The sequence below is a fragment of the Chlorocebus sabaeus genome, chromosome 15, assembly GCF_047675955.1.
Source record: "Chlorocebus sabaeus isolate Y175 chromosome 15, mChlSab1.0.hap1, whole genome shotgun sequence".
Lineage (NCBI taxonomy): Eukaryota > Metazoa > Chordata > Mammalia > Primates > Cercopithecidae > Chlorocebus > Chlorocebus sabaeus.
In genome coordinates this window covers 56,353,227-56,497,405 of record NC_132918.1, presented here as the reverse complement: position 1 = coordinate 56,497,405, position 144,179 = coordinate 56,353,227, and the positions used below count along the sequence as shown (strand labels likewise).

At 40.0% G+C, this 144,179-nt stretch overlaps 2 protein-coding genes and 1 pseudogene across 23 annotated transcripts; 1 reads left to right on the top strand and 2 right to left on the bottom strand.

Moving 5' to 3' along the window:
* Positions 1–31,950: 31,950 nt before the first annotated feature.
* On the bottom strand, positions 31,951–40,793 carry ANAPC13 (anaphase promoting complex subunit 13). Of its 4 annotated transcripts, none has more exons than XM_008009052.3 (4): positions 40,687–40,739; positions 39,782–39,958; positions 37,047–37,172; positions 31,951–32,985 (listed from the first exon to the last, which is right to left on the bottom strand). In XM_008009052.3, exons 3-4 carry the CDS (start codon positions 37,143–37,145, stop codon positions 32,860–32,862), a joined length of 225 nt encoding a protein of 74 aa, XP_008007243.1. In that variant the 5' UTR covers positions 37,146–37,172; positions 39,782–39,958; positions 40,687–40,739; the 3' UTR covers positions 31,951–32,859. The 4 variants fall into 4 exon arrangements, with proteins under 4 accessions (XP_008007243.1, XP_037858799.1, XP_008007242.1 ...); XM_038002871.2 differs by lacking the exon at positions 40,687–40,739 and adding an exon at positions 40,065–40,280; XM_008009051.3 differs by lacking the exon at positions 39,782–39,958 and having other exon boundaries at positions 40,687–40,793.
* CEP63 (centrosomal protein 63) lies at positions 40,483–112,266 on the top strand. Of its 19 annotated transcripts, XM_038002852.2 has the most exons (17): positions 41,242–41,294; positions 44,524–44,561; positions 50,451–50,519; positions 62,633–62,810; positions 83,820–83,915; positions 84,750–84,872; positions 84,979–85,002; positions 89,671–89,784; positions 98,068–98,301; positions 98,606–98,745; positions 99,787–99,924; positions 101,520–101,634; positions 102,518–102,715; positions 104,638–104,724; positions 108,504–108,709; positions 109,511–109,790; positions 111,738–112,266. In XM_038002852.2, exons 2-17 carry the CDS (start codon positions 44,533–44,535, stop codon positions 111,894–111,896), a joined length of 2,190 nt encoding a protein of 729 aa, XP_037858780.2. In that variant the 5' UTR covers positions 41,242–41,294; positions 44,524–44,532; the 3' UTR covers positions 111,897–112,266. The 19 variants fall into 19 exon arrangements, with proteins under 19 accessions (XP_037858776.2, XP_037858777.2, XP_037858779.2 ...); XM_038002848.2 differs by lacking the exons at positions 41,242–41,294; positions 44,524–44,561 and adding an exon at positions 40,483–40,774 and having other exon boundaries at positions 50,451–50,515; XM_038002850.2 differs by lacking the exons at positions 41,242–41,294; positions 44,524–44,561 and adding an exon at positions 40,672–40,774.
* Positions 64,658–68,102, bottom strand: LOC140713490 (developmental pluripotency-associated protein 4 pseudogene; annotated as a pseudogene).
* Positions 112,267–144,179: the final 31,913 nt, after the last annotated feature.

Genomic DNA, 144,179 nt, shown 5'->3' with positions numbered 1-144,179 from the left:
TCAAGGAGACCCCTATGCAGATTCTAGGCTCGTTCTCTGCATAGTTCTCTCTGTTCCAGTGCTCTGCCCCATAAATTCCAGCTGCTTTAGCCTCCCTTAACCCTGATCTCTGCTTGCTTAACTTGGCAAGACAGCAGTGTTATGCTTGTGTTCCTTCCCCTGCACCACTGTCTGGAAAAGTGACTCTTGGCGGAGAGCCAGGGAAATTGTAGGGCTTGCTTGTTTGTTTCACGGCTCTTGTTGATCATAGTTCTGCACTTCTTGTTGTCTAGGATTTGGAAATAGCTGTTTCATGAATTTGTCCAACTTTCTTATTGTTTTCAGTGGGAGGACAACTCTGGTACCAGTTACTCTGTCATAACTATAAGATAGAGATGAGTTTTTAAAAAGACCACATTCACAGCAGTAGTAACTACAAGTTTTTTTTTCATACAATCTCACATGAAGGAGCTTTGGGAACTGAAAAGGACTATGGAGAATCTGAGCTCTGGAGATTTGACAGTGGTAGCAGAAGTCCAAGATGCCAGGGAAGATAGCTTAGCAGAAAATCTGACAGCCAGGCTAGAACAATCAGGATTTCTGATGTGTAAGCTCAGAATAGAATAGATTTCAGTACTTTCTCTCTAAACATGATTTGCTTGTTATTGAAGCAGAGGATCCAATATGAGATAGACAAAGGACTCTTCTTCTGATAATCAGATCTCAACCTTGGCTACATACTCGAATTATCGAGGGAGCTTTTACAAATCCTGGTTCTCAAGTTGTACTGAAAAAATAAATCAGTCTGTGGGATGAGTCTAGGCATGTGTATCTTTTAAAGCTCCTTGGGTAATTTCAGTGTGCTGCCAAAGCTGGGGACCACTGCTCCAAGGTGTTCCACTGCCAGCATGTAGGGTTAGGGTTAGGGTTAGTATTAGGGTTTCTCTCCAGGGAGCTCTATTAGGTGTCTGCATATCTGATCTCTTTACTATCCCCTTCCTTTCCTTTTCTGAACATTTTCTCAGCTGCTCTCGTTCTACTCAGAAGAAGAGGCCCAGGTGATGAGACAGTGGGGAAGGCCAGCCACGAGGCGTTGCAGTGGGGAGGAGAGAAGTGTGGACCCAAGAGGGGGTACAGGAAAGGACCCAGGAAGGGACCCAGGAAGGAGGAGGCAGAGAGCAGATGCTGCGGAAGCCAGGGTGTGTGGAGGTCCCCATTTCCCCTTCCCCTCCTTCTGCTGTCACACTTCCTTCCCCTGCTCCAGGCCCAAACAAGTCTGGAGCTAGCCAGCTCAGTTGGTGACTGTCCAAGATCTTCTGCCCACACTTCCTGGCCACAATCCTCCTTTGGGGTGATGAAAAGGCCCTGGAAGTCCCTTGCTATTTACTGAGGAAGCGTGGGCTTCTCTCCTGGGAACAGAAGCCGCAGACTTTCTGTGATGGAAAGTGCCCTGGGTCAGAGCTCATGCCCTGCCACTGACTTGCAGAGTGACCCTGGATGAGTTGCTTCTCCTCTCTGCACCTCAGTTTCCCCACTTCTAAAGCTAGAAGATCCAACTGTATGGTTTCCTTGATCCTTCATCTCTTTTTGAATGTGTGCAGGCAGCCTGTACTCCTTTGGGAAGACTCCAGAAGTTGACTTTAAGGACCCTTTTCTCCCTAGAGGTGTGTGAGGTATGGTGAATGTTGGCTCTGGCCTCCACCCCTGAAGTGTGGCCAACTCTGAGGGACAGCCTGGAAATAAAGATGGTTTTAGTAGCTGAGAGGACAGCAGGTGGATTGTTGGATGTGTAATGGATCATTAAGTGAAACTGGACCTTAGCATGATGGCCTCTTCTTTTCCTTTAAAGCTAAGAAAAATGACATTTCAAAAGGGTCATGCTGGGGGCAGACAACATGTTTGTTTTGAAAAGGACCACTCAGCACTCCCACTGATGACGTGGGAAGGGAATACCTGCTCTCTGGGCTGGGGGTGTGCCATGGAGATTCCTGGAGATTGGGTGGGGTGAGGGTAGACAGCCAGATGGAGGGTGAGAGGAGAGAGCCCTGTCCTTGGAGGACGTTTGGGAGCTGGGTGAAAGCCAGTGCAACAGGGACTCCGAAGACAAGGTTGGGCCTGGGGCTGTCTCAGGATGTGCTTGGAGCAGCAGTGCAGGAGGGATTTCTGAGCATCGAGGAAGGGGACAAAGTGGGAGCCAGGTCCCCAACCTAGGCCACGCAGCAATGCTCTGGTGGGGCTCAGCCACACCCAGCAGCAGACATGCCCTCACAAGGACATTGGGCAGAAGGGGCAGCAGTGCTGGGGCCAATGGTGCGCAGGGAGACTGGAATCATGTCTGTAACTTTGCTTCAGAGCCCATGTGGGATGGCACCCAGGAACCCCCAGAAACATCTGGAGAGCAGACCGTCAGAGAATGCAGAGTCTCTGCACTGGAGGGGCAGGAACTCCCAGTGCTTGGCCCACAGCTCTCTGAGGCACCACACAGAACAAGGCAAAGGCTGATTACGAGAGCAAAATGTGTAGCGCCCAGTGTCCACAGGTGTGTTTACAGAACTGCTGCTGTGATTACCGTCATTGTTAATGAGCTATCATGGGAATGTTTGTTTTCATGAACTGTGGCACAGTTTACATCGAACTTTTTGTTGACTTCTGCTTGGTTACCAGAGTGCCACTGTCCAGGCCTGTCATTTGTGGGGCCTACATCAAGAATGCAAATAGAGGCCCACATACTTTAACATCATAAATTCAGCCCACCACCAATTTTAGGAGCAATGTGAATTATTTAATTTGAAAATCTTCCTCACACCGTGTACAACTGTTATGAACACAGCACTATATAATGAGGGCCTTTGGAGGCACACACTGGAACATGAAGAGAAGTTGGGAAGCGAGTGCTCAGCGTGACTGGGAAAGTACATTCTGTTACGTCATGCAGGCCACCTATTGCATTCATGCTGAGAGGAAGGACTGGGCAAATTACTTTGTCTTTTCTTGATCTAAGCACTTCCAACTCCAACTACGCACACTGTTCCTCTCCAATGCTACGCCTTCACAGCATTCAGACAGCTGGCTTTGTTGTGAGGACACAGAGCAAAAAAGCTCCAGAGATGAGTTTTCCTGGTCCCTAACTGGTGCAGATTGAGATAATGAATGTAAGGTTTTGTGTTTGTAATATGCGGGGTGCTTGAAAGCACGGGCCCTGCTTGCTGGGTCAGCATTGTTTTATTTCATCTGATTTTAGCTTTGGACCTTAGAAATAGACATTTTAGTTGAGTGTACTCCTCAGTGCATGACACAATATAATCTTCAGTGTGTCCAAGGGCCTTTTAACATCAGACATAACTTCAGGTTGAGTTTTTCAAGAGATGAAGGGAAATATCGCATTAGGCTAAATGAATTGCTAAGATGATGATTCTCCTCTAGAGAAATACAACTTAAAATTAATTTAAGATAGTTCAGCTTAACTCTTGAATTTCTGATCAAAAACAATTTTCAAGTTTTTCTTCAAAATTAGTTAATAACCTATCAAGGGTCAGAAGGACCAGCCCCACTGGACATACGTATTTTTAGAGGTGGGTGTTTGGATTTCATGGGAGGAGAATACAGGGAAGCAAAGAAGGGGCGCCAAGCTTGCAGGCTGGTTGCCTATATGTGAGAAACAGGTGGTACAGCTTGTCTTATGTCCCTGTCACTGGCTTGTCCACTGTGGCCTTCCCCAGCCGTCAGCCACTTCTCTTCCTCCTGGCCAGGATTCTCTGAGTTAGGCTTGCTGGCCTTCCAATCGCTGTGTTTCCTGCCCCCTGCTGTCCATTCAGCTGGCATTGGAGCCTCGACAATGTTTCTGGTGTCTCTTCCAGCCCCAGGGGCCTGCCTGTGCTCTGTTGTGCCTATGTCTTTATCTCACCCCTACTGTACCACCTGAAGTCAAAGCTGTGCTTGTGGAGACTCTCACCTTGGTTATCAATCACGGAATGGAACACTGGGAGTGAGCACGCCCACATAAACCTGCCATGTTGGAACACTGGGAGTGAGCACGCCCACATAAGCCTGCCATGTTGGAACACTGGGAGTGAGCACACCCACATAAGCCTGCCGTGTTGGAACACTGGGAGTGAGCACGCCTGCATGTTCAACATGAGCACGTGCCATGTTGGCAGCCAGTGGAGGGTGCCACTCAGCTCTCCCTCCAAGGGAACCTTTTGACGAGAGTGTAGTGAGCTGATGGCCACCAGCTGTGGCACCTTCAGTGTCTGTTGCTGTGTTCGAGCAGAGGCGACACCCTCCTGGGCAGCAATGGCCAATGACTGTGCACAGCAGAGGCACTAGGGCCTTGATAATTTCTGTGCAATGCAGGATTTCTCTAATGGGTGATCTTGGTTCTAGAACTCCCTCTTGGGATGGCTGAGATTTTCTGGGGGCTGTACTGCTCTGAGGCGCTCCGTACCCACATACACCTCCTTCCTTCCCCCTTTCCTTTTGCAAGGATCAGGGCTGCATTGCAGTTTGAAGGCTCTTCCTGCCTCCTCCTGCTCCTTCTTCCCCTTCGATCTTCACAGTCATTTCCCCTAATAAATCTCTACGTTTCTAACTCCATCCTGCCATCTGCTTCCCGGAGGACCTGAATTGACCCGACTTGTAAGGCAGTCTGTGTTAGAAGAGCCATGTGTGGCTTTTCAATTGCTGGCAGAGAGGGAAAGAGTGGTTTGAGGGTAGGGTGGATCAGCAGTGGCCCGTCCAGAGCCACTTTCCTGTAAGAGCACGGCTTGTGCAGGAAGTGAAATGGGGCAAAGTGTAATGGGGCCCCTTGCTTGCTATATTCCCCTAGGTTTACCCCCTTTTCTATAAATAATATAGAGAGCCTGGGATCTCGGTCTGGTGCTCATCTCCTCCTTTGGCCATTATTCACCCCCAAGCTCCATTGCTTTTATAGGATCTTGCAACAGGTGGAGTGCAACTGGGAAGACACTGGCAGTGAGGCCCTATCTTCATTTGGCTAACTTTCCTACACTGAATTCATATCTGTTGCTACTTACTTGTGCAAATATCTTGTCAATGTCCATCTTCACCCTCAGAATATAAGCCCCATGATTAGGGGAACCCTGACTGTTCTATTCAGAGTTGATTCCCTGGAACCAAAAGGGTGTCTAAAACATAACAGGTACTCAAAAATATTGCTTGATGAATAAATGAGTGGGTGAATGCGAGGTAGACCATATTCTTATTCTTCCAGCAGCTATAAAAACAAACCAAGAGTTATATTTTGGTTTATCCCAATAGTTGGGATGCTAATTATCCCAACAGTTGAGTATTCTAGCCAAAAAATGTATGTCCCACATGTATATTTTTGTAAATGTAATGGGCACAATCCGTGTGGTTCCTGTTTTAGAGCTGTCATCTTGTCTTCAAGATCGTTTTCTATTTTCCCCATGTGAAGCCTGTTTCCACAACCCCTGTACCCAGACTTCCCCCAGAAGCTAAAGCCAGCTGTATCTCAGAAGCTAAAGCCAGCTCTATCTGTGTTGGGTAACTTATTTAGGGTGTCTGAGATTACTCATAACTCCAGGGAAGCCTGCGAGATGACATTCCAAAGAGCACTCCCCCACTGTCTTCTTTCATATAAATAATTACAAGCTCTTCTTCCCAAGGTTCCAAAAAAACTTCCCCATGGGCCAGAGTCCCTTGGAAAGTGGTCCAAGTCCAGTGTCAGTGAGGTACAGTCACACATTAAAAACCATCCTCTATCACTTTTCGCAGGCACGGGGCAAGCCCACAAGTAATCATTTATCAATATTGAGAAGAAAAACAATGGTCAAACGCAAGAGTTAAGTCCATTCAAGACTTGCTGGGTGATATGGTTTAGGTTTATGTACCCCGCCAAATCTCATGTTGAATTGTAATCCCCAGTGTTGGAGGAGGGACCTGGTGGGAGGTGTTTGGATCATGGGGCGGATTTCCCCCTTGCTGTTCTCATTATAGTGAGTGAGTTCTCATGAGATCTCGTTGTTTACAAGTATATAGCACTTCCCACTTCACTCTCTCTCTCCTGCCAGCCATGTGAAGATGTACTTGCTTCCCCTTTGCCTTCTGCCATGATTGTAAGTTTCCTGAGGCCTCCCAAGAAGCACAAGCCTGTACAGCCCACAGAACCTTAAGCCAATTAAACTTTTCTTTATAAATTACCTGGTCTCAGGTATGTCTTCATAGTAGTGCAAGAAGGTACTAACACACTGGGCTTACACAGAGTGGAGGAGGGAGGACTTTTCTACTCTTATATCTTCACCAAGGACCAAAACTGAAACTGCGTGCTGAAAAGGCAGTAAGCTGGGATGGTTATTACTGAGCCATGGCTTCTTTGAAAAATAGGGTTAGTTGGCTCATGCAGAATGTATTATATGTGCTTACAAAGGGGGCTGGGCTTTGGATAAAGTCCTGTGCTTCCCTCCCACCTGGTTACCTCAGGACACTGAGACAACTAAAGGGCAAGTTACCATACCAGGGATGAGTCCTTTCAACAAAAGAGTCTCTCTATCTGAGTCTCGCTCACTTGTGTACTCTCTCTGTCTTCCAGAAAACATTATATAGAAGGAAAGTTCTCCAAGATCAAGGTAGGAAATAGTATATTCATTCAACAAACATTCATGATATGTATTCCATGTGCCAGGAATTGCTCTAAGAGCTGAGGATGCAGCAGTAAAAACAAACACATGACCCTTGTTCTTATAGAGCTTGTGCTTTAATGTAGAGGAAAGACAAAGAAATAAACCAGCAGTAAATAAAAGGAAAAAGCAATTTCTGATAGCAATGAGTTCCAGGAAGACAATAAGACAAGACAATGTGATGGAGAGGATGGGATGGGTTCTCTTTGGCTAGAGACATGGGTTAGTGAGGAGTTTCCTAATTTGGACTGGTAGTCAGGAAAGAACTCACCAAGCAGGTGCCATTTGAGCTAATACCTGAACAACCCCCAAAAGCTAGCCACACAAATGCATAGGGATGGTGCTTTCCTGGTAGAGGGAAGAGCAAAAGCTGAGGTAAGAATGAGCTACATGTGTTTGAGGAATCAAAGGAAGGTCCAGGTGATTGAAGGGCAATGGACTTGGGGAGAGGACAGGACAGAGAAGTAGAAGAGGCCAGATTACATGATAATAACCAAACTTACGAACTAATGAAAACATCATTAGCTCCATGCCTCTCTCAATCTCTAGGCACTTAACACCAGGGGCCTGTTTGTGTAGAAATTGCTGATTGACGATAGGCTGTGGGATCTGAGACAGTGTTGGTCACTTCCACAGTCACACATATATGCAGGTATATCTAGAATTCTTCATTTCTGCCAAGCTTCTGGCTGGTCCCTTCCATAATATTTCATTATCATGGTGGCTGAGTGGTTTTGCAAACTTGGCATTCCACCACAGCTACAGAATCCCCATTTAAACAGTTCATGTTATACGAGAGGGAAGTGTTTAGCCCTTTACTCTTCTCATTGATGCCTCTGACTTCCACGTTAACTCTCTTGCTAATCAACAGGAGGCTATAGATAAGTCAGATTCAAAAAACTATACCAGAGCTTCTCATTGGGTAAGCCAAGGCTTTGCAGAGTTTTGTAGCACTTCCACTTATTTTCCCCAGTGATGTTTTTCTCCTACTTTTTGTTAACTGTTTGTGTCAAAAGAGTCATTTGAAATTCATGCTTCCCATCCAGTGAATGAATCTCAGTGCCAATGTCCTTGTCAGGTGGTTGTCCCTACTTGTCTGGGGAGGTCCTCTCCTTCTGAAGAAGGTGGTTCCTTTGTTGGACAACTTTAGTTCTTAGAAAACTCATCTACCTATTGAGTTTATCTTCCAGTAACATTCATTAGCATAATATTTGAGGAGAGTTAGCTTGCAGTCTTAGAGTCTTCTCTACCCCAGGATAACATCACCTCAGCTGTTCTCCCTGGTGAACTTTCCAGATCCTTAGAAGCCTCGGATACACTTATATCCATTAGGATTTTTTCACTAAGAAATGACTGAAAATCCAAATCAAATTGGTTTAAGCCAACAAGCAAACTTAAGGGCTCATCTAACTGAAAAGTCCATGCATCAGCACAGTCGAAGTTCAGAGGCTGGTTCTCCCAGTCTTTGGCTCAGCCTTCTTTTGTGTTGGATTCATTCTAGCCTCCCACTTGGTTGTTCCGGGAGCACGAGGCTCACATCAGAGTTTAAACGCCATGCTTTGATTGGCCAGTCCAGATTACATTCCTGTGGTAGAGCAGGGGGAAGGGAACAACTGCTTCAGGAACAGAGTGGTACTGAGCATGAAGGAGAGGGGGTCCCCTGGAGGAGAAATGGGGTATAGCTAACTGGGGATAAAAGTGAATAGACACCTTGGGGATAAAACAACAGCACTTCAACTGAGCCACAGATTTAAAAGTAACCAATATTTACCACTTTGTCAGCTTGGTTACAATTAAGATTATATTTCTTCATGCAGTATTCCAATGGAAGACTTCAAGTCTCCAATCTCAACTCATCTTTTCTTCCTTCCTGGGGTCTACCCTGCTGGGATAAACCAAGAAGTGTCCAAGCTGTTAACTTATGTTTACTGTGTTTCGTCTTTGGTAGAAACACTGCGTGGTGTTTGGCGTGAAAGTAGAACTCCGACCTATTTCAGAAACCAGAGATCAAGCATCACATCCAATGCTTCTGAGATGCATGAAGTTTCCATGCTGTCACTTTTGCTGCTTCTGCTGCCACCCTCACCACAGAAGGGTGTCACACCACTGGTCAAATTTAAAAACTTGACCAGCTGAGACTGAGCCTCCTGTTCAGGGGGCTGCCTATGGCAGCAGCAGGGGTTCCTCTGCTTAGGATGGAGATGGATTTTCCACTCCTCTCCTTCCCCACATCCTGCTGCAATTCAGTCAATGGTGTCCTTAACAAAGTATGGCCATATCTGGCCTCCAAGCATGTGCATAAACAAGTCTTTAACGTTTGAAGGCTTTTGAGGTTGATGAAGAATTACTACTCTTGTACTCTATGTAATGATTTATTCATGTTCCAAATTTATCAAATAATTAGCATTCCATTAACTAAATGCTGCATATTTCTCAACATGTTCACACAATATTCACACAATTATAAATCAAAACTTATTTATTTGATTAAAAGTTTCCAATTGATTGCAAAGTATTTAATCTTCTAGATATTTATCATATTCTAAAATTATAAATCCATTATATCAGATTTTCTTAAATGCTTCAGATACTTTTAAAAACAACTCAAATATCACAGTGACTATAAAACTAATTATTAAACTTACGTTGAAACCATTTATTAAAGTGCTGGTACCTAGATTTATTTATTTTATCTGCTTGTATCCTTATTCTTTCTTATATTCTAATTTCTCATTTAAGTTCTTTTCCCAGGATTTCCACCCCCAAAGGAAAAAAGCAATCAATCATTTAGAGTAGCCAAGAGTGTGGGATGTGAGGTGTAAATTATTGAGCAGGACCAGGAACTTGTACTTTAAATCCCAGCCTCTGGGGGTCAGGCTGAGGCTGAAGCCCTCTGGTAATTTAGCTTAACTTTTAGTTTCCTGGAATTGGTGTAGATTTTAATTTTCAGAAGGAAGGTGTCTTTCCAGAAATGATTGACCCCTAACGTTTGCACACTGGCTCCCTGACCCTCTGCCCTGCCACTGTGGTTCTTGGGCTTGGTTAGGATCCCTGCAGGTGTATCTTTATGAGTAGCTTGAGGTCGGATGGGGCCAGTCAGCATCATCTTTGGGACATTTGATTCCTTTGTTTTCTTGGAACCCACACTTGCCTTCTTTTAACTGGCTACTGTGAGTGACCACCCTGGCTGGCCAGTTTTGGGCCTCTTCCCACGAGACTCTGTCTGTGGCCTCTGGTCCCGGTCAGTGGGTCTTGTTCTTGGAACAGCAACTTACTTTTCCGGCTTTCCTTGGCTTAGTCACAATTTCTGTTTTCTAAAAAATTTACACTTGAAGAACTTATTTTTACTTTATAAATATCTGTTTAACAGAAGAAATAAAATAACCCTACATATGTGCACACAGGTGTGTGGATATGTGTATGTGTGTATATAGGCATACACACAAAGTCTCTCTCATATCTATCAAAATTACTTTAAAAAGAATCTATTGTATCATGTTCATTTTTTTTTTCCTTATTTTCTACCAGGTCATTTGTAGTCTCGATATTAACTTTTTCGTGAGTATTATTGTCCTCTGGCTTTTCATAAGCCGGAAGTGTTTGAACCAGTTACATTTATGATTCCCCATTTGATGCTCAGAGTCCCAGCTCAGCCTGTGGGAGGCCCAACAAGCCAGCTCCTTGTTCTATCGGCACTGCCTCAAACATCCCAGAAAACATCCTTGCCTTCTGGCAACAACTAGAGGGTGTTCCAAACCCTCCCCAATTTTTCCTTATTATTAGGGACCAAAATCTAGGCACTCTGAATGCACAGGGAAGTTGGAGTAGAACAAAATCATGTCTGTTGTTTCAGTTTTGGAAAAAGAAATTAATTTTTTTTTTTGAGGAATGTGTTCGTCCTTGCTTTCCCGGTGTAACATGTCACGGTACCTGCTTTTCATGGTTGGTGTTCTCTTTCATAGTCTGGTCCAGGAGCCACTCCAGCTTTTCCTACCTTCACAAGATATGGCTCCTTTGATTCACTCTGCCAGCCTCTCCACCACCTAGAAAGGCTGGGCCAGGACGTGCTCCAGCACCCCTTATACCATAAACCTCTAATCCTTTTCCTCTTTGGTCATTTAACTCAGCACAGCATCCTGGCCAGAGGTCCCATCCCTACCTACCTACACTTGTGGTAGTTTTGTTTTGGGAGGTTCACTATAACTCTCAATTCTGCTTCATTAGAAACCTGCCTCATAGAAATGTCATCCTTTATTTATTGTTAGAAAAACAATGTATTTATTGAAGGTAGTTTAGGAAAGTCATTAAGTTACAGTGAAAAAAATTAGAATTAGGCTGGGTGTGGTGGCTCATGTCTGTAATCCCAGCACTTTGGGAGGCTGAGGCTGGCAGATGGCTTTAGGCTCATGACTTCGAGACCAGCATGGGCCACATGGCGAAACCCCATCTCTACTAAAAATACAAAAGAATTAGCCAGCTGTGGTGGCGCACCCCTGTGGTCCCAACTATGTGGGAGGCTGAGGTGGGAGGATGGTTTGAGCTTGGGAGGTGGAGGTTGCAGTGAGCTGTGATCGTGCCGCAGCACTCTAGCCTGGGTGACGGAGCCAGATCCCGTCTCAAAAAAACCAAACCAAAACAAAACAAAAAAACTACTGCTACTACTACTAATAAGAACTAACTATGTCTCTAGCTTCTCTTTGCAGACTGCCTAAAATAAAGGAGGTTTTTAGGAAATTCAGCTTCATACCTGGTGAAATGTTATTTATTTCACAATGTTAATAGAGGCTGTTGAGTGGCCATGGAAGTGAGAGGAGAAAGTTTAATTTTTACTTTTTGTACTTGTGCATGATTGGAATTTCTAATCCAACACTTACTGCCTTTGTAATCATACATACAATTTTAAGTGTTTCAACTAATAAAAAATAAGTCACCCATGGTTAACATTGCTAATACTTTTTGTGCCTCCTAGTCTTTTTTCTCTCTCAGGCATGTATTTCTCTTAGCAACCTTTGAACCATAATCCATATTTAATTTCTCCCCCTACTTTTTATTTTAATTTAACTTGATGTAGCAAGCACTTTCTCAGGTTATCAATTATTCTTGGGAAACATAGGACTTATAATAGCTGCCTGATATTCTATCATTGAGGATGCACCATAGTTTATTGTTATCCCCCTACTGTTGGCAAATAATTGTTTTTAATTTGGGAAGTACTTGAAAAATCACCCATTTGAGGTTCTCACTTTCCAGATGAGAAAACTGCAGTCCAGGGAAGTCTGTCATTTGTCCAAGCATGCCCAGTCGATCCGAGGCTTGCTGGGATGGGATCTGGCAGTCCTGAGGCCTGGGCCTCAGCTCTTGCTGCCATCACAGGCCGCCTCCTGAGCCTCCACAGGGCACTTCTGGAACTTCACTGTAGGGCACTGCCTACATTCTTTCTAAATTACATTTTGCCATTTGGGACACATTATTTCTGCCTGTCAAGATCATTTTTTATCTTCTGTCATATAACCATTAGCTAATGAGGGACAGTATAGCCAACGTCAGAAATTATGGCTTTTTCCTCTATCAAGATGTGCTTCCTAAATCATCTCTATGCCCAGGAAGGGGAAATACTGTCATAGCTCTGATCAGATAATTCCAATAGTCACCAGCAATTATAGGGAAGGGTGCTCATTAGCAGATCTCAGGCTGTGTTTCTCAGGGATCCCCTGGGTTCTGACATTCTGTAATCAGCATTCCGGCAGGATGCCTGGGCTCTGCCCTGGGGCTAGTGCTCACAGGATGGAAAAGGGATAATTATTGGGTGGGGAAAAGAAGGAGAGGAGGCAACTAACATCTGAGGCTGACACTGTGCCCAGCGCAGGGTGCCCTGGCAAAGATGACAGAAGCGTTATAGGGAGGGGATCCTGCAGGATAGGACTGGTATGGTTTCAGGCGAAAGCAAGTAGATCAGAAGAATCTCCCATTTCCTCAAATTAAGGAATACTGTCCCACCCCACAGCTGTATTATTAAACTCTAATCAGACATGAAGGAATTCATGGTGATAGAGAAGATTATTCTTAGAGACCTGAGGCTTATTCTGATTTTTTTTCCTTCAAATTTTATGAAACACATTTTATCCAAACTTTACAAATGAATCTTTGACATCAGTGTCTGTCATTACTAGAACCAATTTTTGCGTCATCTGGTATAGTTTTTTTCCAGACTCTATAATGTTCTCTCCCACCTAAGTTATTTGACTTATAACCTCTTCAAAATCTCTCTTTAAAAATATTGTGGCTTGAGTTTATTCTGCACGGACATTTTTCATGTATTGCTTTTCAGAAAATGCTTAATTCAAATGATGCAGGGACCAGGGAATGTGATGGTTTCTAGTTATGGTTCATGTTAATCCATTGACCATATGTTAGTATAAATTTCTCGTGCAAATTCCTTTTGCATGGTGTTATAGCACATTCCCGAACTGTTATAATTATGTAATTTATCAATGTGAAAAATGGACTTCGAGATGTAGTAGTCCAGAGCTAATAGAGTGAGCAGTAAGGGAATGCAGTGTGTTTAGCGAGGAGCTGTTTCCATGGGAACTAAATCTTTTAAGAAAGACTCCTGGATCCCTGGGCTTCACTGTGAGCTGTACATCCAGGTGATAAGACCTGGGTCCCAAGTTCAGCTCTGACATGAATCGCCAGATGCCACAGACAAGTCCCTTAACCTCTTTGAGACTTAGCATTCTTATCTGTGAATTGAAGTCAGACTAGTTGCATGGTTACTGGACTTTGGAATATCAGTGACCAGTAAGATATTTAAAATTTTGGAATAATTTTAGGTTCACAGGAAAGTAACAAAGATAGATGACTTCCCCTAATATTATCCTTCACCCAGATTTTCTCAATGTTAGCATCTTAAGTGAGGACAGTGCATTTGCTAAAACTAAAAAATTAACACAGATGCAGTACTACTAACTAAATTACAGACTTTATTTGGATTTTCCAAGTTTTTTTCATTGAAATCCTTTTTCTGTTCCAGGATCCAATCCGAGATTGCATTTAGTTATCATGGCTTCTGAGTCTCCTTCATTTTGTGACAATTTCTCAGTCTTTCTTTAGTATGACCTCAATAGTTTTAAAGAGTACCGGTCAGATATATTATAGTATGTCCCAGACAGTAATTTTTAAAAAGGAAAAAAAAAACATTGGAGTCTAGGGTTGGCAATTTTTAACTTTGACATATAAGGTGTAGGAATAAATTCTCAGGGTTCCTAGTGACAGAAAGTCTGGTCAAATAGAGAATTTATTGGCCCATGTAACTAAAAAGTCCAGGGGCATGTGTGGGTTCAATAGGACATTCATATCCAGTTCCATCTTGTCTCTTGGTTTGGTTCTTCTCTCCTTTGAACGGTTGGGTCATTCTCAAGTATGCACTCACCACATAGTTCTGAAATGGCTGCTGGCAGCCTTCATGGCCATATCCATCCAGGTTGTGTGCACGCGTGTGTGTGTGTGTGTAAGTGAGCATGCGTGTGCATGTAGTGGGGGTGGGATGCTTGCCTCTGTGTCACTTTTCCCACTGAGCTATCTTTGGCTCTGATTTGGCCATCTGCTTATCCCTGAACCAGAGGGAAAAGATAATCTGCTCTGATATGAGGATATATTATCCAAAGATGTGGTCACCATCTCATAATCCTAAGGGGAGCAAGCTGAGAGCTGCGGAGTACACAACAATCTTAAACAGGGACAAGAACCTGAGTTCTGGGTGATGTTGTTTAGTTGCTGAAAATTAACCAACCCTAGAGCTGGGTTGCTCGTATAAAATAAGAAATCTTCCTATTGTTTGAGCTCCTTTTAGTTGGGTTTCAGGTCACTTGCAACCAAAAGCATCTTAATACAATGATATTACATCATACCTATTTCCTTGATATGAGTTTCTTAACTGAGCATCTGTAGTTGATTGCCCAATAAAAAGTGGAGCTCAATATATTCTGGTTCACAGTATTCATCAGAATTATTGTTGAAAACTCCAGCTGCACACAGGCATTTTGGCAAAAACAGAAGTGATACTTTTTTATTTTATTTATTTATTTTATCGAGACAGACTTTCGCTCTGTCGCCCAGGCTAGAATGCAATGGCACGATCTCAGCTCACTGCAACTTCCACCTCTCAGGTTCAAGTGATTCTCCTGCCTCAGCCTCTCGAGTAGCTGGGACTGCAGGTGCCTGCCACCATGCCCGGCTAATTTTTGTGTTTTTAGTAGAGATGGGGATTTTGCCATGTTGGCCAGACTGGTCTCGAACTCCTGACCTTAGGTGATCTGCCCACCTCAGCCTCCCAAAGTGCTAGGATTACAAGCGTGAGCCACCACACCTGGCCAGAAGAGATACTCTTAAATTTCACACAATATTGAACGTTAGAGCAATAGCTCCGACGTTTCTTCTCATGAAAGCTGGAAGAAAACCATGGGGACAGACCAGTGAGGGGATAGGAGAGGTCTGCAGGGTGCTCCTCACCCAGAACATGTCTGGACTCAGGCTTCTGCTCATCCAATGGCTATGATCTGGAATTGGTCAGAAAGAAACACTTCTGCCTAGAGGACGCTTCTCATGACAAACCTCTGGGCACCCTGGATTGAGATGCCCTTTTCCAAGGCCCTTTTCAACTCAGGCTGGTATTGCTGGATGTACAGGTGTGGAGACCAACAGCAACGGGGACCTTTCTCTCAGCGTAATGATCAGCCCATGGCTTCTCCTGAAGGACCTTTAGTCCCTTTCAAGGACTAGCGGGGTTACAACTTGGAAAGGCACTGGCTCCTTTCCTCTTTTTTCCCTATAAACTCACTCCTTTAGTGATGTCTATGAATACTTTTCTGTTTGCCCCTCTGGCTTTTTTTAAATGAAAACAGTTTCTACTCCTTCCTTCCCTCCCACACACACTTTCTCACGAGCAGATACATACTGACATGAAACTCTCAGACCTCTTGTGGATCCACATATTTTGGGCATGTACATGAAGCCATTTATAGGGGTTAATCCATGAATCATAGACAGAAGATTCTCATTAGGAATGGGCAGTGGCCTCTTTAGGCTTGCATAGTACTTAACCGTATTAGGAGGTAGAAAACTCAACATTTTATGGGAGGCTGACAGGGTCACAGGAGACTTTACATTTTAATATTAAAAACTCAGATATTGTATTAAGCCCAAGGGGCAATAATCAGAAATGATAGCAGCACTTTGTTCAGGGCCTGGCATCTAGTAAGTTGTCAAAAACATTTACTGAGAAAGTGAATGGCCCTCTCCTCCTTCCCTCACCCCTTAGGGTTTTCAAGATAAAAAGTTACAAAACAGAGCTTTAGGGAAAATCAATTATTTCAGGATAAATAGCAAGTATTCCTGGAATGCTAAAAGCTGAAACAAATTTTATTTTTATTTATCTTTTTAAAAAGTCAATTTTTGGCCGGGTGTGATGGCCAAATCCCAGCACTTTGGGAGGCCAAAGAGGATGGATCATGAGGTCAAGAGCTTGAGACCAGCCTGGTCAACATAGTGAAACCCCATCTCTACTAAAAATACAAAAATTAGCCAGGCGTGGTGGTCTGCGACTGTAATCCCAGCTACTCGGGAGGCTGAGGCAAGAGAATCGCTTGAACCCGGGAGGTGGAGGTTGCAGTGAGCCAAGATCATGCCACTCAGTCCAGCCTGGCAACAGAGCGAGATCCTGTCTCAAAAACAAACAAACAAACAAAAAGTCCATTTTTATTTCAGATTTGGGAGGTGCACGTGCAGGTTTGTTACAAGGGTGTATTGCATAATGCTGAGGTTTCAGCTTCTGTTTGATCCCATCACACCAGACAGTGAACATGGTACCCAATAGGAAGTTTTTCAGCCCTTGCCCCACTCTCTCCCTCCCTCCTTTTAGAGTCCCCGGTGTCTTGTTCTTATCCTTATGTCCATATGTACCCAATATTTAGCTTCCACTTATAAGTGAGCACATGTGATATTTGGTTTTCTGTGAAACAATTTTTAAATGTCTCTGCAGCTGGACTCCAACAGGGCTACGGAAAATCTCATGCAGATTTGCTGTGTTTCAGTGAATGAAGTTTTGTCTTTGGTGTAAAATTGGCTCCCTTGCTTGAGCCCGTGTTAGGGGGCTGCTGTTGGTTTGCAGCAGTGCACACAAAGGCCTTAGGGCCTGGGCACTCACTTCATTGCTGAGAGTCTCACACTTTCCCTTTTGGTCTCAAATTAGTTTTACTGAAACCCTATCTTTATGTGGGTCAGGGCTTCCGTCTTCCTTAAAAAGTTTTTTTTTTTTTTTTTTTCTTGAAAAACAAAAAAACACCCTTCCATTTCCAGAAATTCCTGCACTTCTTATTTCCTGTTGGCTTATTTAGGGGCATTTTTTGCTAATGAAGTTTCAAGAGGATTTCTTGAAACAAAGTTATGTAACTTTGCTGATTTCAAACTATCTTTCTTGCTAAATTCTTAACTGTTGAGTCTCTCTGTTTAGAACGGAGGCTTCTTCTTAACTACAGATGGTCATAACAGTGAAACTGGATCTCGGTTTTGAAGAATGTCACTGCTTTATGCATTTTTTTTTTCCTTTTCTGATTTCAGACAAAATGATCCTCTTCTCCAAAACAGTTGTTTCGGCCTCCTATTTTAACCCTGCCAATCAGACTCCGAGACATAGACCCACGGGCTTGTTTCTGGGCTCCCTCCTGGGACATCCTGTCAAGAAAAGTACCTCATGCCTCTAGCCAGGACTGCAGTTTCTGATTGCAAGATTTTTCTTTTTCTTTTTTTTTTTTTCTTTCTTTTTGAGACAAGTTTGTGCTCTGTCACCCGGGCAGGAGTGCAGTGGCATGAACCTTGAACTCCTGGGCTCAAATAATCTTTTTTCCTCAGCTTCTGGGTAGCTGGGACTACAGGCACATGCCACCACACCCCACTAAGTTATTTTATTTTCTTCTTCATTTTTTTTTTTTTTTTTTTTGAGATGGAGTCTCGCTCTGTCGCCCAGGCTGGAGTACAGTGGCCGGATCTCAGCTCACTGCAAGCTCCGCCTCCCGGGTTTACGCCATTCTCCTGCCTCAGCCTCCCGAGTAGCTGGGACTACAGGCGCCCGCCACCTCACCCGGCTAGTTTTTTGTATTTTTTAGTAGAGACGGGGTTTCACCATGTTCGCCAGGATGGTCTCGATCTCCTGACCTCGTGATCCGCCCCTCTCAGCCTCTCAAAGTGCTGGGATTACAGGCGTGAGCCACCGCGCCCGGCCTCTTCTTCATTTTTTAAAGTAGAGGCAGGGTCTTGCCGTGTTGCTCAGGCTGGTCCCAAACCCCTGACCTCAAGCAATCATTCCACCTTGGTCTCCCAAAGTCCTGGGATTGCAGGCATGAGCCACTGTGCTCAGCCTCCAGTTCCAATTCTGTCTTGGTTTCCCCATCTGCAAAGGAAGGATTCTGTAGTGGATGTTTTTATGCTTCTTTCAATCTCAGGCTCTGATTTGTTCTGGCATCTAAACGGATGTCAGCTATTCCTCTTCCCAAAACCTCAGAGAAGAAAATTCTCAAGCCCATGATTTCTTTTCTTTAATTTTTATGCCTAATAACTCTGTAAAAATTTCTTCCTCCCATCGCATAAATCCTTTCCCATTCAATCAAATGTCCTTGAAGCAGAAACACATGCCTACTTCTGCAGCCACACAGATAGTTGACCTTCGCACACTGGTTGATGTAGGGTTTTGCTCCTCTTCTTCATAAATGTTGGCTACCATAACTATTCAAATTTCCCCAGAATAAAGATTATAGGTGTAGTGATGGTGTGAGGAGGCTGGGCTTCAGCTGGGGCAGCTGGCCCCTCACTTTCAGGGTGATCTTGGCTCTCTGAGTTTCCTTTTCCCCAGAGGTAAGGTGGGGACCTGCCCTCCTGGGCCGCAGGACTGTTGTGAGGATGAACTGAGATGCACCAGCAGAGTGGCTGTCTTCACAATATGTGATTATGTTGCATCCTGTCACCTGCTGGCCCAAGGACAGGGATCTAATTGTGTACTGAGACCCCTTGGGAAGTGCTTTTAGATCCCTATGGAATCCTTAGTGGAATGAGATGGGCTATAAATACATGAAGAAAATAGGTAGAGTGAAAATAGAGACTTCTGGAGAATCTGGTTTCCTGTGACTCCACTAGGGTGCTGGGTGGGAGCGCTTTTTCAGAGCACGGAGACTTTCCTTGTACCTCCCCTCATTCCCTCATTCCCCTATTCCCCAGGGTTAAAAAAAAAAAAAAAAAAAAAGAACTTTCCCCAAACTTTCCCATTCCTCTGCCCTGGCTGCTAATGCTGAAATTCCATCTTGTGTTTGTTGTCACCCGCAGGTCTGTTTCTATGGTTACCCAAATTCCAGGCACTGGCCCCAGGCCCACCACAACGCATCCCTCAAAGTCTCTTTGGCAGAGGAAAAACATTTCTCCTTGCTGCGGCAAGTCAGAGCCAGAATCTCGGGCTCTCCTGTTTCCAAAGCCCCCACTACACCCTCATTCGTGTGTGATTTGCATGTTTAGGTGGTTCTGCTCAGCGTCGCTTTTTTGGCAGGGGGGTGAGTAAGCACAATATAAGAGTTTCCTTCATTTCTCTTCTCATTTGAGCTAAGGAATTACTTTCTTGTACCAAACATTACACCCTTGGAAAACACTCCAGATGGTTCTCATTAAAATTCCAATTCCTTTTTTTTGCAATTCATTTTTCCCCATTCTCCCCAAACTACTATCTCAAAAATAAACACCAGCTTGAGGAGCAAGTGAGGGGTCTGTGAATAGCAGCTCCGGCGAATGGACTCTGTCAGAGACCCGTGGTGTGGCCCTGAAGGGGCCTGCAGCTTCTCTTCTTGCCAAGGGTCACTTGGCCCTTCATAGGGATGCCAGGGGTAGCAGCCCCGTGGCTTCATCACCGGAGAGAATCCAAACACACATGGGGGGCATGTTTATAGGGATGAACATGAACACACAGGGATGCTGAGTGTAGTAACCCTGGGCACTGTCACCAGGGAGTGTCCAAACACATGTAGGGGGGCATGTTCCATGGCAAAGGTGCCTTAAAGGGGCCATGGGCTCTGCTGCCTCTGCAGGAAGAGGGGCAGAGGGCTAGCTAGGCCTCTGTTCCCCAACAGGCTGGGCCCAGACCATGCCTTGCAGAGGGGCTGTCCACCTTGTTTAGTGTACAGGGAGGCCTCTGCAGATTTCTAAAGACACTGGCCACAGGAGCGAGGCGATACTTACTCTGACAAGCATACAAGGAGAGATTGCCAATGCCTTTTGGCCATAATTGAAGCTGAGCAAGTCACAGGCTTTGCTCCCACATCTGGAAAAATCTGCATGCACAGGAAAAGAATGTGTGTGTCCAATGATGTGTATTTGATGTGTTTTTATTTCTAACTTTGTTACGAAAAATTTTAAAAGTACAGAAAAGTTGTAAGAATGGTACAATAAACAGCCATATCACTCCACTTAGATCCAACGAATGTTCCATTTTGTCATTTTTCCTTTCCCTCTCTCTCTTTCCAGATACACAGAGAGATAAATACATACCCTTTGCTTAGACATTTGAAAGTTGGGATCTTGTCCCTATAGCATTTTATAACCTAGTAATCTATGCATTAATGAAATCATATAATGCAGTCATGCACTGCATGACAACGTTTTGGAAAACGATAGACTACATATACAATGGTGGTCCCGTAAGATTATAATACCAGGCCAGGTGTGGTGGCTCATGCCTGTCATCCCAGCATTTTGGGATGCCAAGGTGGGCATATCACCTGAGGTCAGGAGTTCAAGACCAGCCTGGCCAACATGATGAAACTCTGTCTCAACTAAAAAAAAAAAAAATACAAAAATTAGCTGGATGCAATGGTGTGTGCCTGTAATCCCAGCTACTTGGGAGGCTGAGGCATGAGAATCACTTGAACCTGGGAGGTGGAGGTTGCACTGAGCCGAGATCACACCACTGCACTCCAGCCTGGGCGACAGAGTGAGACTAAGTCTCCAAAAAAAAAAAAAAAAAAAAAAATTAGAATACCATGTTTTTACTGTATCTTTTTATGTTTAGATATATTTAGGTACACAAGTAATTACCACTGTGCTACAATTGCCTACAGTATTCAGTACAGTAACATGCTGTGCAGGTTTGTGGCCTCGGAGCAAGAGGCTATCCCATAGAGCCTAGGTGTGCAGTAGGCTCTAGCACCTGGGTTTATGTAACTGTGCTGTGTGATGTTTGCACAACAACAAAATCACTTAATAATGCAAATGCATTTCTCAGAACATATCCATGTCCTTAAGTGACACATGACTGTATATGAATATATTTTTATTGTAAAATATTCAGACATCTGAATAGTACAGACACACAGAGTATAAGCAAAACCCAGGCATGAACCCCTCCTCATCTCACCTTCCCCACTCCCCAGGGTTGCTTGGCTTGTGTCTCTCATGAACTGTGAGTTTATTTAGACATACGTGTGTTTAGACAGAAATATATATTTTTGTGACATGTGTTTTAAACATAAATGATATAATACTATGCGTGCTGTTTTGCAGCTTATTTTTCACTTGGAAATGTGTCTGGGATCTTTCCATATTAGTATTTGGAGCTCTGCCTCATTCTTTGACTACTGCAGAACATGCCAAAGCATGGTTGTATAATAATTTCTTAAATATTCCCTCTTGATGGGCATTTCAGCTACTTAGTATTATTTTTCCATTACTCACAATGATGCATTTAATATCCTTGAGAAATGTTGCCTTGAGGACATGTACCAATATGTCTCTTTGACAGATACCTAGAGGTGGGATTACTGGGTTGGATGAGAGGCACATTTTACACTTGGATAGATACTGCCAAACCACCTTCAAAATGGTTCTCCAGGCTGAGCACGGTAGCTCACGCCTGTAATCCTAGCACTTTGGGAGGTCGAGGCAGGTGGGTTGCTTGAGCTCAGGAGTTTGAGACCAGCCTGGGCAACATGGGGAAACTCTTCCTTTACCAAAAATACAAAAAAAAGGTTAGTCCGGCTTGGTGGCTTGTGCCTGTAGTCCCAGCTACTTGGAAGGCTGAGGTGGGAGGATCACTTGAACCCGGGTAGTCAAGGGTGCAGTCAGCTGTGATAGAACCACTGCACTCCAGCCTGGGCGACAGAGCAAGACCCTGTCTCAAAAATAAAAACAAAAACAAAAACAAAAAAGGCTTTCTGAGGTAGCCCATTTCCATTTCCCCACATCCTCACCAATGTAGAATTTTGTCAGTCTTTTTAAGTGTTGACTTTGTAATGAATGAGAAATAATAAACATTGCTGGTTTAGTTTGAATTTCTTTGATTATTAGGAAGGTGTCAGAGTTCAGCTAGAAATGACAGAAGCCACTCCCTTAGTTTATGTAGAAAGTGATTTAACATAGGGAATTGAGTGTTTAACATTTTGTCAGATAAGGTAGAATGGTAAGTTCAGGATGAGCTTCAAGGACTGACTCTCAGAACTCCAGCTCAGCAAGGACCCACCAAGGGAGCTTTCCCTTCCCTCATGACCTGGAAGCTGGGGATTTGGGAAGCTGGGCCCCAACTGCTGGCTCGGCAATCTGGAAACCAGGAAGCCTCAGCCATACCTGGTCTCCAGAACCATATTGCCTCAGTTGTATGGTAGATGTTGTATGTCCTGGCCATGACACCCACAAAGCTGGAGACTGGATCTAGACACTGAGGTCTTTGCTGTTGTTAATGCAGGAAAAAAACCAAAACCAAACAAACAAAAAACCCAAAATAACCCCAATCAAAACACAAAAAACAAGGACATTCTCAACTCTGTCTGCCAGTGGCGTTAGTAGGTCTCTTGAGGGTACATCCAATCAAGAGAAGCCAGGTCACAGGCAGAGGCTCAGCTCTTAGGGAGCCAGGACGCTGCCGGCTATAGCTTTCCAGGCTCCAGCATGCAGTGAGGCAAGCTGCAAGGTGGCAGCATGGGAAGTAGGGAAAGTCCGCCTGAAATATCCGCCATCATCATGTTTTCAGGTCTTCCATCTTTTTTCTATGAATTGCCTGATGGCACTCATTGCCTATTTTTCTATTGGGGTTATATTTTCTTATTAATTTATAGAAGTTTTATGGGTTATCTGGAACTTTTTTTGTCTTTTATATGTGTTATGAATACCTTCTGTTCTTTTAAATTTGTATTTTTTGTCATGTCGAAATTTTGTTGCTCTATTTTTGTACTTTCTGCTTCCTGGCTTTTGTAACTTACTTAAGAAGGCTTCTCCTACCTTGGATATCCTAAAGTATTCAACTACATTTCCTTCTAACACCTTTAACAACTTTTTCTTGTTTAATTATTGAAATCCTAACTTGGGTTGTTGTTTTTTTCCTAAATGGAAAACCACTGTCTCAGCATAATTTGTTGAATAATTTGTCTTTCAAATTATTATTTTATAAATTAAATTTTACAAAATTTAAAGGAGAATTTAAAAAAATATAGAATGAACTCTTTCTGCTTTCTGAAGCAAAGCCAAGATGAAGCTCTAAAAAATAAACTTGTTGTCACTTCACATTTTGGCTGCACAACAGGCTCAAAAATTAGAGGTTTGATATTCCCTGAAGGACCGATGTGACAAGATTATTCCCCTAATTACAAGCCGTGATTGGACCCCCTTTTCCTGAAGACCAAAGTTCAGTCTCCATAGACTAGTCCTCTGTCTGCTCAGCACTGCTCCCCGCCCCATCGTGGGCCTTTGCAATCTTACTTCCCTACTCCTTTGCCTAGACGGGAGATCACATCAACTGAACTGGCCGACAAAAGCAGAAAACTTGTAAAGATATCTATGTCAGCGATGTTTTTAAATGACATTGTAATCATCTGTTTATGATGCTTCTCTCACTTACTGGTATTTCTCAATGTGGTCACTATCAGAGTTTTGGATAGAACAATTCTTCTTTGCAGTATATTTACTAACCCTGGCCAACATCTCACTAAATGTAGCAGTATTCTCTGGTACCTCCCCCCACCATCCCAGACGTTGTGACAACAAAAAAAAAAAAAAAAAAAAAAAAATGCTCCCATATGTTTCCAAACACACCAGCCCTACCCCTTAGTTGAAAAGAAGAGAGAGAGGGAGAAAGAAAATCAGAAATGACAGAATGTCATCACCATAAGGTACTGTCCTAACTCGTCTTCTAATCTCCAGATGTTCAAATTTGGCCTTTGTTTCAAAAGGCCACCTTCTCCACAAAGCTTTCCTAAATTCCCTCAACTGCAAGAGATCTATTTCTTTTCTGACTCCCCTCTTCCATGGTACTGCCAACATCCATCCACCCACCCACCCATCCATCCATCTATCCATCCATCCACCCACCCACCCATCCATCCATCCATCCATCCATCCATCCATCCATCCATCCACCCATCCACCCACCCATCCATCCATCCATCCATCCATCCATCCATCCATCCATCCATCCATCCATCCATCTCTGTGCCTACTTGCACCACTGCACTATCTATCTAGTAAGTATTTCTTTAGCATTTATTGTGCACTGGGCACACTGATCACTTTCTTCTTATATTTTGACTTTTTATATGGTGTCTTATCTGGTCTAACACAGTGTAATGTCAGGCACAATTCACATCTGACTTATGAATGCTTCTCTCAGGGTGCTTTGCACAGAGCTGGTGCTCACTGCTGAACGTTAGAGGAATGAAAAGTTACTGATTGCAGACAAAAGTTTTAACATAAATTTCAAATATTTATTCAAAGGCAGTAAGAGTAGTTTTTTTTCAAATAATGCTTTTCTGGCTGGGCGTGGTGGCTCACTCCTGTAATCTCAGCACTTTGGGAGGCCGAGGCAGGTGGATCACTTGAGGTCAGGAGTTTGAGACCAGCCTGGCCAACATGGCAAAACCTCATCTCTATTAAAAATACAAAAATTAGCCGGGCGTGGTGGCACATGCCTGTAATCCCAGCTACTCAGGAGGCTGAGACAGGAAAATTGCTTGAACCTGGAAGTCGGAGGTTGCAGTAAGCTGAGATCGTGCCACTGCACCAGCCTGAGCGACACAGCAAGACTGTCTAAAAAAAAAAAACAAAAAAACAGCTTTTCTGACTTTCACAATTCAACATTATTACTTGAAAAAATTATCCCAAACCTCATTGCCTTTTCAGAAGGATGTAAAGTAAGATGGGATAATTTACTTCCTTACCAGTTTAATCTTGTCCCTAGAAGTAACTCCTGCTAATAGCTTCTTTTCTTCTCTTCCAGACTTTATAAAAGATGTTTATGCAGATTCAGATACAGATATGCCCATATGTACATTTATTAGGTTTAAGTTAGCACATATATTAAAACGCTACATGAAACATGCATTTAAGAATGAAATTACACAGTTATGAAGTAAATAAATCATGTTTCACTTAAATGTGTATAGTTCTTTATAACTACAAAACAGTTTTCCATATGTTTTTACTCTCCAGCCCTAGGAAGTAGGCTCAGTGAAGTTAACAATCAGGCTCCTGGTCACACAGTCAGCAAATGGTGGAGCCAGAACCTGAACCCGGGTCTTCTGTCTCCTAATTCATTGCTGTTTCTACTGTGTAAAATAATCCCTAAGGATTATCTGCAAGTTATTATTTATATAATAAAATTATTCTTTGCTTGACTTCAGAGCGTCAATGTAAACTTTTTTGAAATACTTATTGTATGACATTAAAAACAACGGCTAATATTTACCAAGTGCTACTACATGCCAGAAACTTCTCTAAGCACTTTACTTGCATTGTCTCATTTACTCATTCAAGAAACCTTTCATGTAAGCAGTATTATCAACCCTATTTTCAATGAGGAAACTGAGGTTCAGAAAGGCAAATAACCTGCTTGGGGATGGACTGGTGTGTTGCTTGGCTGGGTTTTGAACCTAGGTCCTTCTTGCCTCAGAAGTGTGTACTCTTAGCCACTGTACTTTGAGGCAGCCTATATATATTTTACTTATATATAATTTTAAGTAAATATTATGTAAAACAGAATGAGATATGAATTTGATATAAGTTCTACTTTAGAGATAATTGCAATTTGAATGACATAAGAAAGACAAGTCCAATGTATAGACTAGGATGTTTAGATAAATGCTTGAATAAAAGCAAAAGCAAGAGAGAGGGCCAGTCGCGGTGGCTCATGCCTGTAATCCCAGCACTTTGGGAGGCCGAGGAGGGCAGATCACAATGTCAGGAGATCAAGACCATCCTGGCTAACATGGTGAAACTCCGTCTCTACTAAAAATACAAAAAATTAGCCAGGCGTGGTGGTGGGTGCCTGTAGTCCCAGCTACTCAGGAGGCTGAGGCAGGAGAATGGTGTGAACCTGGGAGGTGGAGCTTGCAGTGAGTTGAGATTTGTCTCTACTAAAAAAAAAATTAAAAAAAAATTAGCCGGGCATGGCGGCGGGCACCTGTAGTCCCAGCTACTCAGGAGGCTGAGGCAGGAGAATGGTATGAACCTGGGAGGCGGAGCTTGCAGTGAGCCGAGATTGTGCCACTGCACTCCAGCCTAGGGACAGAGCAAGATTCCGTCTCAAAAAAAAAAAAAAAAAAAAAAAAAACAATAAAAGAGCAAGGGAGAAAACACAGAAGCAAGAGAGAAATAGGAACAAACATGGAGACTGATTCATTGAAAGAGGCAGGCTGCAGAGTCAATACGAGGGAGAGAGACTAGAGCTCCAGCCATCTCCACTTCTGCCTCGAGCCCATCTGAGACTCTACAAGCCAGCCTGGGACTCATTTTTCTTGCACTCCTGGAGCCCTTGCTGTATGATGCCTGTATGCCTGGACTAAGATCTCAAACTAAAAAATAGGCACCTAATCTCCTGGCCCAGAGGGGAGCTGTAGGGTAAGTGGAGAGAATATCCTTAAAATCTACCCACCCCTGAGAGTAGGGGCTGGAAGGCAAGAGTGGTGACAATGAGGCCAGGAAGAACAGCCTCATCAGGCAGACCCATGCCTCCTGTCTGTCTGGGCTGAGTAAAGGGAGGCTGTATCAGATGTTAGTCAATGACAGGTGTCAGGCATCCTCACCGGCCAAGAGGCAGGGATGCATCCACCTCACTCTCTCTCCAAAAGCCCTGTGCCATTAGACTGTGTACCACTTCGAGTGAGTACCACTCTGTGGGCATGGTGGAGGGGAACAGGGGAACTGCTGGAGACTAAGATGACAGGTGAGGAGGAAGCATGGGCAGAGATGCCAAGAAGGTAGAGGAGATCATGCATGGGCAGAGGAAAACCCCTTTTGCCTTTGGGTGGTGGCAGCATGATAAAGGGGATCTGAGTCACAGGGAAGGCGTGGAATAACTGGGATGGGTCTGTACGTCAGCCTCTCCCCTACTTCCTTTGGAGTCATTTGGTTGTTTTCAAATACTCCACCCTTTGCCTGTCCCCCCTGCCCCATCAAATCCGGTTTGTGTGTGCTGTGTGTTTGTATACACACACAATTGGCTCTTGGTAATAATACTAGCTGAAAACATAGGAAATTGCAATTATCTGACTATTTTTGATTTATAAAAACAGCTTTTTCATATGGTTCAGCCCAGTTGGTAAACTAAAATAAAAATCTAGGTGGAAATCCTTACAGTAATGAGCAGAACTAATGAAGGAATGCCTTTTTGAGTGCAGGCCCAGGGCGACTGCCTTGCTTGCATGCCTGAGCAGCTGGTCCAGGCTGGTTCGGTGTAGAAGCCAGGACCATCCATCATCTGGGCCAGGAAGGCCACAAGATATGAAGTCCCTTTAGGAGACCACCCAGCTGCCTTTTCAGGCCTGCCACTACCCACTGTTTTCTTGAGAGCTCACTGATGGGGTATGGCACAGTGAGAGTGAGAAACTGGGGAACAAATTTAATTGTGGGTAAAGCAGGAACAAATCAAGAAAGGAAGCTTTGAAAAACAGTCTTTTCATGGAATCAACCTAAATGCCCACCAACAGCAGACTGAATAAAGAAAATGTGGTACACAATCACCATGGAACGCTATGTAACCATTAAAAAGGAGATCAGGTCCTTTGCAGGAATGTGGATGGAGCTGAAGGCCATTATCCTTAGCAAACTAACGCAGAAACAGAAAGCCAAACACTGCATGTTTTCATAAGTGGGGGCTAAATAATGAGAGCCAATAGGCACAAAGAGGGGAAAAGCAGACACTGGGGCCTACTTCAGGGAGGAGGGTGACGGAGGGAGGGGATCAGGAGAAATAACTATTGGGTACTAGGCTTAGTACCTGAGTGATGAAATGATCTGTACACCAAACTCCTGTGACAACAGTGTCCCTCTATTAACAAACCTGCACATGAACTCCTGAACCTAAGAGTTTTTGTTTTTTTTTTTAAAAGAAAAACAGTCTTTCTAGAGCCTAATGTAGATTATTCCTGGATGATGCCTAAATTATTCAAACGATTTCATGCAAAGATCTGGGAAATAGCTTAATGAAAGAGCCCCAGGCCTGACATAAGCTGGCGACACAGGTGAGCAAAATTCCTGGCTCCAGACCTCTTTTTCTTTAACCAAAAGTTCTGAACTGCCCTCACCTTTTGGGTGCTCTCACTTTGCCACTGACAAAGCATGAGTGAGGAGCCCACTAGGTGAGCTGTTCAGTTCAAGCCTGGCTGGCCAGAATCCCAGGGAGGCTGTGTTTTCCTCACATAAACTGCTACCTAGCACTTTGGGCAGCCCAGGTATGCAGAATCACTTTCAAGCAAAAGATCACATGTTGAGAATCTTCAGCGTTCAGAGCTAACAATCAGCCAGTGATTCAAACTTTCTAAAAGGAATTGAGCGCCCCCTGCTGGGTATTGTAGCATTGACATTAAACCATCCTCTCAAAATGCACCAAAATCTGAAAACTACAGAGCTTTAATCTCGTATAAAATCCGGTGACAACAGGACTCATGGTGACAACATTATATATGAGTTTGATAAAAGGTTGAACCTTTAAATGTTTCATGACTCCCATGCTCCTATTAAAAATGCTTCTAGCTCTTTGTCTCAATTTTAGAAACAAGGTACATACTTTAAAGTTCTAAGTATTCTGGTAGGATTTTCCTCCCATGTTGCAGAAAGTTTTACAGGAAACGTAACAGGTCCAGGGAGAGGACATGGGTTTTGGGATCAGACATCCTAGGTTGGAATCCATTTACTATTTGAATGACTTGGAATAAGTCTTTTTTTTTTTTTTCAGACGGAGTCTCACTCTGTCGCCCAGGCTGGAGTGCAGTGGCACTGTGTCAGCTCACTGCAACCTCTGTTTCCTGGGTTCAAGCAAATCTCCTGCCTCAGCGTCCCAAGTAACTGGGATTACGGGTGCCCACCACCATGCCCAGCCAGTTTTTTGTTTTTGTTTTTAATATACCTTTAGTAGAGATGGGGTTTCATCATGTTGGCAAGGCTGGTCTCAAACTCCTGACCTCAGGTGATCTGCCCACCTCGGCCTCCCAAAGTGTTAAGATTAGAGGCGTGAGCCACCACGTCCAGCCTGGAATAAGTCTTCTAACGTTAACTTGGAACAAGTCATTTAAGTCACCATCTCCTGATCAACGAGGACAATGCTATCCATTTAAAACGTGAATGTCAGGGCTGGAACTCATGTGTTTAAAGTGCATAGAAGTGCTTGATTAACCATCGTGTCATTGTTACGATACTATTACCATGTGAGTCTAAGTTGGGCTTCAAAGGATGGGTAGCCCCTGGACTCAGACCCTGTTTCCAGAGAATAGGGCCTGTACCTTTAGTCCTGTGTCTAGCTCAGAGATCTAACCCCTGGGTCATGAGGGTAGTGCTCACACTGTGCAAGTCTGGACAATTCCACCTCGAACAAACATTTCAAGTCCTTCTACTTCTACCTGTCTTGCCAATCCAAACTACCATCATCTCTCACTTGAGCCAATGCAAAGCTCTTCTAATTTGTCTTTCTACTTCTATTCTTACCTCCAAAGGGATATATACACATACACACACACACACATATATATATTTAAATCCAATCTGATCAGGCCACTCTCTCTAGTTAGAACCTTTCAATGACTTAGAAAAACTTTTTTTAACCAGACATCTGCCTACCCACCTTGCTTATAATGCCAGTTCTACCTCCTGGCTTTATGCAGTTAGCTATCTCTGTAAGCAATCCTCATCTCCCAATTCTTTCTCTTATTACTACTACTCATCCTTCAGGTGTTGGCTCACAGGCTCAGGGAGGGTACAAGAGATAGCACTTTCTTTTCTTCAGAGCAGATTAAGTCCATTTGGCCTCACTGTGCTGCACTGCAAACAGAAATCAATTCTGTGGTCACTGGGGTGTCCCTTCCCCTTCTTAGGGTCTTGCAAGCATTTAGGACACTCATGAATGACCTAGAAAAATGGGTAAAGACCTCTACTCTTCAGTCTATCTGGATCATTGCTATTATCTTCACTGCCAAGTCTGAGGGGGCCCTTGTAGGAGGGGTCTCCAAGCTTGGAGGTTTTGGCCTCGTCTGGAAGACTCAGTGTTGAGGTGCAGGTTTCCTTTGGAGCACCCAACAAACCATGAAACTCTGAAGTTCACCATCTCACTGTGGTACCGAGTGGCACACAGCTTTCCACTCCCCCTTAGAGGCTCCTGTCTGCAGACCCTCTTCTCTCCTACCCTCCCCTGCTTCCCAAACAAGTGCTAGGGTTACTGTTAAGCATGTCTGCTTCCTGCTGTGCAACAGGAAGCACACAGGACCTGGTTACTTCCTTGGAGAGTGGAAAAAAAAATCAGAGACAAAATTAGTATTTCAAATTATGTGCTAAAACAGCTGCTAATCACAAGGTCTCCCCTGGATTATTCAATATAAATCAGATCCCCTCCAGTCACATTCTCCTATACTGCAGTAGCACTGTCGGTACCCATTCCCCCAGCTACTGTATATTGGCCGTCAAAGGCTCACAGCTGTAGTATACTCTGGAGAGGCGTGTCGCCTGGCAATGCCTGGGAGGTTACGCTGTCACTGGGGGATTGTGGGAGGGGTCAAGCCAATGACTGACCAATTCATACTCAGTACAAGGGCCTAACCCCTTGCCTCAAGGTGAGAAAACTCTTGGCGTCATCATGGTCCAGAAATCCCATCGAATCAGACTGAAGCTACACTTCAGTTCAAACCACATCTTGGCTCAGCTTCTTTCCCTGCCCTATCCTGTTTACCTCACAGGACTCTTCTGAAAGCACCTCAATAAATCATTTGCACAAGAAATCTCTGCCTCAGGCTTGGTTTCTGGGAACCCAACCTAAGTCACCTTTTATTTTTCCTTCCTAGCATATGCCCCAAATTGAAATTATGTATTTGTATGGCTAATGATTTAATGCCTGTCTCCCCAACTAAAGGCTCCATGAAGGGAGAGGCCATACTTAATTCACTGCTATATTCCCAGTGCCAGGCATGGTGCCTCCCATAGAGAAAAGCAATATGCAGACTCTAAACTGGAAAGCTGGCAGGAACCAATAGGCCACACAGCCTCTCGGCCTCCCTCTCCAGATACTTCCCTTTTTGGGGGTTTTGGTAGAGACAATTGAAGAAAGCTACCCTGTAACAGCAACTTAGCATTTCTTGTGCCCATCATCCTCAAGCCAGTCCTAGATAAAGATTTTGAAGCCCTGGTTGACAAAAATCTGACTAGCCCAGATTAGGTCACCTAATTCCTGATACAATGAGTTTATGAACTTGCCCAGAGGCTATTCCTGGGGGTGGGGGCAGTTCTCAGATGAGTGTCATAGACACAAACCAACAGCTGTATTCCAGACATCATATTCTGGTTCAGCAGAAATCAAGAATAGCTTTCATATTTTACTGGACTACTAATATTCCAGGGAAAGGCTAGGCAGGATTCACATGAACATCTGTCAAGTTCTTAGATGTTAGTGTCTCAGAGATTACATACCACAAGAAAGCTGTAAAATCCTCATTTAACAAGAATGTGAAAGAACTGTGACATTTTAGGTACTTTAATTTTTTGAAAAGCTTTTTCTCTTGTATAATTTTTTTGAAATATTGTAATTCTCTTTTCTATTAGGTTGTCTTTCTTTGCTTATTGAAGGGACTGGGGTCTTTATTCTGAAGATCAATGATTTCGAGGTAGAACTACTGATGCAAAGAGAAGAAATCAGCCTGGATGTTTGGATTATGTTTGTGATTGAAAATTACAATTATGTTTCTGATTGAAAACCTAAAATAAGCTAATTTGTTTTTTCATGTACCTCTTCCTCCTAAAAGCTAAGTAAATAAAAAGACTCAGCATAAAAAGGATGAGAAGAGATTTTAGTTATTCAGTGTTTTCAGAGTTTCAACAAGGGATACAGATACAGGCAGCCAGGGCTGCTTCTTACAGCGTTTACCATCTGGGGAGAGCACACGAAAGACACTGTTTAACAGGCAAATAATTCCAGGAAATATACACAAATGTGTTTTTCAAAATACAGGTTCTTATACAAATGTGTAACTAAATACTGATTCCATAGTGGGGTGGTTATAACTGAAAGGACTTTGAGAAAACAAGAAATGTCACTACTGAATAAAACTAGTGGTCCACCTAGCCAAAGATCCTTTCTAGCAGCACAAAAGGAAGTTGTAGGGAGAACAGAGGTAACTATCAGATATCTTTCTAATCTGTAAATTTATCCAAAGTTTGAAAATACCATGAAGAATCTTAGGAATGCCAGTAACCAGGGAATGGGATATTTGCATATCACAACATCTACAGGCTAAATACACTCTGAACACTTCTCAATGTGGGGAAGTATGAGAAGTTAGTAACTCTCCCAGTGTCTGGCTTCCTTTTTCCTTTGCCTTTTCCTCTCACACGTTCAATCCCCTGTGTTACAGGACACACATAAGTAGTTGGAAGGTGTTAAACTTTGACAGTAAAGCAAAATCAGAGGTAAAGGCAAATGTTTAATCAGTCTTGTTCAAATACAAGCTACTCAATGAAGAGTTTTAGGTTTAAAGAGCCAAATATTCACCATTACTGAGAAATCTCAGTTTCTCATTCTGGTGAACATTTTCACAACGCACTTTGCTACCACAAACTAAATGGGTATACATTTTTGAGTGCTGATTTATTACTCAAAGATTTGATTTAGGAAACTGAAACAAAACATGCTTTATCTGTGTGCTTTTAGAAAATCCATATACAAGAAAGGAGCCAAGTGTCAGTTTCCAATGGGGGGAACATTCTCATGGAGGTACTGTAAGGCTAAGTCTGTCCACTTCATTTCTTGTTCTTTGACAGATTCTGTGGTGCCACCATTGTCTTGTTCAGGTTCAGGAAGCTCATTCTGAAAAGGTACAATAGAAATTCAGAACAGTAATATATTCTGCATCTTCTTGGAACTCAAGAACACTTAAAGCTTGTGAGTTCCTAGGAGCAGGCAACATAACTGATACGTGTATTCTAAAAAAGCTAAAATCATACACGGGAGGAAACGATCAGAAGTATCACTCAAACATGGCCTGGGCCTTCTTCAGTAGGGAGTGATGGGCATTTTGACTCTGACATTTGTGAAGGAGGAACTGTGGCAGAAGGGTTAAGGGTAGAGGCTTTTGGAAGCCAACTAGGATCCAAGACCACAACTCTCCCATTTGCTGGGTTACTTGGGCAAGGTATGCAAACCCTTGGGGCCTTTATTTCCTCCTTGGCAAATGGGAGGAAAAAAGAGCCATCACCTCACAAGACTACTGTAAGGATTAGGTGAGGTTAGATCAAGTGCTGAGCACTGTGTGGGGTATCTGGTGCTCAAGGAATATTTGCTATTATTATTAGCGGTTAGGAACACCAAGATGAGCCAATCCTAAATCTTCTTTTGGGGGAGCGTGCTTTAAAAGAATACTAGTTTGCTGGCATATTTCTTAGACACAAGAAATGTATCCAAAAAATGACCTTGGACCCAACATATATATATATATTTTTTGAGATGGAGTTTCGCTTTTGTTGCCCGGGCTGGAGTGCAATGGCGTGATCTTGGCTCACCACAACTTCTGCCTCCCGGGTTCAAGTGATTCTCCTGCCTCAGCCTCCCAAGTAGCTGGGATTACAGGCATGCACTACCACTCCCAGCTAATTTTGTATCTTTTTTTTTTTTTTTAGTAGAGATGGGGTTTCTCCATGTTGGTCAGGCTGCTCTCGAACTCTCGACTTCAGGTGATCCACCCGCCTCGGCCTCCCAAAGTGCTGGGATTACAGGCGCAAGCCACTGCGCCTGGCCCAACATGTCTATATTATAATAGAAATGGAGGTAGGGCAGGAAACACTGAAAATGTAACTAGTAGATGATACCTCCCCCTAGTGGTGGAGCAGGGCAACAAAAACCCCAACAAACGACCAATTCACACCCCACCAGCAATTTTCATAAAATGGTAAGTCATGGGCCACACTTAGTGTAGGATCTGGGATCATTTACTTGTATTTTAAATTTAAATGTATTACTACTGAAACTCTGCTTTGTACCAGAGTTCACAGATACCAACATACTTCTTTTCGATTATCTTAATTTATGTTTTGTTTTATGCTTAGCAAACTGTTATGCAATATCCAGACTTAAAATTTTCCACTGGATTCTAATTTGTAGTATGTGAATATGTTTTCCCCTCTAAAATTATGCTCAATATATATTAAATGATATTTACTTATCTATATTTGAATCACATACATCTTGTTCTACAAGACAGATTCAAACATACTTGAACAGATTGAAAAGAGCTATCATTTACTGTAAAGCAATCAGTCCTAATAATTACTTATAGATGACAAAGAATAAATAGTATCCTTAGTTAATGAATTATTTAATTCAGAAGCAGACAACTTTGCTTAATTTCATCCTATCTGTGGTATGCTTTCTAAAATAATGTGTCTTTCGTTTGGTATCTATCGTCCCGTTCAATACATGCCAACACATCAAATCGCATATATGCCTGGAAAACAAAAACAAAAGTGTCATAAACCCAGCCATCCATTATGGTGTACTGTAAAATGCCCTTAGTTCTTTGCAGCTACTCTTATCAAAAGGTGAAACTGATTTCCCCAATCTTGGATTTGGATTGGCCCTGGGAGTTATTTTGGCCAACAGAATGAAGCTGTCATGCCAGTGGGCTAGTTCTTGGCCTAAGCTCCACGAAGCTCTGTGGTTTCCTCTCAGGTTGCTCTTGGAACCCTGAGACTGAGAAGTCCGGGCTAGCCTGCTGGATACCAGAGACCATGGCATAGTCACCCCATCACTCAGTGGACAGCTTGCTAACTGCCAGACATGTGAGACAGTCCTAGATTACCCAGCCTCCAGACAGTCTGTTGGCTGACTGCACAACACAAGCAAGCCTGGCAGGGATCAGCTGAGCTAGCACAGACTAGAAGTCCCTCCCAGCTGAGCTACAAAATCATGAAATAAACAGTTGCTCTTTTAAGTCACTAAGCTTTGGGGTGATTTGTTATGCAGCAAAACCTAACTGGCATACACACTGCCTTAGAATCACAGGACAAGCAAAGGGTATGGATTAGCAGCAGGGCCAAGCCAACGTCGCCTAGAAGTCAGCAGGGAAACTTCCCTCTCCTTCATCCCCTGCCACACAAATGTTCTCCAATCTGAGCCATAACATTCTCCAGAAGTGGACGTCTCCTTTATTTTCTTGACTTTTTTCAGGCCCTCCTCCCTTGCCTAGACCACCACAATAGCTTGCTAATTTGTCTCATTTGCCCCTTTTTCCATGTCACACCATCTCTAACAATGCTGCTAAACCAATTTTCCAAAAGCCAAATCTGAGCATAGCAGTCTTGCTTTTAAGATCATTCATTCCTGGATCTCCTGAGGATGAGGTCTAAGTGTGGTATCAAATACCTCTCTCAGTCTGATCCAAGCCCAACTTTTCAGCCTACTTACGTGACAAACGTATTCTTCATCCACATTGAATGACTCATCATGTCCCAAAACCTTTCAAACCTCTGGGCCTTTACACATCTGTCCCCTCTGCAGCAGTACCCTTGTCTATCTCCACTAAACTTCTGGTCCTGCCTTATGACCCAGCTTAAACATGACATTCTCTCAGAAGCCTTTTTGATGCCCACCAGGCAGTCAGTCACTTCCTATATGATGTGGCTGTTTATGTCCCCACCTAGAATATTATCACAATTACTTATCTATAAGTGTTGCCTTTCTAGACCCCTTAAGGAGCAGGAACTGTATCTTATGTTCACATAGTCTTATGGCACACAGTAGGCTTCAAAAAATGCTTGTGGAATGAATGAAAAAAAGTTCACCAGACAGGATCTGGAACTTCACAGACCTAAGTATATGTTATATGAAGCCCTACTTATCTGCTACCAGACTTTGGGCAAGTTCCCCTTTCTGATCCTATTCTTTTCCTATAAAACAGGACTAAAAGCACCTCCCTCACAGGGTTGTTTAAGAATTAGAGATAATGTATATTTTCAACCTCAGTCCATGGCATAAAACTGGTATTCAATAAATGACATCTATAATTCTTATTATGCTCTCTGACTATTTTCCTAAGCTTGAACTAAGCTATGACTTGTTATTTGATATGTATATTATTCACTGAACATATTACTATCTCTTATTCGTAAATGAAAATACAGATGAACTATTTTATTTCTTTGTAAACAGCAGCAACAGATATTCTAACTATAAATTATATTTTATTTCATACTAACTACTCTTCTCAGGGCAGCTGGCATGCTTTAAAGAAAAATAGTCCCATTTTCCCTTTTTTAGGTCTCTATGACATAAATAGGATTGTAAATAAACATTTATATAAGCAAACCTTTTGGATCACTTATTACATGAGGTTTAACAAACTCCCTGCAGCAGAGTTTTCCACAGATAGGGAAGAAAAGAGTATTCTAGAAGGCCGCTGGCCTAAACGCAAAAGAATACCCAGGTATATTCTGAATATTTTCCAGGGAACCCAAGATAGGTGTATGCTCCAAGAATGTGAGTTTCTAAAAATGCCAAAAGACTGATGAGCCAGAGGCAGGGAAGTAAGAAACAGAGCTCATATGCTGCTGCTTCTCGTTCCTCCCCATCTTGTGCATTAAACTCTCATTATTTGGTTTTTCTGGTTTTCATGTGGTGGACAGAAAATGGCTCAGAAAATCTGGGCTCTAGTCCTGGCATGACTCCTAACTGACCTGGCCATGCTAGCTCCCTGAACCACATTTTTCTTCAAATAAAACATACAACTAGATGCTCTCCAGAGGCTTCTAGAGTTAGAGAATTCCACAGCTTTGATTTCTTTGCCACACTAGTTTATCTTCCATTGATATCCCTCCTCCACTAGTTACTGCCAGATCAATACCTTTAACCCATCCTCAGCTCAAATCATAACCTACCAGTGGTATTGCGACATCTTCATAAGGCAGCTTGTCTTCTCGCCAAGCATCATCAATCAAATCCAAGATCCTTCCATCTCTCTGAACCTCACTGTCCATTTTCCTGCAGCTTTGATCTTATCAAATCTGTAAGCCAAAGAGGTTATTTCTTAAACACAATGACTGAAGCAATGGTATAATCCACTATAAGGATTCTCCAGGCTTTATAGTCTGGGGCTACCTTTTGGGAAAAGGTTCATTTTCTCATATGGGCTGGGTGACTACTTTGGTCATACTTCCTCTCTACAACCCCAGCTGATACATATTTTATAGTGTATACTGGATAGGCATAGCCAGTTGACAGACCAGTGTCACAGAGTGTGACACGAGAGAAACACGTTCTTAAATGAGGCCCTCAAATATTAGTATGTTGCATCTCAATGTAGCTCTTCTCTTCTAACTTGAACATTCACCTTTTCCTGTCTGTGATGCCTTTGATGAGTCCCTGATTCATAATGGCCTGCTAAGTTCCCTTTCTAGCCCCTGGCTCAAACCTCAGCATTCTTAGGCACAGGAGTCACATGAACATACTGTAAAGGAAACGGCTTCCTTCCCTAACATAGTACCCAGGCTGCGATCTGAACAAAGCACTTCTAGGTGAACACCAGTGGTAGAACCTCATACTGCTGGTTTCTCCAGTTTCTGCTTCCCTTTGGGATAGCTCCTTCCTTGGAGGTTCCTTCCTCTAATTCTTAATGCTGCACTCCCTTTAATTTCTGGCCCAAATGGCCAGGATACTTATTTAGCTCCTTGACCATGGCTGATTCCCCATTTTTCTCTGAAGCTGCTATAAAAACCCCAACAAATGACCAATTCACACCCTACCAGCAATTTTCTTAAAATGGTAAGTCATGGGCCACACTTAGTGTAGGATCTGGGATCATTTACTTGTATTTTAAATTTAAATGTATTACTACTGAAACTCTGCTTTGTACCAGAGTTCACAGATACCAACATATTTCTTTTCAATTATCTTAATTTATGTTTTGTTTTATGCTTAGCAAACTGTTATGCAATATCCAGACTTAAAATTTTCCACTGGATTCTAATTCGTAGTATGTGAATATGTTTTCCCCTCTAAAATTATGCTCAATATATATTAAATGATATTTACTTATCTATATTTGAATCACATACATCTTGTTCTACAAGACAGATTCAAACATACTTGAACAGATTGAAAAGAGCTATCATTTACTGTAAAGCAATAATATATTATCTTAAACTTAAAAAGAAAGTTCAGTCTTAATAATTGCTTATAGATGACAAAGAATAAATAGGTCCTTAGTTAATGAATTATTTAATTCAGAAGCAGACAACTTTGCTTAATTTCATCCTATCTGTGGTATGCTTTCTAATCCAAAAGGCTGGCTAGCTTGGAGGATACTTTTGGATTCCGTTTCCAAGGTTGGGCCCTGACTCATCATAGGCGTCATCCTATGGGTGCTCCCTGCTACAAAGTGACAATCTAAATAGCCCAGAAGCCACTGGCATCAAAGGTACTCTCAGTTATTCTCAGTTTCTGAGACTATGGAGACTCACACAATAAGCAGTTTTGGCGGGGGCGGGGTAGAACCCACCATCTCGAGGTGCTTTTTTCAGAGCTCAGCCTGGGTGCTATTTTAAGGAAGGAAGCCTTTTCCTCTACAAGCTCAACTTCAGACATCGTCTTGCCTTGAGGATTTGTGTCAGGTCTGTAGTTGGTCCCTTCCCATAGTCCAGTTTAGTGTTATCTCAGCATGTTCATGAGCTCCTGTGCCTATGCTGAGGTTTGGGCCAAGGCAGGTGGAACTTTTTGTAAAAATGGCTCACATGGCCGGGCGCGGTGGCTCACGCCTGTAATCCCAGCACTTTGGGAGGCCGAGGTGGGCGGATCACGAGGTCAGGAGATTGAGGCTATCCTGGCTAACACGGTGAAACCCCGTCTCTACTAAAAACACAAAAAATTAGCCGGGCGTGGTGGCAGGCACCTGTAGTCCCAGCTATTCGGGAGGCTGAGGCAGGAGAATGGCGTGAACCTGGGAGGCAGAGCTTGCAGTAAGCCGAGATAGCGCCACTGCACTCCAGTCGAGGCGACAGGGCAAGCAAGACTTGGTCTCAAAAAAAAAAAAAAAAAAAGGCTCACAGATGTCCCCCATAGGATAACTGCAAGATATCCCCAACACTTGGCAAAAATTATAGAGATTGGTGTGTAGGAAAGGGTTTAAAAGATCTGGGCAAAACTTAAGCAAAACGCGCCCTGCTACTTCTGTCACTGGTGAGCCAGGTGAGGGCTTAACTAATCCAGTACTCAATAATTAACCCCCTACTACCCAGTGGATAACTCAAAGCAAGACGAAGTTTTGGTTATACTTTTGAAGTCCCTGTCTTATAAGAGCTCCCCACTTTTCTGCTGCTACTCCTTTGTCCTTGCTGCTGTGTCTCCTGGGATGCCCTTTTCACTTTCCTCAGCTGATCCAAACCTGACTTTCCCAGGCCCATATAGCTTTTCCACCTTTTAGTAAGGTTTTCTCAAATCACTCGAGCTTCAGTAGGCCTTCTATCCTTGAACTCTTGCTTCTTGTCCTAACTTAAATCTACTAAACAAGCTTTGTGATCAATTGCTCAGGTATTATGGTCTCCAACTGTTATGTGTACATTTTGTACCCAGGATTCCTTAGTAGATCTTTCTACAATTTGGCCTCAATCTTTTTCACCTGTCCCTTCTCCAAACACCTCCAACCCTGTCACATTTTCCAGCCTTAACAGTTAAAACCCCCTTTTCCACATCACTAATGCCACTCTTCCTTTCAAGATCAACGCAGGTGTCAGCTCTTGGAGGTCAACATCCCATTTCCGGGGTTAGGCGTGAAGGTGCCTTCACTCTTAAGGGGCTGGAAGGATGGAAAGCAACAAGATAATCAATGCCCAGGGCACAGCCACCGTCCCAAGTACTCGTAACACAATACGACCACTGTTTCCTGAACAAACTTTTCTTACACATGTGACAGTCCCGATGCCTGCAATGCTGTTTGTTTCTTCCTTTTTATTCCAGCGAACCCATAGTCAGTCTAAAAATCTTAGGTCTCAAGTCGCTTCCTATAGGAGGCCGCCTCCAAACCTCAGACTGAGCGCGGTCCCAGTACCCACCGGGGATCTCATAGTTCCCTAAGCACAGAGCATGGCACCAACTAGGGAGCCTGTCAAACAGCCCAGATGTATGTCTTTCCAGACACGCAGTGCCTGCGTTTCCCGGGACAGGGACATGTCTTATCCATTTCTATACATTATAGCTTTGTAAACATGTATCTGTAAGGTCAAAGCGGGAAAACCTTGTTCCTTGCTAGAAATGAGCCTCGCAGGCCACCACACCGTACGAGAGGCCGCCCCTCAGCCGCGGCTTCCGGCCTGAGGCCGGATGTACCAAACGTGGAAGCGGAGACGGGGAGGTCTGGGGTGCCACGCAAGTCCCTTTCCTCCCGACACAGCGTGCAGTAAAGAAAACGGTTATGAGCGTAAAGTGACAGCCTCGGCCGATGGAAATAGGGGGAAGTCCGACACTGAGCCACGAACGCATTCCCGCGCCTCCAAAACTTAAGCCGGGGGCGCTGCAAACCCTTACCGGTACGCGGCCCACCGCGGCAGATGCTTCCTCCTGCCACGCCCCGCATCACGTGTCTGCACGCTCTTTCTCGGATTCCCGGATGTGGGTGAGTCCATTTGCTCGCGTGCAGGGGAAGTCTGGAGAAGACATTGATTCAATTATTAAAAGTGTGGGGGCAGTGGGCGGAACGAGCGCGCCGACTGCTGAGGCTGGACGTAAGCTTAGTGGTGGCGCGCGTGCGCAGTGCCCGCCCGAGGTAACGGCGGGAAGGCTGAGGGGTGCGCTTGCGGCAACCGTGTAACCGCCCGTGCGCAAGTCGGAAGGGCAAGGGGCGAGCGCGTCCTGGTCTGGAGGCGGCCCAGGCTGGAGGCGGCCCAGGCTGCCTTGGTGACTCTGGCTTCGCGGCCTCATGGCTTGCGGCCGGTTCGCGCAACAGTCTGCGAACCACCAGGCGCGTCCCCGCCGGCTCGGGTCCGCCCCGGAGCCCAGTCCCTCGGCCTGGCCCGCTATGCCCTGCACACCGGCGTAGTCCGGCATGGCGCAGCCCGGCACGCGGTTCGGCCCCGCCAGGTGGTCAGCGTTTCCTCGGAGGCCGGGTGGCTGGGGGCGCTTCGGAGAGTGGCCAGGTGGGCGGGCGAGCTGCGCCCAGTACTCACCTTTCCCGGCGGACCCACCTTTCTTTTCAGCGGAGGGACCCCAGTGCGGGCTCCCTGCCAGGGCTGCTGTCTAGCTAGCGCTGTTAGGACTACTTCATTCACGGCACAACGGGACCCGCTCATTTAGGGTGGCATGTTAAGGTTGGCAGCTTTTAAAATAGTGAGTTAGTGTAAACGGTTATGTTTAGTACAGCAGGTACGGAAATATGGCAGAAATCGTGGACTGAAATTGGAGAACCCTGAGCTAACTGCTCCATGCACACAGATCAGGGATAGAAAGAAATAAGGACGATTTCTTAGGAACACTTTAATCATGGAGATACTTGAAGACAGTACATTTAGGCTTATAATGTGGTTTTTTTAATGTCGTTTACGACATCAGGAGAGTAAAGATGTGTATGATGTCAGAGACTAGTCATCTTTTATAGTTTAAGCACCGTACACTATTATGCACAAAGTAGTTTTCCCTGAGCTTTATGTCCGGTTAAACTTATTAAAAGAATTTATTCTTCTATAAAGCAGTATTGTAGGGTAGATGCTCTGTATTTACACAGTTCCTCACGTGCTTGCGTTTATTTTTTAGATAAGAGAAAATCATAAGGATCGTTGATTAGATTTCTGTTAGCTGTAGCTTAATAGTAAAACAAAGTATATATATATATATTTGGAATGCAGTACCATTTTTAGATTAATTTTTGAGTTTGCCTTTTGACTGGCATGATCAGTGATCAGGGTAGTAAAAAAGGCTCTGAAACTAAAATGGGGTAGAGATTTATAAACAGGCACACTGCCTTTTAAAATATATGTAGATGCAACTCTAAAAGTTGTTTGTAAAAATTGTATATGTTGATTGTACTGATGCCATTTTCTCTCATTAAAAGGTGGAATGCCTTTGCTTAGTCCTTTCTGTTCTAATTTACGTTGTGCTGGCAGATGGTGACAGCATCAGTAGTCCACTCTGTCACTGCTTCCTGCTTTCAAAAAATGTCAGCTTAACTTGGAATTCAGCTAAAGCCAACATTGACATAAGGTTTCAGGAACTGAATTTCCGATCTTTATGTTATTTTAGTCCCCTGCCCGCCCCCGTCAGGAGCTAGGTTTTTCAGTTTTGCAAAGCCACACTACTGTCATTACACATACACAAATTAATAAAAATTCTCTAATGTCAATGTCCAGTCAGATTACGATTTCTTCACCTCTCTCTTAAATGTCTTTTTTGCAGTTAGCTTGTTTGAACCAAAATCCCACAGGGATCTGCCTGTTGTGTTTGGGTGATGCACATTTGACATCTTTTAATCTATAGCAGTTCCCTCATAGCTATAGCTATGGGATTAGCCCCTATTTTTCCTTACAGTTCTAAATTTAGCAGATTACATTGCACAGTATCCTTTAACAGGTATCTCTGTTGCCTTTATGTCCTCTAAACCAGGGGCCCCCAAACCCGGGGCTGCAGAGCACTACCAGTCCGTGGCCTGTTAGGAACCAGGTTACAGAGCAGGACGTGAGTGACAGGCGAGTGAGCGTTACCTACCACCTGAGCTCTGCCTCCTGTCAGATCAGCTGTGAGGTTAGATTCTCCTAGGAGCATGAACCCTAATGTGAACTGCGCATGCAAGGGATCTAGGTTGCATGCTTATGAGAATCTGACTAATGACTCATGATCTGAGGTGGAACAGTTTCATCGTGAAACCATGCCCCTAACCCTCGCCATGCGTATTATTCATATTACTGAAGAAGTGGTTGGCCGGGTGCGGTGGCTCACGCCTGTAATCCCAGCACTTTGGGAGGCCGAGGCGGGCAGATCACGAGGTAAGGAGTTCCAGACCAGTCTGGCCAACATAGTGAAACACCGTCTCTACTAAAAATGCAAAAAAATTAGCCGGGTGTGGTGGTGTGCGCCTGTAATCCCAGCTACTCGGGAGGCTGAGGCAGGAGAATCACGTGCATCCGGAGGTGGAGGTTGCAGTGAGCTGAGATCACACCATTGCTCTCCAGACCAAGCTACAGTGTGAGACTGGATCTCAAAAAAAAGAAAATAAATAAATATTTAAAAAGTGGTTTGGCCATTCCTCCCCCAAAACATTTCATATGAATGTTAACAAAAAGATATTTACAAAATTTTTTATTTCCACCCTGTCCGTGTTGAAAAATTGTCTTCCGTGAAACAGGTCCCTGGTGCCAAAAAGGCAGGGGACCACTGCTCTAAACCAGTAGTTAGATGTAGAATTGCACTGTCCAGTATTGTAGCCACCAGCCAGCTGTGGGTAATAAAAGTGAAATAAAATTAAAAATTCAGTTCCTTGGCTGGGCGCGGTGGCTCATGCCTGTAATCCCAGCACTTTGGGAAACCGAGGCGGGCAGATCACGAGGTCAGGAGTTTCGAGACAAGCCTGACCAACATGACGAAACCCCGTCTCTACTAAAAATACAAAAATTAGCCGGGCGTGGTGGCAAGCGCCTGTAATCTCAGCTACTCAGGAAACTGAGGCAGAAGAATGGCTTGAACCCAGGAGGCGGAGGTTGCAGTGAGCTGAGATCACACCACTGCATTCCAACCCGGGCAATGGAGTGAGGCTCTTGTCTCAAAAAAAAAAAAAAAAAAAAAAAAATCAGTTCCTAACTTGCATTAGCCGCGTTTAAAGTGCTCAGTAACTACAGATTGCCTAGTGGCTACTTTTTGAACAGTGCAGTTATAAAATATTTTCATAACGGCAGAAAGTTCTCTCGAGCACACTGCTTTAGAAGCCTGATCAGATTTCACCTTTATATTTGTTTTTGTTTTGTTTTTTGGTGGGGTAGTTGGAGGGTTGGGCAGAAAATTTCATAGGTAATGCAATATACTTCCTATTTCATTATCAGGGAAGCAGTGTCTGAGTTTTTTTTTTTTTTTTTTTTTTTTATGATGTTAATATTAAACATTATTTTGAGTTTAGGTGTAGTTAGCTCCATCCACCCATAATGAAATTCCCCAAGATTCTTTCACTTAATGGTGAAGTTCTTTTGTGGGGTTATATTGCCTGTATCCGTTACTGCATTAGAGATGCAACGTGGTGATTATCTAATTCTGTTGTTTCTTCAATATTTGTTAGCTGAGAGTCTTTTATGAAGAACCTTCCCTTACCAGCTGTTTGACTACCCTGAAATACAATTTGCACAGGAAAGGCAAGAAAAATGCTTAATTCTTTCCCTCTATTTTCAGACCACAGTAATGAGTTGGTGGCCTAGCAACCTCCAAAGGTAACCATGAGGGTTTTTGCCTTTTTGTATCATCATGAACTTACAGACTTTATAATATATTTAAACTGTTTCAACATATGGCAATTGTGTTTTTAATGCTCAAATGGTTTCATCTTTGGCCAGTGGGAGCTCCTTAAAGTTGGCTCCTATTCCATTTGATATGACCAATAGCTTTGTTAATTTCCTTGCTTTCTGATAAATAATTTTCCTGGCTCATTTATAGATTTCTGGTCTCCAAAGAACCCTGGTTCTTTTGAGTCTGAGATAGTATTTGGAGACCACAGTCTGTCTAGGTAGGAGAAGTGTTCTTGCTACTATGTTAATCATTGGTTCTAGGATTTATATTGGCCAGAGTTAGGAAATATACATTTAAAAAACCACAAATATGCAGAGTTCACATTGTTTCCAACATTTAACATTTAAATTTCCAAACTTTAAATTTAATTTTTCAGTTTTTTCACGTTTGATTTATGTTTGTATCTTTTTTGCTGAATCTTGGTACCTAGTGCCATTAATAGAATTAGTTTTTTTCCTCATCCTATGTTATATATAATGGTTTCAAGTTAACAGCCTATTTTGTTATCAATATGATTCCTGAACAGTGCTTAGGATTTCTTCGCAGTTCTCTTTTATCTTTATTTTATATGTCTCTAGGGAAGTGTATAGTAAAATTATTGTATTTTAAAGGCATATGAAGTAATTTATTGTATAGTTAGCCTGTCAAATTGATATCTAGTTGGTAGTTGATTTATTTTATTTTGTTTCCAATTTTTCAGTACTGCTTTTTCCCCCATTTTGATTTGTTTTATTATATACAAAACCTAGCATAATTCCTATAAAACAAGTACCCATAAAACAAGAACTCATAAAACAATTTAGCTTTCATCTCTGTTTCTTCCACTCTGCTTATTTTCCTTCCTTACAGATACTGTTTTTACTAGTTTTGGGTCTATCCTTCCATTAAAAAAACACATACCTAAAAGCAAATATACATGAACAAACACACCTTTCTTTCTTAGGTAAAATGTGCTATTATGTATACTGTTTTCCATCTTGGGTTTTTCACCTAGTAATATATGTCCTGTAGATCCCCTCCGTAGGAGTATGTAGAGATTGTTATTCCTTTTTACAGTTTCATAGTACTCCATTGGTGGATGAATATTTAACTTGTCCCCTCTTGATAGACACTTGTGTTATTTTCTGCTATTACAAATAGCCCTGCAGTGAATATCCCTGTGGATATGTTGTTTTGCATTTTTGCCAGTGAACCCATGGGATAGATTCTTAAAGGTAGCGTTGTTGGATAAAAGGGTAAATGCCTACATCAGTTGTTAGGTGTTACCAAAGTCTCCTCTATAGCAGTTGTATTCATTTTGCATTCTTACCTGTAATGTATATGAGTGCCTGTTGTCCCAAAGTCTTGTCATCAGAGTATATTATCAAACATTGAATTTTTGGTTAATCTGGTACAGAAGAAAGGGTAACTTAGTGTAGTTTTAATTTGTATTTCTCTTATGAGCAAGGTTGATTACCTTTTCATGTTTTTACTGTCATTTGTATTTTTCTGTGCATTGCTTCTTTATACCTCTTGCCCATGTTTCTGTAGATTTTTTTCCCTAGTCTTTTATAAGCTCCTTATATATTTGGGTAATTAACCCTTTGTGGTAAAACTTTCAGGTACTGTTGTCATTTGTCAGCTTTGCTTATGGCGTTTTTTCATATAAAAGTTTGTTTTTATGTACTCCTATTTCTCAGACTTTCATTGTTCTTCCTGGATTTTGAACTATAGTTTGGACAGTTTTTTAAAAACGTTAATATTTTGAAAAGTTCCTCTAGTATCTTTTTACTGGTATCAGTTTAATTAGCACCCTTTCTGGAAAATGCTTAGTAATACTAATTGTTCATTGGGAACAGCCATAGTTTATCGGCCATGGTATATTTGACACAACCATAGAGCTTTGTAATTAAAATGACACCAAGGCAGGTAAAGGGACAGAGAGCATTGTTATCCTCCTTTAGACTTGGAGGTTAGGCTTATCCCTTCTCTTAGTATGTACGCATTTATTCATAATTCTGTCTGGAGTTTTTATTTTCTTCCTGTGTCCCATTTTGTGAATAATTTGGTCTTGGGCATATACTCTAATATTTTTCCTGATCTGTAAAATAAGGTTAAATTAGAGGCCTGAAGTGCTTTCTAGCTCATAAAGTCGATGTTAATGAATTTCAGAGATTTGCCTATAAGACATTCTATTTGTATTCTTTTTCCCTTAAATTTAAAGTGTGTTTTCTTTGCTCCCCAAACTTGATGTAAAAGCTTATATTTCCTTTCACCATCCAATTCCAGGTTTCATTGATTTAAAACAGCCTTCATTCCAAAGGAGAGTTATAATTAATAAGTTTTGTTTGTTCATGTTTTGTTCTAACTGCAGAAATGAATAAGATTGTACCAATGGTAGAGGTATACATTTTCCATTTAATCACATTAGCTTTGCATGTTAGTGGCAAGGAGTAGCAGATTATCAAACATTGTTTTAATTTGTATTTAAAATTTTACAAAGAATATCTAATTTTATGTAATTATGTGGCACATGCAAAGAAGAAATCAAAGTGACATAGTGCATAGAGTTGAATGAGGGTCAGATTGGTTAGGAAAAGAATCCGTGATATAACTATGAGCAACTCAGATGACAAACATCCAGATAAAATCAGCCCTTACTATTTGCCTGATCCTGAGGATTGGTGGTGTTTGGCACTAAGGCAGATGGTGAAGGAATTACAGAAACACATTGCACATTAGTAAGTTTACTGTATTTCTCACAGAGGATATTACTGGTCCACTTCTCTCCTTTTTTTTTTTTTTTTAAACAGGAATCTCTCTTAGACCATTTTGATTTCTAAAATAGCAATATTTATTATGTGACTATTTCATTATTGTGCTGCTGCCACCTGGTGGCTATAGTAGTGATGTCATACTTCAGTTTAATTTCTTTTTTTATTGCAAAGACACTATTAAGCCAAAAGATACGCTGATATATTTTAAGATATAGAATACTGTAAAATACATAAAGGTTGCACGTTGATTGTGACTCGATAGTCACACTGTCTAGATTGAATCCAGGACTATAATTTGTAGTTTATCATAGTCAAGTTATTTAACTCTCTAAGCCTCAGTTTTCTCAAAGTAATAGTATCTGTCTTTTTTTTTTTTTTTTTTTTTTTTTGAGACGGAGTCTTGCTCTGTCGCCCAGGCTGGAGTGCAGTGGCTGGATCTCAGCTCATTGCAAGCTCCGCCTCTCGGGTTTTTACGCCATTCTCCTGCCTCAACCTCCGGCGTAGCTGAGACTACAGGCGCCCGCCACCTCGCCCGGCTAGTTTTTTGTGTTTTTTAGTAGAGACGGGGTTTCACTGTGTTAGCCAGGATGGTCTCGATCTCCTGACCTCATGATCCACCTGTCTTGGCCTCCCAAAGTGCTGGGATTACAGGCTTGAGCCACTGCGCCTGGCTAGTATCTGTCTTTTATGAGTGTTGTGAAGATTGATTTAGACAATGTGTACAAGACAGCTATTGAACATTCAGTAACTTCTATTATAAATATATTATTAAATAATAGTCATATAGAAAATATATTCGTATATATTACTAAATATACTGTTTGAGAATAACATGACCTAAGTAAGTATAATTTTACTAACGATAATTTTGAATAACTGTGATAGCACTGTCAATAAGAATAGCACTTTCCTACATGTTAATAAGTGTCCGTGTATGGTGGTCAGGAGCTTGCTACTTACAGTGGACACTTAATTGGCTATTAGAACCCATGAAAAAGCTGGAAGAAACCTTAGAAAATATTGTTCGTGCCCCTCATTTTACAGATGTTAAAACAAGTCCAAGAATATAAAGCTAGTTAGTTGCAGAGTAGGACTGTATCCTGGGTCTCCATCTAGTGCGGTGTGGACCATGTACTGCCTCTCAGTTCTCCTAGAGTGGACCAAAACATGGAATCTTGGTTGCATTGTAATTTGACTGTATTGTGATTTGAAAGTGGAGTAAAACATGGGAACCTTTTTCTTTAGGTTTTTATTTTTGCAATTTTGGTGTAATATGTAGGATAAACCAACTAGAAAAAAAAATCCTCCCTGTCATGTTTGTGCATGAATAGTTTAATACTCAGTTTGTTAGTATCTTTAGAAATAGATGCAAATAAGATGCAGTGGTTCTATTTTCCAGTCTTCTCATTCTCCTCTGTGTCTCTGGAACACCCTGGGCATGCCTCTCACTATATCACACTGGGAAAGCCTTTTTGTCTCATTTTTTTCTGTCCCATACTAGACTATTACTACCTTGAAAAGGGCCATATTATTCATCACTATATATCTAGTTGTTAGTACAACACTGAATTATGTGTCGAGTAAAATAATCTACTTCTTACAGCAGTATAATTTTTAGATGAGGATTAGCCCAGGGGCAGAATGTCCACACCACAATCTTTGGTTATTGTCTAAAGGTTTAAGGAAAAAGCGTTTTGGAATGAAAAGTGGTTTGACATTGAACATTTTGAAGATTTATCATAAAAGATGAGAAGCATACAGCACATATTAACACTTCTGAGTTTAAGGGTCTTCTTTCCTTTCTCACTGTCACCTTTCTTCATGGTATATCTTACCCTTTATTTTATTTATTTATTTATTTATTTATTTATTTATTTATTTATTTGAGATGGAATCTCTCTCTGTCGCCCAGGCTGTAGTGCAATGGTATGATCTCGGATCACTGCAACCTCCGCCTCCTGGCTTCAAGCAATTCTCCTGCCTCAGCCTCCCGATAGCTGGAACTACAGGTGCACACCACCATGCCCGGCTAATTTTTTTTTTTTTTTTTTTTTGGTAGAGTCGGGGTTTTACCATGTTGGCCAGGCTGGTCTCAAACTGCTGACCTCAAGTGATCCGCCCACCTCAGCCTCCCAAGTTCTAGGATTGCAGGCATGAGCCACCGCACCTGACTGTATCTTGCCGTTTATATGGCAGTCTTCTATCTCCTTTTCCCTCTTTCTCTGCTAGACTCTTCCTGTAGTCCCCTAGCTATGACCAGTTTGCATGGGGAAGAGGGTAGGTAAAAGACAGAGGGGAGTTAAGTTCAGCCAAAAGAATCTGCCACATACCATGTTGAAATGCTACATTGAGCTCTGGAGCTGCAGAGATGAATAAAATTGGGTTTCTGCCCTGGAGGGATGAATAGTCTAGTAAGGAAAAATAGTGTGTAAAAAACTCACTTCCAGTGTGGTGTAACTGCTATGAAAGAACCTGTTAAGCACTGGGAGCAAATGAAGTGCAGAGGCAGGAGGGCCCTGTGGCTGCCTTTCGGTGAAGAGAGGATGTTGCATGCAGGAAGCTCTATGAGCCTGTCTTCAGGGGTGAGTAGGCTTTCCCATGATAGACTAAAGAGTTTAATCTCAGTGCACTTCACATTTTTTATACTATCTCTTTATTTAAAAAAAAGCTATGCTTTCCCTCTGACATGTGTGAACCCAATTTCTTTCTCATTTTGTAAGGGGGTTTGTGTACTATCCCTCTGCTAGAGAGATCCCAACTCCACCCCCGCCCACCTGACATTAGGAACTAAACAAAGAACAATGAGGTATTTGATAGTTACATGGAGAGAGTATCAACAGCAATTCAGATATTTTTAAGTTATTCTGTTTTAATCTGAAATATGTTTGTTCCTAGTTTTCCTGAAGTGATGTTCTTTGACTGCTTCTACAGTCATCCTAAGAAGTGCTGCATTTTTTCCTTGTTATGTATGCTTTCATTCACATTCTTAAGTTGTAAGTTAGAATGTTAGAACTGAAGAAATGAATTTTCTCATGACTGATATTTTTTCTTTGTCAGTTTCCAGAACAAAGGGGATTTGGTGATGGAGGCTTTGTTAGAAAGAATGCAAAATCGAGGGCATGGTGGGTAAGTTTGCTTTTATAAAAATTAATTGTTTGGTTAATACATAATAATTATACATATTTATAGAGTCCACGTGATACCTTCATACATACATATAATGTGTAATGATCAAATAAGGGAATTTAATATACCCATCAGCTCAAGCATTTATCATTTTTTGTGTTGGGAACATTTCAATTCTTCTAGCTACTTTGAAATATATAGTAAATTTTTAAGGTTTAAGGGACCTTACTGTGCTAGTCACCCTACTGTCCTAGTTACTTAACTAGTCACATACTAGTTACTTACTAGTCACCTTACTGTGCTATTTAACGCTATAGCTTACTCTTCTACCTAACTGTATGGTTTGTACCCATTAACCAAACATTCTTCACCCCCAACCCCTTCCCAGCCTCTGGTCACCATCGTTCTACTCTCTACGTCTGTGAGGTGAACTTTTTTAGACCCCACACATGAATGAGAACATGAGATATTTGTCTTTCTGTGCCTATTATTTCACTTAATGACCTCCAGTTTTATCCATGTTGCTGCAAATGACAGGGCTTCATTCTGTTTTGTGACTGAATAGTACTCCATGATGGATATATATCTGACATTTTCTTTGTTCATTAATCTGCTGTTGGACACTTAAGTCATTTCTATATCTTGGTTATTGTGAATAATGCTGCAGTAAACATGGGGGTACAAGTATCCCTTTCACATATTGATTTCCTTTCATTTGGATATGTTACCCAATAGTGTGCTTTCTGGATCATATGTGTTATGAGTGGTACAAAGTCAGACATAACCAGGTCCATACATGTTTGTGTCTTTCTACAAGAGCAAACTTTTAGTGATGTTATTTCAGTCATAAAAACCACAATCTACATGGAGTTCCCAAGGAGGCAGTTCCCCCTAGTACTACCAGTTCACTTGATAGTCAGAGCCATGGGCATACAGGCTCAAGCCTCTCCACAAGTCAGTCAATATTGCAAACCACACATAATAGCGTATTTAATTAATATGTGTAAATGTTACAGCGTAAACATTCCACATCAAACAGAGTAACAATTAACAGGAGAAAAGGACAGAAAAAAAAAGGGGGGGTGCTAAAGAACTAGTCCAAAGAGAGCAACTGAACTAAGAGCGTATTCTGGCCTGATCTGGACGGTTGTCAACATCTTGCAAGGAAGAGCCTTTGGCGACAGATGCCAGGTGCTGATCACAGATGACAGCAAGACAGGGTCTTATCAAGACAGCTGTTTTGAGCTGGCAAAGTCTTGCTCTTTTTGTGGCCACAGAGTCTTCTGGTGAGAACTGACAGTGAAACATTTTGCCTGTTTATGTCATTATGTGATTGGGTGCAGTCTTTATTGATTAAGTCCCTGTGGGCATGATGTCTTTTGAAATGTGAGATGCAGTCTCTTTCTAAAATGGAGTTACTTATGTTAAGGATGCTATATACAATATGGTAGTTCTATTTGTAGTTTTTTAGAAAACTCCATTTAGTTTTCCACAATGGCTGTACTAATTTTACGTTCTCACCAACAGCATGTAAGAGTTCCCTTTTGTCCACATCCTCCCCAGCATTTGTTATTTTTTGTCTTTTTGAAAATCATTCTAACTGGGGTGAGATGATATTGTGGTTTTCACTTGCATTTCCCTGGTGATTTAGTGGTGTCAAGCATTTTTTCATATACCTTTTGGCCATGTGTATGTCTTCTTTTGAGAAATGTCTATTCAAGTCCTTTGCCCACATTTTAATAGGGTTTTTTGTTTTTTTGCTGTTGAGTTGTTTTTCTTGTATATTCTGGATGTTTAATCCCTTGCTGAATAGTTTGCAAATATTTTCTCCCATTCTACAAGTTGTCTTTGGCTCTGTTGATTGTTTCCTTTGCTGTGCAAAAACTTCTTAGTTTAACTAAGTCCCAATTGTCAGTTTTTGTTTTTGCTGCCTGTGCTTTTGAAGTCTAAGCCATAAAATCTTTGCCTTGACCAATGTCCTGAAGCATTTCCTCTATATTTTCTTTTTTTTTTTTTTTTTTTTTTTGTAGAGACGGGCGTCTCATTCTGTTGCCCAGGCTGGAGTACAGCAGCACAGTTGTAGCTCACTGTAGCCTCAAACTCCTAGGTTCAGGTGATCCTCCTGCTTCAGTGTCCCAAGTATCTGGGACCATAGACATGTCATCTGGCTAATTTAAGAACAGTTTTTTTTGTTTTTTTGTTTTTTTGTTTTTTTTTAGAGATGATATCTCACTGTGTTGCTCAAGCTGATCTTGAACTCCTGGCCTCAAGTGATCCTCCTGCCTCAGCCTACTGAGTAGTTGGGATCACAGGCATCAGCCACCGTACCCAGTCCGTTTGTTTTCTTCTAGTAGTTTTATAGTTTTGGGTCTTACATGTAAGTCTTTAGTCCATTTTGAGTTGATTTTTTTTTAATATGGTGAGAGGAGTCTAGTTTCATTTTTCTGCATGTGAATATCCATTTTTTCCAGCACCATTTATTGAATAGGGCATCCTTTTCCCATTGTATGTTATTGGCACCTTTGTTGGAAATCAGTTGGCTGTAAGCACGTGGATTTATTTCTAGGTTGTTTATTTTGTTCCATTGGTGTATGTGTCTGCCTTTATACCAATACCATGCTGTTTTGGTTATTATAGCTTGGTAGTATATTTTGAAGTTAGGCAGGTAGTGTGATACCTCCAGTTTTGTTCCTTTTGATCAGGATTCCTTTGGCTATTCAGGGCCTTTTATGGTTCAGTGTGAATTTTAGGATTATTTTTTCTATTACTGTGAAGCATGTCATAGGTATTTGATAGAGATTGCATTGAATCTGTATTTGAATATATTAATTCTTCTGATCCATGGGCATGGATGTCTTTTCATTTGTTTGTATCCTCTTCAATTTCTTTCATCAGTGTTTCATAGTTTTCTTTGTAGAGGTCTTTTATGTCCTTGGTTAAATTTAGTCCTAGGTATTATTTTTTTTCTTGTAGCTTTTGTAAATGGGATTGCTGTTTTGATTTCTCTTTCAGCTAGTTCGTTATTGGTGTATTGAAACAATACTGATTTTTGCATGTTGATTTTGTATTCTGCAACTTTACTGAATTTTTTTTATCAGTTCTAAGACTTTTTTGGTGGAGTCTTCAGGTTTTTCTGTATGTCAGATCATGTTGTACACAAAGAGTAACAATTTGACTTCCTCCTTTCCAATTTGGGTGCCTGTATTTGTTTTTCTTGCCTGATTGCTCTGACTAGGACTTTCAGTTATGTGTTGAATGGGAGTGGTGGAAGTGGGCATCCTTGTTGTGTTCAAGTTCTTAGAGGAAGGGCTTTCAGCTTTTCCCCATCCAATATAATGATAGCTGGGGGTTTGTCATATATGGCCTTTATTATGTTGAGGTATGTTCTTTCTATGCTTGATTGAGAGTTTTTATCAGGGAGAGATGTTGAATTTTATCGAGTGCTTTTCCTGTATTTGTTGAGATGATGATATGGTTTTTGTCTTTCATTCTGTTGATGTGATGTATCACTTTTATTGATCTGTGTATGTTGAATCATTCTTGCATACCTGGGATAAATCCCACTTGATCATGCTGTATTATCTTTTTGTTTTGTTGTTGGATTTGGTTGGCTAGTATTTTGTTGAGGATTTTTGCATCTGTGTACATCAGGGATATTGGCCTGTAGTTGTCTTCTTTTGTTGTGTCCTTGTCTGCTTTTGTCATCAGAGTAAAGGTGGCCTTGTAGAATAAGTTAGGAAAATTTTTCTCTTCTTCAATTTTTTTGGAATACTTTGAGAAGAATTGATGTTTTTCTTTATGAAGTTGGTAGAATTCAGCAGTAATGCCATCAGGTCCTGGGCTTTTCTCTCTTGGGAGACTTTTTATTCCTGGTTCAGTCATGTCACTCATTATTGGTCTTCCTGGTTCAGTCTTTGTAGGTTATGTGTGTCCAGGAGTTTATTTCCTCTAGGTGTTCCAATTTGTTAGCATATAGTTGTTTGTAATAATCTCTAATGTTCCTTTGTACTTTTGTGGTATCAGTTGTCATGTTGCCTTTTCTCTTTCTGATTTTATTTATTTGGGTCTTCTCTTTTTTCTTGGTTAGTCTAGCTAATAGTTTATCGATTTTATCTTTTTAAAAAACCAACTTTTTGTTTCATTGATTCTTTGTATTGTTTTTTAGTCTCTTTTGTTTATTTCTGATCTGATCTTTGTTTTTTTTTCCTTCTACTAATTGGGTTTTGTTTGTTGTTGCTTTGGTACTTGAAGTACATCGTTAGGTTCTTTGTTTGAAGTCTTTGTACTGTTTTTATTTTTTAAATTCAGGGGTACATGTGCTGGTTTGTTACATGGATATATTGTGTGATGCTGAAGCTTGGGCTTCTATGTATCCTATCACCCTATGTATTACATCTTTGTAATTCTTTTTGTAGAGATCTTTCACCTCTGTGGTTAGATGTATTCTTAGATTTTTTTTTTTTAAATGTGTGGCTATTGTAAATGGGATTGTGTTCTTGATTCAGTACTCAGCTTGAACATTATTGGTGTATAGAAATGCTACTGATTTTTGTACCTTGATTTTGCATTCTGAAACTTTACCAAAGCTTGTTTATCAGGTCTAGGAACATTTTGGTAGGATTTTCAGGTTTTCTAGATAAAGAATCATATCATCAGCAAAGATAGATATTGCTTATTCAGTATGATATTGGCTGTGGGTTTGTCATAGATGGCTCTTACTATTTTGAGGTCGGTTCCTTCGATGCCTAGTTTGTTGAGGGCTTTTAACATGAAGGAATATTAGATTTTATTGAATGTTTTTCTGCATCTATTGAGATTATCATATGGTTTTTGTTTTTAATTCTATTTATGTGACGAATCACATTTATTGAACATAGTACGCAAAAGGATAGTTTTTCATCCTTTGCCCGCCCTCTGCCCTTGCTTTCTTTTGGAGTCTCCAGTGTCTAATTTTTTTTGTATTTTTGGTAGAGATGAGATTTCGCCGTGTTGGCCAGGCTGGTCTCGAGCTCCTGACCTCAGGTGATCCCCCTGCCTCAGCCTCCCAAAGTGCTGGGATTACAAGTGTGAGCCACCGTGCCTGGCTTATTATTCCCATCTTTATGTCTGTGTGTAGTCAGTGTTTAGCTTCCACTTGTAAATGAAAGCATGCAGTATTTGGTTCTCTGCTTCTGTGTTAATTTGCTTAGGATAATAGCCTGCAGCTGCATCCACATTGCTGCAAATAACATTTTGTTTTTCTTTTATGGCTGTCTAGTATTCCATGGTGTATATGTACCACATTTTCTTTATCCAATCCACCATCAACATAGGTTGGTTCCGTGTCTGCTATTGTGATTGGTGTTGCGATGAACATGTGAGCGCATGTGTCTTTTTGGTAGCATTATTTATTTTCCTTTGAGTATATACCTAGTAATGGGATTGCTGAATCAATTGGTAGTTCTAATTCTAGTTTTAGTTCTTTGAGAAATCTCCAAACTGCTTTCCACAGGGGTTAAACTAACTTACATTCTCACCAACAGTGTTACCTTTTCTCCAATGCCTCACCAACATCTGTTATGTTTTGATTTTTTTATAATGGCCATTCTGACTGGTGTGAGGTGGTATCTCATTGTGGTTTGATTTGCATTTCTCTGATGATTAGTGATGTTGAACATTTTTCAAGTTTGTTGTAGTTTATGGATATTAGCCCTTTGTTGGATGCATAGTTTGCAAATATGTTCTCTCATTCTGTAGGTTGTCAGTTCACTCTGTTGGTAGTTTGTTTGTTTGTTTGTTTTTTCTGTGCCGAAGCTCTTTAATTAGGTCCCAGTTGTCAATTTTTGTTTTTGTTGCATTTGCTTTTGAGGACATAACTTTTTGAGTCATAAATTCTCTGCCTAGGCCAGTGTCCAGAAGAGTATTTCCTAGATTTTTCTCCTAGGATTCTTACAGTTTGAGATCTTACATTTAAATCTTTAATCCATCTTGAATTAATTTTTGCATATGGTGAGGAGGTGTAGGGGTTGAGTTGCATTCTTCATACAATTAGCCAGTTTTCCCAGCACCATTTATTGAATAGTGTATCCTTTCTACATTGTTTATTTTTGTCAACTTTGTTGAAGATCAGTTCGTTGTAGGTGTGTAGCTTTATTTCTGGTTCTCTGTTTTGTTCCATTGGTCTGTGTGTCCATTTTTGTACCAGTGTCATGCTGTTTTGATTACTATAGCATTATAGTATAAGGTAAGGTAATATGGTGCCTCTAGCTTTGTCCTTTTTGGGTAGGATTGCTTTGGCTATTTGGGCTCTTTTTTGGTTCCATATAAATTTTAAAATAGTTTTTTTCTAGTTCTTTGAAGAATGACAATAATTTGGTAGGAATTGCATTGAATCCATAGATTGCTTTGGGCAGGATGGCCATTTTAATTGTATAGATTCTTCCAATCCATGAGCATGGAATATTTTTCCATTTGTTTATGTCATCTGTGATTTCTTTCAGCAGTGTTTTGTAATTCTTTTTGTAGAGATCTTTCACCTCTGTGGTTAGATGTATTCTTAGGATTTTTTTTTTTTTTTTTTTTTTTTTTAAATGTGTGGCTATTGTAAATGGGATTGTGTTCTTGATTCAGTACTCAGCTTGAACATTATTGGTGTATGGAAATGCTACTGATTTTTGTACCTTGATTTTGCATTCTGAAACTTTACCAAAGCTTGTTTATCAGGTCTAGGAACATTTTGGTAGAATTTTCAGGGTTTTCTAGGTAAAGAATCATATCATCAGCAAAGATAGATAATTTGCCTTCTTCTTTTCCTATTTGAATGCCTTTTATTTCTTTCTCTTGCCTGGTTGCTCTGGCTAGGACATCAAGTACTAGGTTGAGTAGGAGTGGCAAGAGAGGACATCCTTGTCATGTTCCAGGTCTCGGGGGAGTGCTTTTTGACTTTTGCTTATTCAGTATGATATTGGCTGTGGGTTTGTCATAGATGGCTCTTACTATTTTGAGGTCAGTTCCTTCGATGCCTAGTTTGTTGAGGGCTTTTAACATGAAGGGATATTAGATTTTATTGAATGTTTTTTCTGCATCTATTGAGATTATCATATGGTTTTTGTTTTAAATTCTGTTTATGTGATGAATCACATTTATTGATTTTTGCCTATGTTGAACCATCCTTGCATCCCAGGAATAAAGCCCACTTGATTGTGATGGATTATCTTTTTGATGTGCTGCTGGATTCAGTTGGTATTTTGTTGAGGATTTTTACTTCTATGTTCATTAGGGATATTGGTCTGTAGTTTTCTTTTTTTGTTGTTGTATCTTTGCCAGATTTTGGTAGCGGGGTGATGTTGGTTTCATAGAATGAGTTAGAGAGGGATCCCTCTTCCTCAATGTTTTGGAATAGTTTCAGTAGAGTTGGTACTACCTCTTCTTTATATGTCTAGTAGAATTTGGCTGTGAATCCGTCTGGTCTGGGGCTGTTTTTGGTTGGTAGGCTTTTTATTACTGATTCAATTTTGTAACTCATTAATCTGTTGAGGATTTCTCTTTCTTTCTGGTTCAATTCTGGGAGGTTGTGTTTTCCAGGAATTTTTCCATTTCCTCTAGATTTTCTAGCCTGTGTGCATAGGGATGTTCATAGTAGTCTGTGAGGATCTTTTGTGCTTCTGTGGGATTGGTTGTAATGTCACCTTTGTCATTTCTGATTGTATTTATTTGGATCTTTTTTTCTGTTAATTTAGCTAGCAATTCATCAATCTTATCAACTGTTTATTTCATTTGTTTTGGTCTCAATTTTGTTTATTTCTGCTCTGATTTTAGTTACTACTTTTTTTCTGCTAGCTTTGGGTTTAGTTCTTATTTTTCTAGTTCCTTTAGGTGTGACATTACATTGTTTTAGGTTGTTGACTTGAGATCTTAATGTAGGTGTTTAGAGCTGTAAACTTTCCTCTTAACACTGTGAAGAATTTTTTGATATCTGCCTTTGTTTACCCAAAAGTCATTCAGAAGCAAGTTGTTTAGTTTCCATGTATTTTTGTGGTTTTGAGAATTCCTCTTGGTATTCTTATTTTTATATTTTTATTCCACTGTGGTCTGAAAAGATGCTTGGTGTGATTTCGATCTTTTTTTTTTTTGTCCTTGTACTGTTTTGATGTAGGCATCTATTGCTATAAACATCTCTCTTAGCACTGCCTATGCTGTATCCCATAGGTTTTAGTATGTTGTATTTTCATTTTCATTTGTTTCAAGACATTTTTGCATTTCTTTTTTAATTTCTTCACTGACCCAGTGGTCATTCAGGAGCATGTTGTTTAATTTCCGCGTATTTGTACAATTTCCAAAGTTTCTCTTAATCTTGATTTTTAGCTTTTTTCCATTATGGTTTAAGATACTTGATATGATTTTGATTTTAAAAAATTCGTTGAAACTTGTTTTGTGGCCTAACCTATGATCTATCGTGGAGAATGTTCTATGTGCTAAAGAATGTATATTCTGCAGCTGTTAGATGAAATGTTCTATAAATGTCTTTAGGTCTGTTTGGTCTATAGTGTAGAACAAACTGGATGTTTGTTGATTTTCTGTCTAAATCACTTGTCCGGTGCTCAAAGTAGGGTATTGAAGTCCCCAATTATTATTGTATTGGAGTCTGTCTCTCACTCTTTAGCTCTGATAATATTTGCTTTGTATGTCCGTGTGCTCTGGTGTTGGATGTATGTATATTTACAGCCTGTAGTATCTTGTTGCTGAATTGATCCCTTTTCATTATATAATTACCTTCTTTGTCACTTTTTATGTTTATTTGACTTAAAGTCTATTTTGTCTGATATAGGAATAACTACTCCTGCATGCTTTTGGTTTTCATTTGTGTAGGATATTTTTTCCCATTTCTTCATTTTCAGTTTATGCGTGTCTTTACGGATGAAGTAAGTTTCTTTTAGGTAGCACATAATTCCGTCTTGCTTTTTATCTATTCACCATTCTGTATCTTTTAATTGGGGAATTTAAACCATTTACATTCAGGGTTGTTATAGATGGGTAGGGACTTAACTCCTGTAATTTTGTTAACTGCTTTCTGGTGCTCTTGTATATCCTTTATTCCTTTCTTCTTCCTTTATTGTTTACCTGTATAATTTGGTCTCTCTCTCTCTGGTTGTTTTTTTTTTTTTTTTTTTTTTGTGATAATGTTTGATGCCTTTCTCTTTCTCATTTGTGTTTCTGCTTCACCAGTGAGTCTTACACTTTTTGTGTGTTTTCACGATAGCAGATATCATCCTCTTGCCTTATGATGTAGGACTCCCATATGCATTTTTTGTAGAGCTGGTCTAGTGATGATGAATTATCTCAGTTTTTTGCTTGTCTGGGAAAAACTTTATTTTTCCTTCATTTCTGAAGGATGGCTCTGTTGCGTATAGTATTCTTAGATGCCAGTTTTTTTTGTTTGTTTTTTCTTTTAGCACTTTGAATATATCACCCCATTCTCTCCTGGCCTGTAAGGTTTTTGCTGAGAAATCTGCTGTTAGTCTGATGGCAATATCCTTATATGTGAGGAACTCACAGAACATTTGATATTTTTCTCTTGCTGTTTTTAGAATTCTGTGTCTTTGACTTTTGACAGTTTGACTATAATGTGCCTTAGAGAAGACCTTTTTAGGTTGAATCTATTTGAGGATATTTGAGCTGTCTTTATTTGGATATCTATATCTTTTGCAATAATTGGGAAGTTTTCAGCTATTATTTTGTTAAATTGGTTTTTTGTTCCTATGCCCATCTTTTCTCTTTCTGGTTTTGCAAGAATTTGAATATTTGGTCACTTTATGCCATGTAGGCTTTCTTTATTCTTTTTTATACTTTATTCTTTTGTTGTTGTTGTCTGATGGGGTTATTTCAAAAGGTCCATCTTCAAGTTCAGAAATTCTTCTACTTGTTCTACTCTGTTGTTGAAACTCAATTGTATTTTTAAATTTCATTTGTAGAATTCTTCAGTTTCAGGATTTCTGTTTGGTTCTTTTTAATGATATCCATCTCTTTGTTGAATTTCTTTTTCAGAACATACATTGTTTTCCTGATTTGTTTTTATTATCTGTGTTTTCTTGTATCTCACTGAGTTTATTTAATAACATTGTTTTGAATTATTTTTAGGAATTTCATACATTTCCTTTTCTTTGGGATCTGTTACCAGAGAATTATTGTGTTCCTTTGAGGTGTTATTTTTCTTTCCTTTTTCATTTTTCTTGTGTCCTTATATTGATTTCTGTGTATCTGGTGTAATAGTCACTTCTTCCAGTTATATGGATTGGCTTTCATAGGGAAAATTTTTTTCCTGTAGGTGTATCTATAATGTTGGTCAGGTAGGGTGCTTTGGATTTGATTCTCAGTGGGTGCAGGAGTGTAGTTTATATGATTTTTCCAGCCATAATCAGTATCAGTGTTTTCTATGAGTTCTTCAGTGACTTGGACCGTGGTGGTTAGTGGAGGCTATGGCAAGGCTCTGCTGGGGATAGGGACACCAGGCAGACTGGTCATCACATACCAGTCAGTGATGGCAGTGGCAGGCGGGATGGGCCTGTCCTCAGGCTTCCCAGATGGCACGCACAGGCACCGGTGGTAGCAGGCAGGGCAGATCAATCCCCAGGCCCCTGGATGACATGCACAGGCACCAGTGGTGGCAGTAGTGAGTGAGGCAGGCCTTTCCAAGGTCCCTGGATGATGTGCATAGGTGCTGGCAGTGGTCAAGGTGGGTTTTTTCCAGGGCACCTACTGGTGGAAGGAGGGGCCAGGCTGATCACCAGTGCCTCGGACAATGTGTGTGGTAGTAGTGGTGGGCCCCTAAGTGGTGTGTGTGGACTCCCAGTGGTAAGTTTTCTTTTGACCTTAAGCTTCTCACTGCAGTTTAAAAAGCTTATCTGAGTTATGTCTCTGACCATATTGTGCTTTGGGTACAGAAGCAAAAGTGTTGAGCAAAAGCTAAGTTGATCCATGTCATGGTCACAGTATTTTGGGGGGACTTTGTTTGGGTTGTTTGCCTCATCACAGCAGTGTGAAGCTAGGTGTTTGCCTACATCCTATCTTGATTTTTCTACTCTTAAGAAGCAAAAGTACAAAGGTTCTGTCACACTAAGAAAAGGTGGTTTTTGAAAGTATTTAAGCCTTACTGATAGCTGTCTGTGGCCATTTCTGGAAACCTCTTTGAATCTAGTATGTCCGTGTCCAGTTCTGTTTCTCAGCAACATCTGGCATCTCCTGAAATGCCAGGATATCAGTAAGTTTACAATAGTAAGGTAGACTACTACAATAAGTTTCTGACAAAAAGATGGGCAGAAATAGTTGAAATAAATCTGACTGAAGGATGAATTTCTTGAAGCAGCTCTTAAAATTGTATTATCACTTTCCTGCATGATAGTCTACTTTCTTCCAAGGCTTTTTCCTTTAGCTAGATGAAAATGTGACATATAGGCTTGTCTGGATCCTTCCTGAAAGCTTCCCTAATATATTACAGAGGCGCTTGTTAGCTGTGGCAGCCTGGCTCCACAAACCAGACTTAAAACATCAGTCTTGTGCCTAACCAAACAACTTGGGCTTTAGGTTGGCTATGAGGGGAAGACAAGATATTCTGTGAAATAAGTAATCATCTTAATATGAGCATTAAAAGTAAAAGCTTAGGCTGGGCACGGTGGCTCACACCTGTAATCCCAGCACTTTGGGAGGCTGAGGCCGGGCGGATCACCTGAGGTCAGGAGTTCAAAACCAGCCTGGCCTACATGGCAAACCCCATTTCTACTAAAAACAAAAATTAGCTGGGCATGGTGGCGCATGCCTGTAATTCCAGCTACTCGGGAGGCTGAGGCAGGAGAATTGCTTGAACCCGAGAGGTGGAGGTTGCAGTGAACTGTGATCGTGCCACTGCACTCCAGCCTGGGCAACAAGAATGAAACTCTGTTTCCAAATAAATAAATAAATAAATAAATGGCAAAAGCTCAGAAATCCTATTATTTGCTTCTGGTAATTTATTAATTGACATTATTAATGTCATTTATTTACTTCAGGTAGATTTACATCTGCTATATGTTTACAGGAAAAAGATGAAAAGCCACTTGAACATATCTTCTGTTTTCTTAATGATCTGTTCTTCTTTATAGGGGATTTTTGACATCGTGTGAAGCAGAACTACAGGAGCTCATGAAACAGATTGACATAATGGTGGCTCATAAAAAATCTGAATGGGAAGGACGGACACATGCTCTAGAAACTTGCTTGAAAATCCGTGAACAGGAACTTAAGACTCTTAGGGGTCAGTTGGATGTGACACATAAAGAGGTAAAGCAATTTATTTGTTCTTCTTTTTGATATTTTTATGTTGTCTTTTATATTAAATGTGTTTCTTAAATATTTGTTGAAGAAATAATTTGTATACCAAGTTAGTTTCTTTATTGTTTTTTATTATACTTTTGCTGTTTTCTTTTAGAAGAAACATTCATTGTGAAAATGTGTAAGAATATTAGCATTTATTTCAAGGATCATTTTACCTTGGTTACATGTAATACATACATAACTTCTTTCTTTTTTTTTTTTTTTTTTTTTTTTGAGACAGAGTCTCACTATGTCGCCCAGGCTGGAGTGCAGTGGCCGGATCTCAGCTCACTGCAAGCTCCGCCTCCCGGGTTTATGCCATTCTCCTGCCTCAGCCTCCCGAGCAGCTAGGACTACATTAGCTGGGACTACAGGCGCCCGCCACCTCGCCCGGCTAGTTTTTTTTTTTTTTGTATTTTTTAGTAGAGACGGGGTTTCACCGTGTTAGCCAGGATAGTCTTGATCTCCTGACCTCGTGATCCGCCCGTCTCGGCCTCACAAAGTGCTGGGATTACAGGTTTGAGCCACCGCGCCCGGCCCATAACTTCTTTAAGAAAGTGTAGAAGGGTAGCACACATTGTTTGTCTAACCTTCATCATATTACATGTTCATATTAACATTCACTGAGTTTCATGAAACTTGCTTTTGGCTTCACTGTGTGGCTGGTATTACACAATAAGTTCCAGATTAAAGAATCTGCCTCTTTTGGTTAGATTTGAAGTAAAATTAAGAGAACCCTTTAAAAAAAACAAACCATGTTTACCCATGTTGAAAATTAGGGGAGAAGAAAGAAAAGAAGAAAATAAAAATTACCTGCAGTCCCACCACTCATTGATATTGGTAATTTGGGGGAAAAGTTTAATAATATTTTCTGGTTGCCTTCTCATAAATTTAGCTGGTAAATTAGGAGGAGTACTCTGAATATTGGAAGGGAAGTAGAAAGCATTTATGTGTGAGGGTTGCCTCTTAATTTTTGGCGTGGATGTCAATCTCAGAAGGATTGGAAGAGTTAGAGTTATAGGGGAGCACTGGTCCCATTTCTCACTCTGAAGACCTTTCCTACCAGTAGGATCACCATTCATTAAGGCTGTCATCAGCTTATTCAGGTACACTTCTGTGAATGGTACACACTGAGATTGTGATTTTGTTGAGAAAACTTATTAAGAATACTTTAGAAATGTTTCCCGTAACAAGGAAAGAGTTTGACTTGATAAAAATGTTATTACGCTTACCCAGAAAATTTCTCCTTGGTTGGCCATTTGTACTTTGGGTCAAAGTAGTACATGGTAACACTGACTGTATCAAAGTTTTCTGCTTATGCTGTTTACTAAATTGCAATTAATTTAAAATTTGAGTAGACCTTTGAGAATATATTTTAAAATTACACACGATGCAAAAATACAGGTGATGCAAAAGTACAGTGAATAATCATGTTTGATTTTTAAAAAATCATAATTTAGGCAGGGTCAGTGTTCCTTTTATGGTAGGCTACTTAGCTAGCACTTTGTTTCTCCTAGGGCAAAACAAAATTCTGTTTAGCAAGTTGAAATGAAAGTGGTTTTCTGATTGATAAATAGATTGTTTATTTTGTTAGAAACTCATTAAAGAATTGTGATTATGATAATATTTAGTCACTGTGATGCTAAATTTGAACTTATTCCTGTGGCTTAGTTTTAATGTCATGGGCATTATTGCCATTACTTAATGCCCTCGACATCAAAATTTCTCTCAAAGAGAAATTCAGAGAGATTAAGGGATTAAATGGATAGATTCCATGGTAAGGATTTGAAGATTTTAAGTTTGGCCTGGGGACATACAAGAAATTTAGAATTGCAGCTGTCTGGTCAATTTGCTACTTCATTGATTGGGCTGCTGAAAGTTGATTAAGTTTCTAGAAGTAGGTTTCTGAAGATAATCTAGTAATGGGAATCTATTCCATAGAATTCGTCTGGGAGATTGTGTTGCATTACAACACTTTTTTCTTTCTTTCTTTTTTTTTTAAGGAACAAATGTGTTTATTATAGTGCTGAAAAATTATGACCACCAACAACCAGTGAAGGGCAGGAAGGAACAACTATGAGATCATGAAAATGTCTTGCTTCTTGTATTAGTCTGTTCATATTGTGATAAAGAAATATCTGAGGCTGGGTAATTTATAAAGGAAAGAGGTTTAATTGGCTTATAGTTCTGTAGAAGCATAGTGGCTTCTGAGGAGGCCCCAGGAAACTTTCAATTATGGTGGAAGGCAAAGGGGAAGCAGGCCTGTCTTCACATGGTGGAGCAGGAGAGAGAGCGTGAAGGGGGAGGTGCTACACACTTCTAAACAACCAGATCTCAGGAAAACTCACTATCACGAGAACAGCACCAATGAGGAAATCTGCCCCCATGATCCAGTCACCTCCCACTAGGCCCCACTTCTAACATTGGGGGGTTACAGTTCCACATGTTATTTGGGCAGGGACACAGACCCAAACCATATCACTTGTCAACAAACTTTCTTCTCTTGCTTTAACATTTTTGGGATTCTTTCCCAAACCTTTTAAGTAATCATGATGGTTACAAATTTTCCAGTTCTACCACTCTTTCCAGTGCATTATTTTTATATCTTCATTAAAGGGGCAAAGCAAATCCCCTACTTGTAATAATAAGACAATATTGGAGACTGCCATTAAAACACAGGACAAGTAAAAAACAAATCTGTTCCAAGACACATGGGACTATCAATTTAGGAAATACACAGAAAATTAAAAGTTAAACTCAGTTGGATACATTATATATGTGCCGCTTTTTGTATGTCAATCATACCTAAATAAAGTGATTTTAAAAACAAATGATTCAACCTGTACCACCAACAGGTTTTGAGTGTATATACATTTAATATGTATTTATGAGTGGAGAACAACCTTAAACATTTTAAACAGCAGAGATACACAAAACAATTTTAGGTGGAAGTAATACAAAGTGCCTTGTGTTTCTGTCTTAGAATCAAATCATAGAAGTCTCAGGTTATTAATAAAACAAATATTGTTTTGAATATTAAAAATCATGTGTTTTGGGGAGGGAGAGAATTAACAGCCTTTCTCTGCCTTAAAATACTTTGCATTTTATGAAATTTACAATTGGAATGGAGGCACTCCTAGAGTTGTTAGTATGCTAGGGAGGGAAATTGAGCACAGGAGCAAACTACTGTTTCTTAGTGCTCAGCTGAATAAGTTTTCACTTAAAAGAGCTGTTGAAGTCATTTCTATTTTAGAAGTCTAGTATAAATGACTTTTTCTATGTATTAACTAGAATCAATGGTAATTTGTGAAATGTTTTATCATTTTTAAAAATTAGAATCTATATCTCAGCCAGTGAAGCAGCAGACACTGCTGCGTGTCATAATCTAACACCTGTAGTCCACCAGTCTGCATGGACTGTAAGCAGGTGTGGAGAGAACCGGAGTTCACTTATCAGCAACATGACCATGGAATTGACTGTTGAGTCTTTCTACTATTAATTACCATATATGTGCCTTTTTTCTGGTATTTTATTCCCACTGGATGCTTTTTATTAAGACCTTATACCTGTGAACACATTTGGAGCACAACTTACTGTCTTTAAGGTGCAGGTGGAAAATTGGGAGGCAGTAAGCAAGAAGAGTGCACTCACTCTCTGTTCTTACTCTTCTGGAGCCCAGGCTTGTCTAACATGAAACTGGAGGTGAACCCAACCATCTGTATCTACAGGGAGACTTCTCCCATGGTCTTCTCTTGTGGAGATTCCTCTGCCTCTGGTGTCCCACCCTGGCTGCAGTTCTGGCCCTGGAGGCCAGCAAAGCACCTGGGGTAGAAGTTGTCTTACAGCTGTATTAACTCCTTCAAGGAGAGCAGCAGACTCTTCCACGGCAGGCAGCACCCCACAAGGAGGAAGAGCCACCTCAGGAGGATGTGTCTCCTGAGAACTTTTCAGGGATGTTTACCCCTTGTCCACCTTTGGTTTTTTTTTTTTTTTTGGTAATGATTTCCGAATTCTGGCCTCTTTTGCTGTGCTAGGAATGTCCTTTTGTTTTGGGTAGGCGAAGGCACACGGGTGCTTATGTGCATCTAATTTCTGGCCTTTGGTGCTCAGCTTTAATTGTTGGCACCAGGGACTCAGAATGTCCTGGCAAATCAGGTTAACGGGTAGCAGTTTAGAGGGTAATGGAGTGATTGGTATCTTCTGAGGTTTTAGGTTGTTGTCACTGAACTCTGCCTTCCTCTTTGGGCAGAGCACTTTGTCACCTTTGACAGGTATTTTCATTTGGTCCCCTTTGCTGATGTTCCTGGCAAAGCAATTGTGCTTGGTTAATTAGAAGTTTGCTGATCTTCTTCCCTTGACTTCTCTGTGGAGTTCCACTCTTTGCCTTTTTGGCTTCTCCATACTCAGAAAAGAGGTGGAGATTGATAAAATTTTTCCAGAATCAAAACACTTCTTTCAAGTATGTGTTATAACACATTCATACTCCGATTTGAGCAGTATATGATATAGGAACTAGAAAATAGGGCTTTATGTTTTTGTCATTGTATTAGTTCATTCTCTCATTGCAATAAGGAACTACCTGAGACTGGGTAAGTTATGAAGAAAAGAGGTTTAATTGACTCTCAGTTCCACAGGCTGCACAGGAAACATGGCTGGTGAGGCCTCAGGAAACTTAATCGTGGCCTAAAGTGAAGAGGAAACAGGCACATTTTCACATGTCGGAGGAGGAGACAGAGCAAAGGGGGAAGTGCTACATACCTTTAAACAACCAGATCTCGTAAGAACTCACTATCACAAGAACAACAAGGGGGAAGTCTGCCCCCTGATCCAATCATCTCCCACCAGGCCCCTCCAGCACTGAAGACTACAGTTCAACATGAGATTTGGGTGGGGACATAGTCAAACCACATCAGTCATTCTTATTTGTTTGAAAGGTACAGACCTAGAAGCAGTTAGTCCTACGGTGTAAATCACTGCTAATCAAATGACAGGTCCATGATGAGATTAAAAGCTTGCACCGGAATGTAAATCAGTGTATATCCATCTTTCGCTGAGAAAATTTTGCTTGTAAGAATGTCAGTTACACTGAACGGTGTGTTTCATGACATACTTGATTTACACTCTGCCTCAGGCTTTTTATGCGGGATTGCTGTCTGTGAATAACTTCAGCCCACCTGCAAATCATACTTGGTGGATCACTAATATAAGCAACTTATTTTGTACGTTAAGGCTTTCTGTGTTTCTGGTTAACGTCCTGCAGTTATTATCTTCTAGCTCCCTACAGGGCAGGTTGACTTTATGAAATGAGTAAGAAATTTGGAGTCCTGGCCCTGCCTCTTTTCAGCTGAATGGCCTTGGACAAGTAACTTCCATCATTATTAGCATTTAATGTTCCTGAACTTTTCTTCACCTTTAATATTTATACTTGTCACAGTAAATAAAAAGAAAAATAATTCTACAAGGCTCATAAGAAAAAATAGTAATCTTCCCCACCCCTCTGAACCTAGGATTCTTACTTCTGTGAGGAGTAATTTCAAGCCTTTAACTCTTTCTTTTGGCATTTTCTCTATGTTTCCAAGGAACCTTTTTTACTGCTATATTTTCATTTATAATTTTAGCTGTTTAATGACTTGGTACTATGAAAGATGAGGGGTTTTGCTGTCTTACATACAATTATCATCCCCTCATCCTTCCAGGAGTGTATATCTTAATTTTTTGTTAGATCAGTATTCAGCATTTATATCATTAAAATGGTAAATATTATTCACAGTTGAGTCAGGTAGTGTAATTATAAGCAGACTTGTTTTGTACTGCTTTTTTGTTTTCCTGGAAATGACTAATTGTCTCACTTTCATTTGGTTTTTTAAACATACCTACCATTGATTGTTTCTGAACTCTCTGACACAGGTGTAAATCTTCTGTCGTTGTGTTTAGACATGGCAAGTAATCTGTCCATTTTCTTTTCTTTCATTTCTTTTCCCTGTGAAGACATCTCTCCTGGAGTTTGCCATTCTCCAATGTGGATAGGTTGCTTTCAAGGATATAGCTGTCATCGTGAGAACTCCCTTCACCATTATTCTGGAAGTTTTCTGTGCTCCTCTATTTGTGTTTCTTTGCATTCTCTGTCACCATGTTTGTATGTTTACGTTTCCATTTTGACAGAGCATAGTTTTGAGATCTTGTATATCTGAAAATAATCTTTATTCTGTTTTCAGGCCTGATTGGAAGTTTGACTGGCTGTAGAAATCAGCTTTAGAAGTAAATTTCCCTCAGGATGTTTACAGTTAAATATGAATTATTTCAGACTTTAATATTTGGTAATGGCAGAGTAGGTAATTTGGGCCAGTCCACTCACTGAGGACAAATATTACGTTAGATTTAAAAAAATTTTGGCTTGAAGCAAAATGCTATCAGGATGGTGAACAATTACCAGGCTGGGATCTGGGCTGGGCAAGAGGTTCAGGGAGGTGTGTCCAGGGTTTGGGGCCATTATTAACTGAAAGTAAAGAAAGCAGCCAAGAGGATAAAAGATTGAGTGGTATTTTTGATAACTTTAAGGGGCTAAGGGTCCGTGATGGTTCTGAACGCCTCCTCAGTTTGGCTAAAGACCCTGAAAGGCTGCATCCTAGGAGTAAGGGTGGACCAGAACAGGCCCTCTTGATAAAACCACTCAGCTTCAAACATCTAAATCCCTGAAATCAGTTTAAATTAAACTTAAGAGTGCTCCTGTCCCCAGGCATCTCCAAAGTGCTAGGGCTTCCAGGAACCTGGAAGAAGCAAATGTAAATTTTCTCCAAAGGAAAAATTACCATTCTAGGTTTCAGATTATTCAAATAATTTTGCAAATATAATGCTTGGTACTTGCTCAGAAAATAACCTCAGACAACATGGACCAGGAGACAAGACAACACAAATGAAAAATAGTAGAAGCAGCAGAAGATAGAAATAGACCCATGATAAATCTAGATATTTGTCATTATCATGCACACAGTTTACAATTACAATGTTTATTGCATTCAAGGAGCTGAAAGATAAGCTTGAGCATTTCAAAAAAGAATTAAAAACCGTAAAAATAAATTAGTGGAAATTTTAGAATTGAAAAATAGAATGATTGAAATTAAGGCCTTAAAGATTAAGGGATAATTAGTGAACTAGATGATGTGACAGAAGAAAATGTCTAGAATAAAGCACAGGAAAAATGATAGAAAATATAGATGAAAGGATATGAGAAAGAGGATACAACAAGAAAGTCTAATATACGTGTTTTTGGAATCCCTGAAGGAAAAAAAAGAATGAGAATGGGCACAAGCAATATTTGAAGAGATAACTGGCTGAGATTTTGCCAAAGGTGAGGAAGGCCATGTATTTAAGAAGTCCAAGAATCTCAAGCAAGATAAGTAAAAAGAAACAGTTACCATGGTTGAAAACTAAAGACAAAGGGAAAAATCTGAAAAGCAATCAAATACAAAAAAGATTATCTACAAATAGCTCTTAACAATTGACTTGTCAGCCAAAAACGTGAAAGCCAGAAAACAATAAAATATCTATAAAGAAAGAACATGACTTTTTCCTCTACCAAACAAGAATTCTGTATCTAGAATAAAGGTAAAGACATTTTCAGATGAACAAAAATTGAGAGAATTGGTCACAAGCAGATCTGCACTAAGGAAATATTAAAAAATGTTTTTTAGGTAGAAAGAGAGTGATCCCAGATTGACCCTCAGATCTGCAGGAAGAAATGAAAAGCAGTAGTAAATTTATGGGTGAATCTAAATGAATATTGATTGTACAAAACAACAATAATAAATGGAGTTTTGCTATGTTGCCCAGGCTGGACTCAAACTCCTGGGCTTAAGCAGTCCTACCTCAACCTCCCAAGTACCTGGGGCTACAGGTGCGTGTCACTGTGCCTAGCTAACGGTAATTGCCTTTTGAGTTTAACATATATATAAAATTATGGTGGCAATGGTGTTATATTTAAGTCAGGTTGGGATAAATGGAATTAAAGTATTTCTAAGTCCTTGGATTGCCTGGAAATTGGTAAAATTACTGATTAACATTAGACCTTGTTAAGTCACAAATCCATGTTTTTATCTTGAAACTATTAAAAATATGTATTAGTAGAGAATATCTTACATGCTAATAGAGAAAAATGGAATGATAAAAAAAGTAATCAGTCCCAAAGAAGGCAAGAAAGAAGAGAAAAAGGAACAGAGCTTATTAGTACAAATATTATGTAACAAGATGACAGCTTTAAATCAAAATAGATTTGTTAAATGTAAATGCAGTAACTGGCTTAATTAAAAGATAAAAACTGTCGAACTGGATCAGATAAACCAATGCAATTATTATTTAATGTTTATAGAAATACAAAAACATTGAAATTAAAAGGTAAAGTATATAACATGCAGTTTGAGTAGAAAGATGGTATAACTATATTCTTATCAGAAAAAGTATAATTGGAGCAGAGGCCAAAAGCATTACTCAAGGTGAAGAAAAACACTTCATAATGAGAAAATGTGAAATTTCAGGATATGTAACTTTAGCAGACATTCTTTGTGCCCTGTAGTATGTCCTCTTTGCCTCCTGATTTCATTTTAGCTATGGCATATAGGTCCTTGTGTGCTGCCAGTATGTACTATAACGGGTTTCCAATCTTTTAGCTTCCTTGGGCCAGATTGGAAGAAGGATTGTTTTGGGCCACACATAAAATACACTAACACTAATGCTGGCTGATAAGCTAAAAAAAAAAAAAAAAAAAAAAAAAAAAAAAAATCTTGTGATGTTTTAAAAAAGTTCACAAATTTGTGTAGGGCTACATTCAAAGCTGTACTGGGCTGCATATGGCCCGTGGGCTATAGGTTGGACAAGCTTGTCGTATATTATGTTTCTCTGGGGCCTTGGAAAGCTGCTCAGATGAAATCTGGAGGTGTCAGGGAGTTTACACTCTTAGGTCTTAGGTGAAGGTTCAAGTAATTGAGGGACTAGGTGAATTGTCCAACTTCCCATCCCTCAGAGGGACGATTCTGAAACATACCATCTGGTTTCTTAGTGGGTTCCCAGTAGAATTCATCACCAGCTGCTTACTTCAGTAATATGCTTACTGTGCTCAATAGCATACCCTTTATTAGCTTTCCTTCCTTCTCTGCCTTGCTCTCCCTGTGTCCTCGCTGTGCTTCCTGGGGTCACCTTCAGTTACCCTGAAGTCCGTGTCTCAGCCTACACTTTCCGGGGGGGACTCAAACCAAGATGAAAATATCTGAGTATCTAATGAAATATCTAATTAAATAGTTTTAAAAGAAAATCCTCTGTCTTTTATCTGTATGTGAAAAGTGACAGAACTAGGAAAAAACAGATGAAGCCACAATCATAGGGGGGAATTTTAACACATTTTTCTTAGTAACTGATGGAATAAGAGACAAACATAAGAAAGAATATAGATTTGAACGGCATGATCAGCAAACTTGACTTAATTTATTTGTGTAGAATATAATACAACGGAATTTCAGAGTACACATTCTTATCTGGCACAAACAAAACCCTTACCAAAATTGACCATATGCTGGGCCGTAAAGTAAATCTTGATACAATTCAAAAGCTTGAAATCACAGGTATGTTCTCTGAACATACTGGAAATAAGTTAGGAAAAGATAACTAGAAAATCTGCATATATTTGGAAATTAGGACATGAAGTTCTGAATAATTCATGGATCAGAGAGGAAATCACAATGGAAATTAGAAAATACTTTGAATTCAAAATGAAAATACAACATCAGACTTACAGAATGCAGATAAAATATCTCGGAGGGATGTTTATAGCCACAAGAGCATATATTAGAAAAGAGGAAGGGCTGAAAATCATTAAGGTAATGATTCATCTCAAGAGCTTGGGAAAAGAACTTGCTAAATTTGAAGAATGTAAAAAGGACATTTTTAAAAAATGAAAGTAAAAGCTTGGAAGTGATATGACATGAGAAAACTTCCGCAAGAAAACCGATGTAACTGTATTAGCATGAGACAAAGTAAACATCAAAGCCAGAAGCAATACTAAAGGTCTAGGGACACTTAAAAATTATGAAAGGATCAATTAACCAGGTTGCTTTAATAATTCAATTCTATAAATACTTAATAACATAACCTTAAAATATACAAAGAAAAATGGACAGAATTAAGGGAACAATTAAGTACGTGGTAATCATGGAAGACTTAACACATAGCTCTCAATTAATACAACAAGCAGAGAAAACCTCAGTTAAGGTGAAGATTTGATCAAGATTAACAAACTTAACCTAATTAACAAACTTGACCTAATTAACCTAAATAGAACATTGTACCTAATAACTGCTGAATCCACATTCAAGTGAATATGGACCATTTACCACTACTGCCATAAAGCATGTCTCAACATATTTCAGAGGATTGGAATCATGTGTTTTGACCAAGGTGGATTTAATCTAGAACTCAGAACAATGAAAGACAACCAGAAAAATCCTCAAAAGCTTGGAAATTAAGCAGTATGCTTCTAAATAACCCATGAATCAGAAGAAATCACAATGAAAATTAGAAAATATTTTGGACTGAGTGATAATAAATATGGTACGTATCAAAACTTGTGGAATGCATCTAATGTGGTGCCTAGAATGTTAGCTGTGTGTGTATACATATAGCTACATTTTATACATTTTATATATAGCTAAAATTATATATGTTAGAAAGGCTGAAAGTGATCTAAGTAGCCATTTCAAGAAAAACAAAAAAGTCCCAGCAAATTAAAACCAAAGAAAAGAGAAAGAAAAGATGTAATAAAGATAAGACAGAAACTAATAAAATAGAAAACAAATGTATAAGAGGATGAACAAAGCTATTCTCCTTGAAAAAAAGTAATTAAATTGATAACCTTGGAAAGACTAATTAAGAAAAAAGGGGAGAATAACTAATGTTAGCAATTAAAACGAGAAACCATAATAGAGCCTCTGAATAGTAAAGGGGTTATAAAAAGATACTATGACCATGTACCCCCTCCCCGCAGTAAAACATTTACTAGAACCCTTGTAGTAGGAAGTACTAGAAGATCTGTGAATATTTTAGTTTTGTTACCTTCATTAACAGCTAATATTCTCATTTCTGTTTAATGATCAGTGACTTAGTATTGCATAAGAATCAATAGTCTAACTAACTGTAAATTGAAGCTCTCATTTCTCCCTTTCAGTGTTACTGAAGTTTTATTTTCTGGGAGGGGGATATTGAATTCCATATTATTGTTTTTAGTGTTTTTTCAGAATCATTTTTCCGGAATACTTTTTACCTTTTTGAGGATGGACTTTTTGCAGTTCACTTTAACTATGTAGTGTGTACAAATGACATTTCAGCCAGACTTGGAGGAGCTGTTCTGGCATTTTGATTTGCAAATCAAACATGCACTCTATCTTTTAGTCTCTTTTCATTGTATTTCTTCTCCTTGCTTCTTTTGGATCTGGTACTATCATCTGAATTTCTTTATTAATTAACAAATTTGCCTGGAGATAATTTTTACTGCTCCTTGTCTTAAAAACATTTTACTTCCTACCTTTCTTATCAATAAACAGGATATATGTAATTTGGGATTTATCTAATCTGTTAGTAATGGATGAAAAGACTCAAAGTGCCAAGAGATCAGGGAAATTCAGATCAATCCGGGAAGGAGGAATCATTAGGTGTGACTCTCAAGGACAGGGATATTCAAGTGGGTCACAGGGTCATTCTGGCAAAGCGTTTTCTTCTGGCTGTGGGTTCTCAAGGGATATAGGTGATTCTAGTGAAAGAAGAGAGCCAAATGAGAGTGATTGTGAAGCGTTGTAGTCAGAAAGGTAATGGTTTTCCTTTTTTTTAAATTTAAATTTTATTTTAAATTCAGGGGTACATGTGTAGGTTTGTTATATAGGTAAACTTGTGTCACGGGGGTTTGTTGTACAGATTATTTCATCACACAGGTAGTAAGCCTAGTACCCCTTAGTTATTTTTTCCTGATTCTCTCTTTCTACCCTCCAGTAAGCCTCAGTGTGTGTTGTTCCCCTCTATGTGTCCATGTGTTCTCATCACTTAGCTCCCTTTTGTAAATGAGAATATGCAGTATTTGTTTTTCTGTTCCTGCAAAGGATGTGGTCTTATTCTTTTTTATGGCTGCATAGTATTCCATGGTGTATATGTACCTCATTTTCTTTATCTAGTCTACCATTGATGGACATTTAGGTTGATACTGTGTTTTTGCTCTTGTGAATAGTGCTGTGGTGAACATACATGTGTATATGCCTTTCCGATGGAACGACTTAGTTTTTTTGGGTATATACCTAGTAATGGGATTGCTGGGTCGAATGATATTTCTGTTTTTATAACTTTAAGGGATCACCATCATCTTCCACAGTGGTTAAACTAATTTACACTCCCACCCACAGTGTATAAGCTTTCTCTTTTCTCTGCAGCCTTGCCAGCATGTTACTTTTGAATAATAGCCTTTTGACTTTTTGACTTTTAAATAATAGCCATTCTGACTAGTGTGAGATGGTATTTCATTGTGGTTTTGATTTGTGTTTCTCTTATGATCAATGATGTTGAGCATGTTGGCTGCCTGTATGCCTTCTTTTGAAAAGTGTCTGTTCATATCCTTTGCCCAATTTTTAGTGGGGTGGTTCGTTTTTTTCTTGCAACTTTAAGTTCCTTATAGATGCTGGATACTAGTCTTTTGTCAGATGCGTAGTTTGCAAAAGTTTTCTCCCATTCTATATGTTGTTCACTCTGTTGATAGTTTTGTTTGCTGTAAAGAAGCTCTTTAGTTTAATTAGATCCCATTTGTCAAATTTTGCTTTTGTTGCAGTTGCTTTTGGTGTCTTTGTCATGAAATTTTTGCCTGTTTCTATGTCCAGAATGGTGTTGCTGAGGTTATCTTCCAGAGTTTTTTATAGTTTTGGGCTTTACATTTAAGTATTTAATCCATCTTGAGTTAATTTTTGTATATGATATAAGGATGGGGTCCAGTTGCAATCTTCTGCATATTACTAGCCAGTTATCCCAGCACCATTTATTTAATAGGGAGTCCTTTCCTTATTGCTTGTTTTTGTCAGTTTTGTTGAAGATCAGATAGTTACAGGTGTGCAGCCTTATTTCTGGGTTCTCTGTTCTCTTCCATTGGTCTGTGTATCTGTTTTTGTACCAGTGCCATCCTGTTTTGGTTACTGTTGCCCTGTAGTATAGTTTGAAGTTGAGTAGTGTGATGCATCTAGCTATGTTCTTTTTGCCTGGAATTGCCTTAGCCATTCAGGCTCTTTTTTGGTTTCATATGAATTTTAAAATAGTTTTTCCTGGTTCCGTGAAGAATGTCATATGGTGGTTTAATAGGAATAGTGTTGAATCTGTACATTGCTTTGGGCAGTATAGCCATTTTAATGATACTGATTCTTTCTTCCATGAGCATGGAATGTTTTTCCATTTGTTTTTGTCATCTCTGATTTCTTTGAGCAGTGTTTTTTATTTTTTCCATAGATCTTTCACCTTCCTGATTAGCTATATTCCTAGGTATTTTATTCTTTTTGTGACATTTGTGAATGGGATTGCATTCCTGATTTTACTCTCAGCTTGACTATTGTTGGTGTATAGGAGTGCTAGTGACTTTTGTACATTGATTTTATATCCTGAGACTTTGCTGAAGTTGTTTATCAGCTTAAGGAGCTTTTGGGCCAAAACTGTGGGGTTTTCTAGATAGAGGATCATGTTGTCTACAAACAGGAATAGTTTGACTTACTTTCTTCCTATTTGGATGCCCTTTATTTCTTTCTTTTGCCTGATTCCTCTGGCCAGGACTTCTAAAACTATGTTGAGTAGGAGTGGTGAGAGAGGGCATCCTTCTCTTGTGCTGGTTTTCAAGGGTTTCCAGCTTTTGCCCATTCAGTATGATACTGGCTTTGGGTTTGTCATAGATGGCTCTTATTATTTTGAGGTGCATTTTTTCAGTACCTAGTTTATTGAGAGTTTTTAACATGGAAGGGTGTTGAATTTTATCAAGAGCCTTTTCTGTATCTATTGAGATAATCATGTGGTTTTTGGCTTTAGTTCTGTTTATGTGATGAATCACATTTATTTATTTGCATATGTCAAGCCAACCTTGCATCCTAGGGATGAAGCCTACTTGACTATGGTGGATAAGCTTTTTGATGTGCTGCTGGATTAGGATTGCCATTATTTTGTTGAGGATTTCTGCATCAGTGTTCATCAATGATATTGGCCTGAAGTTTTCTTTTTTTGTTGTGTCTCTGCCAGGTTTTCGTATCAGGTTGATGCACAACTCATAGAATGAGTTAGAGAGGAGTCCCTCCTCCTCAAGCTTTTGGAATAGTTTTAGCAGGAATGGTACCAGCTCTTCTTTCTACATCTGGTAGTATTCAGCTGTGAATCCATCTGACCCTGGGCTTTTTTGGGTTGATAAGCTATTTATTACTGATTCAATTTCAGAACTTATTATTGGTTTGTTCAGGGGTTCAGTTTCTTCCTGGTTCAGTCTTAGGATGGTGTATGTGTTTAGGAATTTATCCTTTTCTTCTAGATTTTCTAGTTTATGTGCATAGAGGTGTTTATAGTATTCTCTGATGGTTGTTTATATTTCTGTGGGATTAGTGGTGATATCTTCCTTATCATTTCTGATTGTGTCTATTTGAATCTTCTCTCTTCTTTATTAGTCTAGCTGGCAGTCTGTTTTAATTTTTTCAAAAAATCAGCTTCTGGATTTGTTGATCTTTTGAATGGTTTTTTGTGTCTCAGTCTCCTTCAGCTTAGCTCTGATTTTGGTTATTTCTCATCTTCTGTTATGTATGTCACTGCATGTGAGATGGGTCTCTTGAAGACAGCATACCAATGGGTCTTGATTCTTTATCCAGCTTGTCATTCTGTGCCTTTTAATTGGGACATTTAGCTTATTTACATTCAAAGTTAGTATTGATATGTATGGATTTGATTCTCTCATCATGATGTTAGCTGGTTATTTTGCAGTTTTTTGTGTGGTTGCTTTATAGTGTCACTGGTCTGTGTACTTTAGTCTGTTTTTGTAGTGGCTGGTAACGGTCTTTCCTTTCCATATATGGTGCTTCCTTCAGGAGCTTAGTTTGGCCAGATAATGAAATTCTGGGTTGAAATTCTTGTCTTTAAGAATGTTGAATATGCCTCCAATCTGTTCTGGCTGGTAGAGTTTCTGCCAAGAGGTCTACCATTAGTCTGATAAGCTTCCCTTTGTAGGTGACCTGATCTTTCTTTCTGGCTACCCTTAACATTTTTTTCCTTAATTTTGACCTTGGAGAATTTGATGATTATGTATCCTGGGAATGATCTTGTGAAGTATCTTACTAGGGTTCTCTGCATTTCCTGAATTTGAATGTTAGCCTCTCTAGCTAGGTTGGGAAAGTTCTCATGGGTGATATCCTGAAATATGTTTTCCAGGTTGGTTGCATTCTCCCCATCTTTTCAGGGGACACCAGTGAGTTGTAGATTTGGCATCTTTACATAATCCCATATATCTTGGGGATTTTATTCATTCCTTTTCATTCTTTTTTTCTCTATTCTTGCCTGTCTTATTTCAGAAAGACAAGCCTGTCTTCAAGCTCTGAGATTCTTTCCTCTGCTTGGTCTATTTTGCTGTTAATGCTTGTGATTGCATTATAAAATTATTCTAGTGTGTTTTTCAGCTCTAACAGGTTGGTTATATTTCTTTCTATACTGTCTATTTTGTCTGTCAGTGACTGTCTTATTTCAGAAAGCCAGTCTTCAAGCTCTGAGATTTCTTTCCTCTGCTTGGTCTGTTTTGCTATTGATACTTGTGATTGCATTATGAAATTCTTGTAGTGTGCTTTTCAGCTCTATCAGGTTGCTTTACATTCCTTTCTATACTGCTGATTTTGTCTGTCAGTTCCTGCATTGTTTTATCATGATTCTTAGCTTCCTTGGACTGGGTTTCAATATACTCTTGTAGCTCAATGATCTTTGCTCCTATTCATGCTCTGAATTATATTTCTGTCATTTTAGCCCTCTTAGCCCAGTTCTGAACCCTTACTGTAGAAGTGATATGGTTGTTTGGAGGAAGGAAGATACTCTGGCTTTTTGAGTTCTTGGAGTTCTTGCACTATTTCTTTCTCATCTTTGTGGGCTTATGTTCCTTCAATCTTTGAAGTTGCTGACACTTGGATGAGTTTTTTTTTCTTTTATCATATTTGATGACCTTGTGAATTTGATTGTAGTATAAGGTGGATTCAGCCAACTGGCTTTGTCTCTGGAAGATTTTAGGGGACCATTGCTCAGCTCCCAACTCCTAGACTATGTGGTGTAACTCTGAGGGGCTTGTATTGGGCCCTAACTTTTTTCTCTGGCTCCTTGAAGTTAGGAATCCACTGCATTGGAGGTTCAGGGTGCTCCTGGACTGCTGGTCACTACACCCCAATGGGTGGTGTCAGCCAAAGCGTTTCATAGTGCGATGACAGTGGGATTCATCCTTGTTTGCATGTGCCGGCAGCAGTGGTAGCAGCAGTGCAGTGGGGGATACACTTGTCAGCTATGGCAGGGTTCTGGTGGGTGCCAGGGTGCTTGTCTCCCTGAAGGTGTTCACCACAGTGGAGGAGGGAACACAGCTGGAAGGTGAGCGGGGGCCCCTGCTGGCAACTGCACAGTGGCACTGGTGGTGGTGTTGGCTTGGGGGCAGGGCACTGGCGGTTGCAGGTCTGTGTGCCTTCTCTGTGTACTGCAAACAGGAGTGGTTGCTCTGTGCAGGGGAGGATCTGCTATTCTCTGTGCCTAGTTTCACTCCTGCAGCAGTGTTGATGCAAGAAAGGGGCACTGGCAGAGGCGAGACTGGCTGGTTTTGTGCCCACCAAGGTTCTGTCTGCAGTGGTGGTCAGTGGGGACATGGGGGATGAACTGCACTCCTGCCACAGCAGTGGCAAGGTGGATACATGTACGCTTGCCTATTGGTGGGGCAAGAAAAGCAAAACCTGCTGGCATAGGCACACGCCAGCAAAGCCATGTGGGGAGTTGCTATGGGTCCAGAGAAGCTGCAGTATGGGGACGGAATGTACAGGTTGGTGCATAGCCATGGGGGCCACTCCTCTGGAGCTCTCTGCTGGTCAGGCATAGTCTGCTAGCACAGAAGCTATGATGCAGTCCCCCAGGCCACCCAAGGCTGCCCTGTAAGCATGTGTGGCCACACTGGGGCCCTGGGAGAGGCTGCCAGCAGGCCAAGGGGTGTTCAGGTGAGACTGGCCCCATATGATGGGCAAGACCACTCTGCACAGTTCGGGTCCAACAGTTGTCTTAGAGCTAAAGTCTCCTATGGGAGCCAGTTAAGCCTAAGGGGATGGCGATCCCTGGCCATGCCCCACCACCCCACCACAGATACTCCCGCACCAAACTCTCTGGGCTCCATATCAGCTGGCTTGCTGCTCCTATCATTTCTCTAAGTGGCTCACCCTGTCAACTTGAGTGTTCATGGTGGTCAAGGGGTCCCCTCCTGCTAGGGTTCCAGAGGCCCGTGGGAAAAGGGGGTTGCTTCTTGCTAGTTCAGCTCATCTGTTTTTCCAGAGTTGTTTGGGCCAGCAATGAGTCCAGGTGCGTAGTAGTCGCCTCGTGTACGGTTCCCAGCTTCCTCCCCCTTCATCTCAGCTTCTGTGTCTTCTCTCCATCCACTCTCAGTGACCGCCTGAAGATCTGTTAGGAGCACACCAGTTGTCTCAGTCCCTCATTGGCAACTTTTCCTCCTGGCTGTGTCTAGTCAGCCATCTTGTCCTCCCCCTGCTTTTTTTTTTTTTTTTTTTTCCTCCCTCTTTGTCTTCAGTTTTTAAAAATCTTGGTCAAAGAACTATTTAGGCTAACTTTGAGAACTCCCTAGTCAGTTCCCATGCTGTCAGCGGATCTTATGAAATCATTTAAAGTTTTTATGATTCTGCAGGTGTGTCTTGTCTAACATGTGATAGAGGGCCAAAAGGCCACACTACTGAAAATTTAAGGAAGGGGTGTGTGTGGGTGCGGGTGTGGTGTTTTGAGGGTTGCCTTTTCTCTTGGTTGTGATATGTTAGGAGTGATGGCTATTACATACTGATGTGCTTGATGTGCTTTGTCTTTACGGGTTATAGCAGTGTAGACACGAGTCTACTTTTGGGATAATCTGTTTCCCTCTTTTCTTCTGTCTTTGCTAAAAGCTATTGCTCATTTCTACTGATCATTGTAGTTACTCCTTCTTCCTACCATACTTTCTAATTTTGCATCTTCTGGTGGATTGTGGGCTAGGAAATATGAATAGTTAAGACTCTTCAACTTGTTTTAATCAAATAGATGAGTCCTGATGATCTTTATCAAAGCAAAATAGGTAGACTTAGGGTCAGCCTCTTGTCTTTTCTTTTTTAAAATGTTCTTTTCTTGCTAGTAAAAACAGTAGCCATTGGAGAAAATTTAGAAAAGGCAAACTATGAAGCAAAAAATAATCATAATACCTTGAATCAGAGTTAATCTGTATTAACATTTGGTGTATTTCCTTTAAGAAGCTATGTAAGTAAACTTCAGTAAAAATCCTTCCCAAAATTGGGATGTTAGTATAGTATACTTTTTATATCCATATGTTTTTTAAGTGGTAAGCATTTTGCATGTTAACTGTTTTAATACAGCTTAATGTTTGCATATTTTATTATGTACTTTCATTCATTATATTCGTTCACAATTTATTTATAAACATTTAGATTTTTTCCAGTTTGTCCAGTTTTTATAAAAGAACAAATCCCTATTGACAATTTCTGTTTTTTTTTTTTTTTTGAGACTGAATCTCACTCTGTTGCTGAGGTTGGAGTGCAGCGATGCTGTCCCGGCTCACTGCAACCTCCATCTTCCAGGTTCGAGCGATTCTTGTGCCACAGCCTCCCGAGTGGCTGGGATTACAGGCACCTGCCACCAGGTCTAGCGAATTTTTGTATTTTTAGTAGAGATGGGGTTTTGCCGTGTTGGCCAGGCTGGTCTCAAACTCCTGACCTCAAGTGATCTGCCTGCCTTGGCCTCCCAAAGTGCTGGGATTACAGGCATGAGCCAACATGCCCAGTCCCAGCAAATTCTTAACATTTACATTTATTTTCTTCTTTTCCTTTTTTGTAGAGACAGGGTCTCACCATGTTGCCCAGGCTGGTCTTGAACTCCTGGGCTCAAGTCATCCTTCTGCCTCTGCCTCCCAAAGTGCTGAAATTATAGATGGGAGCTGCTCTACCTGGCTCTACATTTATTTTTTTTTACATGAATTTCTAAAAGTAGTGTTTACTAAGTCAAGGTTAAGAATATTTATGTTTTAATATACACTCCCACATTGCTTTCTGGAAGTCATGTGCTTTGTATTTCAACACTTTATGGGTCTTTGATTCCAAATAACTTACCCACACAAGTCTTATTTTATAAGATCTTTCCTAATTTGATAGATGTAAAATGCCGTTGGATGTTTTCCTCTGATTACTAGTGAAATTAAGTCTTTTTTCATGTTTATTGGACATTTATATTTTTGTGGGAATCATTCTTGTCCTTGAGTTATTTTTCTGTTGAGAGCTTAATACTTTTTACAAATTTGTAAGAGTTTTTTGTATACTAAAAGTTAAAAGCCCTTTGATTTTTTGTAAATATTTTTCTGTTTATTTACCTTTTAATTTTGTTAATTGGATTTTTTTAAAATAGAAGTTTTACATGGTTAAATGTATCATTTTAAAATTACTTTTTCATTAGTTATAAGCTCAGAAAGTTTCCTTTCATCCAGAAATTCAGTTACATCATTCACTTACATCTTTTTTTTTAAAACTAGACTTTTCCTTTTATTGGCTGTATTTACCCATTCTTCCAGTTTGAACTTTAGAATGACTTTTTCAAGTTCTCTTACAAAAATAAATTCCACTATAATTTTTTATTGGAATTGCATTAACTCCTCATTCTTATAAGTAGTTTATTTCTAGTACTTTTAAGAAATTTACTGTTCTTGATGGTGTTTGTTTACTCCCTCCTGTTCCCTGTTTTCCCTCTCCCTTCCTACTTATCAGTCGATGAAATTCTAGCTGGTTATTAAAAGAATTACTTCTGGATACTTGCGGAGATGAAGGCTTGGCAGAAAATAGATGTCTCTGGTATCAAATCATTGAAAAGTGGGTTAGGATAACTTCCTTACCATGGTTGGTGGAACTTGTTTCTCTGAAGTTGGGCAAATGGTAAACCAGGCACAAGCCTCCTTTTTTTTCCTGTCTGACATTCCTATTCTGTACTTTATTGTAGAGAAATTATTCTTAAAGTCTTCTAGATTTTTTATGAAGTATTGTTGCTTTCCAGGACTCTCAAAACTTTATATTTCTTATTTTCATGAGATTTTTTTTTTATTAAAAGGGTTGAGTAGAATAATCAGACAGAGAGAAACAGTTTCGGCTGGGTGCGCTGGCTCACACTTGTAATCCCAGCACTTTGGGAGGCCGAGGCAGGTGGATCACGAGGTCAGGAGTTCAAGACCAGCCTGGCCAAGATGAGGAAACCCCGTCTCTACTAAAAATACAAAAATGTGCCAGGTGTGGTGGCATGCACCTGTAATCCCAGCTACTCGGGAGACTGAGACAGAGAATTGTTTAAACTTGGGAGGCAGAGGTTGCAGTGAGCCGAGATTGTGCTACCGCACTCCAGCCTGGGTGACAGAGTGAGACTCCATCTCAAAAAGAACAAAAAAAAAAAAGAAAGAGAGTTTTCATCTAAACCTAGAAATTCTAAAAACTAGTTGTTTGTTCACTATTTTTGGCAATGTTAAGAATTATTAAATAACTAGGTATTTGACTTCCTAAGAAGTGGGGTAACCATATATATGCATTTGAGAACTTGAATTTACAAATAAATACAGAGATTATTTTATATTTTTATACCTCAGGGATGTTGTTTCAATGCTAATGAAAAATACTACCACTTTTCTGCTTTTAGGTTGGAATGTTGCATCAGCAGGTAGAAGAACATGAAAAAATCAAGCAAGAGATGACCATGGAGTATAAGCAGGAGTTGAAGAAACTACATGAAGAAGTGAGATTTTAGTTTTGTTAAATGTCGTATATGTAGTTCTCTCTCTTTCACCCTTGAGAACTTTGTTAACGAAAGCCACTTTCTACTTTGTGAAGTGGGAAATATATAGTGCATGGAAGATACAGGAGTGGGAATCCATTTCTCTGTTCTTTAATCCAGGTAAAGAAGTTTGCCTAATTGTAGGTTTGATGCTACCTAGAAGAGATGCTAAAATATGTTTCTTGGTTGAGTACCTGAAAGAAGTTAGGGCTGTTTTTGTGTAATACTGTGAAATACTTGATACCAAAAATTACATTTAATATTTTAATTTTTATCAGTTACTAGATTATAAATAATAGAGGATCCAAAATTTAAGAAGCATTTTGAGATAAATAAGTAAGAAAATTCTGTCCATTAACTCAATTTTATTCTTCAGATTTGGAAAAAAACTGCTTTTATTCTGATTTAATTGCAAAGTATTCTTCTCCTGCATCCTAAATATTAGTGCTCTGCAAGAGCATAGCTTTGAGAATCACAGACCTAGAAGAAAGAAAAAGAGTTTTAATTTGCTGCTTTTATTGTGGGGCTAGGTGGTAGGGTCTTTAAGTGCAAGGCTATTGTAATCAAAAACTTTTGTTTAAAATTTTTAAAAAATTTTTTCTTTGAATGTATTTCTTTACTAATGTTTGTTTTACATATTTAATTTTTAGTTTCCTTTTGTGTTTTAGTTTGGAAATCTAACATGTTCTCAGTAATACTGGTTAGCACTGCTCTTGTTTTCATAATACAAATTTTTCTCACCGCTACTCTTTTCAAATTCTTAAACTTTAAGTATAGAAATAACTGTTTCTACAGTTAGGCATACTGAAGAGAAGCTACGAAAAGCTTCAGAAAAAGCAAATGAGGGAATTCAGAGGAAATACCAAAAATCACAGGGAAGATCGGTCTGAAATTGAGAGGTTAACTGCAAAAATAGAGGTATGTTCATAGTAATAATTTGTTCATAGTGATTGTCAGCCTTCATGTAGGAAAATGCTGTTTCTAATGGCATTATTTTCTGAAACCAATTTTCTATCATCTTTAGGACTGCCACGAAGCTATTTCAAAGGTGAGAGGGTGATCTACCATACATCCTATCATCATCTGGTTCCCTGTGGTTAACGGGATTACTGGCCATCAATAATTCTCAACAGGGCACTACTACCCTTGGGGAGCATTTGCAAATGTATGGAGGCCTTTTTTTTTTTTGGTTGTCAAAATGACTGAGCATAATAAAACTGGCATTTAGGGGACAGGTACCAGGGATACTAAATATGCCTAAGATTGTTCCACACAGGAAGGATTATTGTACCTCAAATGCCAGTATCTCTCCCATTGGGAAACATTGACCACTAGTTACAGACAGTCCTCTGTGGGCATTGTTCTTGTCTTATATATCATTGTATCTCAAGCACCTAATAAAGTGGGGGCTTAGTAAATGTGGAAAGTACATAGCACTTTTTGTACAAAGTAATCTCTGTATCAGATTATTCTCAATTCCCATTTAGATGTAGTAAGGCATTCACTTCCTTCTCTGCTGACTTTGTTTTTATTAAGACTGAATAACTCCATGATTGTTGTATATATTGAGAACTTAAGGGGAGGTGGTGAGCTAATAGTACCAAGAGTAGATGAAGGAGTAGCACAAAGCTGTCACTCTCTTCTTCTGTCCTTGCCATTAGTTTTTCAGTGGACATAAGAATTCCCAGGGTGCTTTTAGGCTCTCAGAAATGCTGATCCAGCAGTATGGCATAGGACCTAGGATGGCATAGGACCTACAGTCTGCATTGTATCCAGCTCCCCTAGCTTATTCTGATTTGAGAAACATTGTTCAACATCTTTGTGTGATCACTTACAAGTTTTTACTCTCAGTGACCTGTCACCCACAAATGCCAGTATATTATTGTTACTTAAAATTATAATTTCTGTGTTTAATATTCCTTTATATGTCAAATTTTTTTACATTTGAAGAGCTTAGAATCAGAAGACTGCAGATACTGCTTCCCTTCCACCCTTTTCAGCAATATCTTTTCCCCCCAAACCCTGTATCCTTCTTGCTTCACATTGCCACTTCCTATTTTCTTTCCTTGCTACCTCAAAAACCCCATCTTTGATTTTCATGTCACCAGCCTATGCTGCCAGCCAATGTACATAACAACCAAAGTAGTCATCTTCTGATCTCTGGGTTATTTCCTTGGCTCATTGATTTCAGCACCCAGCTCACTGTCAGTTCTCTCCAACATTACTCTTACCATAACTTTGAGGATCTCAGGATCTGGAGGGATGATGCTTATAATACTCTGACCTTACAGTTTCTTGTCTTTCTTTCCTCCATAGATAGTTTGATTATCTCTCTGTCTCATCTACTTATTCCCATTGCCATTCCTCAGCTCTTGTCATTACCAATATATGCCACCCCTCTAGAATCTCATTTTCAAGCATTTAATTATCAGACTACCAATCCCTATCTTTTCAGCTAACTCTCTCTAGTCCTTTGACTCTCAGTAATCATTATCCATCCCTTAAAATGATTGAATTCTGCCGCCTTTTTGCTGCTCCATTATCTACTTAGTGTTCTCACTTATTGGTCTTTAGCCAGCTTTTAAATTCTGTGATTACATTTTTAACTTTGCCTTTCATCTCGTATGCTCCTCTCTTGCTTCCTCATATTTGCTTGGCAGAATCACAGATCTGCTTAAGTCCACCTTTCTGCCCACTCTCTACCTGTCATGTATCGCTGAACATGGCTGGAGAAAACCCTGACTATACTGTCTGATCTCACTTTAAATTCATGGTCCCTAACCTCAAATGGGTCCTAATGCTACCTGGAATCGTACTGTATTTCCTCTCATCTCCTACTTTCCACAATGAGTATTTCAGACTTCTGCTTTTCTCCTCAGACTCTCAACACCTATCCCCACATCCTCACCTTTGGGTTATATCTTTATAACCCAAAGATATATAGACTTCCAGCTCTGTGTATAGACTTCCAGCTCTGTGTATAGACTTCCAGCTCTGTGTCCACCCACCTATCTGCATCTGTGCCCATGTACCCTGCCTTCTTTCCTGGAGGAACTACCCGTGCCCTCCCCCTTTTCTACCCAAGGCATTACTCTAGTAGTTCAACTTCTCTTTTCTGCACCATTAATTTTTTCTCTCTACTGGATATTTTTTACCAGCATCCAAATTTCCCTCCTCTTAAATATCCTCTCTTGACCTGTCTCTTCCTTCTCTGCCCCATTTTATTTCTTTCATTTTATAACTAAAAAATTACCTCCGTTATCTATACTTGTCTCCAGTTCCTCTTGTCTCATTTTTCTTATACCCACTCAAGGCTTTTGTCCCCTCACACTGCAGAAACTGTTCACATAGAGGTCACCAGTGACTTACACATTCCCAGAGCCTGTAGGCTGGTCCTCATCTTCCTCATCCTACCTACAGCTTTGTAGGAGAGCTGGTCTCTCCCACCTCCTTACCCACTTTCTTGACTTGGCTTGAGAAAAACCACATTTCTCTCATTTTTCTCCTTGTTCATCACTCCTCAGTCTCCGTTACTCCTTAACCTAGGATCATATCATTGGACCTTTCCTTCTTTTTTTTTCCTGTCTACGCTCACTCCCCTATTGGTCCCATTGAATTTCATAGCTTTAACACTGTGTATATGTTGACAATTCAAAATTTATATATCTAGCCGAGACCTTGCCTCTTCATGACAGAATAACTTTCAACTGCCTGTTTCCTATCTCCACTATGATGTCTGAAATGTGTCAGACTTAACATGTCCAAGCTAAAGGTCCTGTCTTTCTCTTCCTCATCTCCCCAACACTGATTCATGTTTTAGTTGATAGCAACTCAGTTTGCTCGACCTAAAAACCTCGGAGTCATCCTAGACTTCTCTTTTCTCAGCACAATAGCCAGAATGATTCTGCTCTAATGTAAATCAAATTATATCACTTCCTATACAAAAACCCTCCAGCAGCTTCAGGAAGGGGATCATCACACACCAGGTCCTATTGTGGGGAGCAGGGGGAGGAGAGATAGCATTAGGAGATATACCTAATGTAAATGATGAATTAATGGGTGTAGCACACCAACATAGCACATGTATACATATGTAACAAACCTGCACGTTGTACACATGTTCCTTAGAACTTAAAGTATTAAAAAGAAAAAAAACCGGCCGGGCGCGGTGGCTCAAGCCTGTAATCCCAGCACTTTGGGAGGCCGAGGCGGGTGGATCACAAGGTCAGGAGATCGAGACCATCCTGGCTAACACAGTGAAACCCCGTCTCTACTAAAAAAATACAAAAAACTAGCCGGGCGTGGTGGCGGGCGCCTGTAGTCCCAGCTACTCGGGAGGCTGAGGCAGGAGAATGGCGTGAACCCGGGGGGCGGAGCTTGCAGTGAGCCGATATCGCGCCACTGCACTCCAGCCTGGGGCACAGAGCAAGACTCCGTCTCAAAAAAAAAAAAAAAAGAAAAAAAACCTAAGTTATCCTAGTGGCCTACGTGGTCTCATTCTCATACCTTGTCTTCTCCTATTTTCCCTTTCATTCACTTTATTCCAGCCACACCAGTCTCCTTTCTCACCCTTAAACACACCAGGATCCTCTTATTTCAAGGCTGTTCTTTCCACCCAGAATATTGTAACTTCACCCTCATCTCCCTAAGTGTTTACTTAAATGTTTTTCACTCAGTCTGGCCATCCCTTTTAAAAATTACAACCCCAACTCTGAAGACTTTATGCTCTGTTTTCTCCAAATCGTGTATTACCGTCTGCTATACCATACAAGAAATGTGTCATCGGTTGCCCCCAGTTGAGTGGGACTAGAGTTTTTGTTTGTTTTGTTAAGTATTGTATCCCTGACACCTAAAGCAGTACCTGGCATATATAGTAGAATGAATGAATGAATGAATAAATGAATGAATATCAGAAATTTGGTTAACAACAGTTATCTTAAGGAGCCTGAGACTTCTGGAGTTGAGGATCCTGGAAGACAGTGATAGAAAGATTGAGTTTCCTTTCCCTTTGATTTGCCCCATTTTCATAAATATTGAAATCATTTTCTTGATCATGCAATTTGATGTTACTATTGATCCATCATTAATTTTGAACTGTTCGGCTTTGGGTTACAAATATCTGTTAAAATTTAGTACAGATTTTCTTTGTTATTCAAGCCTTTGCAGTTCCTCTGTTGAGATAATAAAAATGTGGACATCAAAGGATATTGTATTGTCTGAATCTACTTGGTTCTTGAGTTTTAGATACTGAGAAGTAAGATTTGGGTTACCAAAGGACTTATCTGAAAATTTAATCTGTTCAATTCCTGGGTCTGGATATCAAGAATTTGGATAGCGAGGGATATCTGTAATCATACTTTAAAATTTTAGTTATCGTAGCGTCAGTTTTCTGAAAATTCACTAGAAAATTATAACAACCCTTAGGTGGCAGCAAATCAATGAAAAACATCTGAATCCAGTGCTTAGCATCTGCGTTTCATACTCCTCACCATTAGGGTGTTAAATTTAGAAAGACAGATATCCAGAGGCACAGTATGTGAGGAATTTAGTGTTACTCTCTAGCTCTGTTAGCTAAGTGAGTAATGGGTCTCCTGCTGTGGAGAAAGGTGCGAGCGTACCCAGGGACATGGGGAGAAATTAAAGTAAAAGGGAGTCTGGGAAGTAGTGACAGTGAGGAGAAGCACTCAGAAATTAAGTACTCTAATTGCTTCCTCAGGAATTCCGTCAGAAATCGCTGGACTGGGAGAAGCAACGCTTGATTTATCAGCAACAGGTATCTTCACTGGAGGCACAAAGGAAGGCTCTGGCTGAACAATCAGAGATAATTCAGGTAGGCCTAAGACTTTTTAAAATAATGAGAAGCAGATAGGTTTTGATCAAGTTTGAACTACCTTAATGCAGTGTCCTGGTACCATTTAGCCTCTTTCAGCTTCTCTCCACAAACCCTGCTCTCTTTCTTGTTTAGGCAGCCTCTCCTCCTCAGCATCTAGACCCAGCTCCTCCTTCCCTCCTGCCCTCACACATGCGTGTATTCACTCTCCTGTCCAGGCTCATGTCTTTGTGCCGGCTTGCCGCTTTGCCTCCTTGCTTGTTTCTGACTTGCTCACCCACTCTCTGTCATTGTCTTGCTTACTGAGGCTCTATGCTTGCATCCATGTTCACTGTCCTCATCTTGGTCCCTGGCTTTGTCACCCTCTCTTCCTCTCCTCTCTTTCTTCCTTACTTACCACAATCCCATTCCTCCCTCTGTCTCCTTTTCCATGTCTTTCTGTCTCTTGTTAGGTCTCTCAGCTCTACTATAGTCCGCGCCTTACACTATCCCTATGGTCACTGGGGTGTCTTGGCCGAGGTGCCTCAGCCGGGGAGCTTCAGTTTGTCTGCCCATGCGGACAGATGTGGAGAGAGTCACATGGCAATGGTGTGCACACTAACTAAAAGTGGTGTCTTTGTGGTAACAAAAATACTTATTTTAGAACACTGATAGAAACTTTTCTCTTAATGGCTTGAGCAAAACCAAAAACCAGACACCTACTTTAGGAATATGTCTTGTAAGAACCTATTCAGCTCATTCCTTTTTCAGTTAGAATCAAGAACATAAAGGAAACTAAAAAAAATTACGATCATCTGTTATGTGCTAGACATTGACCCAGTGCTTCTAGACAATTTTTGTGTGTGTTCTCTGTTTAATATTATGATAATCTGTCAAGGTTGGTAGTTATCTTAGTTTTATAGAATGAGGGAACAGACTGGGTAAGTTGAAATAGCTAGAAGGGAGGTTTTTTTGTTTTTTGCTTTTTTTGGCTTTTTGGCTTTTTTAAAATAATCTGCATTTATATGCTGTTTTAAGTCTCAATAATGCATTAACTCTTTGTTCGTCTCCCTGAAATATCAGCTGTCTGATAAACTACCGACAGTGGCTCTGCTGTGAGTAACTTCATTCAAAATGATAGGAAAAGTTCACAACAACTGCAAGGAAGAAATTTATTTTTTAGGCCACAGCAAGCTACGCAGCCAGACAGACCAGTGAAATCATGAGATGTCTAGACCAGTTTTTTTACTTGAATACCAAAGCACTATACAGACCTAATAACTATAAGGTATTGTTTTATATATAATACATGTTTTTTTTTTTCTTAACAACAACAAAAAAATTTGTTGGTTTTCGTGAGATGAGGTCTCGCTACATTGCTCAGGCTGATCTCAAATTCCTGGGCTTCAGCTATCCTCCCACCTTGGCCTCCTAAGTGCTAGGATTACAGGTGTGAGCTACCACACTTGACCAAGATATTGTTATATTCTAGTTGTAGGCTTCAGATTGACAAAAAAACAAATTGAGTCTGAATTTTTACAGTTCTCAATTGTTTATCCATGGAGTATTATTGATTATAGAGTCTCTTTTCACATTACTGTTATTCTATTCCAAATTACTATTGTGATTATTGACTCTACATAATAAAAACTTCATTGTTAGAAAAAATGGGATTTTTACTTCCTGTAATTCAGCTACGGCTAGAGTAAGAAGTCTTTCAACAGCCAACATTTGTTTTCCTACTAAGGCTGTTTGAATTATTCTTCTGATAGTTTTGTTTAACCTAAAACTATCTGATTGTTTAATAAAAATGTTACCTATAAATGTATTTATCTTTCTCCCTTGGCAAACTAAATAAAATTAAATCTTTCCATGATTCAGTATATACCAGTGCTGTATGATCATCATTTTTTTAAACGTCTAAATAAACTTATCTATATCCATTAACGAGCATTAATAGTTGTCATCTTGTAAATCTTTATTTTAATTGTGGTAAAATACACATAAAATGTTCCACCTTAACCATTTTTAAATGTATAGTATAGTAATGTTAACTATATGTACATTGTACAACAGATCTCTAGAACTTTTTTATCTTGTCAAACTGAAACTCTATACCATTCACTACTTCTTATTTTTGGGTGGAATATTACAGAGCAAATCATAGATATCATCTTATTTCCAAACAGGTAAGGACTTAAAAAATAACTACAATATATCAGTATCACATTAATAGAATAATAACTTCTTAATATAACTTAATATCCAGTCTGTTCACATTTCCCCAGTTGTCCAAAAAACTATCTTTTTACAATCGGATGTTTGAGTCAGAATCCTGTCAAGGTTGATATATTGCATTTGGTTGAAGTGTGGGTCACCATTGAATAATAGCAGTGGAAAACCTGGGAGACTAAGTGGATATTAACCTACCCTTCATTAAAAAAAAATCTTTGTATAATTTTTTTCTTGTATGTTTTTAACATCTAAAAGTATAATTCAGAAACAACTTCTCATTCTTTGACATATATTTGCTTGAATTCATTTCTTTTAATAAGCTATTAAAATTACATAATACATGCTTATTTTAGAAAAATGAGAAAATGCAGATAAAATGAGAAATAAATAAATCACCCATAATTCTACCGTTTAGAGATTTACCATGAATAAAATTTTGGTATAAATTTCTTCTGACTTTGTGTATGCTTACATACAGTGTGCAATACATTCATGTACTTTTGGTAGGAAAAACCTATATGCACTGTGAATGGGAAGGGAGAGGTAGTTGCAAACTTTAAAAAATACTGACAATAGCAAAGTGTTGATAATTTTTGAAGTTGTGTGATAGGGGTTCATCTTACTCTCTCTATATTTGTGTATGCTTGAAATTTTCCATGAAGTAATAACTTTAAAATATATAGAATGCTTACTATGTGATCAGGTACTATGCTAAGCACTTCACAGCTTTAAAATTTTTCCTTTTTTAAATATGATATGTCAACAAATTTGTAGTCATAATGATTACATAGAAGTCCACCCTATCGTCAAACGTATGATGACATTTGTAACCAGTCCCTTACTGTAGAACATTTAGTTTTTTACTTTTCACTTTTGTAAATAGTGCTTAGATTAACATCCTTATATAAACATTTAGAAATATTTATTTTCTTAGGAAATGGACCTTGAATTGGATTTGCTGTATAAGAGTACATTCAAATATTTTAATATACATTGCCAAAGTTTTCTCCAATGATGGATTGATAGACTTTCTTTAGTAGTATGTGAGAATATCCATTTCCTCATATTTTCCCTACATTAAACACTATTATTTCTTTTGACTTTCCCCACTTTTAGGCTTGTCTTTGCTAATCTTATAGGTGAAAAAAAATGATATCATTGTTTTAATATATATTGTTGTAATATGAGTGAGGTTGAGCACTTTTTTCGTCTGTTTATGGCCATCTTCATTTTTCATAAATTATTTGTGTCCTTTATTCGCCTTTCTTTTAGGATTTTTTAAAAAAATCTTATTTTATTTTCTTTTTTGAGACAGAGTCTCTGTTGTCCAGCCTGGAGTGCAGTGGCCTGATCTTGGCTGACTGCAATCTCTGCCTTCCGGGTTCAAGCAGTTCTCCTGCCTCAGACTCCTGAGTAGCTGGGATTACAGGTGCTCGCCACCACGCTCAGCTAATTTTTGTATTTTCAGTAGAGGCGGGGTTTCACCTCGTTGACCAGGCTGGTCTTGAACTCCAGACCTCAAGTGATCTGCCCGTCTCGGCCTCCCAAAGTGTTAGCATCACACCTGGCCAGATGTTTATATTTTACTATTCTGAAAGAGCTCTTCATACACTTAAGTATGAAGATTAAGCCCTTTGCTATTATGTTACAGTTGTGTGTGTGTACTCAATTTACCTTAATTTTTTTGTAGAAATACAATTGTTTTATAAACAGTTAATTAGAATTACTTAATTCTATCAATTTTTTCTTCAGCGTTTCTATCTTTGATATCATACTATAAAGTCTTACCTAAGTCAAATTTCTTCTAATGCTTTATCATTTCTTTTTAATGCATTTTATCTAAAAATTATTTTAGTGTAAAGTATTTGATAAGGATCTAAATTTGTTTTTTAAATGGTTATATAATTTACTGAGTATAACATTTTCAGGAACAAAATGATTCTAAAATTCATATGGAATGATAAATGAATGATACTAGCCAACTTTTTTTTTTTTTTTTGAGGTGGATTTTCGCTCTTGTTGCCCAGGCTGGAGTGCAATGGCGCAATCTTGGCTCGCTGCAACCTCTGCCTCCCAGATTCAAACAATCCACCTCCTCAGCATCCCAAGTAGCTAGGATTACAGGCATGCACCACCATGCCCAGCTGATTTTGTGTTTTTAGTAGAGACGAGGTTTTACTATCCTAGTCAGGCTTGTCTCGAACTCGTGACCTCAAGTGATCCACCCGCCTCAGCCTCCCAAAGTGCTGGGATTATAGGTGTGAGCCACCGCGCCTGGCCGCCAACATTTTTTAAAAAAGAGTAATGGGGGATGTTTGTTCTATCAAATATTAAAATGTATTTTATTTAAAAGTACAGTTGTTAAACTATAATGCTAGATGTAATAACAGAATGGTGGTTATATAGTATAAGAAAAGGATCAGTACAGTCTAAAACCAAGGTCATTTATGTTTAGAAGGCAACAAATTGCCTGCTACTTTTTCTGTTGCCTACATAATGCAAAGGAAATGTTTAAGGAAAACTTAGTGAACATTAGGAACATTTGAAAAAAATTAAAATATTAAGCCAACATAAAATATAAAATATTTAGCTGATAAACAGTATGTGAAAAAAGTAGAGGTTGCTCTATATGTTTTCCTTTTGAAATGCTTAGATGAGCTGTAAGATATTCTTCAAGTTAATTTTAAATCCACTGTTAATTATATGTATATAAATGTATTTATAAGTATATATGTTATATTTTTAAAAGCATCCTTTTGCTGTCACAACTTTTGAAGAAAAAAATGACCCTAACTCAAATGTTAATCTGTTGTCTTGGTAGAAATATCAGAGTTAATTGAATTGACTTAGACTTACTGTTTAAAAGTTCGTAGTAGCATAGACACAGCAGTGATAACAGGATCTTAGTGGGAGCTGTGTTTGTTAGCAGGCTCTTTAGGCTGCTCTCTAGTGGAAATGCTGCAAGGCTGTGGCCTGCACTGGCGCATTTGGAGTTGACAGTGATGGGGAGCTTAGTAAGGGATTGATGCTTACAATGGCCATACCTTTATACTGGGATTCTTTGGAAAATAAAAAGCCCTGTTGCTTCATATCACATTGTTCATAGTAATCTCACTATCTGGGAGAGTCCTTTTCTTGAAGCACCAGGAAGTACCTATCACACATCCAGAAGAGGATTTGAATTCAACCCCCAGTCCCCAATTTCTTCTCCACTCTCCTTCACCCTTTAGCTGCCCACACTGGCCATTTGTTTCAGTTTCAATTTCAGTCTCCCTGATGTAAATTGCCTTCTTGATTGCTTCTTTTAACCACCTCTGCTGTGATTTGTATTGTTGAAATAACTCTCTACCCACTCCAATAGAATGCTAAATATTAGATTAATAAGAGGAATGCCTGTTTCTGGCTCAAAGAATTAGTGGTTACTGCAAAAAAAAAAAAAAAAAAAAAAAAAAGTTTAACAATATGCCAACCTTAAAATACCTCTAAAGCCAGATAATTATCAGAAATAATCATTATTTTATAAGTATTTTAAATACTTATTTTTAATAATTATTAAAAATAATACTTTCTTAGTATTGATGAGGTATTCTTGAGATTATTGTAATGCTAATAGATATTGGTGAGTCACATGTAATTTAAAATTTTCTACTAGTCACATTAAAAAGTAAAAAGGTGAAATTAATTTTAATAACGCAATATATCAAATATTATAACAGTTACTTTACATTTTTTTAACTGAGTCTTTGAAATCTTTAACTGAATTTGTGTTTTACAGTTAAGAGCACATCTCTATTCAGATTAGCCACAGTTTAGTTGTGCAGTAGCCGCATGTGGGTGACTGCGATGGTAGTGCAACCCTAGTGTATTCTAGGCAATGAAAATTTAGAGTTTGTACTTGAGTTGATTATGTACTTTTCACTATGCTTAAAAAAAAAACTGTATTTTTGTGTGAGCAAAATAGTAAATCAGTGAAAGAAAGTTATGTTCTTCATTCTTCAAAACTGAGAAGTTTATTAGTATTTAGCAAATCTAGAATCACTGGTTAAAGTATACCTTGGTTTGACTATTAGTTTATTTTATCAATACTGAGTTTAAGATCACAGATTTGAGTTGATAGTATTAGGTAACTCTTGCAGTATTAGGAAGATAGTGTTTTGCAATTATGTATTATCTGAGTGCCCATTTGGGCAGTGGGTTTCTAGCTGTGTTTTGCTAAGACCCAGGGCTGCTGTACAGATTAAGGGTAGGACTAAGGGACGTTTCAGCAAGCTGAGCTCTAACCCTTTTCTCCTTCTCACCCTCACCCATTCTCTGCATTTATTTATTCTGCACAAGAAACCTTTCCTCTTTGAAAAAAAAGTTTATATTATATTTAAAAGTTTGGAGACAGTTCTATGCTTAGCAATTGTTCTAGTGAATCTAAACCTAAATGTTGATGTTCTTCCTTTATACCATTGTAGGAATCTGGTTTAAAAAAAAAGGCTCTTTGCACTGAAATCTTGATCAGTAATTTATACAAACAGTATTTGTCTGTCTCTTCACCTCTCTTCTACCCTCTCTCTGGCTTATGGGAAGTTTTTAGCATCTACTTTATTTGACTGCAGTATACAGTACAGGATTTGGACCTGTACTGCAAATAATAAAATCTTTAAATCTGCAACAGATAGACTTCCTAGAGATATTTCTACTTGTATTTCTAAAATAAAATTGTGTGCTTTTACCTTTAGAAATATTTAGAATAAGGGAAGTTTACTTCCACAGATTATTTATATTCATCTTCAGTGTGTAGATGAAGTACCAGCCAGGATGCTGGATTAAAACTTGTAAATACTAAAAAGTTTGGAGCTAAAACCCAATACTGCTGGGATGCATAGCCTAAAACATAGTAGTCAGTGGATATATCATTGAGAGAAACCAATTTGAGATGCACTATATTTGTCTACCTCTTTTAACTCAGGAAGTGTCCAAAAACTGATGACAGAACCAGTCTCTCCTCCCTTATAAGCACCTTTTCCTCCAATAAACAAAAATCCACAATTTCCCCATTTCTCTGAATTTAAAGAGCATTTTATGGTTACTTTGACTAATCTAAATATGAATGTTTATAATGTTAAAACAGAATAATTACAACATGCTCCAGGTGGCGGGGGCGGGGGGCGGAATTTAAACTACAAATTTAGTGATTTTGAAATCTAATTTCTAAACTTCCATCAGAAATATAATAATGCATTATAGCTCCTATTTCCTATGTTTTAAATAGGAAATAATTCCAGCCAGGTTGCAGTTGAATTTCTGTGTAAGTAGGTAGAATACTGTAGCATCTCTTCTCCTGAGGAATCCCTTTACTTTATCCATTCTTTTCTATTTATTTATTTCTTTGAGACAGGTTCTCACTTTGTCACACAGGCTGAAGCGCAGTGGTATGATCTTGGCTCACTGCAACTTCCGCTTCCTGGGTTCGAGTGATCCTCTCATGCCACCATGCTTGGGTAGTTTTTGTATTTTTTGTTTCTTTATTTTGAGACCGAGTCTCATTCTGTCACCAGGCTGTAGTGCAGTGGCGCAATCTCGGCTCACTGCAACCTCCGACTCCCTGGTTCAAGTGATTCTACTGCCCCAGCCTCCCAAGTGGCTGGGATTACAGCCACGCGCCACCACGCCCAGCTAATTTTTGTATTTTGATGGGGTTTCACTATGTTTGCCAGGATGGTCTCGATCTTCTGACCTTGTGATCCACCTGCCTCAGCGTCCCAAAGTGCTGGGATTACAGGCGTGATCCACGCACCCGGCCAATTTTTGATAAAGACAGGGTTTCGCCATGTTTCCAGGCTGATCTCCAACTCCTGAGCTCAAACGATCTGCCCGCCTCAGCCTCCCACAGTGTTAGGCTTACAGGCATGAGCCACCATGCCCAGCCTCTCAATTCTTTTTTACCCCTTCTCAATGTATATATATTTTAGTGAGCCAGTGCTTTATGCTTCTATGGAAATAATAGTTTCATTTTAGTCTTATTCATTGATTATTTTATAATTTCCCTTTTACCTATTGATTGATAGTCTGTGTTTCTAGGCTCAGCTCGCCAATCGGAAACAGAAATTAGAGTCTGTGGAACTTTCCAGCCAATCAGAAATTCAACACTTAAGCAGTAAACTGGAGCGGGCCAATGACACTATCTGTGCCAATGAGTTGGAAATAGAGCGCCTCACCATGAGGGTCAATGACTTGGTTGGAACCAGTATGACTGTCCTGCAGGAGCAGCAGCAAAAAGAAGAAAAACTGAGGGAATCTGAAAAACTATTAGAGGTCTGTTTTAAAATCACTGTAATTGGGGGAAGCGTGTGTATGTGTGTTTTAAGAGAGTGTTATTAAGCTAGAACTAGGTTCTACAATCTATACTTTCTTCCCTGCTTTATAAATGATGGATCACATATTGATAGTTTTGTTAATATTGTGACTGTTACATAACTTATAGTCTGACTTCCTGGCTTCTTATGAAATAGAAAAATTGTAATAATAGCTGGCTTAGAAATTTCTGGGTATTTTACAGGTTCTGCAGGAAGAAAAAAGAATAGAAGGAAAATTACAATCATATTTGACTTTTTCGCAGGCTCTGCAGGAAGAAAAGAGAGAATTAAGGGCAGCTCTTCAGTCTCAAGAAAATCTCATCCATGAGGGAAGAATGCAAAAGGAGAAGTTACAAGAAAAAGTAAAGGCAACTGACACTCAACATGCTGTAGAAGCTATAAGGTAAATTTAATCTTAAATATTATTCATCTTAGCCACTTAATGGCTAGGCATTAAGCACTAGGCTTATTTTTATTTTTATTTTATTTTCAGATAGTCTCCTTCTGTTGCCCAGACTGGAGTGCAGTGGTACAATCTCAGCTCACTGCAACCTCCACCTCTCAGGTTCAAGCGATTCTTCAGCCTCAGCCTCCCAAGTAGTTGGGACTACAGGTGCACGCCACCATACCTGGCTAGTATTTTGTATTTTTAGAGATGGCCATTCATCATATTGGCTAGGCTGGTCTTGAACTCCTGACCTCAGGTGATCTGCCCACCTTGGCCTCCCAAAGTGTTGGGATTACAGGTGTGAGCTGCCACGCCCGTCCAAGCACTGGTTTTAATATTGCCTATTCATAATTTTATGTTTGATCGTATTGTGGATTTTCTTAATTGGCTTTAACTTCTGAGTTAGGTTTTTAAAGTGTTATAAAATTTTGTGTGGTTAATTTTCTTCTGCCACCAGTTTGGATCCCTAACAGAGACTCTCATGTTTAGAAAGTTAGAAGCCAAGGTCAGTTTGCATGCTTGGGGAAAATCCAAACATGCAGGGAATTGTCATTCACATCTCCTGGAGGCCTCACTTTCTTGGTGGAGTAGGTCGTGATTAGTAGCTGCTTATCAATAATAGCAGCCAGCCATTGGGCTAACCCTCTTGCTTGATGTAAGTCTGGTGCACATTTTTATTTTTGCCAGAATTCTCCTGTAACTTTTCAGTTTTTTTGGTACAGGGTTTCAAGTGTCACTGAAGTGATTTTGCCATTTTGTCTTTTTCCCTTGAAAAATAGGCCAAATCCCAGTTAAGAAGGGAGTAAATTGCTGCTTTTATAACTTTTAGCATCTCTTGACTGTCTTTCCTCTCCCAATATTCTTTTTATAAAGCAGGGGACAAACTGAAGAGTTCCAAAGAGTTTATCAAAAATGGTTGGGAAACACAAACTAGATGTGCATTGTTTGTGTTTGCAGAGATAAAGGCCTTAACAGTCATCCTATGTCTTTCCATAGGCTACGGGAAGAATCTCTGGCAGAAAAGAAGTACACCTCTCAAGGGCAGGAGGACTTAGACAGTGTGCTCTCGCAGTTGAATTTTACCCATACTAGTGAGGAACTTCTGCAGGCAGAGGTGACTCGTCTTGAAGGCAGGTACATAATTATACACACATTTCAAAAATTTCAAGTTGTTAAAATGAATTTTTGATCATCATATTGATAAAGTAAATGAATATAATAGTCACAGTGAAAAAAATAAGATTTTTTTCTAGCATCCACAAACGGCCTGAGTTCTTATTTCTTTTTTTTTTTTTTTGAAATGGAGTCCCACTCTTTCACCCAGGCTGGAGTGCAATGGCACGATCTTGGCTCACTGCAACCTCTGCCTCCCGGTTCAAGCGATTCTTCCTCCCCAGCCTTCCAAGTAGCTGAGATTACAAGCGTGCACCACCACGCCTGGCTAATTTTTGTATTTTTGTAGAGACAGGGTTTCACCATGTTGGCCAGGCTGGTCTTGAACTCCTGACTTCAGGTGATCTACCCGCCTCAGCGTCCCAAAGTGCTGAGATTACAGGTGTGAGCCACCACACCCTGCCCTAAGTTCTTATTTCATTGAGAAGACAGCAGCAATTAAAGGAGAACTTCTTAATCTTTCTGTCATCAAAACTACCAGTCTTCCCACACCTGTGCCTTTCTGCACTTCTAAGACCAACTACTCCACTTGTGTCCTTTTTCTGTAGTTATATCCTTTCTTTTCTACATCATCAAGTTCTTTCTCTCCGCTGAATTATATCCACTGGTATAAAATATGCTATAACGTCACCCATCTGGGGGAAAAACCATCCCTTAATCCTATATCTCCGTCAAGTTACTTCCACATTTCTGTACTTCTCTTTAAGACCAAATTCTTCAAAAGAATTGTCTGTACTGACTCTACTTCTTTACCTTTCACCTGTTTAGCAGCCCTTCACTTAGGTTGTCCTCCCTGCCACCTTGGAAGCAGGGTAGGAAGGGGTAACAGTTGACACATGGTGATCCTCCTTTTTGTTCTGCTGTGGTGTTGTTACTTCGTTGGGCGTTAATTGAATCCTGACTAATGCTATACCATACCTACCTAAACTCTTGTCATTGTCATACTTATAATTTTTTTTTTGGTTTTTCGTACCTCTCAACTTTTTGATTGGGAAGAGTGTGATATTTTGTTTTAAACACATGACTCATGATCATTTGTACACTGGCATTTTCTGTATGTAAAAGATAAAATTACTTTTAACATGAACTATTAACCTTTAGGCAAACAACAAGAGAAATATCATTTTACACTTTTTAAGTTATCTTTAAGTAATACATTTTTTGTTTTTACATTTATTTCTGGTTTTGGAAACCAGTATTTTCTTTTATCTACATGTTAAATGCACAAACATACATACACACACATATTTTCTGCTTTATTCCTTTTGGAATACTTGGAGTACTTGAGATAATCTTTGTTATCATTGAAGTATATGTGTACTCTTCCATTTGACTAAAATTAAGTTTATTATTTTTGACATTGGGACAACAATTTACATTTTTATCACAGTTTTTTTATTGATTGGCTTTTTAGTAATATTTAAATGAGTGATGTGATGTTTAAGATATTGGCTGGATATCTTTTGGACATCAAGAATGTAAATTATATAGTCCAATTTATAGGTTTCGGGCTTTTGGTTTTGTTTTAAATATGGGATCTTATTTTTGTCATACAGTTTGGAATCTGTGAGTGCAACATGTAAACAGCTGAGTCAAGAACTAATGGAAAAATATGAAGAATTAAAGAGGATGGAAGCACATAACAATGAATACAGAGCAGAGATTAAGAAGGTAAAAATATGCATACCTAGGATTGCAAAATTGTATGTGTTTATGGACCGAGCTGTGGGTTTGGAGATTATAGGGGTTATTTTTAATGAGAGAAAAATGTAGTTCAAGGGGCCACTTGATATTTAGGAGTGGAAGAGTACATGGAATGTGCATAGGGAAAGTGCCTTCTTTCTCTGGCATCCCCCTGATGCCCAATAAATATTTTTAAGATAATTGAAGGCTGTTCCCTTTGAACTTAAAAACTTTATTTTAAACATGTCTTAATGAAAGGTTTTCTAAAAGACATACACTTAGTGTTTGCAAAAAAATATGAACTGTCATTTAATATTTTCTTATTGCCTAAACATAGTATTTATGGATTGTCTCCTGTGCTATGATGTGGTTGGTATCCTTGTCAGCTATTGAGGTATGCAGAGCTGTTTGTGTCTATATGAGTGGGTCCTAACTGTCCTATTTGTTGTTTTGTATTTTTTGTTACTTCTTGAAGATTACTTCTAGCTCATTTCTTCCTCTTGTTCTTTCTGTTTGTTATCCTGTGGACCAAGATACCATATGAGCAAAACTTTTAGATTCACAACTAAAAAAAAGAATGAAGGTCACAAGTACTGTCCTCTAAATAGTGTGCATGGACCTTGATTCTGGTCCTCAGCACTTGAATAACCCATCTCTCCCTGTTTTGAGGTATAATAAATGATTGTAGGTATAACCACCTGACCTTCAGTACAGATATGCAACTTGGTAAATTGCTAATTTTTCTGCAGATTTAATTCAGGAGAAATTTAACGTCTTGAGATAAGGTAAGCTTTTATTTTATTAGCTGGTAACATATTATTCTATCTAAATGCTTTCTCTTTTGGTGCTTTCTTTTCTGCTTTCTTTATAGTTGAAAGAACAGATTTTACAGGGTGAACAAAGTTACAGTTCTGCACTAGAAGGAATGAAGATGGAAATCTCCCATCTAACTCAGGAGTTACATCAGCGAGATATCTCTATTGCTTCCACCAAAGGTTCTTCCTCAGACATGGAAAAGCGACTCAAAGCAGAGATGCAAAAGGCAGAAGAAAAAGCAGTAGAGCATAAGGTGAAGCCCGAACAAAAACTTTTTTAAATTTGAAATTTGTTTTAAAGATGGAATTGATTAAAGACATAATTTTCGTAATATTTAATTCAGTGAATTTTTATTAAATACCTGCTTTGAGCTGAGGGTATGCTGATTAACAGAGAGTTTAGTGAGGGTGGTGCAGAGGTGAGAGTAGACACAGACAAGTAAAGTGACTATATCAGTGGTGTATGATGAGAGTCACTAGAGATCACAAGCAGCCTGAATCTAGACCACTCGCTGCAAAGGCCTTCCAGAAGGTGTGATAGCAAAGCTAAGTTAGGAGCGAGCTGGGTGAGGAGAAGGAAAAGTATTTCAGGCACAGGAAAATACAGAGGTCTCTAAGAGATAGTAGAACACGCTTGCTGTGGTTGAAACTAGAGTACACGTGGGATGAGTGGAAGGTATGAGACTGGAAAGCAGGGACTGGCTGCTGAAAGGCTCTATTAGCCACATAAAGGAGTTATACTGTGACCTTGAGGTCAGTAGGGAATGGCCACAAGCAGGAGTAAAATTCAGTGGTCTTTAAATGGAGAATAAGCAGGGAGACAGAGCACCCAGATGCTGTTACAGTGGTAAGATGGTGGCCTGAGCAGTGGGTAAGGGAGGGAGAGAGAAATGGATGAATTCTGGAGATACTGGGCTGGTAAAAATGACTGGGCATTGTATTTGATTGGCAGGGAGGGTGAGGTAGGCAGAGTTAAGAAATGGTGTTCCACAGGATTTAAGCTTAGGCAACTGATGGAAAGTGACGCTCTTTAATTAAATAGAGAAAAGACAGGGATCTAGTTTGGCGAAGGATGATGAATTTGTGTGAAAAGTACACAGACTGGGGAAACTGGTGGAGAGGACTTTGGTTTAACACATTTGTTTGGAATAAAGGCTGGAATTTTGTGTGGATAATAGTCATTTCCACAGAGGGCCTGGAGTTAAAGATTAAAATCAGGATTAGGTATTTAGCTGTGGCTGTCCTTTCTTCATGGTGACATTTGAAACCCCCTGAGAGACTTAATGATTATAGTGAGAATGCATAGCATAAAAAGAGAAGTGACTGAAACCAAACTTAGGATACTTCTCATTTAGCGTATAAAAGATGTTGGAATGAAGCTTAAAAAAAGGGAGCAGTGAGGAGGAAAATCAGATAGTTTTTGCCAAGCCAAGGAAAGAAGGAATATTTTCTTTTTTTTTTTTTTTTTTTGAGACGGAGTCTCACTCTGTCGCCCAGGCTGGAGTGCAGTGGCGCAATCTCGGCTCACTGCGAGCTCCGCCCCCTGGGTTCACACCATTCTCCTGCCTCAGCCTCCCGAGTAGCTGGGACTACAGGCGCCTGCCACCACTCCCGGCTAATTTTTTTTTTTTGTATTTTTAGTAGAGACGGGGTTTCACCGTGTTAGCCAGGATGGTCTCGATCTCCTGACCTCGTGATCCGCCCATCTCGGCCTCCCAAAGTGCTGGGTGAGCCACCGTGCCTGGCCAGAAGGAATATTTTCAAATGGGAATGGTTAAGCACAAAAGCTAAGGAGAATGAGAACTGAAAATAAGTTATTATTTTGTGAATAAAGTACAATTCCATGTGACGTTGTAGGTAGACGCCAAGTTGGAGGAGTCCAACACAGGAGAATGGGTAGGGATTTAAGGGATTTACCAGTGAATTGAAACTTTGCTGCTTTATCACCTGATTTATCCTATTAGAATGATATCTTCATCCCATTCCTGTTCATTCACCTTAATAACACCTTATAAGTCTTTTTAGAAAGTCCATATATATATATATGTATATTTATATATGTTTATATATAAATGAAGAATATGACTTAGCCTAATGAAAACTCCATGTGGAAAATTTTGTAAGATGCATTTGATTTACATGTTATATTTATTTTTTTCTGCTTTCCCCTTTTCAGGAGATTTTGGATCAGCTGGAGTCACTCAAATTAGAAAATCGTCATCTTTCTGAAATGGTGATGAAATTCGAATTGGGTTTACATGAGGTACATAAATAGAAACTTAAGTTTTTCTACTATCCATGCCTTAAAAAAAATTACTTTGTAAATATTAACATTATAAACAGAGAGTTAAGATCAACTTAGATCCTTTTGCAGAAATTTTCTCAAGGAAATGAAGGCAAAATGCTGGAAGTGAGCAAAATATGACTCTCCACTCCAGCAGCAGGAAGGGTTTTTGTTTGTTTGTTTGTTTTTTTGAGACGGGGTTTTGCTCTTGTTACCCAGGCTGGAGGGCAATGGCGTGATCTTGGCTCAACCTCCACCTCCCGGGTTCAAGCGATGCTCCTGCCTTAGCCTCCTGAGTAACTGGGATTACAGGCAAGCGCCACCACACCCGACTGATTTTGTATTTTCAGTAGAGACGGGGTTTCTCCATATTGGTCAGGCTGGTCTCGAACTCCCGACCTCAGGTGATCTGCCCGCCTCAGCCTCCCAAAGTGCTGGGATTACAGGCGTGAGCCACCATGCCCGGCCACAAAGGTTTTTTTTATATTATGTATGTGATAAAATATACCTACAGTCTGTGTTCTTAGTTGGAAGAATGTATATGAAGGACTTAGCATAGTACCTGGCACTTGGTAAGTATGCAATACATGCTAGATGGTGGTATTTTTATTATTATCGTTATTGATTATTATGTTTATGTTATCTTTTTAGAAAGTATATTGTCTTTAAAATAATTTAGCTTTAATTTTTTTTCTGCAAGATATTCACATAGTAAAATATTTTAGAATCTTTTATATTCAAGAACTTTTAGTAGGTGCTATAATGAACACAGGATGAATAAGATAGCATTCTTGCCTTTAAGAGAGATTTTGGATCAGCTGCAATCACTCAAATTACTCTAGCCTTTAAGAGACTAGAGTAACCTAGTAGCAAGGGTAAGAAATGCATACAAGCTTCTGTGAAACCAGAGAGAACATGATTAGCCAACAGTGAGTTACAGTATAGATGCTCTTTTAACTATTTTGTTACAAAGTTCCTATAATTTGTGAAATGACTCATCTATTCTGACCCATCTTTTCTTGGTGTAGGTCAAATGTCTGAAAATTGTATAATTGCTTTTTTCCTGGATTTCCAGAGAGTATTCCTCCAAAAAGATACATAATTCCAAGGTGCTCCCTGTTTGCTCTGAAAAGTTCTAATTTCACAATCCAGGATTGTGGATACTGGGGTGGAAGAATGTGCAAAAGACTATTGTAGAGTACCTTATTTCAGATGGAAAAACGGGGGACTATTTTTGTAATCTTTCAGAAGGGTAAGATTCTCCAAACATCATGAAGTCATAGAGGATTTTACAACATAAAAGTGTGAAGTTTCTGGAAGGTAAAAGGCCCTATTAAAAAAGGCTAATAGGGAGAAAACAATTTATAATCAGACAAAAGGTTAATGTAAATTATTAATACATAAAAATTCCCTACAAAGATAATAAGGAAAAGATAATCCAGTAGAAAAATAGGCAAAGGATGTAAATAGATACCTCACAGAATTAATATAAATATCTAGTAAATAAAGAAAACTGTTCAACTTCTCTAATAAAACAAAATAAATAGACATTCTTTTACTAATTGGTTTGATAATAACCTTTAAAAACTAATATATAGCCAATGTTAGAAAGATGTAAGGAAACAGATTGATTGCACTGTCAATGAGAAAGTGAATTGATATGGCCTTTCTAGAGGACAGCTTAGCAATATCCATCAAATGCGTAAATACGTATAGCCTCTAAATTCCTGGGTCGTGTGTGTTTCTGATTTTGATAGTCATTGCTGAATTGTTTTCAGAATGGTGTTATCTTTTTACATTCCCTTAGAATCCATTCTCTAGGAGCAAATGTGCATAAAATGGTCATTGCAGTATTGTTTGCAATGTCCAAAATTTTGAAATAAACTAAATATTTATTTCAGTGGTTAATTTGTGATTTTATGAATATTACGCTATCATGGAAGGTGGCAGGTGAAAACACTCATCTAATCTTGCTGTATCCTCAAATCCCTCTAAAACTATCATGAAAGGATTTATTTTTAAAGCACAAATCCACAAGGTTGGGAACAATAGGAGAGGAGACAATAGCTAAACATTTTATAAGGGGGAAGATGGGAAGGAAGGAAGGGAGGGAGGGAACTTGATATCCCCTAATAAAGCCAATATTAAGCTAGTAGTGGAGAACTCTAAGAACTAAACTGATTTACACCACAGAATTCTGTAAAGGCTTAGGTTTCGGCAGTACTTGATTGAGAGACTCTTATGCAGTGATTATCTGTTCATATTTAAGAATTGAGAACTCTTGGGGAACTTTAGCCAGACCATGACCAGAGATGCTGTTCAGCTTAATTTCTCCTGAAACTTCCAGCTGTCAATAATAGTGGTAATACTGTTCTTTCTTTACACAGCTAGATGTGTGCTTGCTACTCAGTTTTCATATTACCTTTCATATTCATTTATCTATAGTAATTGTTTATAAAATAATAACTTAGAGAAATTTTTAAAACATACCTGAACAAAGGTAAGCATCATCATTTTTTAATAAGTATGTTTAATGATATCAGACATCAAACTGGTGAAAACCGTGTCAGCAGTTTAAGCTTTCTCTAGGTTTGAAATTACATACAGTGTGAATATGTTGTACATATTATGAAGAATAATTATTAGAAAGTGCCCTTTTGCATTTTACCATGTAGAAAGCTGAAGTTACTTGTACAAATGAATGTTTGGGTTAAATGTCTATTTTAATAAATTACCTAATTAGTAATGAAAGCAACAGCTCTGATAAAATACATTATTTACCATGTTTTAAAAACTGATAATAGTTTCATTTTAACTCATATGTCCTGCAGATGTTCTTCTCTGGTATTTTATCTGGCATTTACAACTTGTTGAAAGATTTTGTAGCTCTTAGTCACTACTTGTACACAGATAGTTCACAGATATATTTTAAAGTTTATGTTTTTGTTAGGAAAATTATATTTGTTAGACCACTCTTGACGAGCTTACTTTCAGAATTTTTTTTTTTTTTTTTGCAGAAAAGACCAGGCTAACCATGGTATTAAACTCCAAGGATTACCATAACTTTGCATAATACTAATTAAAATATTTTGTCATCAGAAAAAAAATCACCCAGACTACCATTTTTTCAAGTAGTGTCTTACCAGGAAACACCTCGAATTGAAAAGCAATCAAATATATGATACCAGATCACAATAGTAATTCCCACTATGTACTTGAATCCTGCCTTATCATGTCCAAATTTATATATGAGTAGATATCAAAGTTGTAGAAAAGTGTTTAATATTAGAGAGTATTTATTTTAAAGTTTCCCTGCCAGCCAGATTTTTTTCTCAGAACTTTTTGTTCAAATTTCTTTCCTTGAACTAGGTCTCTGTTTTCTTCCACTGGTATTCTGGGGCTATTCAACCTTCACCTTCTTGCAGAAGAAACATGGCCGCTATTTTCCTTCTTTTTCCCTGTTTCTGATTCACTCTTACAACTTTCCTCCATCCTGGTTCCATCCTTCCTCCACCTCCTTGGAATTCCTTGTCACACAAGGAAGCCCATTGTGGTTCTAGCGTTCTACCAGCATTTACTTGAAGAATTCTTTATCTCTGTTAGTCTTAGAGGCCTAAAAACAAATCTTCACTTTTTCTAAATTAAAGCCATAGATTAACTACTTACAACTAAAAAATACTGAAATTTCCAACCAGCATTATCACAGATCACAAGTATTCTTGTACAGATTAAATGACTCTAGTATTCTTTTTTATTAGGCAAAAGAGATTTCACTAGCAGATCTCCAGGAGAATTATATTGAGGCATTAAATAAATTAGTGTCTGAAAATCAACAACTACAGAAAGATTTGATGAATACCAAATCTCAGCTGGAGATTTCTACTCAGATGTGCAAAAAACAAAATGACAGGATCTTTAAACCAACACACAGCAGAACAACTGAGTTCAAGAATACAGAGTTCAAGTAAAATTTCTTGAAAGTTTATTTAAAATGTGTATTGGTACAATATAATTCTCATTTCTTTGAGAATAATTTCTGACTTACAGAAATTAAATCTTCATCAAAGGACTCCATGTTTAATTCTGAAGTATAGTGTACACAAGTAAAGCCATGATCATGTTAAAAAATGGGTGGGGGAGGTGTATAGCATTTTCATTAAAGCTTTTGTTTTGTACACTCTGGATGTCAGTGTAAACAACATGTGTATTACCTGAGACTTTTCATGCTGCCTTCCACCTCTTCAACCCCATTTGCCCATAAGAAGTAGAATATGGCTTTTTATAAACAGCTTCCTTTGTGTTTTTAGTCAGTTTGTTATAGGCTGTTACCATAAGAAATAAGCATTCAGTGAAAAGCCACCTGGCTTCAGCTCATACTATATGGCTTACATGTTTTCCTACCCAAAGCCTTCGCTGACACGCTCACCTCTACTCCTACACCAGCCCAACCCTCTAGTGAGGTTAGGTGCCTTCTTAGGTGCACAGCACTTCTCCTGTCCCAGCACTAACCACACTAGATTACCTGGCAGCTTGTTTGTCTTTCTTGCTATACCATAAGTGTGTGAGGGCAGGGACCTGGTAGTGGGGATTGGATATTTGGGGCCTGAATGAATGAAAGAACACCTGATCTCAGTAGGTTGCTCATTTTGTAAATTCTAGCCTTATTAATTAGGCTGTTGGCTTAAGCAAATTTCCTACATTTCTGTTGGAGAGAGAAAAGTTGCTACAATTTTTTATTTGTTTTGTTTTCTAATCTACCATCCAGGCCAACCCATGGCCAGCACAGACATGATGGAATAAAGACTGAGCACTACAAAACAGGTCTTCATTCTCCAAGAGGACAAGCGTCGGATAGTATAGACCCCATGTCTAGGGTGCTAAGCCCCCTGAGTCCTCAAATCAGCCCTTGCAGCTCCACCAGGTCTTTGACTTCCTACTCTCTGTGTAAAAGTCACTCTTTGCCTTCAGCGCTAGATACAAATGAAGCCAATTTTTCTGACACTGTGTCTGAGAGTATGAATGACCAAGAAGAGTTTATGTCTTCGGTATGGAAACTTTCTGATCTTATTAATTTGTTAGTTTTTTAGTTTGATTTTATTTTTTATTTTAAGGGTGAAGAGGGTGATTTTTTTTTTCCTTACTGGTTCTTTTATCATAAGTACTCTTCATTATTTTCAGGTATATCCCTGTCATACAGTTTTTGCTTATGAAGAGACTTTCAGCCAAGACTACTTTTCAAAATGTTCTGAAATGTGTTATAGTTATTCATTTGTCTTTAACACTTATTGGAAATTCCCTTCCTGCCCTTTTAAGAGATGCTCAATTTTCTTCTGGAATGGTTAGTTCAAGAAATGTCTCTGGGTGCCAACATAGTCCTGAGGCACAGGCAGTGAAGGAAGAAAAGAGGAGCTGCTGGAAAGGAGAAAGGGAGTTCAGAGGTGGAGGAAGTGTGTGCCTCTGATGTGTGCAGAGCATGGCTTGGGTGTCACAGATGGTGGCCTTCAGAGCAGAATGTGCCTTGGACACCATGCCGGTCCCTTGCTCCTTCCATTGCTGTGCAGCCTGCACCATCTTTTTGCCTTCTGCACCAAAGCACTTGCCATGGGCCCTTCATTTCCTGTCACCAGCTGCAGCCGTATAGCCATGAAAGTGCAGTATTTTTGACTTATTAATGTGCCACCAAATCCATGGAAAGGTTTTCTTTTATTTTTCAAAATAAGTCCTCACTTCACTTTCTTCCTAAGTTTAGCAGCAAAATTATTTTGGCACCAAAACTTTCCCTGGCCTGAACTGATGTGTTAATTTGTATAGACTTTCTCTGTTCCACTTAGTGTGAATATCCATGTGTTTTGCTTCAGAAATATCAATGTGTTTGATTATGGGATGTTCCCTCAGACTCCACTGGGGTAATACAGTTGATCCTCATTATTCACAGATTCTGTATTTGTGAATTTGTCTACTCCCTAAACTTTATAACTCCCAAATCAGTATGTGCAGCACTTCCACAGTCATTCGTGGACATATACAGAGTGGCCAAAAATTTGAGTGCCGACTTGCACAATCTCAGCCAAGGTTGAAGTAGGCAGCACTCGGCCTTCTTGTCCCTGCTTATGCGGAGGTGACCAGAGGGTGGAGATGGATGGGGCAGCGCAGTGTAGGGAAGAAGCTCAGCTCCACGCCAGATAGAGGAATGGGTAGAGTCTGAATCCCAGCCTTGGCACCAGTTAGTGGGGCGGCCTCAGGAGAGTTACCACTTCTGATCCTCATGTCTCTCATGTGAAATAAAAAACACAGAATCCACCAGAATGAGTTGTTCTAGGATTTAGGATTGTACTCTCTGTGTGGGGTGTGTGTATGTGTGTGTGTGTATTTGTTGTATGTGTATATTTCCCTGGGCCAAAAATTCTGTGTTTGCTAATTCAGTGTTCTGGGTGACTTTATAGAACACAACGACTGTTGTTGTGAATGAGTATTGACTGCATATGGCATATGTTCTGTACTACCTTTCTAAAAATCAGAATTCTGAAACATCGCTAGCCTCAAGGGTTTCAGATAAGGGACTGTGGACTGAAAATTTGGAGGAGAAAAAATATTGATTTTAGCTGGCATCTAATTTATTTTTGTTAAATTTTCTGTGCTTTAAAATGAAAGTGACATACTCAGGTTTTTAAAGTGAGTTTGAAATAATAGGCATTAACTATGGAAGGATATATAAGTCTAAACTGAAATGTTCTTCAGACCAATAACTAATATATGATACTTTACATGATTACAACTTGGGTCAGAAAGGGACAGATCTGTGTTAATTTTTACAGAACTTACTGAGTTTTGTTCGTTTATTGCTCTTATTATTAGGATGAAAACCAAAAAAGTCTCTTCAAAGGAAAACAATCACCTTTTAATATTGCTAGTTAGAAAATGTCATGAACAGTGTGTCTTAGAAATATAATATTCTACTTATTTACACATGTCAAAATTTGTCTCTCTTCCAGTGTTCCTTGCCTGTTTCTCCCCTTGGTTCAATAGCTACTAGATTTTTGGAAGAGGAGGAACTGAGGTCTCATCACATTCTAGAGCGCTTGGATGCCCATATTGAAGAACTAAAAAGAGAGAGTGAAAAGACAGTGAGACAATTCACAGCCTTAAAGTAGCCTCTTAAAAAAATCACAATCTTGGAAATAAAAATAAACACCAAAGAGTTACTGTCATTTGAAGTAGCAGCTCTTTAAAAACATGAAGAGATAAAATTATAAAAATGATACATCTAAAGCAGTGGTGAAGAAAGCTGAAAAACCAATACTTTTGATAGGCATTTTCTCTGCACTGGTTTGTTTGAAGGACTTCCTCCAGCGATAAGTTGTGAGAATAAACCACTTTGCTAGACTTTTTTCTCATACGAATATGTATTATCATAAAGTGATACTTATCTTGCTGACTTAAATGTGAATAGCTGTGTACTAATTGAAATAAGGATTTTATGATACATGTTGAAAATAAAGTAACTGCAGGAACTTTCTTTAAGGGAAATGTGTAGAAGCATGGATTTAGGGGTCAAACTTACCTGGATTGATAGACTGGTTTTGCCACTTACCATCCAACTGGGCTGGTTATTTACTAGGCTGGTAGCCCCTCTTAGCCAAGGGGCTGGTGGTGTGTAAAGTCAGGCTGGCAGTGAATAAGCGGGGTAGGCTAAAGAACCTTAGCAAGCAGTCCTCTCTTGCTCAGCACTCATGCAGAGGAGAGAGGCAGGGAAGGCAAGGGACTGGCTTTCATGCGTGGTGCCCATGGAATATCCATTGGAAATAAATCTTCAGCGTCTGCACTGCTGAGGACAAGTTTAGATGGGAGATAAAGATCTGGATGTTGATGTGCCAGAAGCATTTGAAATCATGGGAGTTGGTAAGATCCACCAGGGAGGCTGTGGAGAGAGAGAGGAGCAGGAGGCTGGGTTTGGGGCCCTGAAAGATGCCAGCATCTGAGAATCACAGGAAATAGATCTAGCAAAGGAACTAGAATGTGCAGTTACAGATGAGACAGGTCAGTGTAGTGTACTTGCCACCTTGAGGGTATGGCCCTTGTGAATCCTCTTTCTCTAGTGGATCTTTCCCATTAGCATAAAACATCCTGTTAATTCCCCTTTTTTAAAAAAACCTCATTTTTTTTTATACCTCTCTATCTACTGCTCTGTATGTTTATTTGCTTCCCTTCACCCAAACACTTCTGAAAAGAGGTGTCTGCAGTGACTCTTTCCAGTTTCTCACCTCGCCCCACCGCAGTTCTCTTCCTAACCCTCTCCACCACCATTTCCATCTCCAGACTGCTTTCTTGCTCTTGAGTTCACCAGTGACCTAATCAGCATCTGAGCATCATTCAGCACAGCTGGACTCTCTCTCGGCTTCTAAGACCTGGAACTTCTGGTTTCATCTCTACCTCATCCTCCACTCCATCTCATGGCTTTTCCTCTTCTAACCTGTAAGTCAGAGGGCCCCCTAGAGCTCTGTCATAGGTTTTCTCCCTCAGCATTCTCTTCCCTAGAAGTTTCCATTCCAATCTCAAGCTCTTAATGCCACTTATAGGCCAGTGACCCTTACATTTATTACTAATCTTGACCTCTCCTGGAGCTGCTGTCTTAGATACCTAGCTGTTTATGTGATGTCTTCACTTGGATGTCTGACAAACATCTTGTTTCTAAGAGAGAACTCTTTATTCTCCCTCTTGCTAAGATTCCATATCAGGACACAGCATTATGTTTGCCTGTTCCTAGGAGTTGCTGATAATTCCTTCCTTACCCACATCTGCATATCCAGTCATTTGGGAGATCCTGAATCTTCCCTGAGAATCTTATCTCAGACCCAACCGTTTCCCTCCTGCACTTCTACCACCTGATCCAGACTACTTCTCTCTCACCCTGATTCTGGCAGTAGCCTAACTGATACTACTCACACCAGTAATTCAGGGAACTTCTGGAGTTATCCTTTAGAAAAGTAAATGAAACAGTGTCACCGCTGCTTCTCTTTAGACTCTTCCAAGGCTTCTCTTTTTTTTGATTGAGATGGAGTTTCACTGTGTCGCCCAGGCTGCAGTACAATGGCAGGATCTCAGCTCACTGCAATCTCTGCCTCCCGCGCTCAAGTGATTCTCCTGCCTTAGCCTCCTGAGTAGGTGGGATTACAGGTGCATGCCACCAGGCCCAGCTAATTTTTGTATTTTTAGTAGGAACAGGGTTTCACGATGTTGGTCAGGCTGGCCTCGAACTCCTGACCTCAAGTGATCCACCTGCCTCAGCTTTCTAAAGTGCTGGGTTATAGGCGTGAGCCACTGTGCCCAGTCCCAAGGCTTCTTACTCCACTCAGAATAAAATCCAAATGAATTAGTATAGCCTACAGGGCCTCAATAATCTGGGCCTAATCTCCCATTGCATCATCCTTTACTGTGCTCCACCCATGCTGTCCTCTTTTCTGTTTTTTGAGTACAACAAGCTTTAACCTCTTAGGGTCTTTGACTTGCAGTTTACCCTGAATATTCCCTTTCTCTTACCTCACCTGTGATTGGCGTTTTCCCCTTGCAGGCCTGCACTCTGGCATCTTCTCATGAGCAAGCCTTCTTTGACTGCTGCCTCCCAAACCTGCTTCTCCCCATTTCTCTAGCTCATTGGCCTGCGTTATTTCCTTCATAGTGCCCACCACTATCTGAAATCATTTCATTACTTGATTTATGTTTGTATTGTCTATTTCTGCCGTTAGAATTAAAACTCCTTGAGGGCAAGGACTTTGCTTATCTGGTTCATGGTGGGATCCTCATTACCCGGCACAAGCCCAGCACTTAGGAGAGGCTCAGCTAGTTCGAACCAATGGAAAATGCCATTCCTGAGGTGCACCACATCATTTCTTTTGTGTTGGTGTGCATGCTGTCCTTCAGTTTGCCTCCTCTTCACACACCCTGTCATGTGCTCTTGAAACTCCCCATTTACTTGGCTACTTTATCTGGCTTGGCAAAGCTTTCCCCTATACCCTGACCCACATTAGGGAACGTTTCTCCTCATTGCTCTCACAGCACCCTGTGTGTGGCCCCGACCAGACTGTGCTATCCTCTTTGATTTCTATCTTTCAGGGGCTAGGTCCTGCCTACATCCTCAGTCAGCATGCTGCCTAACACGTAACATCCTCAGCAAATACTGGGTGGATGAAAATCACTACTATTCAAGTCTTCATTGTATTTATCAGTAAAACCAAAATAATATCTAATAGGGTCGAGAAGATTTACTGAAAATATGTATCTGAAAGGGCTTTGCAGATTTTCTTTTTTTTTTTTTTTAATTAATTTATTATTATTATACTTTAAGTTGTAGGGTACATGTGCATAACGTGCAGGTTTGTTACATATGTATACTTGTGCCATGTTGGTGTGCTGCACCCATCAACTCGTCATTTACATCAGGTATAACTCCCAATGCAATCCCTCCCCCCTCCCCACTCCCCATGATAGGCCCCGGTGTGTGTTGTTCCCCTTCCCGAGTCCAAGTGATCTCATTGTTCAGTTCCCACCTATGAGTGAGAACATGCGGTGTTTGGTTTTCTGTTCTTGTAGATTTTCTAAAAGTACTGTAGCTGTGTGCATTGCTATTATATTCAGGAGATTTTTAGTTTTAGACAGTCCCAAGCTTCAGCTTAAAATCTGTGGACTGCAACCCGTTTCTGAAATGTTTGTACTACGTGTTGACTAGGAGGAACAATGACAGACTCTGTAGTCACCAGAAATACTTAAGGAATCATGAGGTACTATGTATTTCCTTAAATTTGTATTGTTTTTTAAAGCTGAAGTATTTAGTAATTAATGGGTTATCCAAATTTGTCAGAAAATTCAACTGTAATTTAATGTCTCACCTTCATTTTTCAAAAAGATATATTAATACCAAATATTAAAAAGTGTCAAGACTAAATCTGAGTTAGTGTCTTAACACACATTTTCCAAAATCTCAGAGATCAGGGTACCCAAATGAGATGAAAAGATTAGGGATCAGTAGTCTACTTTTGGTGTTTACAGATAATGTTTTATTGGGCAAGTCATCTCATTCCTCTTGTCCTGGATTCCCAGTGAATTTTCATCTGTATTCCTATGCAGATTTTAGCTGAAGAGGGCAAAGTTAACTTCCCACTGTGGGCTGGATGTTACCTTCTTTTGCAGCCTCATTTGATCTCAACAAGTGTAGAAAAAATACTACAGCACTCTGTGTTTCTATGACATCTGCTTAAACCCAAACAATTCTTACCTTCTCTGTCTTACGTACACATAACACCTGGTAAACTGCGGGTGATGATTTTCTGTTTTCAGAACACTCGAGTCCGGTACCGAATGAATCTAGTTACCTGGTTCAGTTGCCAGAGGAAGGCAGCCAAGTTACCTCTGAGCTTCAGATGGGGAAAAGCAGAGAAGAAAACATTTACCTAAAAGTTTTATGGTACTCATAAGATAAAAAAAAAAAAATCACAGACTTAAGAAAAGCACAGTTTTTTCTCCGTGTTTGAATAAGCATTTTGTAAAGTGTGTGAGCATCCAGAAGAGAAGTCCAACATTTTCATAACTGGTAATAATAATCTGCACAGCTCCCCCTACATTGTGCTTCACTGTGGGTTGATGGCATAAGGCTGACTTCCAAATTCAGAGGAAACTGTTCTGAGAGGGCTCCAAACATGATGGTGTAAAGCTCTCATGGCCTGGAAAGGGAAAATTTAGAGGGATGATAGACTGCTTTAAACCAATCTTTTGTAAAAGCTATTTCTCCATGGTGCAGTTTTGATAATTCAGACAATAAAGTTCACATCTCTTTTTTTCTCTCTGTGAGGAACTAGAAGTTGAGAATTTTAGGTTGCCCATTAAGGCCAGGTTCAATTATTTGACAATCATCCAATCAGAAGAACTTTTGCACTCTTCTTACGAAAAGAACGTAAGGCAGTAGTTGATGGGGGAAGGTCTAGAACTCCTTGGTATTAAATGCAAAACATTTATTAATGTTAATAATATATTAATAATGTTAAATGCAAAAAATGTGCATGTGTGCATTTTTCTGGCGAGAAGATTCATGATTTTCGTTAGAATCTTGAAGGTGTCTGTGAATCAAAAAGAGATTAAAAACCATAGCTTTAGGGACTAGAGTTCTCCCAGAATGGTATCCCGTTTCCTGGGGAGAGACATAAAATGTCTTCCGGGGCTGAATTTTAAAGTGCAGTTGAATACTCATTCAAAATTTAAGCTTTTCAATAATAACAAGACAATTCAGTTCAAAAATGGATAAAAGATTGGAATAGACATTTCTCTAAAGATACACAGATGGCTAATAAGTAAATGAAAAGATGTTCAACATCATTAGTCATCAGAGAAATGCAAATCAAAATAGAAATGAGATACCATTACACACCCACTATAATAAAAAAGATGGACAATCACAAGTGTTGAAGATGATGTGGAGAAATTAGGACACTCATATTTGCTATGGGAATGTAAAATAAAAGAGTGCAGTCACTGTGGAAGACAGTTTGGCAGTTCCTCAAAAAGAGTTAACCATATTACCCAGCAATACCAATCCTAAATCTATGACCGAGAAAAATGAAAACATATCCATACAAAAAGTTGTACACAAATGATCTTAGCAACATTATTCATGATAGCACCAAAGTGGAAGCAACCTAAATATCCGTCACTGATGAATGGATAAACAAAATGTATATCCATGTAATGGAATGTTATTTGGGAACAGAAAGGAATGAAGTATTATTGTACTACTGATGCCACAGCATGGATGAACCTTGAAGACAGGAAGAAAACAAACAAACAAAAATCACATATTGTATGATTCCATTTATATGAATTGCCCAGTATAGACAAATCTATAGAGACAGACAGTAGATTGGTAGTTGCTAGGGGTTGGTAGAAGGTTGGGGTGGGGAATGGGGATAGGATTGGGAGGTGAAGACTAAAGGGTATGGGGTTTCTTTTTGAGATTATGAAAATGTTCTAAAATTGATTGTGATGGTTGCACAAATCTGAATATAACAACTAAAAACAACTAAATCGTGTACTTTAAATGAGTGAATTATATAGTATGTAAATTATATCTTAACTGTTACCAAAAAAAAAAAAAAGCCTCTGATGCATGGCAGCTCCTTAAAAATATCAAGTTTATATTAAGGAAATATCACTTCACATACAACACAAGCTATTCTAAAGTTTTCTATTTTCAACTCTCAGTTCACATTCAGGAGTAACAGTGGTACCTTTGTTGGAGAGAGTGGATGATCAAGCTCTGTCAAGCATCGCGTGTGGTGTGGGGTGGCTCTGCACTGTGCAATATTGTGGGGCAGAGGGCCAGGGACCTGCACACCGCAGGGGTTCCTGCTCCTCCGGGTGGGAGTTCAGTCTTGGTGCTGCTGCCTGCTAGGTGAGGGTGCAGGCAGCAAAGGCCACTCATCAGCCAGGCAGTGTCTTGGCTAAGTGTATTCTAAGGAGAAGTGGCAGGAATGCTTGGCACTAACCTCAGTGCTTAGAGGAAGACTGTTTACAGAACACTTTAGAGAGGGTTACAGACCACTGATGTGGAAATGTGAGCATATTGAAGTTTTGCCCTAAGACTGCTTAGCAAGTCCCTCAGTTTCTCTACAAGCATGACTGGGCAAAGTAGAGAAAGAAAAGCCAAGTACTTTACCTAAACCTACTTTATTTCTTTGGCTGTGAGAAACAGATCAGCTAAGATACGCTTTGAAACTAGTCTTTCTGGAGTGGCTATCCCTTTGACAGGCATCCAGTGTGGATGGGCTAATCCCCAGTTCCCAGAGCTGTCCTGATTTCTGTGGCACTGGCTTTGGGAGGCAGTGGGGGCCTCTCGGTCAGCTCTTGGATTTGTCTTGCTGTTGATGTATAGCATAAACCCAAACAGCCCACCAGTCCCTGACTTTTCTGCAATCTAGGACATGTGTTTTAGATCCCCAACTTAAATGAAATAACAATAAACAAGACCACAAGTGTTATCTCCCAGTTAGTTTCTTCAGCCACAAGCAAGCACAGCCCTTGGTCCCAGCAGTAGCATGCACTGCAACCCTGCAGGTCACTGTGTAACCTAATAGGGCAGTGGCTGCGGTAGGAGCTCAGTGCTTCTCCAAGGATCCCCTCTTCTGGAAGACAGACCCCTCAGCCCAGCATGGAACCCCAGCAGTAGCCTGTTCATACTAATAAATTCTGGACCATGAGCAAAGGACGGGTAAGGTTCCAGATTGCTGATATGTTCAACCTGCCACCTCCTGCATGAGCTATGACTTGTAGACTAAGAAGGCATCACCTGATTTGTTTATTTTGCTCCAAAAAGGTTTAACATTAACACATTGTTTAACAACACCAAGCAATTCCAGACTCTTCCCCAGGCAAAGTCATTCCTTAAATCCACATTTCTCAAGCTGTTTTCCAGAGATTCAAAATATTTGAAGTGTTTTAAGTGCTTTATTGGTCCATTTTCATGCTGCTGATAAAGACATACCTGAGACTGGGTGATTTACGAAAGAAAGAGGTGTAATAGACTTACAGTTCCATGTGGCTCGGGAAACCTCACAATCATGGCAGAAGGCAAGGAGGAGCAAGTCACATCTTACATGGAGGGCAGCAGCCATAAAGATCCTGTGCAGAGAAACTCCCCTTTTTGAAACCATCAGATCTTGTGAGACTTATTCACCATCACAAGAACAACATGAGAAAGACCTGCCACCATGATTCAACCACCTTCCACCCGATTCCTCCCATAACATGTGGGAATTCTGGTGAAATGTGAGTGGGGACCCAGGCAAACCACATAATTCCACCCCTGGCCTCTCCCATATCTCGTGTCCTCACATTTCAAAACCAATCATGCCTTCCTAACAGTCTCCCAAAGTCTTAACTTATTTCAGCATTAACTCAAAAGTCCATAGTCCAAAGTCTCATCTGAGATAAGGCAAATCTGAGCCTATAAGCCTGTAAAATTGAAAGTGAGTTATTTCTCAGATACAGTAGGGGTACAGGCATTGGGTAACTATACCCATTTCAAATGGGAGAAATTGGCTAAAACAAAGGGGCTACAGGCCGCATGCAAGTCCAAAATCCAGCAGGGCAGTCAAATCTTAAAGCTCCAAAATGATCTATTTTGACCCCATGTCTCACATCCAGGTCATGCTGATATGAAAGATGGCTTCCCATGGTCTTGCACAGCTCCACTCCTGTGGCTTTGCACGGTACAGCCTCTCTCCCAGCTGCTTTTGTGGGCTGGCATTGAGAGTCTGTGGCTTTTCCGGGTGCATGGTGCAAGCTGTTGGTGGATCTACCATTTTGGGGTCTGGAGGACAATGGCCCTCTTAGCACAGTTCCACCAGGCCATACCCTAGTGGGGACTCTGTGGGGGCTCTGATCCCACATTTCCCTTTTGCACTGCCCTAGCAGAGGTTCTTCATGAAGACCCCACCTCTGCAGCAAACTTATGCCTGGGCATCTAAGCATTTCTGTACATCCTCTGAAATCTAGGTGGAGGTTCCCAAACCTTAGTTCTTGTCTTCTGCACACCTGCAGGACCAACACAACATGGAATCTGCCAAGGTTTGGGACTTGCACCCTCTGAAGCTATGGCCTGAGCTCTTTGTTGGCCCTTTCTGCCACAACTAGAGTGGCTGGGACACAGGGCACCAAGTTCCTAGGCTGCACACAGCTTGGGGACCCTGGGCCTGGCCCATGAAACCATTTTTTCTTCCTAGGCCTCCAGCCCTGTGATGGGAGAGGCTGCTGTGAAGACCTCTGAAATGCCCTGGAGACATTTTCCCCATTGTCTTGGGGATTAACATTTGGCTTCTCATTACTTATGCAGATTTCTGCAGCTGGCTTGAATTTCTCCTCAGAAAATGGAATTTGCTGTTCGAGTCCATTGTCAGGCTGCAAATTTTGCACTTTTATGCTCTGTTTCTCATTTTAAACTGAATGCTTTTAACACACCCAAGTCACCTGTTGAATGCTTTGCTGCTTAGAAATTTCCTCTGCCAGATACCCTAAATCATCTCCCTCAAGTTCAAAGTTCCACAAATCTCTGGGATAAGGGCAAAATGCTGCCAGTCTCTGCTAAAACATAGCAAGAGTCACCTTTGCTCCCATTCCCAACAAGTTCCTCATCTCCATCTGAGACAAGATAAGCCTGGATTTCATTGTCCGTATAGTTATCAGCATTTTGGTCAAAGCCATTCAACAAGTCTCTAGGAAGTTCCAAACTTTCCCACATTTTTCTGTCTTCTTCTGAGCCCTCCAAACTGTTTGAACCTCTGCCTGCTACCCAGTTCCAAAGTTGCTTCCACATTTTCAGGTATCTTTTCAGCAACATCCTACTCTACTGGTACCAGTTTACTGTATTAGTCTGTTTTCATGCTGCTGATAAAGACATACCTGAGACTGGGCGATTTACAGAAGAGGTGTAATGGACTTACAGTTCCATGTGGCTGGGGAAGCTCACAATCATGGCAGAAGGCAAGAAGGAGCAAGTCACATCTTAATGGAGGGCAGCAGGCAAAAAGAGAAACTGTGCAGAGAAACTCCCCTTGTTAAAATAATCAGATCTCTTGAGACTTATTCACCATCACGAGAACAGCATGAGAAAGACCTGCCCCCATGATTCAGCCACCTCTCACTGGGTCCCTCCTACAACATGTGGGAGTTTAAGATGAGATTTGGGCAGAGACACAACCAAATCACACCAAGTGTTTTTTAAGAATGTGCCGGCCGGGCGCGGTGGCTCAAGCCTGTAATCCCAGCACTTTGGGAGGCTGAGACGGGTGGATCACGAGATCAGGAGATCGAGACCATCCTGGTGAACACGGTGAAACCCCGTCTCTACTAAAAAATACAAAAAAACTAGCCGGGCGAGGTGGCAGGTGCCTGTAGTCCCAGCTACTTGGGAGGCTGAGGCAGGAGAATGGCGTAAACCCGGGAGGCGGAGCTTATGGTGAAACCCCGTCTCTACTAAAAAATACAAAAAAACTAGCCGGGCGAGGTGGCAGGTGCCTGTAGTCCCAGCTACTTGGGAGGCTGAGGCAGGAGAATGGCGTAAACCCGGGAGGCGGAGCTTGCAGTGAGCTGAGATCCGGCCACTGCACTCCAGCCTGGGCGATAGAGCCAGACTCCATCTCAAAAAAAAAAAAAAAAAAAAGAATGTGCCAAAACAGAATGGAAAACACGGCAAGTCAAATTCCCCAGAGCCAGGTCAGCCTCTGAATGGGATTAGGAGAGCCCTCTCTCCCTCCCACTGGCAAAGATCTTGCCTCAGCCTCCTCTGTTGCTCCCCAAATGGAATGGGAACTGGTGGCTTTGGTACTTAGAGGTTCTTTACCTTCTGTGTGTCAGGAACACCTCTGGCAGAGTTGAGGAGCCTGTGGACCCCTCAGAATAATGACTAAGTGCATAAAATAAGATACAAATTATTAAAAGGAAAATAAATGACATCATCATTCAGTTATGAAAACCTAAAAAAACAAATTTGTGATGTAGTATTATATGCATTTCTCCGGTTAATGCATTAAATAACAAGACTGAGTGGCAGGCATATCACCTATCATGCTTTTGAAGTGGGGATGCATGAAAGTAATGTTTTAAGATGTCCATGACAATTGTAATGAGCTATGAAAATATCTGTGATTTCTATTGGAATAAAGCTATGGGTACTGCTAGCACTGTGGCCTATACTGATAATGGAAGAAAAGTACATTTCAGTCAGAGGTTATTGAAAGTAAGGATGTCAGTTTTTCCCACCCAAGTTCACGGAGCCCTAAATTGTATCCTTGGATCCCTTGGGAAGTGTCTGTGGACTCCAGGTTAAGAATTTAGAGACTTACTTATGTTTTGTCTCATGCCGGTCATGTTGGTTCCCTGTGAACATTCACTTGTTTACAGGGGGCAGTATTTGTGCTTAATGTCAATCATGACTCTAAGAACTTAATCTTTTTTAAAAAAATATTTTCAGCTTTTATTTTAAATTCAAGGGGTGCATGTGCAGGTTTGTTACATGGGTGTACTGCATGATGCTGAGGTTTGGGATATGAATGATCCCAATACCCAGGTAGTGAGCATAGTACCCAACAGGTAGTTTTTCAACGCTTTCTCCCCTCCCTTTGTCTTTCTATCCCCAGTGTCTATTGTTGCCATCTTTATGTCCATTACTATCCAATGTCTAGCTCTCACTTGTAAGAAAGAACATACAGTATTTGGTTTTCTATTCCTGCCTTATCTTGCTTAGGATGATGGCCTCTAGCTGCATCCATGTTGCTGCAAACGACATGATTTTGTTCTTTTCTATGGCCGCGTAGTATTCTTTTTTTTTTTTTTTTTTTTTAATAGAGAAAGAAAAAGTGGGCCCAGGGGACCGGGGCTCAGCTTACAGAGGACCCACGCCAGCACTGTAGTATACTAAATACTGAGTTCCCTTAGTATTTATTGATAATTATCTTTACCATCTTAAAGGTAAGGGAGTGGCAGGACAATAGGATCATAGAAGGGAGAAAATTAGCAGTAAGACATAGGGACAAAGATCTCTGTGACATGAATAAGTTCAAAGGAAAATGCTGTGCCTTGATACGCATATGCAAACATCTCCATAAACCTTTCAGCAGCATTGCGCCAGCAAGTCCCGCCAGCAAGTCCTGCCAGCAAGTCCCACCTTATGCTGTAAGGCGGTTTTCTCCTATCTCAGTAAACAATCGGGTCTCACACAGAGGTATTTCATTGCCCAGGGACGGGCAGGATTTTTAACCAGCAAGCTGCCTTCAGGCACTTGTTTAACAAAGACACATCCTGCACAGCCCAAAATCCATTAAACCTTGAGTCACCACAGCACACGTCTCTTGCAAGGACAAGGTTGGGGGTGGGGTCACAGATTAACAGCATCTCAAATACAGAAATAAATGGAGTCTCTTATGTCTACTTCTTTCTATATAGACACAGTAACAGGCTGATCTCTCTTTCTTTTCCCCACATTTCCCCCTTTTCAACAAAAACCCACCATTGTCATCATGACTCGTTCTCGTTGGTCACTGTCTCTTTGGAACTGTTGGGTATACCTGCCTACTAGCAGCAGACAGAACAGGCACACAAGGATTAATATGAAATTTACAACAGCAGTACTTTAGATGGTCTTAACCGAAGTGACAGGGTTAAGATTTGCAAGGCCATCAGCAACTCCTGCAGTTGCCTCAGTTTCTGGTACCAACACAGAGATTACATACTTCACAAGGTAATAAAATATCACAAAACAAGTGGAGGCAGGATGAGATCACAGGATGGCGTTAAAATTAAAATTAAAATTGCTAGTGAAATTTTGGGCACGCATTGTCATTGATAACATCTTATCAGGAAACAGGGTTTGAGAGCAGACAACCTGTCTGACCAAAATTTATTAGGTGGGAATTTCCTCGTCCTAATAAACCTGGGAGCACTACAGGAGACTGGGGCTTATTTCATCCCTTCAGCTTCAACCGTAAAAGGTGGCACGCTTCCAAGGGGGTCGTTTATAGGCCTACCCTCAGAGCGCATTCTCTTTCTCAGGGATGTTCCTTGCTGAGAAAAAGAATTCAGCAATATTTCTCCTATTTGCATAAGAAAAGAGAAGAAATATAGCTCTGTTCCGTCCGACTCACCGGCGGCCAGTTCCAGGTTGCCTCCCTTGTTCCCCGAACATCGCTGTTATCTTATTTTTTTTTCAAGATGCCCAGATTTCATATTGTCCAAACACACATGCTCTACAAACAATTTGTGCAGTTAAGGCAATCATCACAGGGTCCTGAGGTGACATATATCCTCCTCAGCTTACAAAGAAGATGATGGGGTTAAGAGATTAAAGACATACATAGGAAATTACAAAAGTATTAATTTTGGAGAACTAATAAATGTTCATGAAATCTTCACGTTTTAAGTTTTTCTGCCATGGCTTCAGCCAGTCCCTCCGTTCAAGGTCCCTGACTTCCCGCAACATTCTCTCTCTTTTTTCCTCTATATAAATGTGCTATGGCGTTGAAGGCTTGTTTGTTCTCTCGATTTTGACGCAGGATTCTTCGACTGGTCCGGCACACTTTGTGCTTAAAGCTAGGCTTTTTCCAGCTAACGGTGTCAGCTTCTTTAACTGTGCCCAGGTCGGCAGCTCTGCCTTCTTGGTGCGTGGTGACTTCATCTGTTCTTCTGATATCACCTCTTGATTCATCTTGCGAGTCAATAGTGCTCAATTGCGGTGTTTCCCTCTCCGTGGAGGCGCTTTTCTTTGCATCTCTGATGGGTTCATTGTAGAACTTCAAATGTCGCAAGGCTGACTGTAGACATACTCGGGAGTCTGTCATCGACTTGTCCTCAATGACCACGCTCCGGCGTACCTTCACCTTAGAGAAAAGCTTCCACGTTGGGCACCAGATGAAGGGGTGGCCTGCCCCTCCACACCTGTGGGCGTTTCTCGTTAGGTGGAACAAGAGACTTGAGAAAAGAAATGAGACACAGAGACAAAGTATAGAGAAAGAAAAGGTGGGCCCAGGGGACCAGCGCTCAGCTTACAGAGGACCCACGCCAGCCGGCTGTGTAGTATTCTATGGTGTGTATGTAGCACATTTTCTTTATCCAATGCACTACTGATGGCCACCTGGATTGATTCTGTGTCTTTGTTATTGTGAATGGTGCAATGCTGAACATATGAGTTTATGTGTCTTTTTGGTAGAATGATTTATTTTCTTTTGTGTATATATCCAGTAATGGAATTGCTGGGTCAAATGGTAGTTCTGTTTTAAGTTCATTGAGAAATCTCCAAACTGTTTTTCACAGTGGCTGTACTAATTTACATTCCCACCAACAGTGTATAAAGCATTCCCTTTTCTCTGCAACCTCACCAGCATCTGTTGTTTTCTTGACTTTTTGATAATAGCCATTCTGACTGATGTGAGATGGTATCTCAGTATGGTTTTGATTTGCATTTCTCTGATGATTAGTGATGTTGAGCATTTTTTCATATGTTTGTGGACTGCTTATATGTCTTTTTTTGAGAAGTGTCTGTTCATCTCTTTTGCTCACTTTTTAATGGGTTTGTTTTTTGCTTGTTGAGTTGTTTAAGTTCCTTATAGATTCTGGATATTAAATCTTTGTCAGATTGTTTAGCTTGAGAATATGTTCTCCCATTTTGTTTACTCTGTTGATAGTTTCTTTTGCTGTACAGAAGCTCTTTAGTTTAATTAGGTCCCACTTGTCAATTTTTGTTTTTGTTGCAGTTGCTTTTGGGGACTTAGTCATAAATTTTTTGCTTAGGCTGATGTCCAGAATGGTGTTTCCTAGGCTTTCTTCTAGGATTCTTATACTTTGAAATTTGACATTTAACTTTTTAATCCATCTTGAGTTAATTTTCGTGTGTGGTGAAAGGTAAGAGTCCAGTTTCAATCTTCTGCATATGGTTAGCCAACTATCCCAACACCATCTGTTGAATAGGAAGTCCTTTCCCCATGGTTTATTTTTGTTGACTTTGTTGAAGATCAGATGGCTGTAGGCATGTGGCTTTATTTCTGAGTTTTCTATTCTATTCCATTGGTCTATGTATCTGTTTTTGCACCCGTACCATGCTGTTTTGGTTACTGTAGCCTTGTAGTATAGTTTGAAGTTGGATAGTGTGATGCCTCTGGCTTTGTTCTTTTTGCTTAGGATTGCTTTGGGTATTCTGGCTAAGTAAGAGCTTAGCCTTTAAATGGGCTGAGATAATAAATCAACTTACCCAGGCAAGGTAATATTCAGTTTTTAAAATTCATGACATAATTTTTGGAATTTTGGAGAACTATTGTTCTGCATCTGACAGATCAGAGCATTCTACCTGTGTTAGAGTTAGGCTCTGAGGTTTTGGAAGCCCTCAGCATTTAGGGCAGTGAGGTCAAGCCTGGGATGGTGAATGCCCTTCTCCTGGGGCTTCTTGGAAGAAGACCAGGTTTGAAGAAGCATACCACAGTCTCTGTAGGTCACAATCCCAATGCTTGACATGCAGCCTCATGAACTGGCCGCATATGACCAGGGAGAAGCTGGACCACTCAACCATTTCCTCTGCAAAGTTGCAGAGTATGCTACTGTCCTCTGTGGACAAGAGGCCTATAGCACTATTGGAGGAGCTGGTGCTCTGTGTGCTCCAAGATAATTGCTTACTGCCAAAGTGCAGCCCGTTAGGACTGGGGAGAGAAGAGAGATGGAGGAGGGGCTTCTGCAGGGAGACCAGACAGAGCTCAGGTGGTCACAACTCTAGACCACAGTCCCAAATCTGTTTTTACAAAACAATCTAACAGTTTCTGACTCTTTCTGACGTCTCAAGATGCATTTTGGATCCTTGCCCTAAACTTAAACACTACAAACAAGGCCAAAAGTATTATCTAGTGATGTGTCAGACAATTATGTCTATCTGCTGCTGGCATGCTCTGCTGCCTCTCATGCCAAGCTACAGGGTGCCTGCTCCAACAAGAAATATAATTCTTTAAATTAGGGTTTCTCTTTATTTTTTAACACTGGATCTAAAAATATTTGATTAGATTCAAAGTTTATCCATAATATTGCTATGAATTTTTTTTTTTTTTTTTTTTTTTTTTGGTTATAGAGTCCCACTTTGTCACCCAGGCTGGAGTTCAGTAGTGCAGTCATGGCTCATTGCAGCCTCCACCTCCTGGGCTCAAGTGATCCACCTCAGTCTCCTGAGTAGCTGGGACTTTAGGCACGTGCCACCACACCTGGCTAATTTTTTGTATTTTTTTTTTTTTTATAGATGTGGGGTTTTACCATGTTGCCCAGTCTGGTTTTGAACTTTGGGCTTCAAGCAATCCGCCAGCCTCAGCCTCCCAAAGTGCTGGGATTACAGGTGTGAGCTACCACCACTGGCAGTTAAGAATTTTAACAATTTTCCAATGAAAGAAGTAGAATCTCAGTTACAGTCTTTATGTACAATCTGTACTGTTGTAACTTTCAAATAAATATTGTAAATAAACAGTATTTTGCCAAAGGTTTTCATCAATATGGACTATGAAGAATTTAAAGACTGCCACTAAAAACATCAGGAATTTTCATGCTAGAAAGCTTAAGATCTTCCTTCCTTCCTCCCTCCCTCCCTCCCTCCCTCCCTTCCTCCCATTCCCCTTCCTTCCTCCCTCTCTCTCTTCCCTCTTTCTCTTCCCTCTTTCCCTCCCTCTCTCCTTCCCTCCCTCCCTCCCTCTTTTCCTTCCTTCCTTCCTTCCTTCCTTCCTTCCTTCCTTCCTTCCTTCCTTCCTTCCTTCCTTCCTTCCTTCCCTCCCTCTTTCCTCCTCCCTCCCTTCCTCCCTTTCTTCCTTTCTTCCTTTCTTTCCTTTTTTCTTTCTTTGGAGACAGGGTCTCACTCTGTAGTCCTCTTTCTCCCTCCCTCCTTCCCTCCCTTTCTTCCTTTCTTTCCTTTTTTCTTTCTTTCTTTGGAGACAGGGTCACTCTGTGACCCTCTTCCTCCCTCCCTCCCTCCCTCCCTCCCTTTCTTCCTTTGTTTCCTTTTTTCTTTCTGTCTTTGGAGACGGGGTCTCACTCTGTGGCCCAGGTTGGAGTGCATTGGCACAATCACGGTTCACTGCAGCTTCGGCCTCCTGGCCTCAGGTGATCCTCCCACCTTAGCCTGCTGTGGATTACAGGCACCTGCCACCACATCCAGTTAATTTTTAAATTTTTTGTAGAAATGGGGTTTCCCTATGTTGCCCAGGCTGGTCTCAAACTCCTGGGCTCAAGCAATCCACCCTAGGCCTCCCAAAGTGCTAGGATTACAGGCTTGAGCCACTGTGCCGGGCCATAGGATTTTCATCAAATATTTTTGCAAAGGTTGTATTAGAAGTTTCATATAAATTCAATGTTTCTTAATACTTGCATTTTATTTTCATCATCATAATTACATATTGCAGAGAAATGCAATGACTTTTACATATAGACCCCCTTAAATCTCTCCAGTTTACCCCACAGGTGTCAATATAATTGTTTATGCTTTTCACGGGAAGTCTTCTCTTGAATGTTGGGCCTTTGGATGAAAGAGCCTTGGGGTGAAGCCCTGGTATGGTTTCTGGGACATTGCAGGCCAGCCCTTTCTCCTTTTCCTTTATGCTTCCACTAAAGTATTTCTGCAGTTAAAATTTATTTTGATTAATGCTTAAACATACATGGGCTACTCAGAATGACAGTTTATCCATTTATTAATTAATTCATCAAACATTAATCAAGCAAAGCCCTCATCTTAGAAGACTGAGTTCCTGCTATTCCCTGAAGATGACAACACAGAAGACACAGATGCCAGCTTCCTTCCTGCTCCAAGAACCTCTGACAAGTGCGCATGGCAGGACTAGTAACACACCTGTGCCCTTAGCAATTTGCATCACCAATGCTTGAAGCCCCAGAGCCCAGGGCAGTGAGACCCAGTGAAGTGAGACTGAGAGCGGAGAGGTAGGGCCTCAAAGCCAGCTTACCACTTAGCAGCTGTATGCCCTTGAGCAGTTTCTTCATATGCAGAATGTGGACTATGATCCTAATTCATCAAGGCTGTCACAAGGCCAGGCGATATGCCGAAAAGGGAAGACAATAGAAAACCTGTAGATGGGACTCCGCATGTAACATCAGCCACCCAAGCGGGCAGCTGTAGGAAGGCATCAGAGCAGGAAGTTGACCCTGGCCTCGGGGTCTGGGAGACAATAAAGGGGCACATGTGGGGTGACTTGGAGAGCCAGCCCATCCAAAGGGAGGAACTAAAATAAAACGTGGCTCCCTGTGTTCAAAGGCTTCTCATGAAAAGCTGGCTACTCAATTTTTAAATGCCATTTTCCCGGTTTTCAAATGTTAGCACCAATTAACTTAAAACAAACAAATAAAAAACAACACTGCACAGGCCGAACAATAAAGTTTGTAACCTCTGCTCACACTGGTGTTGGGGTAATAAAGATGACCTGGGACCATGATGCATCACTGCAGGTGAGACTTCCAGGAAAGGGAGTGGGGGCCCAGCAGGAGGAGAACCATCTTCCCCTGTCTGCAGGGCTCCAAACAAGACTGGAGCCACAGAAACTGGCCACCCATCATATGTCCCTTCAACCAGAATGGGGCTCATTTTGCAACAGAGTGCCATCTATAAAGAACCAAAGCCAAAAAACTTCTAGGAAAAAAAAAAATAGGAGAAAATTGTGACCCTGGGTTAGGCAAAGCTTCTTTTTAAAAAATAGTAACATGGATGATTTTTTTCTCTTGGATTTAACAAATGTCAGCATTTCATCATATATGCTTCACACTTGTATGGAAGGAAAGCTTACCAAAAACTTTTTTGTGGCCTTTTCTAATCCACTTTTTTTTTTTTTTTTTTTTTTTTTGAGATGGAATCTGGCTCTGTCACCCAAGCTGGTGCAATCTTGGCTCACTGCAAGCTCTGCCTCCCAGGTTCAAGCAATTCTTGTGCCTCAGCCTCCCTGAGTAGTTGGGACTACAGGTATGTGCCACCATGCCTGACTAATTTTTTATTTTTAACTTTTTTTTTCTTACTTTGAGTTCCAGAATACATGTGCAGAATGTGCAGGTTTGTTACACAGGTATACATGTGCCATGGTGGTTTGCCACACCTATCAACCAGTCATCTACGTTTTAAGCCCCAAATGCATTAGCTGTTTGTCCTAATGCTCTCTCTCCTCTTTCAGTCCACCCCCGAGACAGGCCTCAGTGTGTGTTGATCCCCTCCCTATGTCCATGTGTTCTCAATTTTCAACTCCCACTTATGAGTGAGAACATGCAGTGTTTGGTTTTCTGTTCCTGTGTTAGTTTGCTGAGGATGATGGCTTCCAGCTTCATCTATGTCCCTGCAAAGGACATGATCTCATTCCTTTTTATGGCTGCATAGTATTCCACGGTGTATATGTGCCACATTTTCTTAATCCAGTCTATCATTGATGGGCATTTGGGTTGATTCCATGTCTTTGCTATTGTAAATAGTGCTGCAATAAACATGTGTGCATATGTCTTTATAGTAGAATCATTTAAATTCCTTTGAGTGTATACCTAGTAATGGGATTTCTGGGTCAAAAGGTATTTCTGGTTTTAGATCCTTGAGGAATCACCACATCACCACGCTGTCTTCCACAATGGTTGGACTAATTTACATTCCCACCAACAGTGTAAAAGCATTCCTATTTCTCCATAGTCTCGCCAGTATCTATTGTTTCTTGTCTTTTTAATAATCGTCATTCTGACTGTGGTTTTTTTTTTTTTTTTAAGACAGAGTCTTGCTCTGTCACCCAGGCTGGAGTGCAGTGGCGTGATCTCAGCTCACTGCAACCTCTGCCTCCTGTGTTCAGGTGATTCTCCTGCCTTAGCCTCTTGAGTAGCTGGACCTACAGGCACGCACCACCACGCCCAGCTAATTTTTGTATTTTAGTAGAGATGGGGTTTCACCATATTGACCAGGTTGGTCTCGAATTCCTGACCTCAAGTGATCCACCCACCTTGGCGTCCCAAAGTGCTGAGGTTATAGGCGTGAGCCACTGTGCTCGGCCCTCATTGTGATTGATTTGCATTTCTTTAACGTTCAGTGATGTTGAGCTTTTTTTCATGTTTGCTGGCTGCATAGATGTCTTCTTTTGAGAAGTGTCTGTTCATATTCTTTGACCACTTTTTGATGGGGTTGTTTTTTTCTTGTAAATTTGTTTGAGTTCCTTGTAGATTCTGGATATCAGACCTTTGTCAGATGGGTAGATTGCAAACATTTTCTCACATTCCATAGGTTGCCTGTTCCCTCTGATGATAGTTTCTTTTGTTGTGGAGAAGCCCTTTAGTTTAACACCTGGCTAATTTTTGTATTTTTAGTAGAGACATGGTTTCGCCATGTTGGCTAGGCTGGTCTCGAACTCCTGACCTCACGTGATCCACCTGCCTTGGCCTCCCAAAGTGCTGGATTACAGGTGTGAGCCACTGCACCCGGCCCCTACACCATTTCTTTAGCAGAAACAAGTGCTATCCTGGTGATGGTGTTAACACTTGATAACCGTGTTTTTGTATGTATACATATTCACAAACAACACATAGTGTGATTTCATGTATTATAAGAAGTATATAAGGCAATACCATACATAAAATTTGCAACCAGTAAATGAGAACCTTACAGGGTAACTTATATGTTGTCCTTGGGGTAAGTTTGGCTTATACAGAGTTGGTTTTTGCACTTTCCCGGGAATAATGTGCTTTCCCAGGAATTGCTGGGTTTATGTTTAACTTTTAAAAATACCAAGCTGTTTTCCAAAGTGGCTAAGCTATTTTATGTTCTCCTCAGCAACATTTGAGGGTTTCGGTTTAGCCACATCCTCACCAATGCTAGATACCAATTAGTCTTTTAGATTATAACCATTCTAGTGGGTGTGTACTGATAGCTCATTGTGATATTAATTTGATTTCCATAATGACTAAAGATGTTGAGCACCTTTTCATGTGCTTATTAGCCATTCATGTATTTTCTTTGGTGAAATGTATATTCAAAACTTTGCACAGTTTTTAATTGGGTTGTTTATTTTCTTATTTTGAAAGGGTAAGGGTTCTTTGTATATTCAACCCAGTAATTCTACTGCTAGGTACCTAGAAGTGAGAATATATATCCATATATGTAGGTTGGTATGAAGACATCATTTGAATGTCTATAGCAGCATTACTCATAATAGCCAAAATATAAATGTTTATCAACTGGTAAATGAATAAAAAATAGTATATCCATGCAAATAATACTATATAGCAATACAAAGGAATGAAGTACTCATACATGCTACAACACGGATGAAACACTAAAACACACTAAGGGCTAGGTATGGAGGCTCATGCCCGTAATCCCAGCACTTTGGGAGGCCAAGGTGGACGGATCACCTGAGGTCAGGAGTCCGAGACTAGTCTGATTAACATGGTGAAACCCCGTCTCTACAAAAATACAAAAATTAGCTGGGCATGATGATGGGTGCCTGTAATCCCAGCTACTGGGGAGGCTAAGGGGAGAATCACTTGAACCTGGGAGGCAGAAGTTGCAGTGAGCTGAGATAGCGCCATTGCACTCCAACGTGGGTGACAGAGTGAGACTCCGCCTCAAAAAAAAAAAAAAAAAAACTACGTAAAAGAAGCCAAAAGATTATATATTGTATGAATCTATTCATATAAAATCAGAAAGGCAAATCTGTTAAGTAGTGGTTGCCTGGGGCTGTGGGTGGCTATGTGGAAGCTTTTTGGTGTAATTGAAATGTTCTAAAACTGGATTGTGGTGATGGCTCTACAACTCTAAGAATTTATAAAAATTATTAAGATGTGAACTTATACAGAGTGAATTTTATGATCTAAAATTTACATCCCAGTAAAGCTGTTTAAAAACAAACAGACAAACAGAAGTAATACCAACCATAACTAAATTCATGAACAAAGTAGAAGAGAATTCCCTTCAACTTTTTCTATTACGCTGGCAAAACCATGATACCAAAAGCTGACAAAGACATTATTAGAAAAGAAATTAATGGACAAATATTCCTCATGAACACAAATGCAAAAGTCATTAACAAAATATTAGCAAATTAAGTCTATTAATAAAGAACAAGCTGGATACATCATAACAATATGGAGTTTATCTCATATGAATTCAAGGTTGATGTAACATTTGAGAAAAAACAGAGTTCACGACATGTGAACGACAGCCCTCCAAAAATGTCTGTGCCCTAATAATCCCTGCAACCTGTGATTATCTTACACGTCAAAGGGAAATTAAGGTGCCAAAGCGAAATTGAGGTAGCAAATGTAATTAATCAACTAACCTTAAAATATGGAGATTATCCTGAATTAACCTAGCTGGGCCTCATCTAATCACAGAGACCCAAGTGTGGAAGAGGGAGGCAGAAGAGTATCTGAGTGATGTGGTATGAGAAAGACTCCACTGGCCATTGGTGGCTACGAAGATGGATGGGGGCCATGAGCCAAAGAATGCAGGCAGCCTCTAGAAGTTGTAAAAAATACAAAAACTAGTTCTCCCATAGACCTTCCAGAAAAGGGCACAGTCCTGTTAACACCTTGAGTATAGCCTAGTGAACCTCATTTTGTACTTTTGAATATACAATAAATTTGTGTTAAGTCACTAGCTCTGTGGTAGTTTGTTACAGCAGCAATAAGAAATCAATATACCACATTAATGAAATAAAAAATTATATAGGCCAGATGCAGTGGCTCACATCTGTAATCCAAGCACTTTGGGAGGCCAAGGTGAGTGAATCACCTGAGGTAAGGAGTTCGGGACAAGTCTGGCCAACATGGTGAAACCCGTCTCTACTGAAAAATACAAAAATTTGCCGGGCATGGTGGTGGGCGCCTGTAGTCCTAGCTACTCAGGAGGCTGAGGCAGGAGAATTGCTTAAACCCAGGAGGCGGACGTTGCAGTGAGCCGAGATCGCTCCATTGCACTCCAGCCTGGGCAACAAGAGCAAAACTCTGTCTCAAAACACAAACAAGCAAACAAAAATTATATAATCACTTTAATAGATGCAGAAAAAGCATTTGACAGAACTCAATACACATTCATGGTGAAAACATTTTTTTAAACCAGAAGTAGAAATAGCAGACTTTATGATAAAAAGCATGATCAAATAAAAAAGGAGAGATTTAATGATGATAAAGTGTCCATCTGTCAGAAGATATCAAATTCTAAATTATATGCCACTAATAATACAGCCTCAGGGAAAAAAAAACCTGGAAGAAATAGAAGGAAAAGGAAATTATAACTACAGTGGATGGTTTTTTTTTTTTCAATTATACTTTAAGTTCTAGGGTATGCACAATGTGCAGGTCTGCCACATAGGTACACATATGCCATGTTGGTTTGCTGCACCTGTCGACTTCTCATTTACATTAGGTATTTCTCCTAATGCTATCCCTCCCCCAGCCCCCCATCCCCCTATAGGTTCCAGTGTGTGATGTTCCCTGCCCTATGTCCAAGTGTTCCCTCTGATCAACTCCCACCCATGAGTGAGAACATATGGTGTTTGGTTCTCTGTCCTTGTGATAGTTTGCTGAGAATGATGGTTTCTTGCTTCATCCATGTCCCTGCAAAGGATATGAACTCATCGTTTTTTATGGCTGCATAGTATTCCATGGTGTACATGTCCCACATTTTCTTAATCCAGTCCATTGTTGATGGACATTGGGTTGGTTCCAAGTCTTTGCTATTGTGAATAGTGCTGCAATAAACATATGTGTGCATGAGTCTTTATAGTAGCATGACTTATAATCCTTTGGGTATATACCCAGTAATGAGATTGCTGGGTCAATTGGTATTTCTAGTTCTAGATCCTTGAGGAATTGCCACACTGTCTTCCACAATGGTTGAACTAATTTACACCCCCACCAACAGTGTAAAAGCATTCCTATTTCTCCACATCCTCTCCAGCATCTGTTGTTTCCTGACCTTTTAATGATTGCCATTCTAACTGGCATGAGATGGTATCTCACTGTGGTTTTGATTGCATTTCTCTGATGACCAGTGATGATGAGCATTTTTTCATGTGTCTGTTGGCTGCATAAATGTTTTCTTTTGCGAAGTGTCTGTTCATATCCTTTGCCCACTTTTTGATGGGTTGTTTGTTTTTGCTTGTAAATTTGTTTAAGTTCTTTGTAGATTCTGAATATTAGCCCTTTGTCAGATGGGTAGATTGCAAAAATTTTCTCCCACTCTGAAGGTTGCCTGTTCACTCTGATGGTAGTTTCTTTTGCTGTGCAGAAGCTCTTTAGTTTAATTAGATCCCATTTGTCTATTTTGGTTTTTGTTGCCATTGCTTTTGGTGTTTTAGTCATGAAGTCTTCACCCATGCCTATGTCCTGAATGGTATTGCCTAGGTTTTCTTCTAGGGTTTTTATGGTTTTAGGTCTAACATTTAAGTCTTTAATCCATCTTGAATTAATTTTTGTATAAGATGTAAGGAAGGTATCCAGTTTCAGCTTTCTACATATGGCTAGCCAGTTTTCCCAGCACCATTTATTAAATAGGGAATCGTTTCCCCATTTCTTGTTTTTGTCAGGTTTGTCAAAGATCAGATGATTATAGATGTGTGGTGTTATTTCTGAGGCCTCTGTTCTGTTCCATTGGTCTATATATCTGTTTTGGTACCAGTACCATGCTGTTTGGTTACTGTAGCCTTGTAGTATAGTTTGAAGTCAGGTAGCATGATGCCTCCAGCTTTGTTCTTTTTGCTCAGGATTGTCTTGGCCATGCAGGCTCTTTTTTGGTTCCATACGAACTTTAAAGTAGTTTTTTCCAATTCTGTGAAGAAAGTCATTGATAGCTTGATGGGGAGGGCATCAAATCTATAAATTACCTTAGGCAGTGTGGTTATTTTCATGATATTTATTCCTCCTATCCATGAGCATGGAATGTTCTTCCATTTGTTTGCGTCTTCTTTTATTTTGTTGAGCAGTGGTTTGTAGTTCTCCTCGAAGAGGTCCTTCACATCCCTTGTAAGTTGGATTCCTAGGTATTTTATTCTCTTTGTAGCAATTGTGAATGGGAGTTCACTCATGATTTGGCTCTCTTTTTGCCTGTTATTGGTGTATAGGAATGCTTGTGATTTTTTTTTTTTTTTTTTTTTTTTTTGAGATGGAGTTTTGCTCTTGTTGCCCAGGCTGGAGTGCAATGGTGCAATCTCGGCTCACAGCAACTCCACTTCCTGGGTTCAAGCAATTCTCCTGCTTCAGCCTCCCAAGTAGCTGGGATTACAGGCATACGCCACTGTGTCTGGCTAATTTTTTTTGTATTTTAATAGAGATGAGGTTTCTCCATGTTGGTCAGGCTGGTCTCAAACCCCCGACCTCAGGTGATCTGCCCACCTCGGCCTCTCAAAGTGCTGGGATTACCAGCATGAGCCACCATGCCCAGCCTAGTAATGCTTGTGATTTTCGCACATTGATTTTGTATCCTGAGACTTTGCTGAAGTTGCTTATCAGCTTAAGGAGTTTTTGGGTTGAGACCATGGGGTTTTCTAAATATACAATCATGTCATCTGCAAACAGGGACAATTTGACTTCCTCTTTTCCTAACTGAATACTTTTATTTCTTTCTCTTGCCTGATTGCTCTGACCAGAACTTCCAACACTATGTTGAATAGGAGTGGTGAGAAAGGACATCCTTGTCTTGTGCCAGTTTTCAAAGGGAATGCTTCCAGTTTTTGCCCATTCAGTATATCAGCTGTGGGTTTGTCATAAATAGCTCTTATTATTTTGAGATACATTCCATCAATACCTAGTTTATTGAGAGTTTTTAGCATGAAGGGCTGTTGAATTTTGTCGAAGGCCTTTTCTGCATCTATTGAGATAATCATGTGGTTTTTGTCATTGGTTCTGTTTATATGATGGATTACATTTATTGATTTGCATATGTTGAACCAGCCTTGCATACCAGGGATGAAGCCAACTTGATCGTGGTGGCTAAAATTTTTCATGTGCTGCTAGATTTGGTTTGCCAGTATTTTATTGAGGATTTTTGCATCAATGTTCATCAGGGATATTGGTCTAAAATTCTCTCTTTTTTATTGTGTCTCTGCCAGGCTTTGGTATCAGGATGATGCTGGCCTCATAAAATGAGTTAGGGAGGATTCCCTCTTTTTCTGTTGATTGGAATAGTTTTAGAAAGAATGGTACTAGCTCCTCTTTGTACCTCTGGTAGAATTTGACTGTGGGTCAGTCTGGTCCTGGACATTTTTTGTTGGTAGGCTATTAATTATTGCCTCAATTTCAGAGCCTGTTATTGGCCTATTCAGAGATTCAACTTCTTCCTGGTTTAGTCTTGAGAGGGTATATGTGTGCAGGAATTTATCTATTTCTTCTAGATTTTCTAGTTTTTTTTTTTTTTTTTTTTTTTTTGCATAGAGGTGTTTATAGTATTCTCTGATGGTAGTTTGTACTTCTGTGGTATTGGTGTTGATATCCCCCTTACCATTTTTTATTGCGTCTATTTGATTCCTCTCTCTTTTCTTCTTTATTAGTCTTGCTAGTGGTCTATCAATTTTGTTGATCTTTTCAAAAAACGAGCTCTTGGATTCATTGATTTTTTTAAGGGTTTTTTGTGTCTTTATCTCCTTCAGTTTTGCTCTGATCTTAGTTATTTCTTGCCTTCTGCTAGCTTTTGAAGGTATTTGCTCTTGCTTCTCTAGTTCTTTTAATTGTGATGTTAGGGTGTCGATTTTAGATCTTTCCTGCTTTCTCTTGTGGGCATTTAGTGCTATAAATTTCCCTCTACACACTGCTTTAAATGTGTCCCAGATATTCTGGTACATTTTGTCTTTGTTCTTATTGGTTTCAAAGAACATCTTTATTTCTACCTTTATTTTGTTATTTACCCAGTAGTCATTCAGGAGCAGGTTGTTCAGTTTCCATGTAGTTGTGCGGTTTTGAGTGAGTTCCTTAATCCTGAGTTCTCATTTGATTGCACTGTGGTCTGAGAGACAGTTTGTTGTGATTTCTGTTCTACTTCCAATTATGTTGTCAATTTTAGAACAAGTGTGATGTAGTGCTGAGAAGAATGTATATTCTGTTGATTTGGGGTGGAGAGTTCTGTAGATGTCTATTAGGTCTGCCTGGTGCAGAGCTGAGTTCAAGTCCTGGATATCCTTGTAAACTTTCTGTCTCATTGATCTGTCTAATGTTGACAGCAGGGTGTTAAAGTCTCCCATTATTATTGTGTGGAGTCTAAGTCTCTTTGTAGGTCTCTAAGGACTTGCTTTATGAATCTGGGTGCTCCTGTATTAGGTGCATATATATTTAGGATAGTTAGCTCTTCTTGTTGAATTGATCCCTTTACCATTATGTAATGGCCTTCTTTGTCTCTTTAGATCTTTGTTGAAGTCTGTTTTATCAGAGACTAGGATTGCAAACCCTGCTTTTTTTCTTTTCTTTTCTTTCCATTTGGTTGGTAGATCTTCCTCCATCCCTTTATTTTGAGCCTATGTGTGTCTCTGCACATGAGATGGGTCTCCTGAATACAGCACACTTATGGATCTTGATTCTTCATCCAATTTGCCAGTCTGTGTCTTTTAGTTGGGGCATTTAGCCTATTTACATTTAAGGTTAATATTGTTATATGTGAATTTGATCCTGTCATTATAATGTTAGCTGGTTATTTTGCCTGTTAATTGATGCAGTTTCTTCATAGCATCAATGGTCTTTACAATTTGGCATGCTTTTGCAGTGGCTGTTCCTTTCCATGTTTAGTGCTTCCTTCAGGAGCTCTTATAAGGCAGGCCTGGTGGTGACAAAATCTCTCAGCATTTGCTTGTCTGTAAAGGATTTTATTTATCCTTCACTTAGGAAGCTTGGTTTGGCTGGATATGAAATTCTGGGTTGAAAATTCTTTTCTTTAAGAATGTTGAATATTGGCCCCCACTGTCTTCTGGCTTGTGGGGTTTCTGCTGAGAGATCTGCTGTTAGTCTGATGGGCTTCTCTTTGTGGGTAATCCGACCTTTCTCTCTGGCTGCACTTAACATTTTTTCCTTCATTTCAACCTCGGTGAATCTGACAATTATTGGTCTGGTGGTTGTTCTTCTCAAGGAGTATCTTTGTGGCATTCTCTGTATTTCCTGAATTTGAATGTTGGCCTGCCTTGCTAGGTTGGGGAAGTTCTCCTGTATAATATCCTGAAGAGTGTTTTCCAACTTGGTTCCATTCTCCCTGTCACTTTCAGTTACACCAATCAAATGTAGATTTGGTCTTTTCACATAGTCCCGTATTTCTTGGAGGCTTTGTTTATTTCTTTTTACTCTTTTTTCTCTAATCTTGTCTTCTTGCTTTACTTCATTAATTTGATCTTCAATCACTGATATCCTTTCTTCCACTTGATCAAATTGGCTATTGAAGCTTGTGCATGCATCACGAAGTTCTTGTGCCATGGTTTTCAGCTCCATCAGGTCATTTAAGGTCTTCTCTGCACTGTTTATTCTAGTTAGTCATTCCTCTAACCTTTTTTCAAGGTTTTTAGCTTCCTTGCAATGGGTTAGAACATGCTCCTTTAGCTTGGAGAAGTTTGTTATTACCGACCTTCTGAAGCCTACTTCATTCAACTTGTCAAAGTCATCCTCCATCCAGCTTTGTTCTATTGTTGGCAAGGAGCTGTCATCCTTTAGAGGAGAAGAAGTGCTCTGGTTTTTAGAATTTTCAGCTTTTCTGCTCTGGTTTCTCCCTATCTTTATGGTTTTATCTACCTTTGGTCTTTGATGTTGGTGACCTACAGATGGGGTTTTGGTGTGGATGTCCTTTTTGTTGATGCTGATGCTATTCCTTCCTGTTTGTTAGTTTTCCTTTTAACAGTCAGATCTCTCAGCTGCAGGTCTGTTGGAGTTTGTTGGAGGTCCACTCCAGACCCTGTTTGTCTGGGTATCGCCAGCGGAGGTTGCAGAACAGCAAATATTGCTGCCTTATCCTTCCCCTGGAAGCTTCATCCCAGAGGGACACTTGCCTGTATGAGGTGTCTGTCCGCCCCTACTGGGAGGTGTCTCTCAGTTAGGCTACACAGGGGTCAGGGACCGACTTGAGGAGGCAGTCTGTCCATTCTCAGAGCTTAAACACTGTACTGGGAGAACTACTGCTTTCTTCAGAGCTCAGCTGGAAATACAGAAATCACCTGTCTTCTCCGTAGATCACGCTGGGAGCTACAGACCAGGGCTGTTCCTATTCAGCTATCTTGGAACGGACCTCCTATAAAAAAAAAAGGCAGTGGATGTTTTTAATACATCTCTCTCAGTAAACCTAAGCAAAGATGTAAGAGATTGGCCGGGCGCAGTGGCTCAAGCCTGTAATCCCAGTACTTTGGGAGGCCGAGATGGGCGGATCACGAGGTCAGGAGATCGAGACCATCTTGGCTAACACGGTGAAACCCTGTCTCTACTAAAAAATACAAAAAAACTAGCCAGGCGAGGTGGTGGGCGCCTGTAGTCCTGGCTACTCAGGAGGTTGAGGCAGGAGAATGGCGTAAACCCAGGAGATGGAGCTTGCAGTGAGCTGAGATCCGGCCATCGCACTCCAGCCTGGGCAACAGAGCAAGACTCCATCTCAAAAAAAAAAAAAAAAAAAAAAAAAGATGTAAGAGATTTGAGAAACAAGATTAACAAACTTGAATTAATGGATATATGAAGAAGATTCCATCCCAAAATGTCAGAGTATGTCTGTCTTCAAATACAATTACAACTAATATTGGCTGAGCGTAGTGATCATGTCTGTAATTTCAGCATTTCGGGAGGCCAATGTGGGCGATCACTTGAGGCCAGGAGTTCGAGACCAGCCTGGCCAACGTGGCAAAACCCTGTCTCTACTAAAAATACAGAAATTAGCTGGGTGTGGTGGTGTGCACCTGTAATCCCAGCTACTCAGGAGGCTGAGGCAGGAGAATCGCTTGAACCAAGGGCACAGAGGTTGCAGTGAGGAGAGAGAGCGCAGCTGCACTCCAGGCTGGGTGATAGAACGAGACTCTATCTCAAAAATAAATAAATAAATAAATAAAAATAAAACTAATATTAAACATATGTTGAGACACAAAGAAATGCTCAACAAATTCAAATGATTAAAATAATATAATCCTTGACTGAGTAGAATTAAACTAGAAATAAATTTTAGATGGTATTTTAAAAAATACCTAAGTGTTTGGAAATTAGGCAATACATTTGTAAATACACTTGGGTGAAAGAAATCACAATTGAGAGTAGAGAATATTTTGAACTGAATGATCATGAAATGATCACACTCTTGGTGTGCAGTTGAAGTGCTCGCAGGGAAACTGGTAACTTTAAATTTATATTTTAGAAAAAAAAGCATTGAGAAAATAAATGATCTAAATACTTATTTTAAAAAGTTAGGTAAGAAAGAGCAAATTAAACCTCAAGAAAATAGAAGAAAGGAAGCTATGAAGAGTAGCAATGAATAAATTAGAAAATGAATGTACAATAGAGAAAACAACAAAATCAAAAGTTAGTTCTTTAAAAAGACTAATAAGATTGACTGAACCTCTGACTAGATTTATTGAGAAAAAAGTAAGGATACAAATTACAAATATCAGGAATAAAAATAATAAAAAGCAAACAAGTGCAGATCTTACAGACACTAACGAAAAGGCATAAACAACTCTGGCAATAACTGTAAACATTTAAGCACAATGGATACATTCTTTTAAAAACTCATCATACCAAAATGGACACAAGAAGAAATAGAAAATCTGAAGAGTCATATATAATTTTAAAACTGATCCTTAATTGAAAAACTTCCTACAACAAAAATATCAGGCTTCACCATAAAATGTTTCCAAATATTTAAGGAAGAAATAAGCCTACACAACAAACTCTTTCAGAGAATGACAAAAGGGGAAATAATTCTCTTCTCATTTTATAAGACCAGCATAACCTTGAAACCAAATCTGACAAAGACATTTCAAAAAAAGAAAAGTACAGATTCTCTTATGAATATAGATGTTAAAACCCTAAACAAATTTTGACCAAATCAAATGATTTATAAGAAGTGATATATAAAAAGGATAATCTATTATGACCAAGCTGAGTTTATTCCAAGCATGCAAGTTTTGTTTAACATCATCTGGAATAGCGAAATACTGAGCACTTTCACCCTGAGATTGGGAACAAGAAAATAATACGTACTACCATCATTACTTCTACCCAGCACAATCAGATCAGGAAAAGAAATAAAAGGTAGAATGACAGAGAAGAAAAAAATACTTATTCATCACCTCATACCAGTCAGAATGGCTATTATTAAAACGTCAAAAAATAACCGATATTGGCAAGGATGTGGAAGAAAGGGAATGCTTATACACTGCTGGTGGGAATATAAATTATTTCAGCCATTCTAGAAAGCAATTTGATGATTTCTCAAAGAACTTAAAACAGAAATACCATTCATCCCAGCAATCTCATTGGTGGGTATATCCCCAAAGGGATATTAACTGTTCTACCATAAAGACACATATAGCACTATTCACAATAGCAAAGACATAGAATCAACCTAAATACTCATCAATGGTAGACTGAATAAAGAAAATGTGGTACATATACACCACGGAATACTATGAAGCCATAAAAAAGCATCAAATCATATCTTTTCAGAAACATGGATGGAACTGGAGGCTATTATCCTAAGTGAACTAACATAGGAACAGAAAACCAAATATCACATGTTATCACTTATATGTGGGAGCTAAAGATCGAGCACAAAGAAAGCAACAACAGACATTGGGGCCTACTTGAGGATGGAGGGTGGGAGGAGAGTGAGGATCGAAATACCTGTTGGGTACTATGCTTATCACCTGGGTGACAAAATAATCTGTACAACAAACTATCATGACACTTAATTTACCTATATAACAAACCTGTACATATACCTCTTAACCTAAGACAAAAGTTGAAAAAAATAATTTTTCACAGGCAACATGATTCTGTGTGCAGAAAATCCAAAAGGACCTCCCTATGAATGATTAGAATTAATTAGTAAATTTAGTAAGATAATTGGATACTAGGTCAATGCATGACAATAGTTCTATTTCTACTCATTAGAAATAAGCAATTAGAAAATGAACTTAACAATTTATACCATTTACCACATTATCAAAAATACACCTGCAAATACCCAGAAACATATCTAATAAAAGATATGCAAGACTCCACAAAAATCTACCAAGCATTATTAAGAGAAAGTGGGAATTTGCTCTCTCTAGAGTAGAAGATGGGAAAGGGAGAATGGGGCTGGAATGGCTCTCAGACGTCCAAACACAGTGCCTAACACATCAATACTTGGCATTTACATTATTATGGCCATGTAAATGTCAACATATAGTACACTACAATTACATTTACTTTCTTTGTACAACTTTTCCCCATGGAGCTTGCATTTGCTTAGTTTTCTGCATACCTTTCACCAAATGGTCCTCTAAAGTCCTTAATGGCACTACACAATTCCCTCAATAATGTCCACTACATCAGGTAACCACTTTATCAGTCCCATTTTATTTTTCCCTATGACATGCCTCCTGGACGGGTCTGCCCTGCTCCTGTCTGGACTGTGTTCATCCTGTTCACTGCACAGCTGTTCTCCAGACACATCCTATTACTATCCTCTTAGGAATTCCCTTTGTCTCTTCTGTGTGAAGGAGCTTCCTGGTTCTAAGCAGACCTCTTTCTTGGTCTCTGTCCCTCACTGGGTGGAGCACTCCACCAGAGAAATGGCTCATGAGAGGCAGATTTTCTTTGAGATCTTGAATGTTTCTAAATGTTCTTATTCTACTCTCACCCTTGATTGAGATTTTAACTGAGGATAGAACTCTAGGTTGGAAATTATTCTGCAGAATGTTGAAGGTATGGCGCCACTG

Bases quoted from the DNA above. Each gene is read 5' to 3' on its own strand.
- ANAPC13 (XM_008009051.3), bottom strand. From the start codon at position 37,145: ATGGACAGTGAGGTTCAGAGAGATGGAAGGATCTTGGATTTGATTGAT. The intron at 32,986-37,046 runs GTAGGTTATGAT...GTACCTTTTCAG, and splicing joins AAGATGTCGCAATACCACTG to AATGAGCTTCCTGAACCTGA.
- CEP63 (XM_038002848.2), top strand. From the start codon at position 40,601: ATGGAAATAGGGGGAAGTCCGACACTGAGCCACGAACGCATTCCCGCG. The intron at 99,925-101,519 runs GTACATAATTAT...TTTGTCATACAG, and splicing joins GTGACTCGTCTTGAAGGCAG to TTTGGAATCTGTGAGTGCAA. The intron at 109,791-111,737 runs GTATGGAAACTT...TCTCTCTTCCAG, and splicing joins AAGAAGAGTTTATGTCTTCG to TGTTCCTTGCCTGTTTCTCC.